This window comes from Scylla paramamosain, chromosome 2, assembly GCF_035594125.1.
Source record: "Scylla paramamosain isolate STU-SP2022 chromosome 2, ASM3559412v1, whole genome shotgun sequence".
NCBI classification, from domain to species: Eukaryota; Metazoa; Arthropoda; class Malacostraca; order Decapoda; family Portunidae; genus Scylla; species Scylla paramamosain.
Window position 1 is genome coordinate 30,864,317 of NC_087152.1, and position 105,000 is coordinate 30,969,316.

General features: G+C 40.0%; 6 protein-coding genes across 8 annotated transcripts; 2 read left to right on the plus strand and 4 right to left on the minus strand.

Annotated features, from left to right (window-relative positions):
* Positions 1 to 2,917: 2,917 nt before the first annotated feature.
* Positions 2,918 to 7,177, minus strand: LOC135107445 (pancreatic lipase-related protein 3-like). Its single transcript, XM_064017320.1, has 5 exons — positions 6,953 to 7,177; positions 6,546 to 6,642; positions 6,261 to 6,432; positions 6,037 to 6,089; positions 2,918 to 3,069 (listed from the first exon to the last, which is right to left on the minus strand). Exons 1-5 carry the CDS (start codon positions 7,043 to 7,045, stop codon positions 2,918 to 2,920), a joined length of 567 nt encoding a protein of 188 aa, XP_063873390.1. The 5' UTR covers positions 7,046 to 7,177.
* A 16,406-nt stretch (positions 7,178 to 23,583) lies between these two features.
* Positions 23,584 to 47,760, plus strand: LOC135113062 (pancreatic lipase-related protein 2-like). The gene is made up of 9 exons (XM_064028007.1): positions 23,584 to 23,743; positions 24,696 to 24,822; positions 25,987 to 26,141; positions 42,425 to 42,522; positions 43,281 to 43,434; positions 44,127 to 44,239; positions 46,045 to 46,165; positions 46,471 to 46,645; positions 47,540 to 47,760. The coding sequence occupies exons 1-9, from the start codon at positions 23,710 to 23,712 to the stop codon at positions 47,604 to 47,606; spliced, it is 1,044 nt and encodes a 347-aa protein (XP_063884077.1). The 5' UTR covers positions 23,584 to 23,709; the 3' UTR covers positions 47,607 to 47,760.
* Positions 37,125 to 40,681, minus strand: LOC135113055 (DNA-directed RNA polymerase II subunit RPB11-like). Its single transcript, XM_064027996.1, has 3 exons — positions 40,465 to 40,681; positions 38,275 to 38,424; positions 37,125 to 37,823 (listed from the first exon to the last, which is right to left on the minus strand). Exons 1-3 carry the CDS (start codon positions 40,540 to 40,542, stop codon positions 37,695 to 37,697), a joined length of 357 nt encoding a protein of 118 aa, XP_063884066.1. The 5' UTR covers positions 40,543 to 40,681; the 3' UTR covers positions 37,125 to 37,694.
* On the minus strand, positions 47,748 to 50,901 carry LOC135113070 (eukaryotic translation initiation factor 3 subunit K-like). Its single transcript, XM_064028022.1, has 5 exons — positions 50,799 to 50,901; positions 49,399 to 49,618; positions 48,823 to 48,924; positions 48,198 to 48,315; positions 47,748 to 47,956 (listed from the first exon to the last, which is right to left on the minus strand). Exons 1-5 carry the CDS (start codon positions 50,858 to 50,860, stop codon positions 47,799 to 47,801), a joined length of 660 nt encoding a protein of 219 aa, XP_063884092.1. The 5' UTR covers positions 50,861 to 50,901; the 3' UTR covers positions 47,748 to 47,798.
* A 327-nt stretch (positions 50,902 to 51,228) lies between these two features.
* Positions 51,229 to 78,736, plus strand: LOC135113071 (tetratricopeptide repeat protein 8-like). Of its 3 annotated transcripts, none has more exons than XM_064028059.1 (12): positions 51,229 to 51,423; positions 51,697 to 51,904; positions 52,715 to 52,899; positions 56,560 to 56,696; positions 58,167 to 58,324; positions 59,572 to 59,694; positions 60,240 to 60,391; positions 60,863 to 61,012; positions 61,671 to 61,842; positions 64,171 to 64,377; positions 68,622 to 68,749; positions 78,718 to 78,736. In XM_064028059.1, the coding sequence occupies exons 2-11, from the start codon at positions 51,803 to 51,805 to the stop codon at positions 68,736 to 68,738; spliced, it is 1,503 nt and encodes a 500-aa protein (XP_063884129.1). In that variant the 5' UTR covers positions 51,229 to 51,423; positions 51,697 to 51,802; the 3' UTR covers positions 68,739 to 68,749; positions 78,718 to 78,736. The 3 variants fall into 3 exon arrangements, with proteins under 3 accessions (XP_063884129.1, XP_063884118.1, XP_063884108.1); XM_064028048.1 differs by lacking the exon at positions 78,718 to 78,736 and adding an exon at positions 69,598 to 69,959; XM_064028038.1 differs by lacking the exon at positions 78,718 to 78,736 and having other exon boundaries at positions 68,622 to 68,829.
* On the minus strand, positions 76,354 to 101,969 carry LOC135113080 (proteasome subunit alpha type-6-like). The gene is made up of 8 exons (XM_064028071.1): positions 101,954 to 101,969; positions 86,734 to 86,859; positions 85,261 to 85,355; positions 83,987 to 84,068; positions 83,253 to 83,408; positions 81,709 to 81,844; positions 79,822 to 79,959; positions 76,354 to 76,661 (listed from the first exon to the last, which is right to left on the minus strand). Coding segments are annotated over exons 1-8 (792 nt in total). The 5' UTR covers positions 101,955 to 101,969; the 3' UTR covers positions 76,354 to 76,603.
* Positions 101,970 to 105,000: the final 3,031 nt, after the last annotated feature.

Below are 105,000 nucleotides of genomic sequence, written 5' to 3' on the forward strand. Positions count from 1 at the left end.
GCTTTAGTATCATCATTATCATCATCGCCATCATCATAATCATCATAATCATCATGATCATCATCATCGTCATCATTGTCCTCATTGTTATTATCATTATAAAGAAAAAAAAAGAAGGAAGAAGAAAAAGATAGGAAAAAATGTTCTTTCACAGCTGTGTTTCGGGCCTTCAGACAAGGTCACCCTGACACTTAGAACAAGAACACACACACACACACACACACACACTCACACACACACACACACACACACACACACACACACACACACACACACACACACACACACACACACACACATTTAAAACTTTCGCAATCATTTCATCACTGTTGCCAAAGTACATAATGATAATTGCATAACTGACGGCACTCGAGTAAAACCTGAAAATAACGAAATGAGAAAAACAAATCTACTCTCTCTCTCTCTCTCTCTCTCTCTCTCATCTCTCTCTCTCTCTCTCTCGCTTCTCTCTCTCTCTCTCTCTCTCTCTCTCTCTCTCCTCTCTCTCTCTCTCTCTCTCTCTCTCTCTCTCTCTGGCACACCGTCGTCGCCATTTGGAATCAAGTGGAGTTAACCTTTCCCATGTGCGTTTTTACGCCATATGTCTGATAAAGATTGTTTTTTTTTTTCTACTAGACCTCTTCAACTTTATTTGGAATACCGCCGATTTTTCACTTTTCTTGGGGTGTTGCTGTAATCATCCCCATCCCAAAACCTAGAAAAGATCAGCTGACGACCAGTTATCTCCCAATTTCTCAACCTCTTGCGTTTTCAAGTTGCTGAAAACTATGGTAAATGTCAGGTGGTACTTAGATAGAGGCAATCACTTGTCTGTTCAGTATGACTTCCTGAAAATGCGGTCAACGTATGATGGTCTTTTGTCTCTAGAATCTTCTATTTGTGAAACTTTCGCAGATAAGCAACGCCATGCTACAGCATTTTTTTTTATTTGGAGAAAACATACTTGTCGCCACGGTAACTTAACAAGTCTGTTTGAGTTTGGTCTCCGTGGCCGACTCCCTATTTTTATACAGCAGTTCTTATCTCGCCATCTCTTACGGCTTACGGATTGGGGGCGTTCTGGTCTGAAGCTCTTCTACTTGAAGATGGCGTGCCACAAGGAAGTATACTTAGTATCACTTTTTGCTGTGGTTATAAACACTGCCATCGGTTTGTTTTCCAGAAGGTATTCGTGGTAACTTATATGTTGACGATTTGCCAATCTCTACTTCTGTGGTGCGGATGTCTTGATTGAGAGGAAGTTGCAATCATCAATTAATAGGATTTCTCAGTGGGCTGCAACTTCGGGATTTCGTTTCTCGGTTTCGAAGACTGTGGCTATACACTTTTGCCGTCTCCGTGGTGTCCACCTTGACCTAGACTTCGTATCTATATTATAGAAGAATCTCTTGTGTGGAGGAAATTCGTTTTCTGGGACTTATATTTGACTTGCCGCCTGACTTAGGTACCTCACCTCTGTTATATTAAGGCAGCATGTATGAAGGCGCTGTCAGTCTTGGGCTCATACCTCTTAGGGAGCTGATAGACAGACCCTCCTCCTCTTGCACCAAACTCTTATTCTTTCTTAAGTTAGAGTAGGGGTGTGAGATTTATTCCTTTGCTACTGAGGCTCGGCTTTGCGTGTTGGCGGTGTTCGCCTGACAACTGGTGCATTCCGCTCATCCCCAATCCCAAGCTTACTGGTGAATGCTGGTATCCTTCCATTGGACTTCCGTTGCCAGTCCTTATTGTTGAGGTGTTGGTATCGAGTCCAACGTCATCCCGAGTCAGTTTTTTTGTGTCCGTCTACCGCGATTCACGTCCTCAACTACATGTGCTGAGTTTCCCTAAAGCTTTCGGTTTCAGGGTTGCATCTGCTATGGTGGCATTAAATGTACCTTCTTCCCCTTTTGTATGTCTCTATAGGTTTCCTAGAGCTGGGTTACTGGCAATCCCCCCACATTAATGTCTGCGGCCCTGCAATTCCTAATAAGACCTTGTTACAGGATTATGACTCCCATGCATTTTTCTTGGAATACTGTTCCATACATTCCGACTCCATCACTATATTTACAGATGATTCATAATCTGAAGTTGGAGGCGGCTTTGGTGTTATCTTCATTCCATCGAGGCACAGAAGTCTCTACCATTATCATAGCTTTAACAATTATTTTTACTCTTCCCGCCTCATCTTTTACAATTTTTAGCGACTCTCGTAGTGTTCTTTCTGCTGTGGAACATTTTAGTGCTCCTTCCCTTCATCCTTTCGTTTTATCAGTTCTTGAGTGGCTTTACCTTTTACAATGTAGAGGCTACCATGCTGGGTTTTGCTGAGTCCCAGCACATGTGGGAGTTTCGGGAAATGAGAAGGCCAATAGGCTGGCTAAGGATACGGCAACTTGGGTTGCTCCTTCCAGTCCCACTCCATTTCCTGACTTGTACTCCAGTATGAGGGTGGCAGTTCTTGCCAGTTATCAGAGCAGGTGGGAGGATTTAGTCGCCACCACTAACATTGGGGAGATAACCCCTTTTCTTTCCGTCCATGGAAGTATGTCCATGTGCAGAACCACCTTACTGCTTTGGCCCATCTCTGGACGAGTCACACTCGTCTCACTCATGGTAACCTCGTGTCCCGGGAAACACAACCATTTTGTGATGACCGCTTAGTCGTCCATAAAGTGTGAGACTTTCTGATGGAGCGTCCCAGTCTGGTGGAGCTGTGGGAGTGATTCCTTTTTCCATTGTTGCGATGGATGTGGTACTTTTCAAGTGTCGCTGATATTCGGAGAGTGCTGTCTCCCCAGGACATGAGCTCCTCATGTTTGTGGAGAAGGCTGGTCTTTTGAACAAATTATAGCTTCCCTTTTTAAGTTTTTTTTTTTTTTTTTTTACCTGCAATACAGTATTGGGCGGAACTTTATCCTGGCACCAGGAGAACCTGGAGGCAAGTGGGGAAGACACATAACGAACAGCGCTGGGTCCTGGGGCCTGAGTTAGTGGGGTCAGTGTCTTGGTATGAAATGAACAACGCCAGACGCAGTTCTGGGTCAGTGGGGTCAGTACCCTTCACTTTAAATTAATACATTAAAATACAGCCCCTCTCAGTTTTTAGCACTTACGTTTTGGTTGGTTCATCACATTTCCTTTTCTATATTCACATTTTTAGTGATTTTTTTTTTTTTTTTTTTACTGTTTTTTTACGATACCATAATTTTGTATTTAATATCAATATTTTAACCTGCAATCTTTGTTGTTTTGAAAGTTTTACAGCGGCGCCATATGACCGCGATATTGCGGCGCAATAAACCAAATCAATAACAACAATCCTGCTCTTTATATATTTAATTTTAGTTTCTTTCTTTCTTTATTTATTTCATTGGAGGAAAAACTCACCAGCTCTTTACACTCTTATGTTTGAATAATCCTCAAACACAAGCATGGAAGACAAGGGAAATGTGTACTGTACTCCTTGCTCTGAGGAAGATGGTGATAATGATAATGATGGCGTTTTATATTGTCTATTTTATATCATAAGCAAGGGGAATTACGTTGTCTTTCCGTCTTTGTTGTTTTCAATTTTCACGAGGACCTTTGAGTCAGGTTATCGCTTTGACTAGTTACCATAACTTCCCAAGCTTATTCAAACACTGTGGTGCGAGTTTACATCACAGTTCTCTTGAGACATCATTGACAGAAATTTGAGTGAAAAAGTTACTCATATCTTTCGGTTCCTGCGTCTCTCTCTCTCTCTCTCTCTCTCTCTCTCTCTCTCTCTCTCTCTCTCTCTCTCTCTCTCTCTCTCTCTCTCTCTCTCTCTCTCTCTCTCTCTCTCTCTCTCTCTCTTCTTATTTATCTATTTTATCTATTGATTTTTTTTTTTCAACATTATTATTTTCTTTCTCAGTAAATGCGTAACATCACTATTCGGACACAACACGTACCTCCTCCAGGGGTTGCATGAAGGCCTCACAAATACAATCAATAATCTGTATACACCCAGGTCAAAAATGCAGAGCTTCTTGAAATCTGTTAACTGGTAAATTGACCGTTTTTTTTTTTTTTTTTTTTTTTTTTTTTTTACATATACAACTACGAATAAAATTTTTAAAAATAATAAAAATAGTCGCCCATCTTTCCGTTACACTTCCTCTCATCGGTAACAAAATGTCTTTCACTTGCGAACAAGATGTGTACCGTGGTGACTTTTACATATGTGGGAACCGTCTGTTGCAGAAAAACAAACGAGAGTAACGAGTGCAATGATGAGAGTAATTATGTACATGATGCGATTCTAAAAAAATAGTAGTAGTAGTAGTAATAATTATAGTTGTAGTTGTTGTTGTAGTTGTTGTTGTTGTTGTTGTTGTTGTTGTTGTTGTTGTTGTTGTTGTTGTTGTAGTAGCAGTAGTAGTAGTAGTAGTAGTAGTAGTAGTTTAAATAGTAGTGAAGAAATAAGTGTCCAACATTTCTCGAGTGAAGAAAATAAGTTTACAAATTAAACAAGTTGAATGTTCTGAAATGAATAAACAGGTAAATGAAAATAAAAAAAGAATAAAAAAAAATAAGCAATAAGAGGAGAAAACAAACGTGCAGAAAAGATACACAGACATCTGTATTTTTCCTTCATTTAACCATTCAGGAAGAAATATTTTTGTTACGAAATACTAGAGGCTGTCCCCCTCAATAAACTAACATCTAACAACATAAGAGTGACGCACACGAACCTGAGTCACTTCTTACCACATTGCTGTGTTTCACTTATCTACATTAAGGTACGCGTTTCCTGCAGCTGGTTTGCCTCAAGTACAGTTCATTTCACCTTGCTTGCATGAAGTAGCTATTGCTCGTATGAAGTGAGCCTCAGGCCTGCTTTACACGAGCAGTCTCTCTCTCTCTCTCTCTCTCTCTCTCTCTCTCTCTCTCTCTCTCTCTCTCTCTCTCTCTCTCTCTCTCTCTCTCTCTCTCTCTCTCTCTCTCTCTCAGAGCAAAACCGTACAGTCCAGGTAGATTCTCGGGCGACAAAAAATTCGCCCGCTGCATGCTTTGCTAAACAGTCCAGTTGTGAGCATTCTAGAATATTGAACAAATCTACGAAGCACTTCAGACGGATGGTTTTCTTCGTGCAGCAGCAGTGGTTGATGTCAGTCAAGGAAAGTGTACTGTTTTCCCTGCTCTCATTTTTCTGTGCGTTCTGCGCATTGTTGCAAGCAGACCGCACGGAAAAAAAAAAAAAAAGTTGGTGTGAAGACCTGTACTCTTCACATCATCATGTGCGGTCATCCTGCCAGACCAAAAATAAATAAATAAATAAACAAATCGTCTGCTTATACCATAAGCTCAAATTCAATCACAATAGAAACTGATATGTCGGCGAACCTTTCTTATCTGCCTCGCTCACAGTCTCTGCTTAAGGGCAAAATCTGCTTAAATCATCCGCCTGTATCCGTTTTACGCACAAAAGTAACAAATATGCAAATACCAACACTTAAAATGTACTGGATGCGATGGCCGAAGGCAGTAGGTGTTTGAAGTTGTCGGCTAAAGTCTTGCGTTCGAGTACCGCCGAAACCTTAACTCACCTTTACTTGAATTATGAAACACCCGCAATCAAAACCAGAACATTCAAAATCCTGAAAGTACAATAACATATAAAGAGTTAACACTTGGCTGTATCAGTACCACTCTACCACACCGTTCGTTATTGTAAGTGACTTAGCGCATATATATATATATATATATATATATATATATATATATATATATATATATATATATATATATATATATATATATATATATATATATATATATATATCACTAGCATCCTTTCATATCGGCATATTGTAATGAATGCTTAGAAAGGAAATCTGGCGGAGTGGTTCTTGAAGGTTGATGTGGAAGGTGAGCGGCAGATTCCATAGTCACTCCAGTCTTATTCTATTACCAGAAGTAGCGCTCATCTCAGACTCCCACGCTTCATTATTATGACTTTTGTGTGTTGGAGGGAAGGGGTGAGGTGCGGTGCGGGTGCCTAACCCATGGCGTAGGGCGAGGCGCCACTTGTCCTCAGGTAATAAGTCCCCGTTAGGCTGAAAGAATATCAGAGGTTAGTAATAACATCTCCTGCATCGCCGTGCAGGCGATGCAGTATGAACTGAGCGCTGCACACTCACCCTTGTTGTGAACTGACTTAAAATTTTTCAAATATTGAGCAATGACCTTTACGTCTTTTGAAAAACTTATCTTTTAAGGTGACATACTTTTTCTCCACATGGAAGCCCATCTGGAGGCAGCCCTTCCCGCACGTGTCGCACAGACCTGCCTGGAAAGCATCCCAGTCCTGGCACGGGTGTGCCAGGAAGGGCGTCTCCCCGTTAATGCTTTCCAACCAGTAGTCCTGCGCTACGTCATGGTTGCAGCCCCGCGCCTCCCCTGCAGGCAACAGCCATACGTTAGTCATTGCTACGTGCACTTTTCAGAACAGCAACATAAGTTTATTCTAAGCACCAAAGATACTTTCGTGTGTGACTTGAAAACTGCTTTACCCGGCGCGGTGAGGCCAAAAGAGCAGGCTGGCTGATGTTTTCCACCGTTGGGGTAGAAATCCACGTGGCCCATTTGTTTCCCCATTCCCAGGCAAATCTGAATGAAGAAACAGGTCTGTAAGAGAACTTTGAAGACACTGTAATGCTGTACTTGTCTTCCTCATCAATAAGACTCGTGTATATGCTCGTGTATATCATTACTTACACGTGTGAAATTCACTGTAATTATAAATGTATGCTAGATTTAAATTAGAAATTTTGAAGGAAAGCATGGAAAGCAAATTAGGAAAGTAAAATTCTATATCACCATCATCATCAATATATGTTAGGTTTACTCCTAAGCGTTCACCCTTCCCTTCGTTCCGGCCTGCCTCGAGGATTTTACTCACAGTGAGGATGGAACAGGCGTCTGTGTGGATCACTTGAACAAACTCAGCATCGGAAGGGTCGAGGCGGTGCTCCTCGGTGACGTTATAGAAGAATGGACCGGCGGGATCCATCCCTTAGACCCACGACAAAGATGCAGGACAGGATAGGAGAAATTTATATGAACGATATATGATAATATAAGGTGACTTCAGTGAAACGTGACTTAGTTACATTCTACATTGTACATTCACCCATTACAGTGGAGCAATGTGTGACTTGTTTTTCCATAAATGGCTGTTTGGCTGACATCAGAATGAGGCGCAGACTGACCTGTGATGAAGGGGAGACGAAACTTTTCAAGATGCTGACCAATGGCGCCACATACGTGGGACCCGAGGGAGTGCCCCGTAGCCTGCACTTGGGTCACGTCCAGCCCCGCCGCCTCCTGCAGCCACTCCAGCAGGCGAGCCGTGCGCTCCCCCACCTAGCCACCCACCGGCAGTACGGCAACAATACATTAATAAATCTGTGCTAACCTGACACCAGCATGTTTATAGGCGTGCGGCAGAGCGCGTCACTGACCAGCTGTGTGTGCAGGACGGCCTGGGGGTACCACGGCGACTCAGCCAAGTGCTCCCAGTCCACAGAAATCACGTTGTACGACCCGCGACTCAGCAGCTCTGATGGACCGAGAGCCAAATGACTGCTAAGCATCCAAACACCGCAGGATATTAGTAAAGGGAATAATTTAACGCAATCAATAACCTAACACCGCTCTGCTAAAGACAAGAAAAAGCACTACCTCATAATGCAAATTAATCTTTTCCCTCCCTCTTGACAAATAAAAGAATGGACGGAATTACCACGCACCTGTCTTAGCACGAACCGGCCAGCTGGTGAATCCGTTTGAGGTGAAACCGTGAACCACCACCACCGTGGGGTCCGCGGGCCTGAGAGGGGAGGCGGCCAGGCTGGTGGCGTCTCCGAACACCAGGCGGTAGTACTCGTCATCGCTTGGATTACTCCTGGCGAGGATGACGCGCAACTTGAAATTAAACAACATAAATATACTTCCTACCATTTATCTATACGTTATTTATACACGTATTGTGACCTGCAGGAAGCGGCCAGATGGATCAACACCTGATATCTCATTACCTGGTCCACAAGAGGAAATGAACGTCATCCGCGGATGACCGGAAGGCGCTGGCCGCCGCCGCCGCCGCCACCACCACCACCACTACCACCACCACCACCTGTAACGCGGCTGTCACACCAAGAGTCAGCAGTCACGTACATAACTTTAAACACTTACCCAAATCGACTCAGATTGGCATAAAGACGTATTGCAGTTAATGTCACAGAAACTACTTAGATTCGCGAGGTGGTTACTTGCAGAATCAAGGACAAAAGTATACAGTAGCACCTTACCCAGCAGCCTGAAGAGGGACATGGCAGGCTTGGTGTTCTCCAAGACTGGCGTCCATCCTCCAGCAGCTGTTTATGAACCCTCGCCTGTGTGTCGGGAACTCAGTCATCTGCGCACAAAGCCGGGGGAGGAAGGAAAAAATAAAACTTTATTCGGTAACTGTCACTCTTGGCCACTCGTCCTTGACCTGCAGATAGGCCACGGCCTCCAGACCTCAACACACCCAGGCTGTTCCTTCCTTGTGGTGATGTCGAAACCACCCCATCGGTTCTCACGGCTTGATAAAAGTCACACACTTAAAACAAGTAAATAAACAAACAAGGAGCATACCTTACTTTTAAGTCCATTCAGCCAAAAAAGACAAAGCCAACATCATGAGGACCTGCCGGCTTACGGGCTACCCTAGAGTACCACCATTCACTTTCCGGAGTGTTAAAAGTAGAAGTTCCGAAACAATGTCAAAGTTATATATTGGCGTTGGTGAGACCTTCTGCTAGGGAGCACTGCAAGTCCTTTAAGTATTGTCACAGGTGCAAGGGGAACAGCAATCATTGCTTAAACGGCTCCAGTATATTGAAAGAACCGGTGGTACAGAGAGCGTGGCCCGGGAGCCTTTTTGAGACTAAGTAAAGCGAGCGGGAGACGCCAAAGAGTGACCCCACCAAGACAAAACAGTCGTGAAGTGTCTTAAGTGAAAATGAAAAATAATAGTAGTAATAATGATAATAATCATAATGATAATGATAATAGTAATAATAATAAGAACAAGAACAAGAACAAGAACAAGAAGAAAAGAAAATGAAATTACAATATATACATGAATACAGTGACAGCTCGGCCACACCTTAGCTGCGACCTCGCAGCGAACAAAACATACAGATATGGGTGGCACAAAGCATTACAAGAACAATAATAATAAGAATGAGAAATACGTATATAGAGGTACAATTGTATAAAATCACACAGCAGTAACACAAATAATATTATAGAACATGTGTGCAACACACAAAAATTATACAAAAAGTATCCCTCCTACAGGACTAATATATATATATATATATATATATATATATATATATATATATATATATATATATATATATATATATATATATATATATATATATATATATATATATATATATATATATATATATATATATATATATATATATATATATATATATATTATATATATATATATATATATATATATATATATATATATATATATATATATATATATATATATATATATATATATATATATGCATGCCAGTGTAACGTCGTGCACGTTCCAAGTTTGTGGAGGAAAAAGACGTGGACGGCGCCGAAGTCGTAATGATAGAACATTATTCTGTGATGGCTGTACACGACTAATACTTCCAGATGCATAAGTCGAATAAAAATAATGAACTAGTTCCTCTAGCCCTTCAGGAGCTGCAGTTTTCAGTTCCATTCCCTCCTCAACGTCAGCCAAGGGTAAAATTGCTGTACCATCGAGCTTGACAACAAAGTGTTTAATTTCTTCTTCATTTCTGTATCTTTGAACAAGACCAAGTTCTTGAATTTTCCTCCAAGTACTCTGCGTTAGATGATAAAAGCAGCCCTGCGTTCTGTCATGGTGACCGAGGACTATTTGAATAGCATTCATGGCAGATGTCTTGAAGTCCGTGACAGTAACAGTTGTATCAGGAGTGAATCTCAATTCCTCACATCTGTTTACTGTTGCTTTGATGAGTGCTTCATAACCGCTGTTGTTTGTTTGGTAACAAGCCATAAATAGCTGAAACTGCCGTATTACCCAATGACACACGAATAACATACAGCTGCATGAATATACTGGGGACTAAGGAAAAATTCCCATCCACCTACCACTTATCAGACGAAGCTAAGTGTTGCAGAACATTATCAACTGCAAAAACAAGTATTCTGTTTGAAGACTGCGGCCCACTGTCATGTACTCGTATTAAGAATGGTTGTGGGTGCTCACCGCCTGTTGTTGACCATTCATCAGGAACATGAAATTCTCTCAGCGATACCGGGGCCTTTGGAAGTGAACCCTGCCTCTGACGTCGGATATTTTTTTTTTCACTGATTCTTGATTTCCTAGATGTACTATCACAGGCTCAGGAGTTTCTTGAATGGCTGTGGCGAGTATACAAGCAGTGCTCTCGCTTGATGTTTTTTACTTTTTCACGAATACTGCATCGCAACTTCTCTGCTTCAACACTAGAATGATCACCGTCATGACTATGGACCACAGTTACTCTCACATCACCCAAAGTCAGGCTTGTTGTTATTGCACCGTTGCATCCTCTGTTTTTTCTCTGCGTACACTCCCATCGAATGAGTGTCTTTTTCGTATCTCTCTTAGTGTACATGTAGCCTTCGCAGCAAATCTTGTCCCCTCCTCTACTTGTTTTCACTACTTCCATGTCGTGCGAGGGCTGTGGCAGGAACTAACTTGAGATTCAGTGTCAGGATGACGATAACGATACGTGGAACACTGTTTGAACTGAAACAATACACTAAACTGTTTTGTTTTTCATATTGAATGGGATGCTACACAAATGGAAAAGTAACTCAATATAACAAATGCTGCAGTGTGTAAATCAAATAGGACGGAGGGAAATAGGGAGGGAGGGGATGTTTGGGGGAGAAAATGTCCAGGGGGGAATATGCCCAGGAGGGAATGTGTCCAGGAGGGAATGTGTCCAGAAGGGGAATGTGTCCAGGGGGGGAATACCTCAGAGGGGAAGATGTCATGGGGGAAATTGTCCAGGAGGGACTCTGGACGGCACCCGTGCGCGGCACTTCGTACAAAGCACTATGCAGGATGTGCTTTATTAAAATGAATTTTTCGATGTTTATTCATCAGTTTAGTTTGTCATCCATAATCAGTATTATCATTATTAGTAACATTTATAATTCCAGTGTGCACCTTTACCTAGTGAACATAAAGGAAGAAAAACACGTAAGTAGAAAGTATCCTACACAACACAAATAAGTAAATCAACATAAATATTAACTTGGCAAAAATCAAGTAGTATGATAGTAAATCAATTCTGCAAAACAAATAGATTCAGTACAGTAGAAAACAGAAGTAAATGCCAATAACACCGTGCAGTGCATCAAGAATAAACAACAAGGTGGTCTGCAGCGTTACAAATACGACAGGGAAATAAAAGGACACAGGCCAGCTGCACAACGATGATGGTAGTGATGATGATGATGACGGTAATAATAATAATAATAATAATAATAATAATAATAATAATAATAATAATAATAATAATAACAATAAACAATAATAGTAATAATAATAACAACAACAGCAATACACTTCACTACGTATCGCCTCGCGGGGAGCAAGGGTGGAAGGGGCACATGTCTTTCTTCTTTTTCATGCAGTATTCTTTTTTATACCTATGAAGCATAAACACACTCCCGGCTAAAGACCTAAGGAATGCCCGCCGCTGTCAAATTCTTTGATCTCATCTACTGCTATTTGCACTCCATGACATATTCCCAAAAGTCCACAAAAATTATCTAATTATCGCTGTGAGAATGAATGTTCGTTCACATTAGAATCAGCAGCAGTTTTTCTTATTGAACTTTTGGTGTTTCATGAACACAGGAAGATAAATCATGTGTTCACATGTATCTTCTCTACCGTAGCGCGAGTCTAGTGGATAGAATGACAGTCTTGGGAACCCAGGGTGTGGGGGGAGGCCCATACAAAATATAATAAACAAATAATGTAATAAAAAATAATTCACATAAGATTGGGAAATAGACCAACTTAAAAAAAAAAAAAAAGGCGTGAGGGGCCCGTAGATTTGAGCCCCCCTCTCGGAACTTACAAAGATCTTGAAAGAGCATCCCTCCATCACCATGTGTGCCTCAAACACACAGGTACGGTGATAGAGCTGCCCACGAGGAGGAGGGGAGGTGAGTGCGCAGCACCTCCCTACCCTCCCCAGGGGAGGAAGGCACCGCCTTACCACCTCCAGGAGAGCAAGGGAGGTAAGTGCACAGCGCTTCCCTTCTCTTCCCTATCTAGCCCTGGCAAGTCTACGGGCTACCAGGCGAAAAAGGAAAAAAATTTTTTTTTTAAATATGAAAAACAAAAAGATAAAAAATGAAAAATAAATAAATAAATAAAAAATAAAGGTGAGTGCATAGCACTTCCCTTCTCTCCTCACCTACCAGGCAAAAAAAATAAATAAAAGATAAAAAAAAAATATAAAAATAATAATAAATAAAAGATACGAGCTACCAACCTGACCCTGGAAAAAATAAATAAATAAAAAATTAATGATTAACTCTCCCAAGAAAAAAGTTTAAAACATTAAGAAAAAAAAATACTAACCTGATCCTGGCACCACCAACCTAACTGACTCTGAATCTGAATCTGACTCTGACCACCAACCTGACTGACTTGGCAATTCCAAAGACCGACCCTGAGAAGCATGGGAGGTGAGTGTGCAGCACCTCCCTACTGACCTGACCACCAACCCTGACCCTGGGAAGCACGGGAGGTGAGTGTGCAGCACCTCCCTACCCTCCCCAGTCTCCCAGTTTGACTCTAACAACCAACCTGACTCATCCTGGCAATTCCACCAACCTGACTGACCAAGAAGAACAAGAACAAGAAGCACCACCATCAGAGGAAGAAGAGGCAGGGAGCAGGGGAGGTGAGTGTGCAGCACCTTCCTAACTGATTCTGACCACCTACTGACTGGCAGCAGACCACCGAACTGACTGAAGTAAGGAAGCATGGGACGGTGAGTGTGCAGCACCTCCCTACCCTTCCCAGTCTCCCAGTTTGACTCTGACTACCAAACTGACTCATCCTGGCAACTCCGAAAACCACTAACCTCACTGCTTCGGGGGAGCAGAGGGAGTTGAGTGTGCAGCACCTCCCTACCCAATCTCCCAGTTTGACTCATCCTGGCAACTCCAAAGACTATCAGTCTGACTGACCACCTGACTGACCACTACCAACCTCACTGATTCGGAGGAGCAAGGGAGGTGAGTGTGCAGTACCTCCTACTCTGACTCTGACTCAGACCATCACCTGACTGACCCTGGGGAGAATGGGAGGTGAGTGTGCACCACCTCCCTACCCCCAAATCTGATTTTGACCACCAGAACAAGAAACACCACAATCAGAAGAAGAAGAAGAAGAAGAAGAAGCATTACAGCCATCAGAGGAAGAAGAAGAAGAAGAAGAAGAAGAAGAAGCACCATCGCCATCCTGGGAACTCCAAAGAGCAACTCCAACTGTACCGACCACCAACCTAACTGACTGGGGAGCAGGGGAAGTGATTGTGCAGCACCTCCCTAACCCCTAGTCTAGGATAAAGAAGAAAAAGAAGAACTATCACCAACGCTATCAGAGGAAGAAGCAGCGGCATCATCGCCAGTCAGAAGAAGAAGAAAAAGCAGCACCACCGCTATCAGAGGAAAAATAAAAAAGAAACACCACCACCATCATTGAGTTCTGTCCGATATATCAATAAACTCATTATATTCATTTCTCTTATATGTAAACTACGACTGGTCAAACCTCTTCATGGATGCCCACACCTGTGGCGCCAGGCAAAGTTCCACCTGTAATGTAGTGTAGTGCTTGTGAAGGAAAGCAAAGTGAGTCAGGCCTTATTTGGGAAAGTGCCAGGCAAGGCTGCTGCACCGGCCTTTAAACATCCACACTCCCACCTCAACTCAACAGCGAAGCACCTACACGTTCCCCAACAAACAAAGTCGGCTATCCTGCTATACTTCTCGTCTTCCTTCTGTATTTTTTTCTCTCTTATTTTCTCGCATAATTTTTTCAATGTCAGTTTTTTTTTTTTTCATTTCTAGTCCTTTTCCAGTTTATGTACACTTGAGCCTTGGACAACTAATTACAAAAGAATTACATAAATATTTGTCATTTTTCTCTAGTCTTAAGGCGCGAGTTGCGTGTGCGTGTACTGTAATATATCAATATAATACATGAATTTGTAATACTTTAATCACAATTTATATCTTTTCATACTCAGCACTCTTGTACACACTGGTCGTGTCATGCACCCTTCCATGTATCCCACAATTCTGGTGTGCACCATGCAACCAGGCTGACTATATTTCACTGCCCCATACCACTCAAAGGCCTCTGTCAGGTTCCCACTTAACCTACGCCTCTGTAAGGAATGTAAATTGAAAACCAGTCTTCTTTCGCAAGGAATGCTCCTTATACTCCTATATACTTTTAGTCATTTTCCAATGGCAGTCATTCTAATAGACTGCCCTTCCTGTAACATGGGGACCAAAAATGCACAGCATAATCTATGTAGATGTATATCTTTAATAATAGTTCTAGACTTCTTCTTTAGCAACAAAAATTAATCCTACTGCCCGGTTTGCTTCATTCGTGCTCTCCATGCATGCTCTCCTAATGGGGAGATAAGGGCTCCTTCCATAGAGTCTGGTGAACGATGACACCGGGCTGAACAACTCGCCATGAACGAGGGCACGCTGTGCACCATGCACCAGACACTGACAGTACGAGGGGTCCTTTAGGGGAGAAAAGGGCTCACTTCATGACGGTGGTTGGGGAGTGGTGTGTGGTGGGTCAGTGCTCGTGGCGACCCGTGTGAGGCGCTGCAAGGTTGCAGCGTCACTGCCCTCGCACCCACGGGACTGGGATGGACCCTTGGCGAGAAAGGGTTCGTCCTAGTACCAATGTAGCTAAGTACACTTTGTATCGTTTAGCTATCGCCATCGCTCGCATCGTTATCGTGGAAACTCGTATCGTTATCGTGGAATCGCATCTTTATCGTGGAATCGCATCGTTATTGTGGAATCGCATCGTTATCGTGGAAACTGGAATCGCATTGTTATCGTGGAAACTCTTATCGTTATCGTGGAAACTGGAATCGCATCGTTATCGTGGAAGATGGAATCGCACCGTTATCGTGGAAAATGGAATCGCATCGTTATCGTAGAAAATCAAACGCATCGTTATCGTGGAAAATGGAATCACATCGTTATCGTAGAAAATGAAATCGCATCGAAATCGTAGAAAATGAAATCGCATCGTTATCGTGGAAACTCGTATCGTTATCTTCGTCACGCGGATCATAATCATCGTTATTTATTTATTTACTTATTTATTTATTTATTTATTTATTTATTTATTTATTTATCGTAACATCGAATTCGTTATCTTTAAAATAGTTATCATTATTTCGGTTTATATAATGCATAAATCATATATGATAATAAATCCTGCAGTACAAGTCCTCTATGATATATATATATATATATATATATATATATATATATATATATATATATATATATATATATATATATATATATATATATATATATGGCTCGACACTTTTTCTTTTTTCTATCAAATATCGTATAATTTCGGGAGATGAAATACATTTTGAAAGACCCACTGAGAGCCTTTCCATTGGCGTTGTAATGCAATTGTAATAATATTCGTAATTCAAATATTGCTTCTGCCTCACTGCTTCTTTGTTTCATAACTGTTGATGCGCTTAGTAGTCAACTTGGTTTATGTTTGTTGGCCAGCTTGTCTCCAGCTCTTCTCTCCTGTGCACAGTTTACTTTTAACCTGAATGAAGCCCCAGTGAGAAGACTCCTCTGTCGTCTGGTTTACCGATTCTTTCTTTCCCTAAACATCTTTTCCCCACGTTTATTTTGGGTCGTCGTTTTTGAGTCTTAACCATACACCTCCTTCCATTTGTCTCTCCACCTGTCCACCCATCCGTCTCTCTCTCTCTCTCTCTCTCTCTCTCTCTCTCTCTCTCTCTCTCTCTCTCTCTCTCTCTCTCTCTCTCTCTCTCTCCATTGTGAATTTTGTTTAAATATAATAGGTTTCCTTTTGGATATACTGTTTCCCTTAAATTATGATGTTATATTCTTACTCTTTTAGTTACGACTTTTTTTTTTCCCACACCACCGTCGAGTAAAAATATAGGCGCGTTTTTTTTTTTTTTTTTTGGGGGGAGGGGTTTCCCCTGGAGGACTAATCCTCTCTCTGATCATTAATCAGACTGCTCTTCGTCTGAAGCTTCAGCAATGTCGATGATCAGAGAATCCACGAAGTGATCCACCGCTATGTCTTGTCACCTATCTTCCTCTTGAAGGAGTTCAGCATGGCCAACAGCTTGCATCCAGTTGTGTGACGTGATGTGACGCAGGGTTTCCTTCACGAGATGTTTCAAGTCAGCCATTTTAAAGTTATTTTGCTTGGCGATATACGATTTGACCTGAGCCCATATGAGCTCAGTGAGACAGTGGTCGGTGGTAACCTTACAAACCTTTGCCTTGCCATGTCTGCAATTCTGTCAATGTGATTTTTTTTTTTTTTTTTTTTTGCCGACTGCAAATTTCTTCGTAAGATCATACAGCTCTGACCTTTCCTTTCAAGCCACTCCTTCAGTTCCGCCTTCCTCCACGATGAGCTTGGTACTTTCTCTTGCAGCACAGAGTGGTAGAGAGCGTTATCCTTGACGATGACGGAGTGTGGTGCGATGTTGGGCAGCAGCTAATTCCTGAACCACTCCTCAAACACCATAGAATTCATCTGTTTGAGGTAATCCCCGTCGTTTTTCGCCTGCAAGATCAGTTCTACATTGTTGATCAAACCATCTCTTGTTTCTGCGTGGAGAATTATGAGACTGCCTCCCTTTCCTGTCGATGGTTGTACTCCTGTTGCTGCTTCAGATGTGGTGTCAGTCAAGCATTTTCCTACGGTGTAACTTTAGTTAACCTAGGTCTCATCCAGGTAAACGATGCTCGCCTGGGAAGACTGCTTCAGACGCCACATTTCTCTCAAAAACTGCGTACGAGCAGCAACAACATCGCTCCGCGCCATGAGGAATCTGCGACCATCAACTTTTCCGTATCTGAATCCAATCTCTTTAAAAATCTTTCGTAGAGATTCAGTGCATTCTTTGAAGGAAATATTTTCCTTCAATTCTTCCTTTACTTTGTGCAGTGTAAGGATCTCCTTCCTTGCGTAAAATCCTAAAACTGTCCTTCTCATCACAGGTTTGTCAAAGTCATCAACGTTGGTTATGGTTGCAGGGCGGTTCTTTGTTGATGAGGAGAACACAGGATGTGCTGATGGCCTCTGTGCCATGTGGTGCCTCACTCACGTTGGTGGTTTTCGCTGTTCGGGCAACAGCTCTTGAGGGGCCAAATAATGGCTCCCTATTAGCCTTTTTTCTTCCAAAAATACTTATTTACAAAGTAAATAAGCTCTTTTTCTCGGCTGTGGACGTGACAAGAGCAAGCAGGAGAAGCAGCTTCCATCCTTGCTGGCAGCGCGAGAGGAAGTGACCGATGAATTACCACGGTGACTCTGACCATGTGACCTCACTTGCTCACCCACGGAGACGTGGCAACGCCTGGAGGAAACGTTGACAACTGTTATAGTGTTTGTAAAAGACAATTCATGTATCATTAAAAAAAAAGTATATATTACACTAACTTGCCTTTTTAGAGCATCACAGTGTATACATACTACAACACCATTTGATTTTGAGATAAGAAGTACCTGACATGAGGTGCGTCGTGGTATACGTGTGGCAGAGCCGCCGACCGAGGAATCCCCGCAAACGCTTGATTCAAAATGGTCATACAACCTCATCCAGATTATGTTATGCAGTTCTGGTCTATTAGAATCAGTACAAAGAATAACTAAAATGATACAGGGGATGATGAGTATTCCTTACGAAAGAAGAGTGAACCTTTTAAATTTACATTCCTTAGAGAAGTGTAAGGTACGAAGTGACCTTGATAAAGTGGTATAGGGGATATTAACAAAGGTGACATAAGCAAAATTCTTAGGTTCAGTAATCAGGACAGGAAAAGAAATAATGTGTACAAGCTTGATAACGCTACATTTGAAAAAGAAATAAGAAAGGATTGGTACTCATATAGAGTCATAGACGAGTGAAATATATTCAGTAATTAGGTTGTTAGCGTTGAGTCATTAGGGAGCTTCAAAAGACAATTAGACAATTTATGGATGAGGATCATAGATGGAAATAGTTAGGTATGCTACATGCAGAGACTGCCACATGTAGGCCTGACAGCTTCTTACAGCCTCCCTTATGTTCTTGTGTTTTTATGACCTCACCCTCGTGTGTTGATGCTGAAGTATCTTGATATCACAAGAAACAGGGATGTCTTGAATGAAAATAACAGATTGCGCTGCTCACAGGGAATGTATTGTTCGGAGCAAGTACGACACTACCTTGAGAGAAATCGTCAGGCCCAAACTTCCTCTCAAAATGCATTTGTTTATTGTTAACTTCTAATAAAACCTTACTTTTATATCTCATTTTTTAATAGGTTTATCGGCCATTGCTAATTTTATCTCGAAATTTGGGAGACAAAGAGGTATGTAGGCTGATTGAGAACTCTGACTGATATAGATTAACAAAGATGAAGTCCAGAGTACAGGTTTGGGAAGCAATCTGACAAAATCATATCCAATTCAGTAATCACAAAATACCAGGCGTGCTGACATTCTTGTGGAGCAGTTTAGCAAAATTGTAAAAAAAAATGAATAATTAAGAAAGACGAGGTAAACGGGAAGCCTTGAGGGAAAATCTGACAAAATTACTTAAGACTCCAATCATGGTGAAATAGTTAGGCAGGTGGTGCTGGTCTGACGCTGGTCCTCAGGTGACATAAGGTGGCTTGGCGGGAGGCTCAGCCCAACCCCACCCCTCCCCATCCTACCCACTACCACCTGTAGGCTGTTCTCAGGGTGGAGGTGGGGGGAGACTGGTGGGGGTATGGGAAGTTCTGGTGACATAACGCAAATATCGCACAAGGTGTACACAAAAAGAGTTAGCCAATACGTTTAGGGTTACGAGCTTTCATGTTGTGTGAAGATAAGGAAACAAAACACTGGCCTGGGAGAACCTTGGAGGCTGCGGAGTGTTCGGTGGGCTGTGTGGGTTATATTACACACACAAAGAACATAGATTTTATCCCTTTCACTGTTTGACTTTCCTTTTCTTTTTTTTCATATTTATATACAGATTTTTAGACACTTATATTTTGCTTAAGTCTCTCAGTTAGCTGGACTGGCACCTCAGTGGGAATTTTTTGTTATTGCTCTTGCTGTTGCCCTAACCCGGTACCCGTCTTACAGAGAATAATATATATATATATATATATATATATATATATATATATATATATATATATATATATATATATATATATATATATATATATATATATATATAATGGAAAAGACTTCCTATTAACTTCATATTCTCTTTTTCCTCATGAAATAAAAACTAAATTCTATGGTGCTCTGGATGGCGGCAAAGCACGATCACATCTTTAGAACTCTTGTCGTTTAGCTGAGAATGACAATCGGCTGGCTTTTTTCCTCCCAATTTTCTAAGCTGTTTCGTTTTCTTTGGTCATCCAGTCTCATTTCTATGCAGAGAGAAGCATCAAGATCTCTTTAGAACTACGTAAGTGGCCAGTCAGACTTGAATTCTCTTCTACTCAATTTTTTGAGGAGTGGCAGTTCACCGGCTCTTCTTCACTGTTTTTTTTTTTTTTTTTGCTATTGGCCAGTCTCCTTTATGCGTAGGAAAAAAATAGATAGTAGATAGACAATTGAGGAGCAACAACAGCAGCCATCACAACCGCAACACAAAGACATTCCACGAATCTTCCCCACAAATAACAACTTTGTTTCATTTCTGTCGTGATCTAGCTGCTCTAACTTTTTTCTAACTTCTCAGTCACATCTCACCACTTCTTTTCCAGCCGCTTGCTACTTAACTTTCTGTGTGACCAGCTTGATGTTTCATTATTTGTGTCCCTTCCTTCCTCACCGCGGTTAATTTTTTTTTTTTTTTTTTTTTTTTTGTATTTTTCCAATGTCATCTTTCTTAATAATATTCAGTTCATTATTATTATTTTCAGTTGCATTTCGTTAGGAAAACGAATTCATTTCATTCATACTCTGCCGCACTGAACTGAACTGATAGAAAGGTGGTGAAGAATAAAGAGTTTGGACAGAAGAAGAAAGAAAAGTTAGGAAAATTAAAGAAAGTAGGAGAAAAAAGTTTGTGGGCAGACCACATTGCTATTTTTAAATTTTGTTTATTTAACACACGAGCACACGAGGTTCTTCGGTGTTATCGTAATGTAGTGTTAGGCATAAACACCCTGCCTACAAGGTTGCATTATATATATATATATATATATATATATATATATATATATATATATATATATATATATATATATATATATATATATATATATATATATATATATATATATATATATATATATATATATATATATATATATATATAACGACAAGACAGCTTGCTGTTTTTTCTTTTCTTTTTTCAGTAGCGTGTATATTTGTTTATACTCGTACTCTGCCACTCTTTGGCTTCCCTTCTTCACCTTGTTAATGGTTACCAGATCCTTTTTTTTTTTTTTCTAAATGCTGAGTTTGCTTAATTAAGTTATTGTTGATTCATTAAGGCGGCGTCACACAGGACAAATTTCTCCAACACGTTGACCATTTTTGTTGACTGTTGGGCAAAACGAACAGCGAGCAACAGGATTTAGGATGTTGGGAGGAAAAGAAAACGGTTGTGTTGCCAGACATGTTGGGAGTATTCAGAGTCAAATGACTGTCGCACTGCAAGCTATAAATGTAAATTAATATAAACTCTTGTACTTTATGAGACAAGCTGTCAGCTACATTAAAAAAAAAAAAAACGAAGTACATGTGCGACTGTGTGATTGTGATTTGATTGTCTGGTGTGTGAATGTGTTTATATCACTTATTTGACAACTGCAGCTGCCAAGATAAATAATGTGTCGTGATGGAGTCCCGCGCTAAATTTTTATTGGAATGTGCAAGCTCGGCACAAACTGACTGAGCTAGTGAAGGATCATCTTATGCCATGTGATCACCGCCACGAGTTATTCAAGGAAAATCTGGCAAAGAGCCAATGGAGAGAGACAGCATTCTTGTCAATAGCAAGGACGCATCCACTGCCTCTTCTGGGGCTTCTGAAGTCGCAATACATTTTTTTTTTTTTTTTATGTAGGAAGGACACCGGACAAGGGCACCAAAAATCAAATAAAAAAAAAAAAAAAAAGGCCCACTGAGATGCCGGTCCCCGAATAGGGACCAAAGCGGTAGTCAAAAATTGAAGGATAAGTGTCTTGAAACCTCCCTCTTTAAAGAATTCAAGTCATAGGAAGGTGGAAATAGGGAAGCTGCATTGAGTTCCAGAATTAACCAGAGAAACAGATGAATGATTGAGAATACTGGTTAACTCTTGCATTAGAGAGGTGGACAGAATAGGGGTCACAGAAAGAAGAGTCTTGTGCAGCGAGGCCACGGGAGGAGTTAGCAAGATCAGAAGAGCATTTAGCATGAAAATAACGGTAGAAGATAGCAAGAAATGCAACATTACGGCGATGAGAAAGAGGCTGAAGACAGTCAATTAGAGGAGAGGTGTTGATGAGACGAGAAACTTTTGATTCCACCCTGTCTAGAAGAGCGGTATGACTGAATCCCCTGTACCTGAGTACAGAGTTAGCGGCTGGAAGGGTGAGAAAAGCTGGCAGAAACGTCTCAGAACACCTAACTTCATAGAAGCTGTTTTAGCTAGAGATGAAATGTGAAGTTTCCAGTTTAGATTGCAAGACAGACAGACAGAGACAGACAGAGGATGTTCAGTGTATAAGAGGGGGACAGATGAGTGTCATTGAAGAAGAGGGGGATAGTTGTCTGGAAGGTTGTGTCAAGTTGACAGATGGAACAACTGAGTTTTTGAGGTACTGAACAATACTAAGTTTGCTCTGTCCCTCTCTGTTTAGAGAGATCAGAAGTCAGGCGTTCTGTGGCTTCCCTGCGTGAACTGTTTACTTCCTGAAGGGTTAGACGTATATGAAAAGACGTGGAAAAGTGCAGGGTGGTATCATCAGCGTAGGAGTGGATAGGACAAGAAGTTTGGTTTAGAAGATCATTGGTGAATATTAGGAGGAGAGTGGGTGACAGAACAGAACCCTAAGAAACACTTATGTTAATAGATTTAGGAGAAGAATAGTGACCGTTTACCACAGCAGCAATAGAACGGTCAGAAAGGAAACTTGAGATGAAGTTAAAGAGAGAAGGATAGAAGCCGTAGGAGGGTAGTTTGGAGATCAAAGCTTTGTGCCAGGCTCTATCACAAGCTTTTTCACATGCCTAAGGCAAAAGCAAAAGTTTCACCAAAGTCTCTAAAAGATTCATACCTCATTATGTGCAATGCAGCAACACAGTCTTTCAGTACCTCAATATTCTTATTCATGGTGAAGTGGCTGAAGAGATGCTGGCTCGGGGTTTATAGTTGTTGGAACGACGAGGCATCATCCCAACGCTCCAGTCCCTGTGTGACGCCAATCTTTTTGGGTTCGCGAGATCATCAATGAAAACAGTCAACATGTTGAAAGAAATTTGCCCGATGTGACGCCGCCCTTAGTACCTTTGCACCAAGAATGTATTACATTCGTATATATAATGATTTAGCGTGAGAGTACGCATTTACTCTTAACTGTAGAGCCTGTAAGCTAAACTGTTTTATATACTTTAATTTGTGTATGCATTATGATCTAATGCATGACTGCACTTGATTCTCTCTCTCTCTCTCTCTCTCTCTCTCTCTCTCTCTCTCTCTCTCTCTCTCTCTCTCTCTCTCTCTCTCTCTCTCTCTCTCTCTCTCTCTCTCTCTCTCTCTAGCGCCCGCTTTTTTTTATCTTATTTCTATTAATTTACTTTTTTTTTTAAGACTCGCTGGTGGTGGCGAAGAGAAAAGGTTTTGAGTGACGTTTGTAGCTGCTCTTTCTCCCTGGTGCTTCCCAGTGCCCTCGCGTCGGAGGCAGTGTTGATGGCAGCACGTGGGTGATCTTTGACTACCTCAAGAGGACTGAAAAGTGGCCAGCGTATGCATAAACTTGTGTCGAGGAAAGAGCCTACACGCGGATGAAATGGTGACAGAAACAGACTCATCCGTGTCACTTGAAAGTACGTAGTTGAATAATTCCTTCGACAGCATTACATAACATGTCATCATCCTACCAGGATGATGACATGTTATGTAATGCTTCAAGTCATCATCCTACCAGGATGATGACTTGAAGACTTTCGGCGGTAATGTGGCCAATCTGTGCAGCGCGTCAAGCAAGTGTGGCTCATCCCGCTCACTGGCGTGATGATAAGAAGCGGGCAGTGCGGGCAAATGCCAGTTAGTCAGCTGAAGCCTCAGTGGTGTCTGGGTCGTCATGATGTACCAAGGTCTTCTCACTTCGCTGCTTGGTGAGTCTTGCTGTTGGTTTATGTACAGCGCCTCGATGTGTGAAGAAAAACATCTTTGATATATATATATATATATATATATATATATATATATATATATATATATATATATATATATATATATATATATATATATATATATATATATATATATATATATATATATATATATATATATATATATATATATATATATATATATATATATATATATATATATATATATATATATATATATATATATATATATATATATATATATATATATATATGTATGTATATATATATATATATATATATATATATATATATATATATATATATATATATATATATATATATATATATATATATATATATATTATATATATATATATATATATATATATATATATATATATATATATATATATATATATATATATATATATATATATATATATATACATATATATATATATATATATATATATATATATATATATATATATATATATATATATATATATATATATATATATATATATATATATATATATATATATAAGTACCCACGTAAAAGTCATCTATAACACTTGGAGCGATGTTATTAGACTTATAGAACACTGTTTTATGAAAGATGTAGGGCAATGGATACATCGTATTAGTTATAAATGCCGATATCTATGACAGCCGGCTACTTAGTGACCAGCAGTAATAGTACGTAGTAGAAGTAGTAGTAGTAGTAGTAGTAGTAGTAGTAGTAGTAGTAGTAGTAGTAGTAGTAGCAGTAGCAGCAACAGCAGCAGCACTTGCACCAACACCAGCCCTAGCAGCAGTAGCAGTAGTAGTAGTAGTGGTAGTAGTAGTAGTAGTAGTAGTAGTAGTAGTAGTAGTAGTAGTAGTAGAGTAGTGTAGTAACTGAGTAGTTGTGTTGCTATTGATATCTTTTTTTTTTCCTTGCCCGTGACAGCGATGGCAGCGGGAGCATCGTTACTTCATTTCCACGACCTTGACCATGACGTGTCCAACCACCTCATCCCCATGATGCATGCTGCCTGGGCCGACGTCAACGACATCCGCTACCTCCTGTGGACTAGGTTAGGCCTTGAATGACCGCCTACCTTAGAGTCACTGAATAATATCCACATATAACATAATACATATAAGAATAACTGTTAAATGCCCAACTGAAGTCACTTATAAAGAAGCTCCACGAAAGCGTACTTCCATCTTCACCTTTGGTCGTGTTGTGAAATGCGATAGTCTGATTCTGAAATAAGTCATCCACCACGATGGCCTTAATGAAATCACCCACCACCACCACCGCCACCACCTCGATGTAGGTGCCCACCACCATCACCATCACCATCGCAGTCTCAGTGCCTCAATGTAGGCACCCACCAAGACTACCTTCAGGCAGGCAGAAACCGTCCACCACTTAACCGTAGGCACCCACCACCACCACCACCACCACTACTACTACTTCTTACATGCCTCAAATTAGACATCTATCACGACCACCATCACCATTACCTAAATACCTCAGTGTAGGTACCCACCGTCCACCACTTCAATATAGGCACGCACCGCCACCTCAGTGCAGACACCCTCTACGGCTGCTATGGGTGCCTAAAAAGGTCAACAACAAACAGGACATTCAGCATCAGTATAGTGAGGACGGCAGACTCACCTGCATTAAACACATGAAAATCAGTTTTCCGCATGCTATAATATTAGTGGCGGCATAAACAGATTAAGAATCACTGCATTTGGAGATGATAAACATTCATCTACGTAATTATGTTGTTTATGTTATCTACATATTAAATTTATGTGTTTCTCTATGTTGTAATACGTCTTCTTATTTTTTAAAGCAAAGGTAACCAAATATTTTTGTGAAAGAATCGGAACACACTAACGTTGCGTGAAAGTCAGTTAGATGTTAGACATTGCTCATTATTTTTTACCGCCATAAACTTGATTGATGTCTTTGGGGAGCTCTTAGTAATAAGCAGGTCATTAGTTTATAATACACTGATTTATTTTAGATTTGTAAGCATGGAATGGTCTGACGTTTTTTTTACGTCTTAGGGCAACTGTGCTTCATATATCCCGTAATGCTGTGAAAGTTTGTATAATAATTAAATGGTCTGACCTTTTCTATGTTTTAGGACAACTATACTTAATATATTGCTTAATTATTTGTAAATATGTATGATGATATGTAATTTCCTTTTTTTTTTCTTTTTTATGTCTCACAGAGGGAACTCCGGAGACAATGAGTACTACCAGCTGGTGTTCAGCGACCTGGCCAACCTGCAGGCGTCCCCGCTGAACCCCGACCTGACCACGCACGTCATCTACCATGGCTTCAACGACGAGGGACTCACCGGCTGGATCAGGAACGCCAAGACGGGTATGTACTGTACAGTACAGTAGCTCCCAAAGCTATCATTGAAGTGTGATGCGAACTGGGGCATAATGAACAATATGAAACCTGCTGCCTGATCATGTGCCGCGTCGGTAAGGTTGGTATGCATGTCTTGTACTGCTATTCCCGATCTATCTCCCAGGTCATAATATACGGCAACCACCCCTAGTGTGCAGGGCTACCAACTGTTGTCGCCGTCATCACCAAAAGTGTCAGATAATATCGTCCATTGTGTCAGAATGTAGACTTCTATTTTTTTAAAGATAGTTTTGGGAGCTGTACGCACGCACGCTACTCCTGCACTCCCTCACCTGGCGATTCTGAAATGGTTTATCTAACTCTCTCAGTTGTGTGTGCTTTGTTAGACACCTCTGGCCTGTTGAACTACATTTTTTCTCCTATTGTTTTTAAAAGACAACGTATTTTTAACATAAACGGGATCATTTTCATAATTTTCACTTAGCGACGATTTTTCTAAGATCTTGTTCTTCTTCAGCGAGGCTTATGATCGTCTCAGAATTGGAAATTGTTTTAGCTCTACCCACAAAATTCGACTTCGTTGCTGTGAAAAGCCCCAACTGAGTCTAAAAGCGATTTTCTTCTTCAGGCTCAAGAAAAAAAATTACAATCCAGTCATCACGTGGTCACTTATAAGTTTTTAGGAATTGGTTACAGATTGGTTGATTGGTTGATTAATTTAGAACGCCACGACAATGGGGTTATCTTATGACCATTGAGTTTAGAGATGAGCGCGCTGTCATAGAAGCTGCCTCGCATAAGTCATCTAACCTTTATGCATTCTCCTCGTTTTCTTATGTTCTCATGTTCCTTCCTGCCTCGAGCGATACTCCTCTCCTGGACGAGCGTTTGATAAGTTACAGTTGTAGGTGGAAATAGGTAGGTATATTACATACAGGCATTGCAACGTGTTTGTCTGGTGAATTCTTAAAGCTTCCTTTATTTTCTTATGTTTTATGTTCTTACGGAGATGAAAGGTGAATACCGAGGAGATAAGAGTCTAAAGAAGGGAAAATAAGGAAAAGAGAGAGGAAACTGGTAAAAATGAGATGGAGTGAGAGAGAGAGAGAGATAGAGATAGAGAGAGAGAGAGAGAGAGAGAGAGAGAGAGAGAGAGAGAGAGAGAGAGAGAGAGAGAGAGAGAGAGAGAGAGAGAGAGAGAGAGATGGAAGGAAGGGTAGATGTATGGTGAACATTGTCAAAAACTTCGACCCAGAATAAACGTGCGAAAGGATGTCTAAGGAAAGAAGGAGTCGGTAAAATAAAAATAGAAATTTCTTCATATTAGGGCCTTATTCAGGTTGAATGTAAGATGTGCACAGGAGAGTAGAGCTGGAGAAAGACTGGTTGGTAAAGCTGAGTAATAAACGTGTGAAGCATACTTAGAAGCAGAAGCAATACTTGAGTTATGAATATTATTACAATTACTTTACAACGCCACTGAAATGGCTCTTTGTGCGTTTTTCAAATGTCATATGAAAGTTTAAGAGATGCCAACACCATTTCACTTCGATGTGGAAAAGTATGTACTCCATCTCCAGAAATTTTATTATACGAGTATGTGTTAGAAAAAAGTATCGAGGCTTGTTGGACTTTTTACCATAGAGGACTTGTACTGCTGGATTTATTATTATATGAGTACCGAAATTATGATAACTAAGTAATGTAACGATAATAAATTTGATATTTCGATAAATAGATGAAAAGATAAATAAATAAATAAATAAATAATGATGATTATGAAGCGCCTGATGAAGATAATGATGCGAATTTCCACGATAACGATGCGATTCAACGATAACGATGCGATTCCGCGGTAATGATGCGATTCCATGATAACGATGCGGTTCCACGATAACGATGCGATTCCATGATAACGATGCGATTCCACGGTAACGATGCAAGTTTCCACGATAACGATGCGATTCTACGATAACGATACGATTTCACGGTGACGATAACGATGAGATTCCACGATAACGATGCGATGCGGGTTTCCACGATAACGAAGTGGTCGATGGCGATAGCAAAACGATACAAAGTCATTGGTACTGGGCCGAACCCTCTCCCATAAGGGTCCATCCCAGTCCCGTGGGTGCGAGGGCAGTGACGCTGCAATCTTGCAGCGCCTCACACGGGTCGCCACGAGCACTGACCCACCACACACCACTCCCCAACCACCGCCATGAAGTGAGCCCTTTTCTCCCCTAAAGGACCCCTCGTACTGTCAGTGTCTGGTGCATGGTGCACAGCGTGCCCTCGTTCATGGCGAGTTGTTCAGCCCGGTGTCATCATTCACCAGACTCTATGGAAGGAGCCCTTATCTCCCCATTAGGATCCCCCCCTCCGGGCAACATCTAGTGAATGGTAGACCCCTTGCCTAGTATGAGGCGCTGCAATCATCATTTAAATTTTGATCCGAATATAAAATCGTCGATGGCAAATGAAAAATGGCTTTGGGTTAAAGGTGAGCAAGAGTCAGCTGATCAATGAAACAAGGTGAGGCACCTTTGGTCCTGAGTATTTGAGTGTACCTTGCATGTTTGCTGCCCGTGTACGTGTATGACTGGATAGAAGCAGTAATCCAATGGTAGCTGCCTAATGGGGAACTTTAGAAGATTAGATAAATTTCTGGATAGCGAGGATGAGTGGACACAGGTTTGCATGTGTTATACAAGAACTGCCACCTGTAGACCTACTGTTTTTCATCTTATGTTCTTAAAAAAATAGCTTAATTTCTTGATGTTTCTAATCACAACGTCGTGTTTCAAATAAAAAGAAATAAAGAGATGAAGGAGCTAAGACAAAAGGTGTAAAGGGATGAAGGGTTAAGGAGCTGATCGGTGGGTGAGGGAATCTCTGTCAGAGAAAACAATGCATGGAGAGCACGAATGAAGCAAACCGGGCAGTAGGATTCATTTTTGTTGTTAAAGTTTATGCTTCATAGGTATAAAAAAGAAAACTGCATGAAAAGGAAGAAAGACCTGTGCCCCTCCCACCCCTCCTCCCCGCGAGAGGCGATACGTAGTGAAGTGGTACTGTTGTTGTTGTTGTTATTATTTGACAATGTTAACCATACATCTACCCTTCCTTCCATCTCTCTCTCTCTCTCTCTCTCTCTCTCTCTCTCTCTCTCTCTAGTCTAGAACTATTATTAAAGATATACATCTACATAGATTAAGCTGTGCATTTGTGGTCCCCATGTTACAGGAAGGGCAGTCTATTGGAATGATTGCCATTGGAAAATGACTAAAAGTATATAGGAGTATAAGGAGCATTCCTTGCGAAAGAAGACTGGTTTTTAATTTACATTCCTTACAGAGGCGTAGGTTAAGTGGGAACCTGACAGAGGCATTTGAGTGGTATGGGGCAGTGAAATATAGTCAGCCTGGTTGCATGGTGCACACCAGAATTGTGGGATACATGGAAGGGTGCATGACACGACCAGTGTGTACAAGAGTGCTGAGTATGAAAAGATATAAATTGTGATTAAAGTATTACAAATTCATGTATTATATTGATATATTACAGTACATGCACACGCAACTCGCGCCTTAAGACTAGAGAAAAATGACAAATATTTATGTAATTCTTTTGTAATTAGTTGTCCAAGGCTCAAGTGTACATAAACTGGAAAAGGACTAGAACTGAAAAAAAAAAACTAACATTATGAGAAAAAAAATGCAGGAGAAGGAAGACGAGAAGTATAGCAGGATAGCCGACCTTGTTTGTTGGGGAACGTGTAGGTGCTTCGCTGTTGAGTTGAGGTGGGAGTGTGGATGTTTAAAGGCCGGTGCAGCAGCCTTGCCTGGCACTTTCCTTCACAAGCACTACACTACATTACAGGTGGAACTTTGCCTGGCGCCACAGGTGTGGGCATCCATGAAGAGGTTTGACCAGTTTACATATAAGAGAAATGAATATAATGTTTATTGCCAGGATGGCGATGGTGCTGCTTCTTCGTCTCTGATGGGTGTGCTTCTTCTTCTGATGGTGGTGCTTCTTGTTCTTGTTCTTTGGAGACTGGTAAGGAGGTGCTGCACACTCACCTCCCCTTAGTCAGTCAGTTTGGTGGTCTGTTGCCAGAGTCAGCCGGTTGTCAGGATCAGTTGCTGGGGTAGGGAGGTGTTGCACACTCACCTCCTCTGCCCCAGACAGACAGGGTCAGTCAGGTGACTGACTGAGTAGGAGGTACTGGGTAACTGCACTGCTGCTCAGAGTCAAACTGGGAAAGGTAGGGAGGTGCTGCATGCACCTCAGTCAGTAGGTGCTACACACTCCCATTAGTCAGTAAGTTTGGTTGTCTGTTGCCATAGTCAGTTGCCAGGGTCAGATTTGGGGGTAGGGAGGTGCTGCACACTCACCTCCCATGCTCCCCTGGGTCAGTCAGGTGTTGGTCAGAGTCAGAGGTACTGCACACTCACCTCCCTTGCTCTTCCGAATCAGTGAGGTTGGTGGTGGTCAGTCAGGTTGGTAGTCTTTGGAGTTGCCAGGATGGGAGATTGGGTAGGGAGGTGCTGCACACTCACCTCCCTCTGCTCCCCGAAGCAGTGAGGTTAGTGGTTTTTGGATTTACCAGGATGAGTCAAACTGGGAGAGGCTGGGAGACTGGGAGATGCTGCACACTCACACCTCCCCTACTTCTTGTTCTTCTTGGTCAGTCAGGTTGCCAAGATGATGAGTCAGGTTGGTGGTCAGACTGGGAAGGGTAGGGAGGGGAGGTGCTGCACACTCACCTCCATGCTTCCCTAGTTCAGTCAGGACGGTGGTCTGCCAGAGTCAGTAGGTGGTCAGAATCAGATTGGGGTTAGGGAAGTGCTGCACACTCACCTCCCCTGCTCCCTGCCTTTGATGGTGGTGCTTCTTGTTCTTGTTGGTCAGTCAGGTTGGTTGGTGGCCAGAGTCAATAAGACAGGGAGGTGCTGCACACTCACCTACCCTGCTCCCCAGAGTCAGTTAGGAAAGGTCGGTACAGTTGCTCTTTGGATTTGCCAGGATGAGTCAGGTTGATATGGTCAGAGTCAATTAAACTAGGAGGAGAGACTGGGAAGGTAAGGAGGTGCACACTCACCTCCCATGCTTCCCAGGTTATCTTTTATTTATTATTATTTTTAATCTCTTTAATTTTTTTAATCCCTTTATTTATTTTCTATTTTTTTTATTTATTTATTTTTTTTTTTTTTTTTTTTGCCTGATAGGTGGGGAAAGGGGAGAAGGGAAGTGCTATGCACTCACCTTTATTTTTTATTGGTGGTCGGTGGGGAAGAAGGGAAGTGCTATGCACTCACCTTTATTTATTTTTTTTTTTTTCTGCCTGGTAGTCCGTAGACTTGCCAGGGTTAGTAGGTGGGGAGAGAAGGGAAGCGCTGTGCACTCACCTCCCTTGCTCTCCCGTGGGAGGTAAGGCGGTGCCTTCCTCCCCTGGGGAGGGGTAGGGAGGTGCTGCACACTCACCTCCCCTCCTCCCCGTGGGCAGCTCCACCACCGTGCCTGTGTGTTTGAGGCACACATGGTGATGGAGGGATGCTCCTTGAAGGTTTTTGTGAGTTCCGAGAGGGGGGTTCGAACCTACGCGCCCCTCACTTCCCTCACGCCAAACTCCAAGAGCATCACTCTACCCACTGGGCCACGGGGGCCCTTTTTCTTTTTTTTAAAGTTGGTCTATTTCCCCATCTTATGTTCACGCTATTTCCCCATCTTATGTTCACGCCAATATGTATTAAAGAATTATAATCCCCCCCACCCTGCTCCCCGCGTGAGGCGATACGTAGTGAAGTGGTACGGTTGTTGTTGTTGTTGTTGTTATTATTATTATTATTATTATTATTATTATTATTATTATTATTATTATTATTATTATTACCGTCATCATCATCATCATCACTATCACCACCATTGTTTTTGTAGCTGGTTTGTGTCCGTTTATTTCCCTGTCGTATCTTGTAAGTTGTAAGTTCATGCTTCATAGGTATAAAAAAGAAAACTGCATGAAAAGGAAGAAAGACCTGTGCCCCTCCCACCCTTCCTCCCCGCGTGAGGCGATACGTAGTGAAGTGGTACTGTTGTTGTTGTTGTTGTTATTATTATTATTATTATTATTATTATTATATTATTATTATTGTTGTTGTTATTATTTTTAGTATTATTACTAATTGTAATTTATTGTTGTTATTATTATTATTATTATTATTATTATTATTATTATTATTATTATTATTACCGTCATCATCATCACTACCCCTGCCTCCGCCAAGTGAGTCAGGATACACTTTTCACGTCATTTCCAGCTGGATCAAAGTAATCAGGGCACAGCATGCACCAAGGCAGTGATAATCAGCCTAGGTGCGTAGTGCATCCCAGGGTACATGATTTTTTTTTTTTTCCCAAGGGTACCTGGAAATAGTGTGGTTCATTGACGGGTGCATGACACGGCCAGTGTAGTAAGAGTGCCTAGTACGAAAAGATGTTATAGGAAGTGTCATGTAAGGAATTAATTCATATTGAAATTAAAGTATTATAAGTCTATGTATTATATCAGTATATTACACTCAGACGTAACTCACGCCTCATGTGTTTGAGGTGTGGCATTTTGTTTTGTTATACACTAAGCACCTGTGTGACAATTGTTTAGGACTGAATTGCTGGGTTTCTTTTTTTTTTATAGAGATTTAATTCTTGTATTTATATGTTTTCAATCTTAAAACTAGAAAAAAGTTTTCAAATATTCGCATAATTCTTTTCTAAATTATTCGAGTTGCGAGGGTACATGAACTTCTCTAAAGCTCTCGGAAGGATGCATGGACTTATAAGAAAAGGTTGAAGGACACTGCCTTAGTTCATCATTACTGGGGATGAAAGAGCAAAGATATTGGTTACCTCAAGCCAGAATAACAAGAGAGACAGAAGAGGCATGAGAGTAAAGTGAAGAAGCCGGGGGAAGGTATTAGGATGGTTAGCAAGAAAATTCAGAAAAGGTTACCTCTCGCAAGAACAAGATGGACAAAAGAGGAACGAGAGTATAGTGAACAAGGCCGAGGAAAGGTTTCAGGTTACTTAGCAAATTGAAGAAAAACAGTAGCCATGAACCTATAGCAGTAAGCGATGGCAAGATAAAGAAGGGTGTGGTAGATAAGACTGCGAGAGTGAAGATAATGGAAGTCACTCAAAAGAAGAAAAGAAAGTTGATACGAATAACCTTTTTTAACGCCTCTGTAATGAAAAAGAAGTGTTGTGTGTGAGGCATCTTGTCCTTGAGTGCGTGTTAGCGAATTATGACGCTGGAAAATGAAGATATATCAACAATAAGTGAAGATATGGAGATAAATAGATAGAGGAACTGAAATAGATACAGGTAAACAGAAAGAAAGAGAGAAAGATAAATAGATAGATAGATAGATAGATAGATAAATGTATAGTCTGGTTAAGAAATAATACATACATACATACATACATACACAATGTATATACATACACATAGTTACATACGTTCATTGAAACATACATACATACATAATTAGATGGATATACCGTAGATGTCTGTATGTGTGTGTGTGTGTGTGTGTGTGTGTGAGAGAGAGAGAGAGAGAGAGAGAGAGAGAGAGAGAGAGAGAGAGAGAGAGAGAGAGAATGTGTGTGTGTGTGTGTGGCCACAGACTACGCATCACAGCATACCATAACACCCTGACTGACCCGCATGATACCACACTCGAGTACTCTGCTAGACTGTTGCAAAGATTCCTCTTCGCCTATCACTGGGATGGAGTTTTTTTACACGTTTCCTTTACTATCTTGCTCGTCTTTACTTCCCGCTGCTGTTCCTTTTCGTTCATTATGGTATTTGCTCACTTTTTTTCACCATCTTCCTCCTTTCCGTTTTTACTTCGTATGACCAAAAAAACAGACTGACAGATCAAGTTTGTTGGCGTATACGTCGGAAACACGCTGGAGATTCATATGAGTGTGCTAAAGAAATTGTGTCAGCATAGAATTGAAAAATATTAAGTTCTTGACGTTGTTGTTGGTAGCTAGTGGTGATGATGTTACTGCTGCTGCTGTTGTTCCTGCTGCTATTACTACTCCTACTACTACTACTACTACTACTACTACTACTACTACTACTACTATCAATAATAATAATAATAATAATAATAATAATAACAATAATAATGTCGTTCTTGGTGTTGTTTTGAGTCTTTATCTAGTTGAGGCGGTATTTATAGAGCACTAAGGACACCACACTGGTAATTATTACAACTTTCTCTCTCTCTCTCTCTCTCTCTCTCTCTCTCTCTCTCTCTCTCTCTCTCTCTCTCTCTCTCTCTCTCTCCAAACATTCATTTGCAAAATTGAACCAGGACAACAACAGTTTTTGAAGGTTGTCCTCTTGGTACACCTCACCATAACTTCTACGCTCCACAAGAACGTGTTGTAGAAGTTGAGATCGTTGCTTGACAAAAATGTTATCTTTACGTAAACGGATTAAAAATAACTATTGAGAGAGAGAGAGAGAGAGAGAAGAGAGAGAGAGAGAGAGAACAGAACAGAACAGAAAGAAACTCTCCTTTGAAGTTTACTATGATCCATCTGTCATTCTGACCCAACGTTATCTGTAACATCGTATATTTATCATGGCGATTTGCACACACACACACACACACACACACACACACACACACACACACACACACACTGCTCGGATTCACAGTGGTATTGTTCCCGTTTGTTGCCAGAGTCACTTGTAAGTCACTGGTTGTCACTAACCTGGGGTTCGCTCCGCGCTCACCACGCTGACAAGTTTTCACTGATGAGCGACCAGTTACTGTCCTCCCGGCGAAAAAATGTTGAGATGTGTGTTGTGGGAAAGGTATATCCTTATCCTTAATCGGGTCATCTTAAGGGTATAGCTGGTGGTCACGAGTCTAGAATGTGATCCCCCACACCGTGGTGAATCACACACACACACACACACACACATACACTTCGCTACCTCGGTTGCAGCGGCCTTGTCTATCGCTTGGCAAGCTTAGTTTCGCGTGCTGTCCTGCGTTTTCAGGGATGAGCGTTTCGTGTCTGGCCTTGAGCAAGCGGATTGTGTGTTCGGTGTGTGAAAGCTTTTAGGCAGTCCAAGGAAGCTAAAGAATGTAGCTTCCTTGCAGTCAGTCAGTATAACACATTCGGATTATGAGCGCTGCCGGCCTCTCACCAAGAGTGTATGGCTGGCGACCATGAGTCATGCATGTGACCCTCAAGACTGTGAAAGTACAGTCGTTGTTAATCGTTATTGCCCCAGTTGTGGTAATAAGTGCTTGGGTTCCCTCACTACTCTGTGCTTGTTGGCAGAGTGCCTCAGCCTGGGGACCTGCACTGGCAATACATACATGCATGTACTGCACCTCTTCCTGGGACATGAGACTTTTTCTTTGTGAAGAGGAAGAACCTTCCCCTTTATGCTTTAACAATACACATGACCTGACTATGCTCGTAAACCAATAATTAATAAGTAATAGCATTTTCAGCCTTTTTTTTTTTTTTAATACGAGTATTTTTTTATCTTTTTTTTCGGTGATTTCCCTTGTGATGTCAAGTATTGGTCAGGAAAAATACATTAACCAGTCATCATTGCCACGACGTCTCCTCGCCCTCCATTCGTGGACACACAACACAGATGAATAAGGCAGTGCGATTAAGTTCAACCAATGCACTAAATTTACTAAAGACATCAGTCCAATGGCCAAAACAAAGAAATATGAAAAATGGGAAGATAAATGAATAAATAGACAGGTAAGATAATAATAATGATGATAATAATAATAGTCATCATAATAATAATAATAATAATTATTATTATTATTATTATTATTATTATTATTATTATTATTATTATAATTACTATTATTATTATTATTATTATTATCATTATTATTATTATTATTATTATCATTATAAATAAATTAATCATTAGAATTTTCATGCAAAGAACATAGTACAATACTACAATTGTAGCCTTTAAAAATTATAAAATTAACTTTCTTCCAGCAACACTTATTACTAGAGTGTTTAGCAGGATCAGTTTCTACACATCCTTGTGTCTTTTTCATTGTCTTCACCCTTGGAAAAAAATAAATAAAACTTACTGAACTGCACTGCATGGTTGTTATAGTGTGGCTGCATTAATCAGGTGCAACACTGCAGCAGATGCAAAGGACAACCTGCAGTAAAACAGAGAAGCAGAGTGCTGCAGTGTGTGAAGGAAAGGAGAGTGAAACAATTATAGCACACAAATAAAAGGACTCTTCTGTTGCATCTCCACATGGGTGGAAGGGAAGGCCTTGAAAACAGACATGAAATGTAGACACAGACAGACTTTTGCAAGAAAACCTATGGTGTACCTGCAATCACACCAGTATGCCATGAGGTGGTGCCAGCCCAAGCTTGTGTACCCCTTTGTCAAGTCATTTAATAGTAAAGTCCCTGATCATAATTTAATTTTTTCCTTAGTCTTTTCTCTTCTATTCTTTTAGAATTTGGTCTTGTCAGTGTTGAAGAAAATGTAGAAACATTAAATCTAAGTGATCATTTAGTAGAAACAAAAAAATTGTTGCTAATAATTGTGTGCAGTCCATAAGGAGAGATGTGCTTATGTGCAGGTCAGGACACCTCACAACCAACAAAATGTTAACTCTTAGTAAAAAGTCCTTGATGAAATAAGACATGTACATAAGCTATGTACATTTACTCAACCAAGAGTAAAATTAATGCAGTGCTCTTCATCCCTATAATTCAAACCCCCCCCCAAAAAAAAAAAGGTGCTTAGTTCAACTCAATGTGGCTTCCATTTTCCAACTTGGATTTTACTTTATAGAATTATTATGCATACTCATCACCCTGCCACCTGTCCACACAGCAACAAACAAATTACATTCAAGCTACAGAGAATATAAAAACTTCAAATGTTCTTGATCTTTTTTATTTAAAAGTAAATACTATACTACAGTTAATCATAATAGTAATGAGCACTTCAGAATAAATTTCAAAATATACATTTATGTGATGTAAAAATTGTAACCCAATAATTGTTACTTCTGATGATCAAAACTTGCACATGATAAGATTACATTTTTTCCCACAATTTTTCTTCGCCTAAGGATGAGTATCTTATGAATCATGAAAACCCTAAAGACTAAGGGAACTGTGGTGCTGAAGGTGGTGGTGGTGGTGATGGTGGTGGTGAGCAGTGAGCAACACGAGATTATGTAATGAAGGAAGATGACATGTGATGATAAGCAACCAACACAGTGAGCACAGTGACAGGGAGATACATAACACTATCCTGAGAGAGAGAGAGAGAGAGAGAGAGAGAGAGAGAGAGAGAGAGAGAGAGAGAGAGAGAGAGAGAGAGAGAGAGAGAGAGTGTGTGTGTGTGTGTTTGCCTCAAGATAATAACAGCCAGGTTTCCCATCTTTCACTACTCTCTCTGTGTGGGTACTTTTTGTGGTGGGTGAGTAGATAGGTAGTGTGTGCCTAGTCAAAGCCTTCCTTCTTTTCCCTGATGGCCTCCCTGAATCGCTCCTCCAGCAGGGACAGCTCTGAGATGAGGTCAGTGATGGCATTCATGAAGGCATCATGTGGGGTGTAGCTGGCATCAGATGTCTGCCAGAGAAAAGGAACTTATTAGTATGTGTGAAAAAACAAAATTACTTTACAGGTTAGTTTAAGTAAGAATAATCATGCATCATTATTGTTTTCCTTTTTAATCATGAAAGATGGATAAACTCATGAACAAAAGAACTTGACTTTAATCACAATCAATATAAACAAATAACAAGAATAAGAAATTTTAATCTTGGCATATTATTTCCTTCTTATACACAGGTCTTCATATGGAGAAAATCTCAAAAAATAGCTTATTAGGAAAACATACACATGGAGTACATCAATATAAATGCACTCCTCACAAAATAGAACAAAATAGAAATATAAAGAAAATATGGTCAAACATGGAAAAGATCGTTAGAGAATAAAAATAAACATTCATATATCATATTAATATACATTCAAACTTTGAAAATATAATGACACATGACATGAAGAATCCACTTACTTGGATTCTAAGGACCACTTTGTGTTCCAAGGGGTGAGGGTTCTTGTAGCCGGCAAACATCACATTGGGGTCCTTGAGGAGCTGCAGGCGGATCATGTTGCCCAGTGTGTGGTCCTCCTTATTGATGGTGTAGATGGCAGCATTGGGAACCTGGGGACACGACCATGATTACCTAAAGTCACATGCAACACACACACTCCACACAACCACACATTGACATAAACACAGGTTTTATATCCCAACAACAATGAAAATATAAGATCAGAAGCAATTCACCCTCAGCCATCCAACAACACAGGGCCCTAGGAGCATTTCCAGGTTAATTCTGTAAACCACATCCTTGGCAGCTCAGGCCCTGTGTCACCCATGTGTTAGAGGAGATTGCATATGGTATTAGGTTTAATATGGAAGTACTCTATTTTTTTGTCATAACAGAATGATTACATACTGTTTGGTGATTATTTGAAAGTTCACAAACTGCACATGGCAACAGAGAAAGGGTGTGGCTTGGTGAGGAAAGACACCTTCTCCATTGAGAAAATAAAAATACAAATAATACAATAATACAAATACAATAAAGCTAAACTCAAAACACACTGAAACCTACCATAGGTAATATAAATAAAAAAAATTTATATTATACAAATGCATCCGTCTCACAGCAAGAAAAAAAAAAGCATTGTTCTCGGTGAAGTACTTGGCTCACACATCACAGTTTATGGTCATTTTGCCCACATGTTAGTTCGCCCAAAAGTAGATTTTGTTTGCCCACACTCAAAAGTTAGTTTGCCTACACTAATATTGGTTCACCCACAAGTATTATTCAATGCACAAATCATGTAGTAAAAACTTTAAAAGCCAAGAGAAACATGCAATGAAATTAATGAATAAATTAATGAAAACTAACATCATAATTCTAAAAGTAAAAAAAAAAAAATTACACTGAGCATTCATATAGAATGCATGTAATTAAAACTGATATCAGCTTACTGGTCCACTTAAATGTGAGCAAGCCTTGAGAAGTTGTAATGAGGGTCTCTCACCCCTCATATATTCATCTCAAAGAATGAACAATTCATTTTGCAGTTCCCTGTATTGTCTTCGTTGGATCCTTCAGAGCATTCTTTCAGACACCAGCCTTATATATAATGATGTTAATTTAGCCTCTTTATGCAGGCTTACCAAAAGACAGAATTGGAGGCTACTTCTATTTACTGCACACTTATTTAATTGGTTGTGCCACCCTTCAATATCATTATTTGTGCGTACAGACTTGTTAAAGACGCTCCAAGTGGAAGGTGGCCACGCAGAGATCATGAAATGTAGTATACTACAGTGCGTACTTGGGTGGTGGTAGCTTGGTTTGAAAGACGCTCAAACGTAAGAGGTATTTCTCCCTCTGGCAGAAACAGACAGGCCATCAGCTTATGCATCTAATAACAATTGTGCACTTTCGACATGTAAGAGACAAGGAGTTATCTAATGTAGGTGAAATGACTCCACCAAATGGACGAACTGAAATTGGGTGAAACAATCTTTAGGTGTGAGTGAAATGACCGGATACCCATACAACACAGTGGTGTGTATCTTTACTGCCACAAATTGTTCATTCCAGAGATATTAATTTTTATCAAATTTATTGTTCAGGTACTTTGGATTAGGTTTAGTTTGGTTAGGTTTAATTAGGTTAGGTTTAGTTAAGTTAGGGTTGGTATTGTTAATGTTTTTTTATGATTTGTTTATTTACATGTGTGTAGGGGGGCTATATATGAGAAAAAAATTATTTGCAACAGAAATGGTTACTAGATTCATTCAAAGCACATAAAAATCTACCTAGACAGGTGCACTTATATAAATTTACCAAAAAAACACCTTCGAAACAAACAGGATGCATTTTACTGCAAATTTGCCTTTTGCTCCCACAGCCGATTACTTAACTGCTGATCTTACTAAAATATCAATGTGGATAATTTGCTATCTCAACTGCAACGGGATAAGTAAGCCTGGCCTGGGGTCTCGTTCACCGCCAGGCTTAGAAGCACTCCAAACAATGAAGCCATCGCCTGAGAATAGTTGCAATAACGATCATCGTATTGCCTGAAACTGCAATATCATGAAAATATGATGAACTACACGATATACACCAAAAAAACACAACACTGGGTATCCAGTGTCACCAAGCCGCCTCACCTTCGTGTCCACCTCCTTGATGATCTTCTTCTCCCCGTCGAACAGCAGGAACGACTCGAAGGTGGGCGGAGCATTCATGGTGCCTGTCTGGTGTGTGGGGCAGCACTAACAAGGCACAGAGAAACAGGTGGGGCACTGTCAAAGACTCTCCTGTTTGGTCTCCTCTCCGCCCGCCGCTGTCCGTGAAGTTGTGAACGTTGTGTTTACCTCGTGTGACGCGGGACACTTGACGCTTGCCTTGCGCATCACTGTTACTTACCTCTTCTTGTCATTATTATCGCTCTTATTCTTATTAATCTGACTAAGTAAAGAGGTGATAAATCTAGAAATGTTATTAGTAAGGATATTTTTTTTTTAAATCTCTCTCTCTCTCTCTCTCTCTCTCTCTCTCTCTCTCTCTCATAACGTAATTGAGTCTATATAAGGTCATTCAGCCAACAGAAGGCATCTCTTATTTCCCTAAAGCAGTGGTTCCCGAACTTTTTTTTCAGGTCGTTATCCACTTTTTATACATGATCCTTGTCCATGGCCCACCGGCAAGCATAACCCACAACTAGAGTGACTGTCAACAGTCCTACACTCATTAGGTTCATATAAAAACCACTTTAGCGAATCCTGTAATTTTATTGATTCCATTTGTTAGTTTTTCTTTTGTTAAGTATTAATAAAGAAATTTGTAGTTTGTCTTTGCTGAATCTCATATAATTATTGAAATGGTACTAAAGAAGTAACATAATGTACATTAAAAATGTCTATACTTAGAGTAATCAGTAAATGGCATTATTGCAGAAAGCTGTTTCAACAATAAATAAAAAAATAATAATAAATAAATGAACAAATTAGACTAAATTCCACTGTTTTAAAAGTGCATTAATCCCACGTCATATGATCTGATCTTTAAATCTGATGACTTTATAAATCTGAAGTGCAATGCGATCATAGGCAGTCATAATTAACTACCACGACCATGGCCTTCAGTGGCCACACACCCACTCCCAGACCATTTGCTTCTGAACATTCATGCCAGGTTCGTGTTTCCTTCACTTGAAACCCCATTCCACTCAGTGTGACGGGTGATGCTGCAGATTATCAACTAACTTCTTGATTCATGGTTTTGTTTCACTTAAAGCACACCGTGGGGTCATGCTTCACTTCGGCTGTTGCGATATTTCGTTTTAATGTGGAGTAGTTGAGAGAATGCTGCCTCACAGGAATAAATTGATGAAAATGGTAGCAGGTGTCGAAAAGGCATTTGTCTATGTAGTCTAGCCATTTGTATTGAACCTGTAATTTCCCTCCACTGGCTGGCTACCCGCTAAACATCTTTGGTTCAATATATACATGTCCCCAGATTATGGCTCCCTACATTCTGCAACATGGCCCCCAGTCTGGGAACCACTGCCATAAAGCCTTCTTCCATTAATTTTCTCTGTCAGGTTTCCATTAAGTTTCTGTTCACCAGCTATACCTGCCATGTGACCCATCTCTACTTAAATCAGCATTTATTGTAATAGGGGATACTTATGCGGGAAATTAACAAAGTAACCAGTAATCCCAGACATAATATTACCATGCTGCTGCTGCACAGATTTAAATGTTCAAAAATTTCATTCCTTGAAGTATTGTTTGCCGTGTTATGCAATGACAGTATCTTAGGTTTTTACTCATTTTCAAAAAATATTGACGCGTGTTGATTTGTTAATACACAATCTCAAGAGCATACCATGTATATCCTGTTGGACCATATCGTTATGACTACCTCTATTTTGTTCATGCAGAGACGTGAGTGAAGTATTAAGAGTTGCTGTTGTATAACACTTTGAATCTTCACTATAAAAATTTTTCCTTTTGCACATCTCTGTTCTCCTGAATTTATCCTAATTTCTCATTTCCAGGCAATACATTCCTCTTACTATTTAGATCACTTCCCTGTAACCACCACAACTGTTTTTCATAACAGAACTTCTGAAACAGTGTGATTGTAACGTTATTGTTGTGGACTGGAAGTTATTGGCAGTTGCTCCGTGGTACTTCACTGCTGTGCATAACCTCTACAAGGTCAGTGTTATGAGAGAGAGAGAGAGAGAGAGAGAGAGAGAGAGAGAGAGAGAGAGAGAGAGAGTACTGGGACAGCTCCAAATTGCCATGAATCCTTTTTGTTCTTACTTCTTCCTGGTATTCCTTGTAGCAAGTGACTGACTGCAGGTTGATATTGTAGCTGTTGAATAAATCCATGCACAACCTCAACCAATGTTTAAAACAGTTATACAATGCACTCCAGTAAATGGATACTTGTGAGCATGGGCTTTTACATTTTTTTTCTTTTTGCCATTAAATCTTTAGTAAGGATCATCAGTAGAAACAGTTTTATGAATGTGGTGCTTTGAAATATTTTTAAATAAGTTCCTTAGATTCTCAGATAGTTTCCATGTTGCAGAAACATAAAACAAAGAAAATTCTTGATTATCCACCTCAGGACTGTCTTTAAGCATTATTGTGTACAAAGGATGTGTCATCCTTGCTCAGAGCCTACATAAGGCAGCTCCTAGAGTTTATAGTCAATATGGAGCAGTAGAGTAGATGCTGCAGATTTAAGATGACTCCCTATGAAATGAAGGGATAGAGTATCAGAATATTTATAAAAAAAAAAAAAAAGAAAGAAAGAAAGAAGATATATAGAACTGGAATGTTTAACTAAGTATGGATACACATAAATGAAAATCCTGTAGTATCACCCAGAGGAAATTAACAGAAACATGGATCAGAATAAAAAGATAAAATTACATAAAATGAGATGTATTTATTACTCCTTCCAGACTGCCAACCACACGGCTTCACTGCTGGACTGGATAGCAGCTGAGGTGGGCCTGATGCCCAAGCAGCTACACATCACTGGACACTCCCTGGGTGCTCACGGCGCCGGCCTCACTGGCAAGTACATCAAGACAGGAACTGTCTCAAGAATTACCGGTAAGTATGTGTGTTTTGTTTGGTACTGTACTGTTTTATTAAAAAAATAAATTAATAAAAAAATTAAAAATATATATAAAAAATAAAAAAAAGATAAAGAAGTATCAATCATGAAGGATCCTTTCCTTAATGGTTAATAAACTGCTTATTTATGTATACATATTCTCTAAAATACCAGCAGGAATGTTAGTGGAACAAAACTCAACACTATCACATACATTGCAGAGATCAATAGCAAAAATATCATCTGAGTTGTCATTCATAAATTTGCTCTCTTGTGAAATATCAATGATGTACTGCACACATGCCTATGCTGCTTCATGTCAGGAAGCACAGGTAGCAATGACCACATTTTAAGTAATAAAAATTAAAGAAAAAAATCTTTATCTAAGTCAAAGTAATGACAAGAAGTTTATGTCATCATACTGTGACCTCATAGTTGTTATGGCAAAACATGACAGCTTTGTGTGGTGTGGTGCATTAATGTTCACTGCACCAGTCTCCCATCAAGGGTGCCATGACCATGACCTGGGGCCAAATGGGTAAAATCAGTTTTTCATATTGTTATAAACAAGCTCTATTTGGTTGGTCAAAAATATGTATATTATAATGCACCAATCCCTCTTAGAGCTTCAGAAACTATGTTATTAATGAGAAGAATTGTATATGTACCTTTGATTATCTCCCACCAGGCCTGGATCCTGCCGGGCCACTCTTCTACACAGTGTCCAAGGATCAGCGCCTGGACAAGACAGACGCACTCTTTGTGGACGTGCTGCACACCAATGGCGGCTCCATTGTTGAGGTCAGTTTTGGCTCCTGCAATTGTAACTTCTTTGTATTGTGAAACTGTCTTATGAGTCAGTACTGAATACCTGTCACATGTACAGGTAAACCTCACCCTACATCGGTTCCAGAAGTCACGACTTAGGTCAAAAAACTACTTAAGTCGAAATAGCCACGCTATAAACCACAAACAAACACACTCCATTGTTTATTAACAATGGTATTTATGGTATGTACGTACAGTATTCTGAACAAAATAATAAAAAAAATAATTACCGTATTTGCTGGCGCATTAGACGCACTTTTTCGAGAAAAAAGCACCAAATAATTACTGTGCGTCTAATGCGTCCGTAGTACAGATGTGGAGTTGAAGCTGCACAAATATTGTTACTAATAATAAAATTCTCTCTCTCTCTCTCTCTCTCTCTCTCTCTCTCTCTCTCTCAGATAAGGGGGAGGGGAGGTGACAGGGAGGGAGGTTTGAAACAAGACGAAAGAGGAAGGAAGGGGAGAGGAAAAAGGGAAGCAATGGACATAACCGGGGAAGGTGAATACGTGGGGTAAGGAAGTGAAGGAAGGGTGAAGGAGAAGGATGGGAGGATGAGAAGAAAGTAGAGAGAATAAATATAAGCAGCAAGGGTGAGGAGTTAGTGAAGAATTAGAGGGAGAGAGGAAGTATTGAGAAATAATTATTCTCATACCCTGTCCTTCACTCCTTTTTCATTTTCCTCCATCCACTTCCTTCGCATTTATGTTCCTTCCATCCATTTCCTTTCTCAGTCAGTCTCATTCTTGCAGCTTCCCTTATTTCTTATGTTCTTAAGGGAGGGGGAGGAGGTCAGGAAAGGGAGAGGAAGGGAATGGGGAGCGAGAGAGAGAGAGAGAGAGACTGGATCACACCAGATGTGAGGACAAAACACGCACACTTTTAGGGGTTTTGGCACCCACTCTCTTCCTGTTATTCATCAATGATCGTGTAAATCAAACTTCTTGTCTTATCCACTCCTGCGCTGGAGATAACACCCTGCACTTTTTCACATCTTTTTGTACAGGTCCAACCCTTCAGAGGTAAACAGCCCATGCAGGGAAGCCACAGAACGCCTATAGCGTTATTTTAGTGTTTTGACGTTTCTAATATATATATATATATATATATATATATATATATATATATATATATATATATATATATATATATATATATATATATATATATATATATATATATATATATATATATATATTTTTTTTTTTTTTTTTTTTTTTTTTTTTTTTTTTTCTACAGCTGACATAAACTCGAGTAAAACGACCTAAGGCGAGTTTTATTTTTCCATGTAATATTTAAGAAAAACCGACTCGTCTTCGAAAATGACAACTCGAAACGACTTCAGCCGAGGTGTAACTATTAATATTTGATAAGACAAGTACTCATGTCATGTCTAACCTTTGGGAATACTGAGAAACCAGATTGAAGGTAGTATAAATTGGCCATGAGGTCATTACCAGGGACTGAATTCTGCTAGGAAATTCAAGGTAAATGCAAGTCCAACATTAGCTGTTTGGCTGTAAGTTATCACAAGTTGCGTGAAGTTTGGTTGCCATGACTATCCTGTCCCTATCCTTACACTTTCATATTAGCATGCTAGCAGTGCATCACTAATTTTTGTCTGTACAATGAAATAAATAGTAATAAATAGTAAGATTCATTTGAGAAGCCTCCATTTTACACTTATGGCTCTGTTCAACATATTCTTATCAGTAACTATCACTTCCCTAGATGTGTTTTCACACATGTTATTAATATAGACATTGTGATCTTCCCAGGGATGCTGTGGCCTGTTGAAGCCACTGGGTCACGTGGACTTTTACCCCAATGGAGGAGAGCACCAGGCAGGCTGTGTGATAAAACAGAGGCTTGACCTGATAAACATTGGTGATGTGTTCAGTGAGTAACAGGGAGGCTTGGCTCACACAAAGATTAAGACAGGCCAGAAGTTGCAACATTTCATAAAATGGAATGATTTAAGAAAGCCAGTTTAGTTCCTAAAATAAACTACCTAATGCTAGCCCTTCAAATGAGTTAAAGGTCATATAAAACTGAGATGCTTGATCTTTTCCCCTTTCTTCTCAATCATTTGCTACAAAATCATTTTAATTCCCAAGATGACTGATAGTAGGAAATATTCTTTTCTGATCTAGTATGCATGACCTCTAAATGGACAACTCTTTCCCCACAACTCCTGCCTCCAGACGGTGCATGCAGTCACATGCGGGCCACCCAGATATGGGTTGAGAGCATAGCTGCCGTGCCCCCAGCACTGGCCTTCACTGCATGGCCTTGCTCAGACTGGGACACATACATCAGTGGCAAGTGTCCAACCTGTGGACAAGGTTGCCTGGAGATGGGTTACCACATGAAGACAAAGTAAGTTGTGCATTTTTTTGTGATGTAGTCCACCCCCTTGGAGCAACACTAGGAAATTTATCTGAAGGCAAAATACATTGGCCATGAGATTAACATCAGAGATTGAACTGTAGCAAGGTGAACACAACTCTGACATGCTTCACAGATGAGTCATCTTCAATATGGGATGGCACTGTAACAAAATTAATTTGGGAAGTCCTAGAAGTCACCTGAGGCCACTGTGGTTGCCATAAGTGGACACTCCTTTTTTGAGAAGAGTGGAACCAGGAATTAAACTAAGTGATCACCAAAGCTTGAGTGGATTTTGGTTGGCCTTGACTTACTCTATCACTCCTCATGAATGAGACTAAAAAGATCATTAAAGAATCCCTCAACTGAGAAGAAAAGATCACACAGGTGTACTGAGTTTTCACGAGAGTTACCACTTTCTCAACAAGACTGCTATGCATCAGAGGTGCAAAATGTGATGATCCGAGCCCCCCATGTTGTTTTATGTAAATTTCATGCCTTGAGGAAATGTGCTTGTATCCAATACAGGTGAGCTAATTTTGACCCACTGTACACATGATCTACGCATCTCTCTCTTCACCATAATCTGTAAGCTACATCTGCAACTCCTGTGCATGTCAGCTGTCACAGCCAAAGATGTAAAGTCTCACACTTCCAGTTGACCTGTGCCAAGTACAATGTACAAGTTCACCTATCTCCCAAAATTAGCTTAGGAGAAAATCTGCACAAAAATTAATATTAGTATTTCCAAGAAGTGACTAAAACTTAATGTTAAAAGCAATAATTTCTAGGCTTCTTATGTCAATGAGATATGAATATATCTAACATAAAATACACAATTTGCTGTCAACAAGCAACTGTTAAAATCCTTCTTTGACCTTCCAGCATGAAAGGAACCTATTTCTTACGCACTAACCCCGTAGCGCCCTTTGCTTTGGGAGACACCCAGTGAGCACCAGGGCCCAGCACACCACCCAGGACTGAACATCATCATACTGTTAGCTTTGTGTCCTAACCCTAATTAACAGTGTGTATGATGTTCACGAACAATGAGCCTATGTAACAAGTGCAATAAGACAATGAAAGACAAGTACTATACCAAACAGTTTATTTCTTTCCACTTTCTGCCTTAAGTCGACACAGATTATCTACAGGCAGCCATGATGCCGGCCACCGAGTCAAAGTCAATCTTTTCGGTGATGTTTTTAGTCTTGACTGTCTCCTCCTGGTTGGCCACAAATATGCACCCATCATCATTCATTTTCCAGCCATACTTGTTCATCCATGCCTGCTGGGTAGCATCTGAATGGAAAAGATGTTATGAGAACAAACTGTATTTAATACAATGTGTAAAAGAACGTATGAAATAAACACTATTACAAGGAACCCTCATATTTACATTAATTTGGAAAAAAAAGTTGCATAGATCTATAGAAGGAAAAATTTGCAAATTGTATTACTCTTTACTAAATCCCTTCTTTTGCCTGACCACACTTAACAAGACCTCTTCATAAACTGCTGCTGCTGCAGCTGTATCACTCACCATCAATGTTGCCCAGAAGCTGTCCCAGCACATGCCTCTCAATGTGCTGGTAGGTGATGCTGATGACGTGACAGATGTACTTGCGGATGCTGTCACTGAAGTCCTTTATGCCGGCTGTCTGCAGAATGCAACAAAATTATTTAAACTGGTTTCTTAAGTAATGCCAAAAACTTATTCTCTGACTGACTGAAAAAACCAAGCTAAGGGCATTTTCTTACAGTCAATTTCTCAGAGACGCAGTTCATAATCACATCTGCAAATCTAACCAAAGCAATAAAAAGATGTGGATAGAGCTCTGAAAATTTAATATATTTAATGCAGAATTAGCTAATCCATTTAAAACTTGAGGTATACTATTTGGAGGGTGTTAAGTGAATGACCATTCTTCTAGTTTTGTGTCCTTAACTAGCCTCCATAAAGATAAATGTTACAAATAAATATAATGAATAAATAAACAAATACAAATACATCTAGATGAAAGGAAAACAACAAAGGTAGGCTCAGAATTCTTAGTGTTTTCCTCCATTATAGTGGTGTCTGAATACCTTGAATACAGAATAAAATAACAGCAAGCAATAAGAAGCTCCTTAGGCCTAGCAAGGCAGAACTGTGTGGAGTGCCTCACCAGATCGGCATACTGGTGCTTCTCCGTCCAGAAGGTGCGGAACTGACACATCTCCAGCAGGTCGTGGAGGTACATGATGCGCTTGATGTTGTCATCCTCCATCTGAAGTTGAATACCAAGAAGTGGTACAATAACAAAAATTATAACATTCATCTAAATAAAAGGCTCATGGATCATGAGGTATATGAAGTACATTGAAGTTACCTGAGTATGCATGGATGTATTTCAGGATTGAGATGGAAGAAAATACATGCATAGTATAATAAGTTAAGTGGTGTCAAGAAATGCTATTGGCAAGGTGTTGTTAGATACAAATAATAATGAAGGTTTTAAATCAAAATAGTGATGATAATATACAAATACTATCAGTAGGGTAATTTTAATAAAAATAAAGATAGTGGTTAAATAATAATAGTGATAAAGCTGTGTTAAGTATATACAATGATGATGGTTACCTAGCAGAAAATAAAATTGATAGACCAGAGCTAAATACTATTTAGCTAAATTTTGTAGACTTAATCACAAGTCACAGTACTGGAGGTGTCAACAGTACAGCTGCATTCACTCAATCCTTACCTGGTCCTGGCCGAGAAGACACTTGCAGAGGACAAAGTCAGTGTGTGGGAGGTTGGTGAGTGCCTTGATGAGGATCTGGCATGCCACTGTGCTCTGGTAGGTGCCGGGGTTGAACTGGTACAGCTTGAGGAGTGCCAGGTTGGCTTCCAGATCATAGGTGTTCTCCCTGGCCTGCAGCTCCACGTACCTCTCCAGCGTGGCAATGTTCTCTGGGTTGTACCTGACAGCAAGGGGGGGATGACATGTGAAAAATGCCAAGACCTTCCCAAGTCTTCAAACTCTCTAAACTTAATCATATGTGTCATGTCAGAGAAAATGGTCATCAAGATATATCTTTCTATAATACCAAACCAGCAATTCCACACAAGGTGGCCCAGACAAAAGTTACCAAGATATATACTTATTAAATTTAGAAAGATATCTTAGATATTTCTCTATTAGTTGATTGAGTAGTCAAAAGTGTGTGCCCGTGATTCTTACCATTAAGAATCTGCACAGCAAACGACCACAATTCCTGCCTTGCTCCCATCATTCCAAATCCATGTATATTGGGTAAAGACGGCAGATATTTGGCCAGTCATGGTACAAGAGGTTCTAAGGCTGGTTTGCCAGCACTCAGGCTGATTACCTGATCATGATATCTTGTATCTATCATATGCACACAGAAATTTAAGTTACATGTTGCCTGACTGCTCCTACCTGAATTGAACCAATGTGACAAACCACACAAAACTTTCAATAAAATTAACTTCTTCATGTGGATATTCAATGCCTCCCTCAACCCTCAGGCAGGACTTTCAACCTAACCTAAACTAATCTACAAAAAGGAACCTTCAACCCTGTTTCTAAATAATGTGCAAGCAATGCATGCATAATAATAATAATAATAACAATAATAATAATAATAATAATAATAATAATAATAATAATAATAAAAATAATGTAAATGCACAAGGCATGTTAGCTGAAGTATAACCCTAATGATGCACAGTCTCACCACAAAGGCTTCTGGTGGTCCACACACCATACAATACTGGAAAGATTATGAAAACGCGACTCGGAACAACATCCTGTGCCACCCCTCACCCCATGGCTGGCCACGCCCCATGTGTTGGCCTGCTCTAGTCCAACTCCTCGACTCCACTGGGATACCTTTGACTGGCTCTTTTTACACATCTCCTTACATCAGGACGATATATGCTCATTGCCGTGGCTGAAGCAAGGCAACCAAGACAAACAACACATTCCCCGAGTAAAGCAAGCAGACGAAAGGAGAGCCATGGGACACTTGGCGCCGCTCTCCTCCACACCTAATGGCTGCCGGTAATTACTCTTACCTGCCCGTCTCTCCTCGTCACTACACGGAACATGAAATAATTTATTGCATGTATGGTGCTTACCTCTCAATGCCCCGCAGCATGGAGGCCACGGTGCCCCGCATAGCTTCCGCCTGCTCAGCCATGTTGCTTGTTGACAAGGGAGCGTTCGAGTTTGTGCACACTGACTTATTGTATTTTTAGATTGATATCATTTGTATTCCATTGCATTTTCTAACATTAACATGTATAGAATATATTTAAGCATCAATATCATAGCAGAATTACAAATAACTTTCTAAATGATGCTATCAAGTAAAATTGAAACTATTTGTCCTAAAACAGCTATTCTAGCATAAACTACTTTTTCTACGCATACATAAGCTTACCATAGATTAATGAAATATTGTAGTAGCAATATGGCATAAATATGTAGATATTATAATTATTTTGTTTTAAATCGAATTTTTATTGGTTGCCATGGCGACGGGTGACATCAACAAACATTCCGGAGCTTCAAAGTGAGGAGAGGCATGCAAAGTGGAGGAATTGTTTGTTGTGTTGTCCAGATTGTGATGGACAGAGAAGATTTTAACATTCCAACAATTACGTCAAGGAGAACAAGAAGAGAGCATAGCTAGAATGTTTTAGTTTCATAATACCAAGAATGAGAAGACAAATGAAGTATCATTTTGTCAGATACGATAAAGTAAGATAAAGATCAGACGTAAGAAATATTGACTGACTAAAGAGATAAGCGCCCAAATTACATCAAGAAATTTCGATACAAGTTATGACAAAATCAGGATCGCCTTTTGTTTGATCATAGTGCTAAAAATTCAGTTAAACAAAATCATTGAAACCAAAAATATTTACACTCGATAACTTAGTAGCTCCATCTTAACCTTCCCTTCTTTCATAATGTCATATAACGTACTGATGAGTCTTTGGAATGAGAAATGCTGATTTTAAGTACCCACAGAGTTGAACGAAGCGCCCTGTCTCGGTGTTGAGCAAGGTGGCCGAGGTGCTTCACGTTCATAGGAGATAAACACGTGCAAGGGGCGGCGAGGAGAATAGACGGCGCAATGGACCCCTTGTTCCTGGCCCTCAGCTGCTTCAGGAGGAGAAAATTTGATCGCTGTATAAAGATATGCACAGAGCTGTTAAGCAAGAATCCATATGACCAGGTGAGAACTACGAACTGCCTTGATTTTCATATTCTGGTGGTGCATTTGGTTGTCGATAATGCTGGTGGTGATTGTAATGGCGGCGATTGAGGGTGGCGACAGCTCTTACTTGGTGACAGTTATCTTGTAGAAATGAAGATCGTGTCTTTTACCACACCGTATGCCATCTTGGTATTATTAATTTTCTTCATTCTGCCCAAGAGTGAAATTGTACTCAGCCTTGTCCTATTTTACCACTTTAAGGAGTGGTAGGGGCTCACAGGTGCAGCGTTGGTTTGCTTCCTAGAGGTGGCTGGGTAATTAAAGACCAGTTGTCATTGGCACCAAACATTGCTCATCTGTGTTTGTCTTGTAGGCACCGCTCAGAACTGTGTGGGATTGGATGTCGGGATGGCCTTGTCTGGGTCTCTCTTGAATGTTGTCTTCAATATTCGCACTTGATGTAATCCTTTAGAAGCACCTCTGAGTGATGGAGAAGTCCTCGGCACCATACTTCACTTATGGTGGGTTAGGATGTGGGTAGTAGTGGTGCAAGGTAACAAGCTGAGATGAACATTGCTGGGTGGTTTGATTTAGAGACTGCTATTTTCCAAGCCAACAATCCATTAAATACTCTAGCAACTTATCTGGGGTTGCTGTTACCACAAATGCCCCAATATGTTTTTCATTTACTCTGCTAGAAATAGGCATCAGGTATATACTCAAAGACAATAAAACAATCAGTTTATCTGAAAATAATTCTCATCTAAGTTAGAAGAGGGAGATTATGATAACTAATTGTAATCCATTCTTCCATTTATGTCCCTTCAGGCTGTGTGGAGCCTCAAGACACGGGCACTGACAGAGCAGGTGTGGGTGGATGAATGTGATGGGGAGGAGGAAGGTCTGGCTGATGTACTGATGGATGACAACACTATAGCCTCAGTAGCTCGGCCAGGCACCTCCCTCCGCACTGCCCCACCGTCCTCAGCTGGGGGGCCCTCACAGACTTTCAGGTGAATACACACACACACACATACACACACACATATGATATAAATGAAAAGGAGGACTATAAGAAAAAATTAATTATAATGAGAGGGAAATCACGATGAACTTAGGAGACGTAGACACAGTATGAAAGATTTTGTGAAATTTATATGAGAGGATTTACTGAATACATTCTCTATTATAAAGAAAGGCAAAAGAAGAGAAAGCACTGGTTTGATAATAAATGCACTGAATCCAAGGCAACCTGAGACTTCCTATGGAAAACCCGGCAGTGACCAGGCTTATGAAAGATAAAAGATACAAGCAGGCAAGAAATTAATATTTTAGAATCAGAAAAGAAACTGAAAAAAGTTATGAAAAGACATTAGTGGAAAAAAAAAACATTGACCAAACAAAACTCCTCGACAGCTACATAAAAAGTAAAAGCAAAATCAAGGACAAGACACAGAGTATAGCTGACAAAGGCATGAGCTATATAAAAGAAGAAATATGTGAAGTATTAAACCTTTTCAATCCATATCAATGAGGGAACTGCCATTTCAGATAGATAAGAGGACACAAACTACATCATACAAGCTGAAAACATCCACCAGGATAAAAAAGATAAAAAGGAAGTATATAATAAAGGAATTGGGAAACCTAGATAAAAGGAAGGCTGATGAACTTTGACATATTTAATTAGGTGTTAAAAGAATGTGCAAAGGAATTAAGTGAATCTCTATTTAGAAAATCTAAGGGTTCTAAAAGCAAGGTAAAGTACCAACAATGTTGAAAAGACATATATTATCCCTTTGTATAAAAAGGGAAATAAGCAGTGTTCATTGAATTAAAAACTCACCTCACTCACCAGCATTGTAAGCAAAATAAAAAAAAAAATATTGGTAACAAAAAAGTGGGTAAACCACTCAGAAAAACATGAAATGATTACAGATGGACAATTCAGATTTAGAAAAGGAAGATCATGAGTAACAAATCTGTGAACCTCGTATGATAGAGTAGCAGGAACTGTACAGAGTTAGCAGCTAGGGGTGATGAGAAAAACTGGTGGAGATGACTCAGAACTAACTTCATAGAAGCTGTTGTAGCTAGAGATGAGATGTGAAGTTTTCAGTTTAGATTATAAGTAAAGGACAGACCGAGGAAGTTCAGTGTAGAAGAGGGGGACAGTTGAGTGTCATCGAAGAAGAGGGGGACAGTTGAGTGTCATCGAAGAAGAGGGGGACAGTTGAGTGTCATTGAAGAAGAGGGGGACAGTTGAGTGTCATTGAAGAAGAGGGGGACAGTTGAGTGTCATTGAAGAAGAGGAGATAGTTATCTGGAAGGTTGTGTTGAGTTGATAGATGGAGGAATTGAGCTTTTGAGGCATTGAACAATACCAAGTTTGCTCTGTCCCAATCAGAAGTTTTAGAAAGATCAGAAGTCAACCATTCTGTGGCTTCCCTGGGTGAGCTGTTTGCTTCCTGAAGGGTTGGATGTCTACAAAAATACATAGAAAACTGCAGGATGGTATCAGCATAGGAGCGGATAGGACAAGAAGTTTAGTTTAGAAGATCACTGATGAATATAAGAAGAGAATGGGTGACAGGACAGAGCCCTGAGGAGCACCACTGTTATGAGTTATGACTTATGAGAAGAATAGTGACCATCTACCACAGCAGCAATAGAATGGTCAGAAAGGAAACTTGAAATGAAGTTACAGAGAGAAGGGTAGAAGCCATAGGAGGGTAGTTTGGAAATCAGAGCTTTGTGCCAGACTCTCTTAAAAGCTTTTGATACGTCTAAGGCAACAGCAAAAGTTTCACCAAAATCCCTAAAAGAGGATGACCAAGACTCAGTAAGGATTGCCAGAAGGTTACCAGTATCCTTGAGGGAATCCATACTGGCAATCAGATAGATGGTTGTGAAGTGATAAATGTTTAAGAATCTTTCTGTTGAAGATAGATTCAAAAACTTTACCTATTCAGAAAATTAAAGCAATAGGATGGTAGTTTGAGGGATAAGAGCGATCAAGCTTTGTAAGAACAGGTTGAATGTAAGCAAACTTTCTGTAAGAAGGAAAGGTTGATAGACAGAGCTGGAAGAATCTGACTAGGCAAGACAAGCACGGAGGCAGTTTCAGAGAGCAATAGGAGAGAACCTATTAGGTCCATAAGCCTTCTGAGGGTTAAGGCCAGCAAGGGCAAACATCATTGTAAAGGATCTTAATGGGTAACATGAAGTAGTTGTAGGGTAGAGAAGAGGGAGGAACAAGTCTTAAATCATCCAGGGTAGAGTTTTTAGGAAAGGTTTGAGCAAAGACTTCAGCTCTAGAGATGGATGAAATGGCAGTGGTGCCATCAAGTTGAAATAAAGGAGGGTAGGTGCTACAAGTCATGAAGGGAGTTAGATCATGAAAGATTTTGACATTTTCTATTGAAGGAGTTTTTGGCTAGATGGAGAACAGACTTGGGATGTTTCTGGGGAGAAATATAAAGTGTGTGAGATTCAGGTGATGGAAGGCCAAAGTACCTTTTGTGGGCCACCTCTCTCATGTATAGCATGAGAACAGGCTGTGTTAAACCAAGGTTTGGGAGATTTAGGTCAAGAAGAAAGAGTGAGGAATGTATGTTTCCATGCAGACACGATCACCTTTGTTATGCACTCAGCACACAAAGACAGGTCTCTGACACGGAAACAATAGTCATTCTTAGAAAAATAATTCCTCAGGTCTCTGATTTGCAGTGGCAAAATGCCAGAGACACCTCTGTTGTGGGGGCTCATGATGTACAAATGTGTAGAAGGAAAAAGATCGATATTACAGATTTTGTGGTGCCACAACATTCAGCACCATGAGGACACAGTAAGATATTATACAAAAAAAAAAAAAAAAGTGAAGAAAGATGTGAGAAAATACAGTTTTTCTGACAGAGCATTCAGGCAATGGAATGCATTGATCTCAAAGTTGTGTGTGCAAGGAGCATTCGTAGATTTAAAGATAAATATGACAAATTAACTTTTAAAAGATGGGACATTACAAGCTTAACTCAACCCTGTAAAAATACAATTAGGTAAGAATACACACTCAAACACACACACACACACACACACACACACACACACACACACACACACACACACACACACACACACACACACACACACATGCCATTTAAACATGATTTTTTTTCTCTCATTTTCTATCTATCCATATTACCCATAAGATGGCTTCTTTTCTTTACTTGTATTTGTTAGAATTTATAAAATACTTAATGTTTTTCTTCTGTCTTGGTTCTCTCAAGTAAAGTGACAAAACTGTTAAAAATGCAGATCACAATGTTGTGTTTTTAATAGGTGATTGTGAGCAAACATGCCTTGAGATGCTGCAGAAAGTTTGAAGTAGATCCTGATGCAGCTATTTGCAAGCTGCCTTGAAGACATCAGCTTTCATAGTCAGATCCCAAATTAAGTTCCCATCATTGCACCTTTATCCTGATTTATTTGAGCTTTTAGATCAGCTGTTCATTAATTCAGAGTACTGAGTGTGTTGTGATTACATCTTAGTTTGAAGTGTAGTAACTCTCAGGAAATGTAAAGTCATCATCTCAATAAGTAAATTTATTGACTCAGCATTATATCTTTAAGAAGAGGACTTGTAGTATCAAGTCACAGTAAGCCATTTGTGTCAGGCCGTCCACACAGTCTGGGCGCCCCCTGAGTGGTGTGGTGCGGCCAGGATCCCAGGGGGGAAGGCCAGGCACCATGGACCAGGCCCTGCGCACCCCTCGCACTGCCCAGACTGCTCGCCCAGTCTCAGCCACTTCAGGTAAAGGCTCACCTCTTGCCTGTATCACTCCTGAGTTCAGTAACATTGTTCTTCATCCTCAGCAGTACCAGCAGCCTATGATTTCACTGCAGCACAAGAGGTCATCCACCAGCTTTCTTTTCTTACATTTCAAAATTTGTCCATCCATTAGCAGTCTGGCACATGACCTCTTCTCTACATGTGCATTTTACTCTCATCCAGCTGGTAAGAATCTCATTCTCTTGCATCATCTCACAAAAGTTAATCAGATATCTTTCTTACCACATGAAAAAATGCCGGAATGCTATAAAGAAATTGGAAGGACTATGTATGAAAAATAGGAGACTTTTGTGCATCTTGATTGATTTCAGTTTAGTTAAGTTCAGTTAACTTAGATAAAATATTCACAAATGTCTCCCTCCTTACGGTGTTACTTTCATGAAATAATGGCAACATTTCTATTGTTTTCTCTTTTTCCCATGGTATGTACATGCATTATAACAAATTAATGCACATAATTTTGTTGACAGTAGAAGTATACATCATGTTATGCCATGTGTACTATAAAGCATCTTGAGGGATAATGTTTGCCACAGAGTCACTGACATAACTTCACATTCCTTGGCAGTCTTTAACTCTGAAAGTGTCCTAAATTGTTACAGTTGTGGGTAAAAGTCAAGTAACCTGTATAGTTGGTTCCACTTTGTATCATGTTTTTGTACTATATTTTCCCTCTGTGTTAAGTCTGTGATCTCATATTCTTTTAACAAAACCAGAGAGTTAATAGATTCTTAGCTGGTCAGAGTACTGAAGATTGAGAAAAAATCAAAATGCAGCAAAAATTAATGTGGTATGTTACTTGACTATTGATCTTAGCTGTACTGTCCATTAATTGTATTATCATTGAATAAAAAAAATAAAAAAAAATATATATATATATATATATATATATATATATATATATATATATATATATATATATATATATATATATATATATATATATATATATATATATATATATATATATATATATATATATTACACCCTAGCCAAAGCAAGACAGTGAAGTAACTTGTGCACAAGCATCTTACTAAATACAGGACACATCTAGCAAAGTATTTGGCATGTTGGTGCTCCCAGCAAAATATCTCACAAAAAAAGCTGTGTAACCTTATTTTCTTTTACGTTCATCTAGAATCATGAACCAGCTTTATTTTAGGAAATTATTTTGTGTTTTTTGTAGTGAAAAGACAGACAGTGTTAACCAAAATCCTCTCAGTCTTTATTGGTCTAATTGGTAACATGTCAGGCTCACATTAACTTTGAATGTCCTGCCAAGATACAATCCCCAGTGACAACCTTTCATGGTCAGTGTATCACACCTTCAGGTCACTTTCTAAATGTTTTAGTGGAGCATCAAAGTGGGGGAATGACACTGTGTGTATAGAGAAGTGACATGAAATAAGTAATGGTGTATGCATCCATCAGGACGACACGTCAGGCTGGGCACGGCCTCTATGATACAGGTTGGGGAGGGGCCATTCATCAACCTGGCACGCCTCAATGTAGCCAAGTATGCAGCACAGCAGAATATTGCCAAGGCACTCTTTGAATACATCTACTTTCATGAGAACGACGTCAGACATGTAAGTGTGTGGGGAGCAGCTTGAGTCTTGTGTTGGTAGGGTGTGCTTTCTCTCTCTCTCTCTCTCTCTCTCTCTCTCTCTCTCTCTCTCTCTCCTCTCTCTCTCTCTCTCTCTCTCTCTCTCTCTCTCTCTCTCTCTCTCTCTCTCTCTCTCTCTCTCTCTCTCTCTCTCTCTCTCTCTCTCTCTCTCTCTCTCTCTCTCTCTCTCTCTCTCTCTCTCTCCCCAGCCCCACCTCCATTTCTGCACACCTACATTCTCTGCATCCTTGAAGTATGATGACACACCTGTATTTTTAAATTCATAAAAAAGTGAGATACATTTCCTGGTGAATGGTCTTGGACACATTGTAGTAAGTGTTGTCATCATTACTTCATCATTGTTTTCAAAAGAAGGTTCTGTCTGCACTATGCAAATCCATTTGGATAGGAGCCACTGAGAGGTCTAAACAGGATTACATGTTGGTTGCCCTACATATCCTCACCTGCCTATTTTCCTATAGATAATTTAACATGCAACCGTTATAGTAACTCTGGCAATTAGGGTTAATAGCATTTACACACAATAAAATGAAAAAAAAAATATGTATGTTGGTAATAATGCCATGTTGTAATTTTTCACAAAGACTTTGATGTGAGTAGAAACAAGCAAAGATATTCTGGGATCCCTAGAGATAGACTAATCACCAAGTGGTTGCTTAGATTATTTGCACCTAAAACTGATCCTGTCTTCAACCTTTACTTTCCCATTGCCATATCCACACAATTTGCAGATGCCATCTTTCTCAGATCTTTCTCTTTAGGACACCTCTGTAGGTGTTCACCTCACTGTCCTTTATTAGTATGCACTTCTTGATACCATTAGTCTTAACACCTCAAGTTGCATAAACAAGCCAACTTCTCACTCAGTGTTCATGGACAGAAAAGGAACTAATTTCTTGAACTTTATCCTTCTCCTGACTTGCTATAATATACAGCCAACTTTTCCTATTCTTTGTGTGCTATACATATGACCTTTTGCAACAGAAACTGTCATGTATAAAGGAACTCACAATCATTAGGTGCTTTCCATCCTTGATTTTAGGCATTGTTTTCCTCTTCCACACACAAGTAAGATGAGTCATGTTACTTAGAATTCATATTACACCTTTGGTCATTTTTGTATTGTCAGTCAAGACATGCTTTACATTGTATTGAATGTACTTCAGTTTGTACTGATGTAAAGTGTGCTGGAACACTTGGGTGTGACAGGCACTGGACTTGGCAGCTCAGGCAACACAGGTGCTGGAGTTCAAGGACTGGTGGTGGAAGGTGCAGCTGGGCCGCTGCTACTACAGGCTGGGCTTGTTCCGGGATGCTGAGAAGCAGTTCAAGGTCAGGTTTGCTCATATCTTCTTTTTACACTTGAACTGGTAAGCTTAAAGGTTCTGTTTATAAATGATAATTTAAGATAAAGAACACAAGTATGTCTAATGTAGGAAGAAGCTTTACAACTTGGCTTAAGAAATCAATCTATTATTTTATCCAGTTTTTGTTATATTCAAGAAGTGAGATCCTGATGTATAGGCTTGTGACAGGACATGTTTTTGTAGGATCTTAAGGGCATGGCAGTTTGGTGATATATGCCTCAGCTGATTCATGATAGTTTTATCAGTGGGAGTAGTGTTCTCCCGTAACCCTAGCTGTCACCCTATTACTTTGCTGTTGCCATGCCTTAACTCCATTTTCTTGCACAGACATTATAAAACAAAATAATTTCAGGAAGCTGTTTACATGTTCCAATTAGCAACAAGCCTGTAAATCACAATAGATCATTTTAGTGGTTACACATCATAGATAATATATTGATTGGTCTGCACATCTAGACACTGCATAACAAGGTGATTTAAGTAGTGGTGTTCATGGATGTTGTGTTGCAGTCAGCACTGAAGCTGCAGGACAACATCAATACTTACCTGCTGCTGGGCCGAGTGTACATCCGTCTAGACCAGCCAATGGCTGCCCTGGAGGTGTACCGGGAGGGGCTGGACAAGTTTCCTGGTGAGGTGACGCTGCTCACAGCCATGGCAAGGTGACTCACTGCTTGGAGAAACTACTTGTGTGGGAAGAGAAATAGTTGGTCCTGAACACTCACCCGTATTAATGTTCATTCATTTAGTGTAGCTAAAGTATTTTGAAGACTTTAGTTCACATATAGCACATATAGCATATAGGTTGCATATTATGTTACTGAGGTATATTTATATATACCTCAGGATTTTTTTTTTTATTTTTTTCATTTTATTTTATTTTATTTATTTATTTATTTTTTTTTTTTTGCCACAGCAATATGTATGCTAAATAGGCATCTTGTACAGAAATGCAATTCATGGCTGTATATTTTTATCACATAATCTTTACACCAAGCCTCCTTGGTAAAGCAAAGCTGGTCATAATATGCAAACATATTATACATCCAACTCCACATTGACTTATTGCAAGGCATTTTATGATTTTGAATTACGTTGCTGTTAAAGTATTACCTTGTCTTGTCTCTCCCCAGAATATACGAGGGCCTGCATGACCTGCCCAAGGCCGTCAAGTATTACCGGGATGTCCTGCACTATGATGCCACCCACGTGGAGGCCATTGCCTGCACCGCCACCACACACTTCTACAGTGACCAGCCCGAGGTGGCACTCCGCTTCTACAGGTGATTTATCCATGTTATGCCTCTTGTGTCTGTGCCGCCACCTCTGTTTGTTCTCTCACTCAGGTTGAAGGTGTTGCTCAAGGACATCTCCTCAGCACTGCATTGTTCTTGGTGTTCCCTTTGCCAGCACCCATTCTGTCCTGCTCCGAGATGACTTTGCTCTTTATACTTCCAGATCTCCACTTTAAGACTTTGTGTGTCATTCAGTCTGCTATTGTGGTAAATTCTTGGGCTACCATTCAAACTTTCCATCTTTTCGCAAGGAAACTGCATAAGTGATATACAGTGGTTCTCATATTTACTGTGTAAAGCTTAGAAAATCTCTCTCTCTCTCTCTCTCTCTCTCTCTCTCTCTCTCTCTCTCTCTCTCTCTCTCTCTCTCTCTCTCTCTCTCTCTCTCTCTCTCTCTCTCTCTCTCTCTCTCTCTCTCTCTCTCTCTCTCCACCATTCCTTTTCCTTCATTTACTTCCCTTTCATATGTTACAACTTCAGCAAATGTCTTGAGCAAGGATATAATGTGGTTTTGTTTCCTGTGCTTCATGCTACATGAAGTACTCAAAAGTGATCATGGGAAAGAAACAGAATGTTGCATGACCATTGTGTAATATCATCATGGATCTTTGGTATAGTAGTCTGACATCACCTTATCCTCACACAGACGATTGCTTCAGATGGGCATCTATAACTGTGAGATATTCAACAACCTTGGTTTATGCTGCTTTTATGCCCAGCAGTATGACATGACTCTCACTTGCTTTGAGCGAGCCCTCAGCCTCGCCACAGACCGGAGCATTGCTGACGTGTGGTACAATCTGGGCCATGTTGCCTTGGTGGGTATTTGTATGCTTGCTTATTAGTGGGTTGGGGGGAGGGGGGTAGTTGTGTGCTGTGTGTATGTAGGTGTTCAAGGGCTACAAATACAGGATAAAGTAATGGATTATGAGAAGGAAAAGGGTGAGAAGAAAGTGGGAGTTTGGAGTATGCAAGGAGGGAAGACTAAGACAATACTAGATCAATACTCTTCGCCACATTCAGCCACACATTCACCACACTCCCTTCCAGGAGTTATCAAGAACATGCACCTCATAGATATGTAGATGAAGTACAATGTATAATGTGTGGAGGATCTGCATTATTAATATGTGAATGCAATGTTATGCTGTGAATTAATCCTGTCTTACAGTGAGTCTTGGTGGGGAGGGTATGTGGTTAAAGCAGAGAATAATGCCCTTTTGTTTATGGATAAAGGGTTTAAGTGCTGATGTTGGGTCTCATGGCCACTTAAGATTCAGGAAAGTCATTTTATGGTGTGTAGATGTGTTTGGCATGAGTGAGTGATGTGGTATAAGCTGTGATTTAATTTTTTTCTGATTGATGTTTCTGTTATTTCATATTGAATTTTGGACACTTATTCTGCCCACTGATTGCAGGGTTGGCATTGAAAACTATCCCCTCAAAATTACACTTACAGCCTAAGTGGGCTTTTTTTTTTTTTTCTGTCACTCACTCTCTTTCTATTATTCATCAATCATCATCTTCTAAACCAAGCTTCTTGTCCTATCCATTCCTATGCTGATGATACCATCCTGCACTTTTCCATGTCTTTTCACAGATGTCCAACCCTTCAGGAAGTAAATATTTCATGCAGAGAAGCCACAGAACAACTGAGTTATGACATCTTCAAAATTTCTGTTTGGGACAGCAAACTTAGTATTGTTCAATGCCTCCTCAAAAACTCAATTCTTCCATCTATCAACTTGACACAACCTTCCAGACAACTATCCCCTCTTCTTCAATGACACTCAACTGACCCCCTCTTCTACACTGAACATCCTTGGTCTGTCCTTTACTTATAATCTAAACTGGAAACACTACATCTCATCACTAGCTAAAACAGCTTCTATAAAGTTAGACATTCTGAGTTGTCTCCACCAGTTTTTCTACCCCCCTCCCCCCTCCAGCTGCTAACTCTGTACAGGGGCCTTATCCATTCATGTATGGAGTATGCTTCACATGTATAGGGGTTCCACTCATATCCTTTTAGACAGGGTGAGTCAAAAGCTTTTCATCTTATCAACTCCCCTCCCCTAACTGACTGTCTTCAGCCTCTCTCTCTCACTGCCACAATGTTGCATTTCTTGCTATCTTCTACCACAATTTTCATGCCATCTGCTCTTCTGATCTTGCTAACTGCATACCTTCCATCTTCCCTTGGCCTCACTGCACAAGACTCTTCTTTCTCTCATCCCTATTCTGCCCACCTCTCTAGTGCAAGATTTAACCAATATTCTCAATCTTTCATTCCTTTCTCTGGTAAACTCTGGAACTCCCTGCCTGCTTTCATATTTCCACCTTCCCGTGACTTCAACTCTCTGAAGAGGGAGGTTTCAAGGCACTTATCCTGTAATTTCTGACTACTGCTTTTGACTCTGGGGACTGGCAGCTCAGTGGGCCTGCCCTTCCTCCTCCCCCCCCCCCCCCTCTCTCTCTCTCTCTCTCTCTCTCTCTCTCTCTCTCTCTCTCTCTCTCTCTCTCTCTCTCTCTCTCTCTCTCTCTCTCTCTCTCTCTCTCTCTCTCTCTCTCTCTCTCTCTCTCCTCTCTCTCTCTCTTGACCAGTCCTCCTCTTACATGTAAAGAAAAATCACTTCAGATCTTTTGTTTCACTCTAGATTACTTTTTAATTGTTTATTTAAACTGATTTACATATAAAAAAATAGATAAAAAAATAATAGCCCCCCCCCCCAGAAAAAAATAAACCCTCCAAAAGAAAGTGGGTTGGGTTTTAAAAAAGAAGCTGGGTATTTTCCAACCCTGACTGATTATGAAATATGAGATTAAGATAATGAGTATAATGTACAGTTAGATGCTTAGCCACCAGATGCTAAATATTCTTAATGTTGCCATGGTAGATTACTGTAATTTCCTGTTTTATCATTCATGTTAGTTCATCTGCATTAGTCATGAACTGTGACAATGAAGAATAGGTGATAGAAATTGACCTTTCTTATAAAAGTAAGAGTCATTCTGATAAAAACACAATAGTACAATGATACATGTAAAATTGTTGATAATATATAGAACTTTTAGCAATGAGTTATCAATGTGTCACTGCATGACATTAATAATTGTGCTTAACTCATACTATTGCCTTTCCTCAGGGTATTGGGGACATCAATCTCGCATACCAGTGCTTCCGGCTGGCACTGGTGTCAGACAACGACCACGGAGAATCCTACAACAACTTGGGCGTCCTGGAGTACCGACGCGGCAACCTGGAGACAGCGCGGGCCTTCTTCATGACTGCTGCCAACCTGTCCCCACACATGTTCCAGCCCCACTACAACCATGCCAAGCTGGCTCACAAAGTTGGTGTTACTCATCTCCAATATTATTGGCATCTTGAGAACAACATTCACCATCACTTCATTTCTTTCACTGCATATTTAGCATGTTAGTTCTTATCATCACCATCACCAACATTTTAGGTGTGTTTGGTGTGTCATCATCGTCAGGATGAAAGGATCATTTTGGTACAATTTCTACAGTCACAACCATGATCACTAAAAATTCCTTGTGCTCTATTGACCACTGGCACACCTCACTCTACAAAGAGTCCTTTTCTTCTGTTACTTTCTTTTTGCCTGAAAATTCATTTCTTTCATTTGTTATATATTATCATAAAGCACTGGTATGAAATATATATGCATACTTCTTCATTCCAATGATGTTCACTATATCAGCTAGGTGGAGGGTGAGTGTAATTACAAATCTCTTAAAGGATGGTGGGTGTGTGTGCATATGTGCATGCATACATGTATGTGTGTGTGTGTGTGAGTGTGTGTGTGTGTGTGTGTGTATGTGTGTGTGTGTACACATGCATGCATGCATGCTTGTGTGCATTCAAAGCTTTCTAGTGCACCATGTATCCTTAAGGCTTTTTCTTAAATCAACTTGTTTTAGTATGTCTTGTATGCATATGTCAGCCATACATTCTGGGTATCTTTTTTTTAAGCAGTAATCCCTCCAATATCTGGACATTCATTGATAACAGGCATAAGCATGCAGATGTAACTATATCCAGATATTAAACCAGACACACCTCCAGTTAATTATCTGGACACACACAGCAGCATGATACAGCTAATAGTGTTTTTGCAATGCAGAGGCATTGTTGCAGCTGCCACAATGGATGGTGTGACACCAGCCTTTCTCCCCAATGTCACAGGCAAGCCAGCATGACTACTGTTGTGGTAAACAAGTAGTTTATCCATATAAATAATTCTTATGAACTGTACAAGGGAATATGTATACAACACACAGCATATATATATATATATATATATATATATATATATATATATATATATATATATATATAATATATATATATATATATATATATATATATATATATATATATATATATATATATATATATATTTTTTTTTTTTTTTTTTTCTTTCTTTTTCTTTTTCTTTTTTTTTTAGGAGGGACACTGGCCAAGGGCAACAAAAATCTAGTAAAAAAAAAAAAGCCTACTAAGGTGCCAGTCCTCAAATAGGGTCCGAAGCGGTGGTCAAAAATTGAAGGATAAGTGTCTTGAAACCTCCCTCTTGAAGGAGTTCAAGTCATAGGAAGATGGAAATACAGAAGCAGGCAGGGAGTTCCAGAGCTTACCAGAGAAAGGGATGAATGATTGAGAATATTGGTTAACTCTTGCATTAGAGAGGTGGACAGAATAGGGGTGAGAGACAGAGGAAAGTCTTGTGCAGTGAGGCCATGGGAGGAAGGGAGGCATGCAGTTAGCAAGATCAGAAGAACAGTTAGCATGAAAATAGCGGTAGAAGACAGCTAGAGATGCAACATTGTGACGATCAGAAAGAGACTGAAGACAGTCAGTTACAGGAGAGGAGTTGATGAGATGAAAAGCTTTTGATTCCACCCTGTATGAGTGGAACCCCATAGACATGTGAAGCATACTCTATATCTATACATGGATGGATAAGGCCCTTGTACAGAGTCAGCAGCTGGTGGGGGTGAGAAAAACTGGCATAGACGACTCAGAACGCCTAACTTCATAGAAGCTGTTTTAGTTAAAGATGAGATGTGAAGTTTAGATTATAAGAAAAGGACAGACTGAGGATGTTCAGTGTAGAAGAGCAGGCCAGTTGAGTGTCATTGAAGAAGAGGGGATAATTGTGTCAAGTTGATAGATAGAGGAATTGAGTTTTTGAGGCATTGAACAATACCAAGTTTGTTCTGCCCCAATCAGAAATTTTAGAGAGATCAGAAGTCAGGCGTTCTGTGGTTTCCCTGCGTGAAGTTTACTTCCTGAAGGGTTGGACGTCTATGAGAAGTTGTGGAAAAGTGCAGGGCGGCATCATAAGTGTAGGAGTGGATAGGGCAAGAAGTTTGGTTTAGAAGATCATTGATGAATAATAGGAAGAGAGTGGGGCAGCTGGTCCATAAGGGCTGTTGGGCTGCAGACCTTCCTGTCTCAGCCTTGCCAGGCAGATGAGTGATTCATTCATATAATTAATTTTATAGAAATACATAATATTATACTTTTATATTCCTTTCAGTATTTTTTTCCTTGTTTTTTTCTATCATTTTCTAACACAAAATACTACCAGATTTGATAAATTAATTACAGAGTAAAACACTTCTTCCAGGATTGGCATGGTGCCAGCCGGACTCTAGCAGGGCTGGAGTCAGTTCAGCCCTGCATGGTACCCTGAGTTGGGAGTGTTATTCTCCCTCTGTGTTAGTTAAACGAATAGTGCATTATGTCCATGATTCATGAATACTAGCCAGTTTTAGCACCCTACGTGACAACCGGAGCTTAGTTTTAGTGTCCTGGTTACTTTAATACACATTCTACTTAATAAATGCTCCACATAGCTTTGGCAACACATAAATTTTAAATTGAACCAATGAGTACAAAACATGACGTTTATGATTCAAATAAAACTGCCTACGGCATGACCTCATTAGTATTGTAATCTGAAATTATTATGCACCCCCCCAATTTTTTTTACCATGAGCTGCCACTGGGAAGAGAGTGGGTGACAGAATAGAACCCTGAGAAACACCACTGTTAATAGATTTAGGAGAAGAACAGTGACTGTCTACCACAGCAGCAATGGAACAGTCAGAAAGGAAACTTGAGATGAAGTTACAGAGAGAAGGATAGAAACCATAGGAGGGTAGTTTGGGAATCAAAGCTTTGTGCCAGACTCTATCAAAAGCTTTTGATATGTCTAAGGCAACAGCAAAAGTTTCACCAAAATCTCTAAAAGAGGATAATCATGACTCAGTAAGGAAAGCCAGAAGATAACCAGTAGAGCGTCCTTGATGGAACCCATACTGGCGATCAGATAGAAGATTGTGAAGTGATAGATGTTTAAGAATCTTCCTGTTGAGGATAAATTAAAAAACTTTGATAGGCAGGAAATTAAAGCAGTAGGACGGTAGTATGAGGGATTAAAATGGTCACCCTTTTTAAGGAACAGGCTAAATGTAGGCAAACTTCCAGCAAGAAGTAAAGGTAGATGTTGACAGACAAAGTTGAAGGAGTTTTACTAGGCAAGGTGCAAATACAGTGGCACAGTTTTGGAGTACAGTAGGAGGGACCCCATCAGGTTCTTAAGCCTTTTGAGGGTTTAGGCCAACAAGGGCATGGAAAACATCATTGGGAAGAATTTTAGTAGGTAGCATGAAGTAGTCAGGGTGGAGGAGAGGGAGGAACAAGCCCTGAATCGTCCAAGGTAGAGTTTTTAGCAGAGGTTTGACCAAAGAGTTCAGCCTTAGAGATAGATGTGATAGCAGTAGTGCCATCTGATTGAAATAAAGCAGATATGCTGTATATATTTGCAATAATGTTTCACCAAGTGGTATTTCTTGCATTTGCTTTTGTTGTTCCATGCACTTGCACAGTCACAACCCTTCCCTGTTCCTGCTGACCCTTGGCCATGTTCACATCTCTGGCGTTCATCACCTGTTGCCTTTCTACATGGGGCACATGCTTGCTTTCACAGTCAAGAATGATGTTTTATAATTTATTAACATATGAAATGAAAAAGTTTGGCATTTGTCTCCATACTTTATGAAGCTTCACCCAACACACACTAATGATAAAAATCTACAATTCACCTTGGAGAAATTCCATTATGTTTATTGTGGTAGATATAGGACAAAGACAAAGGGTGAAAGGTAAAAAATATTCCACAAATAATCATTTTTGGCAGAAATGTTATAGAAATGCCTTAAAATTTATCATTCATGTGCATAATACTTTACAGTACCATTTTCTGTACTGATGTTTTGTAAATGATAAGGATTAATCAGAAATGCACAATATCAAGACACATGCAACATCTAGACATGCTGTGCATCAGGACAGGTGTTGGAGGGATTACTGTACTGATGTCTTTATTTATGCCAAACTGATTAATTCAATTGTTCAGCATTCATAAACAGCATCACAGTAGCACTGTGGTATTTGAGTCTTTAACTTGTGTTTTGTTGATTTATTTATAGAAAAATGGTGATTTTTTTTTTTTTTAATTGGAGCTACTTACTTTTAATTTTCATTGTCTCCTTATTTCAGGTTGGGGACTTGCAGACAAGTTTCATCATTGTGCAGAAAGCTTTGGCACTTTTCCCAGAGCATGTGGACTCAAAAGAACTTCTCAAAACTCTGGAGACTCACTTCCATACATTATAGAATATATTAAGGTGAGCTGTGTTCTGTGATCTCAAGTTACATGTAGTAAAGATGTATCTATGTATGGTGTTAGTAAAGTATTTAGATAACATTTGCTGTTTTTAATAGACCTTACTAACATGGTGGTTGTCTAGATACCTTGTAAAATATTTGGATAACAGTTGCTGTTTTTCAATAGCCCTTACTAACATGGTGGTTGTACAGATACTAACAGATTTGTTCAGTGGGCTGTATGAAGCTGAGATTTGCTTGATATTGATGGGAGGATACAGATTTTTTGTTTATTTATTTTTATTTTTTTTTGTGGTGGAAAGTAAAGGATATTAGTAGTACATTTTAGTGGTGAAATAGTCAGAACTATGGAAAATGTTCTGGAATATTGAGTGGAGTCCTTGGTTATATAAAAAAAGTAATTTACCTTGGATGGAGTAGACTTAATTGTCTTACAAGTCTGAGTACGTTATAGGTTAAGCTGAAGTTATCTATGTGTTAGAGTGAAGTGATAAAGAGATTGGCTGGTGTTGGTAGCCCAGAGAAGTTGTCTGCATGTTGGAATGGAGTGATAGAGTCTGGCTGGTGTTGGTAGCTCTGAGTTGAATACAGACCAGATGTGATCACAGGGTGTGTGTTTATATGTGGTGGTTCCAGTACTTTATGACCCTGGATTATAGCTTGTTAATTTGTTTTTAAATAGATTTAAATTTGAATTGTGATAATAAATTTTACATCACTGAATTGATATGTGATGTTTTGTGGGAAATATAATGAATATCTGACAAGGCTGATGGAAGTCATCCCCGGTCAAGTGAATTTTGGTAAACCTTAATTTTGCTGCTTCAATTGAGCTTCTTATGTTCAGAGAGGTGAGGGACATCAAGAAGGTTGTGTGCCACCTTGAAACTGTGAGGCCCTGCAGCATAATGATTTTCCTCCTTCACTATCTATGTCCCAGCATGTTGGATTACATCAAAGAAATCAGAATTACAGTTTTGAATCACATGCAAAAGATTTGATGTTCAGTGGCAAACAGCCAATGAAACTGTCTTGTAAATTTTAATTTTCTTTGTATAAATTTTAATTCCTATTGGTTTCACTCTAATTCACACATCTTGCTATACTTTACTTTTTTTTTTTTATGCTTTGTAGATTATGAAGTAAAAAATGTAATGTATACGAGTGAAACATGATAAATAAAAAGTGAGCACATGCATGACAATGTAATCACTATGTAATATTCTTTCTAAGCTTAAGTTGAATTTATTTGTGCTTCTGTCTTGCATGCCTTGGGCTGCAGTGAATGAGAACCAAGAGGTTTTAGGTCAGATGAACAGCAGCAGAAAGACATATGGTAAGGTTCATTTGAATTTTATTTCTGTTTGGCATGGCAGAATTGTAGTTACAATGAGCACATGTTTTAAGGTGGATCAGCTTGACTGATCGGTTGTAACTAAAGATTTACTCAGTTCTTTTAGTTATGGTTTAAATGGCGATACAGTAGTTGAAAAATGTAGATTATGATTATAATAATGATAATTATCTATCTATCTATCTATCTATCTATCTATCTATCTATCTATATATATATATATATATATATATATATATATATATATATATATATATATATATATATATATATATATATATATATATATATATATATATATATATTACACACCAAGCTGGCAGTCACACATGCGGTGGCCGAGACAAAACACCACACACTCACACACACATCATTCACACTCTTAGGAGTGAATGAAATGGGTGAAGAAAGGAATGACCATCATTTTCACACATTCACCACCATCACTCTCCAGTCAACTCTGTCATGTAGATTTACTCTTTCTTGTTGCACAGTCATTCCTCTGAGCTTCATTACTCTCTTCACACAGTTCATCCACTCCAGGCATGGCCTTCCTCTTAACCTTTCACCACACTCATGTAACATCCATTCAATCCACAGACCCAAACTATCTCAATACACACTGATCTGCCTGTCCAGTCAACTTTCTCAAAACACCAGTTCTTACCTCCTCATTTCTTATTCTATTCCTCCATGTTACTCCACACATACCCCGCAAACACTTAATTTCCACTACATTTGGCAGTTTCTTCTCTGCTAATGTCATGGTCCATGTTTCAGCACCATACAGCCCAATGGCCACCACTATTCCTCCATATTACCCTCTCTTTATACTCGTGTCCAGTGTCTAAAGATCTTTTCAGTCCACCAAGCACTTTTCCTGCATCTTTCATCCTGCACTTCATCTCTGTCTCAACTTTTCCATCCTCTGTAACTGTTGATCCCATATATTTGAAGTAGTCCACCTAATGCAGTGGTTCTGCATTTAATCTTACATCTGTCTTTCACCATCTTGCTCTCTAGTATTTCAATACTTTACTTTTACAAGCATTCACTTTCAGCTTCCTCCTTCTCCAAGTCCTCTCCTCTAGTCTTTTCAGCTTCCTCACTGGGTCAGTCACCAGAGCTGTATCATCAGCAAAGCTGATTTAGATCCCACATCCTTAAAAATAATAGTAATAGCAATACATAAATACATACATACATATGAGTACATATATATACATACACCAAGACAGTCTCCCCCAAAAAGGGGATAGCCAAGACAAGGCACTCAACTTTCACATTCACACACACACATATACCCAGTCTCTTTGCCCCTTGGCCTGCAATGGAGAAGAGAAAGTATTCCTGCCCTTAGTTTATAGGGATCAGTTGCACAACTTGGACAGTTTGGTCCAGAACAAGGCTCCTTCATAACAAGTATTTTCCCCTACTACACCTGATTGCTCCACACCTGTGTGTGAGACTTTCACTGTGTGACACCTCCCTCAGAGGTTGTAGGGCCACATCATTCCTCATACACTCATACCTGCTCTCTATTCATTCTGCCATGCACAATCATTCTACTCTGCTCCAGTGTCAGTCCTCTTCCCTTTAAGGTCTCCTTCACACTATCTATCCATCCCTTATGTAACCTGCCTGAAGTTCACACTTCTCTCACTTGCTTCTATTGTTTCTCACATTGCTGTTTTTTCACTATTACACTGCTTCCTCAGTCCCTTTTTTTTTCCCATTTCTGTATTAGAATTTTTTTTTTTTTCTTGACCACTTTATATCCATGTAGTCCTAGTTCTGTTTTGATCCATCTGTCCTCTTCTTCAAACCTCCTCTTCAGTGATGGCTATTACTGCTGTCATTACCTGGCTTCTCTGTTCTTTGTATGTCACACTCCATTATCAGGTATTCAGTGGTCTCCTTTACTTGCTCCCCTCCATAAGCTGCAGCTGTGTTACCCATCACACTCAATGTGTTTGTAGTAGCATCAGCATCTCCACACTCCTGTTGTCCTTTGCTACATTATCTTGATTGTTTTTGGAGTGTTGTGACTTACTCAAACAATGACTCGCATTTTGAAGCCTTGAACCACTTCGCTGTGGATGATTAAAAACGTGCATTGCTCATATACAGGGTAGGCCCATGAGCGGTAACTTATCTAATTTCTAATACTATAATTCTCTCTCTCTCTCTCTCTCTCTCTCTCTCTCTCTCTCTCTCTCTCTACACACATAAAAAAGAAGTAATAGACATACATCCACTACCTTCATTCATCAGTAATTGTCATGAGATAACCTTCTCACCTGCATCAGCATACACACACACAGAGAGAGAGAGAGAGATAGGAGGATGAGAGGTCAAGGAATGAACCAGTGAGGAGGGGGAAACTGTACTCTCCACACTGTCTCCCTTTCCTGGGTAGAGAAGGAGAGAGAGAGAGAGAGGAGTAAGAGGGCAAGGAATGAACAAGGGAAGGGGGGAACTATACCCCTTCCTAACAGTCTTCCCTCCTTGGTGGATGGGGTATAGGATGAAGAGAAGGATAGGGGGATATGGAAGATAAGGGAAGGACCATAGGGGGGGGAAATTAATGTAAAGCTCTTCCAATGAGACTTCCTCAGTCTTGATAGAGGATGGGGCATGGGGTAGCTCATTTACATGACTGGTGGGAACAGAGAGGGTGGGAGGAGCAATAAAATCTCAAGGACATAATACAGAGTCTGTTAAGACAAGTCAAGACATGATATGGGGTCGCTCAAGAACAACTAAAATAGAATCCAACCACAACGCCTACATAGGCATCATTGTATATTTCACTGGTGCTTTATGATGCCTACGTGAGCATCGTTGTACTGAACGGGTTAAAGGAAGGTGCTAAGGAGATGATTACAGTGGAGACAAAGGAAACTGTTGAGATGCATGAATGAGGCATCTGGGACAGTAATCTGTATATGTAACAATGTTTAAAATGACATTTATATGAATATTTCTTGGTCACTGGAATAGATTGGATGTGTTTCCATTAATTATTATAAAGAAAAGTTGTTTGATTTGCAAATTGGACTATTAGTCCTCACCAGGAACAGATTATACTTGTAATCCAAGGTACTACTGTATGATGAAAATGGTGGTGTTCTGTGCCAGAGCACAGGGGTTATTGATGTACAGTGGAGACATGATAAATGTATGTTATTACTTTTTGTTCAACTGTTTTGGTAAAAACTTCACAAGACAGTGGATGTTATGTTAATTGTTTGTGCTAAATGTGACTGTTCAACCACTGCATGCATGTTTTATAATCAGCTTGGGCATGGCTAATTTGTATTTATTATTATTTTTTTTTTTTATGTATGAGGGACACTGGCCAAGGACAACAAAAATCCAATTAAAAAAAAATGCCTACTGAAATGCCAGTCCCATAAAAGGGTCAAAGCAGTAGTCAAAAACTGATGGATAAGTGTCTTGAAACCTCCCTCTTGAAGGAATTCAAGTCATAGGAAGGTGGAAATACAGAAGCAGGCAGGGAGTTCCAGAGTTTACCAGAGAAAGGGATGAATGATTGAGAATACTGGTTAACTCTTGCATTAGAAAGGTGGACAGAATAGGGGTGAGAGAAAGAAGAAAGTCTTGTGCAGCGAGGCCGCAGGAGGAGGGGAGGCATGCAGTTAGCAAGATCAGAAGAGCAGTTAGCATGAAAATAGCGGTAGAAGACAGCTAGAGATGTAACATTGAGGCGGTGAGAGAGAGGCTGAAGACAGTCAGTTAGAGGAAAGTTGATGAGACGAAAAGCTTTTGATTCCATCCTGTCTAGAAGAGCAGTATGAGTGGAACCCCCCCAGATATGTGAAGCATACTCCATACATGGACGGATAAGGCCCTTGTATAGAGTTAGCAGCTGGGGGGGTGAGAAAAACTGGTGGAGACGTCTCAGAACGCCTAACTTCATAGAAGCTGTTTTAGCTAGAGATGAGATGTGAAGTTTCCAGTTCAGATTATAAGACCGAGAATGTTCAGTTTAGAAGAGGGGGACAGTTGAGTGTCATTGAAGAAGAGGGGATAGTTGTCTGGAAGGTTGTGTCGAGTTGATAGATGGAGGAATTGAGTTTTTGAGGCATTGAACAATATCAAGTTTGCTCTGCCCCAATCAGAAATTTTAGAAAGATCAGGAGTCAAGCGTTCTGTGGCTTCCTTGTGTGAAATGTTTACCTCCTGAAGGGTTGGATATCTACGAAAAAACATGGAAAAGTGCAGGGTGGTATCATCAGCGTAGGAGTGGATAGGACAAGAAGTTTGGTTTAGAAAATCATTAATGAATAATAAGAAGAGAGTGGGTGACAGGACAGAACCCTGAGGAACACCACTGTTAATAGATTTAGGAGAAGAACAGTGACCATCTACCACAGTAGCAATAGAATGGTCAGAAAGGAAACTTGAGATGAAGTTATAGAGAGAAGGAAAGAATCCATAGGAGAGTAGTTTGGAAATCAAAACTTTGTGCCAGACTCTATCAAAAGCTTTTGATATGTCCAAGGCAACAGCAAAAGTTTCACCAAAATCTCTAAAAGAGGATGACCAAGACTCAATAAGGAAAGCCAGAAGATCACCAGTAGAGCGGCCTTGACGGAACCCATACTGGCGATCAGATAGAAGGTTGTGAAGTGATAGATGTTTAAGAATCTTCCTGTTGAGGATAGATTAAAAAACTTTAGATAGACAGGAAATTAAAGCAGTAGGACAGTAGTTTGAGGGATTAGAATGGTCACCCTTTTTAGGAACAGGCTGAATGTAGGCAAACTTCCAGCAAGAAGGAAAGGTAGATGTTGACAGACAGAGCTGAAAGAGTTTGACTAGGCAAGGTGCAAGCACGGAGGCACAGTTTCGGAGAACAGTAGGAGGGACCCCATCGGGTCCATAAGCCTTCCAAGGGTTTAGGCCAGCAAGGGCATAGAAAACATCATTGCGAAGAATTTTAATAGGTAACATCAAGTAGTCAGAGGGTGGAGGAGAGGGAGGAACAAGCCCAGAATTGTCCAAGGTAGGGTTTTTAGCAAATGTTTGAGTGAAGAGTTCAGCTTTAGAAATAGATGTGATAGCAGTGGTGCCATCTGGTTGAAATAGAGGGAAAGAAGAAGCAAAGTTATTGGAGATATTTTTGGCTAGATGCCAGAAGTCACGAGGGCAGTTAGATCTTGAAAGGTTTTGACACTTTCTGTTAATGAACGAGTTTTTGGCTAGTTGGAGAACAGACTTGGCATGGTTCTGGGCAGAAATATAAAGTGCATGAGATTCTGGTGATGGAAGGCTTAAGTACCTTTTGTTGGCCACCATATCATGTATATAGCACGAGAACAAGCTGTGTTAAACCAGAGTTTGGAAGGTTTAGGTCAAGAAAAAGAGTGAGGAATGTACACCTCCATGCCAGACACTATCACCTCTGTTATGCGCTCAGCACACAAAGACGGGTCTCTGACATGGAAGCAGTAGTCATTCCAAGGAAAATCAGCAAAATACCTTCTCAGGTCCTCCCAACTAGCAGAGGCAAAACACCAGAAGCACCTTCGCTTAGGGGGATCCTGAGGAGGGATTGGAGTGATAGGACAAGATACAGATATGAGATTATGATCAGAGGAGCCCAACAGAGAAGAAAGGGTGACAGCATAAGCAGAAGGATTAGAGGTCAGGAAAAGGTCAAGAATGTTGGGCGTATCTCCAAGACAGTCAGGAATATGAATAGGGTGTTGCACCAATTGCTCTAGGTCGTGGAGGATAGCAAAGTTAAAGGCTAGTTCACCAGGATGGTCAGTGAAGGGAGAGGAAAGCCAAAGCTGGTGGTGAACATTGAAGTCTCTAAGAATGGAGATTTCTGCAAAAGGGAAGAGGGTCAGAATGTGCTCCACTTTGGAAGTTAAGTAGTCAAAGAATTTCTTATAGTCAGAGGAGTTAGGTGAGAGGTATACAGCACAGATAAATTTAGTTTGAGAGTGACTCTGTAGTCGTAGCCAGATGGTGGAAAACTCGGAAGATTCAAGAGCATGGGCACGAGAGCAGGTTAAGTCATTGCACACAAACGCAACATCCAGCTTTGGGTCAAAAATGAGGATGGAGAAAGTAGGAGGGAACAGAAAAGGGGATACTGTCAGTTGCCTCAGACACCTGAGTTTCAGTGAGGAAAAGAAGATGAGATTTAGAAGAGGGGAGGTGTATATAATGAGTATGTAATGAGGTTAGGAGTACATAGCAAAACTGATGAGAAAAGTTGCCAAAAACTTTTATTATTAGCTGAGACTCAAGTACATAATTATAGTGTGATGCTCCCCACGTGTGTACTCAGCATCCAGCATCCAGTGGTGTAAAAAATTAGGCATTGAATACTGGCTAATAAGATTGAAACACCTTCACAAAATCAGGTTCAATGCAGGTTGTAAAAAAACTAAGTGTGACATAACAAAAGCTTCTATCCTGACAAATGGTGGTGGTGTCAATGTGCCCACCAAGGGTACTCCTAGTCCCTCTCAGCAATGGCACTCAGGTGGTAATCAATCTCTTGTTCAGTCAGAGTTCTGAAAAAAAAAAAAAAAAAAAAAAAAAAAAAAAAATGCCCATGTTATGAACAATAATGTATTTCATATGCTAACAATAACTAGGCTAATAATGATGTGTTAATTGGAATCTTGATATGCTGGATTTCACTATCTATCTGTGTACAGTGTTTGTCATTAAAGTTAGGCAGGTAGCAGGGGCCAGCCAATAGTGCAAAGCCTATCCTCACCCTTGGCATGGTAAAGAATATCCCTGTGAAACTGCCCACATCAGGGCACCAATATGAGTATCACTGAAGGAGGGGGGCTTCTCCCTACCCAGTTGCTCCTTGGCCACTGGAATAAGCAGTCCTTTTTTGTCCCCACTGGCCACTGGCATATTCTATACAATGCCTAAGGTAGGGGACACTTCTGCAACTGTAATTCACCAACCCTCTCATCCAGCAAATTCTGTTCCACTTTGCCTACCAGGAGTGTCATTGTGTAGTGCATGTCTCTTGGTTCTCTCAGTTGGGGTCTTTCAGCAGCACCAGCAGCTTTGAAAACAGCCAGATATTACAAGGAACCATGAATGAAGAGTACAGATCTGGCAAATCTGTGTAATTCAATGCTTGGCTAAGAAACTCAGGATCAGGTGTGAATGACAGGTAGGGCCATTGTCATGACGCAGCTGCCAGTTGCCTTTCTCGCACACATCAAGCCCCATCCTTGACACCTGGCCAAACAAAGTCCCTCTCATTGGCAAAATTTTCTAATCTTCAGACATGGCTCCTAGTGATACTTACCTGTTCCCAAAACTTTACTTTCACTTTCAGACCCTATGAGGCATCTTTTTTTTTTTTTTTTTTTTTTTTTTTTTTGCAAATATCTTTTACACAAATAGTTGCATTGGTGACATTTTAGCACAGGTTGTTTGGCACTGTCCCCTAATCTATGACACCACAGTGCATTGGCAAGTGTATTTCTTTAAGGAGTTTGCTCTTACCTTTCAAGGGGGAAGCTGGCAAGAGACGAGTAGATATTCGGAGAGGCAAGGTTTTGTGCCACGTAGTTATGACATATGTCACTCAACTACCTCTCCCTCCACTCCTGTCTTCTCCCCCCTTCCCTTCCTCCTAGCCCCCACCACAGTAATTACTGTTCTGCACTAATGTAGATATCATAGCATGTAGGCCATGATCAACAGTAATGAAGCATTCCTTCCTCCACATCACATGGCTATACACATAATATACAATTCCTTTGACTAACTTCAGTCTTTGGGCGTGGCTCAGGGATTCCTCAGGCGACTGCACTGCCGCCACATCACTCTATAACTCTACTCAGAGAGGCCTGCCGCCCCACCTGTGTCAAGGTCCCTTGGGCAGCAATGTCACATAAGTCATATTGCCAAGTGAAATGGAAAGTTTACAGAGTCATTATCTTTCCCTCAAATCCTAAGCCACCATGCAGTCATAATATGAATATATAAACATATTCCATAAACAGATAACATACAGACTAACAGTGAGACAGATTGCCATGCACAGGTTATCAGTAGATGTGTAAACAATGTGGGCTTTCCCAGGCCATGCCGAAGGGCTCAAGTTAGAATAGATAGACTATAGGGACACATGCCCTTCAGTTATGGAGCTAATTTTTTCACCTACCATGTGCCATATAATGGCCAAACAAAGCAGAACTGTGATCATGATAATTTGCCTAAGCAATTCAACCATACTCGGTGTATATTTTTGGATTATCAGCCATTATACACAAGTAATTTTCTTAAGTGGATATATGGCCATTTCTTCTCGTTCTACAGCCATCTTCAAATATTATACTGGCTAGAAACTGGAAAGTCTATGCCTCTTCATCCCAGTCTTTCTTGCAGGTGTTTATATAGATTTCATACAATGAAAAATTTTTAGTGTTGTGAATTGTTGTGTATAACAAATGAAAGCGTTAATGAAACATGCTTGGCAATGCACTGTGGTATCATAAATTAGGGGACAGTGTCAAACAAGCTGTGCCAAAATGTCATATTGATTCAACTCTTTGTTTAGAAGATATTTGCAAAAAAAATGATGCCTCACAGGGTCTGAAAAGGATAGCTGGTGCCACTGAAAAGTCCCACTGAGAGCCCAGACATCATGCAGAATGTGACTATCTGGAATGTTTCCAACACTAGACAGATTGATGAAGTAACCATGTGGTATCACAAAGTGTGCATTTAGAAAAGTTCAGTTATGACCCAAACGGATAATTTGGTTCAGTGGTCTACACTCTAATAACTTTAGCATACTATACTCTTTTGAAAGGAAGCTGTTCATGTGACACATAACAGCATTTGGAGTGGCTTCTCTTTGGCTGCACCCTTCCCCTCACTCACCACAATTCCCCCCCATCACTCATTCTTGCCTCAACACTTTATTTTTCCATATTCTTCATTGTAAACTCTTCTCTTGTTAAAGATAAATAATTTTAATTGGTGCATCTCAAATATGGTTGTGTGAACTCACTAACAAAGAATATGTAACAAGATGAATTAACAAGACATGCCCAAAATATTTATGTAAATTCTTTTTTTCTTATCACTGCTTGTTTTAACTTACCAAGATTAGACAACCATATTTGAGTTGTGCATTTACTGCCAAGTCCAATAGTACCAACTAGAATGATCTGATTTGAACAAGACAAGTTATTACAAACAATATACATCACTGAGGCAAGCTTGAGTGACAGGGATGTAGTGAGTGAGGGAAGGGTGCAGCCAATCCTGGGAACTACTACAAATGCTGCCCAGGTGCCAGCTTTCTTGACTAAACCATCTTACTCATATGTAAATATTTATTCCATTCTTATGCAAGTTAATAAAAAAATAGAAGAGAACAGTAAGTTTCTCTTACCCTTGTGTACAAACTGATAAATACGACTTTTTAGGAAGGGTAGTCCACTGTCAACACCAAATGGATAAATTTATCAAACTAATCCAAAAACCAATGAGTGCCAAAAGGATAATTTCTGGCACCAAATTGGGCAAAATTCAGATTAATCAACTTTACATTGAGCTAAACCAATCTACACAAAGAAGGTTAATATAAAATATTTCCCTACATCAAATATATACCAAGACACTTATATCTAATAAAGCAACACCCACAGCAGCCTCAACCCCTCACCACCAGGCACCATCACCCACCTGAAGGCCGGCTCATCCTTGGACACGACAGCAACCTCCACCTCAGTGGGCTTGAAGTCTGCCGAGAGGACAGTCATGAGGCAGGTGATGGCCAGCTGGATGGTCTCATCGTGGTTGTAGTTAGTCTTCTTCCGGTACCTGCAAATACCAGCACCATTATAGAGGAGGGTACAGATACTGCAATGCCTTCTGATCATGTTAGGACTCTATAGGGTGGTAATATTTCAATCTCATGTACTAAAGATAGTGCTTTGAGAAACACTTTTTATAATAAATACAACTAGCTTCCTCCAAACAAGAGGGGAGTCATATGAAAATCAGAATACTTAAACTTTTAAAATTACTTAACTCCTACTAACCAGGAAGACATACCCATAAATCGGTGATACTAGGCCAGCAATCCCACACATGGTGGCCTAGACAAAGCACTACATACTCATGTCATTCATACTTAGCTCTATTGGCTCCAAGTGGAAAGGGATAGTTTCATCAACCATCATATGGAGTCCTACAAATACAGAGTAAAACACTACAAGGTACCTCAATGCATGTATTTACCCTCACAAATCATCTTAGCCACAAGTTACACCTCTGCTTAGATAGGATCCATCTCACCACCCATATAATGAAAGGGTTAGTTGCACAACAGACAGCAATCTGTGTTGGGGTCAAACATTACAGCTGGTTTATCCTTACAGCATCTTAATAAACCCTTTCCTTACATCTAACCTGATCAGCTCATTGGAACAGACATGGGCAAATATCCCATCAGCTTCACTGGCTACACCATTCACCCCTACCATACACAACTACTCTTCTACTCTTCCTTACTCCACAGTCATCTCTCTTGCTTCTAACTCACAATCTCACAACTCTGAAGAAAGATGATCTAACACTTTTTTACTGTTCATCCATTCCATCAATGATACTCCCTGTATTCTTACTCCTTCGAATCAGATCTTATCTAGCCATCTTCAAATCAATCTTTGTCCATCCTCTCTACATATCCAGACCACTGTAACACCCCTTACTCTGTTCATTCAGCTCTCTTTCAGCACCAATTTTCCTTTGTACTTTCTTTCCTCACACAATCCATACATGTGGACTAGACAAAGCACCATACAGACACTTCATCTTTATCACATTCAATCTCCAATCCTGCTTCCAAATTTCATGTTTCAGCTCTATACAATGAGGTTAGTTCCATCACATAATCACATAACTTTTACTTTTTGTTCTTTGTAAGTGATCAGCATCTAAATATTGTACTATATACATTCCTCCTCCAATAACTACTTAATTAATCACATAAGTTCTCAATTCCCAGCTCCCAGCTCCATTCCTACAACAAAAATCTTAGGCACAAAATCCTCTCCTATACTTAGCAATCCCTTAAAATACTTGTCATATCTCCTTCCAATAGCACTCTCTTCAGTCTACATCTTATCATCCTCTGCTCCCACACACATCTGCATTGATCATCTAAAAAAAAAAACTATTGAAAAGTAGTTTGAAATTAAGGATGAACATTATCCTGCAGTATACAGGAATGATAATGCTTTTTTATGGTACGAGAAAAAAAGTAGCAGTACAAGCACCATTCTTCAACAACTGAAATAGACTTATGGAGTATGCAGCGGTACTCTCACCACCTGCTCTCCCTTCTCTCCCCATCCTACCCCCCATTCACTAGCTATCCTTCCTCTCACTATACTTCCATCTTTTCTCTCCAATCCTAAACTGCTGTCTTCACTATCCATTCCTTCTTCCCCCACATCCTCATAAACATCACCCCAAACACTTAAATCACATCAGTACATGCTGGAGAGAGAGAGAGAGAGAGAGAGAGAGAGAGAGAGAGAGAGAGAACAAGCCTCCAAATCATACTTTTTCTCCAGAAAACTATTTGCCTCAGTCTGCTTGACGCCAGCTGAACAGGCTCGGTGACCACAGTAGTACCCGGCCGGGTCTGTCTTGTACACACATGGGCCAAGCTCATCGTCATACCCAATCAGGATCATACCTAGAAATGAAATCATCACATAAATCAGAATCAGGGTGGTCCAAGTTTTTTAATCCTGTGGGCCACTTTAGCATTAAACATGAATGTCAAGAGCCACTTTTAGCACCTCAAAAAAAGTTGCTTGCGTCATACTGCAATATTTAGTAGTAGTAGTAGTAGTAGTAGTAGTAGTAGTAGAAAGTAGCCCAATTTGGAAATAATGATCCAGTGTTCCTGGTTTCTGCACACCAAAACAAACACACATGGCCCACACTCCCAAACTGATCTCACACTTTCTCAGAAATACCTTAATTGTGATTCATAAAGTAACAGTGAAATAAGACACCTAAAGTCTGACCCTAACCTAATATAAAGTAACTGAGAATGGTGAGTTAAAGAGTAAATGAAAAAAATAGTAATGAGACATTATAAAAAACGTTCTTGACACAAAGAAGTGGCCATGTTCGTGACATGTACCACATATGGCCCTACTTTATAACCCTGGAAAAGAACTTTGGCTCTGCAGACATGATGTTATTCTAGTGGCACTATTTTAACAAGCTAATTGTTATTATTCTGTACACTTGAACATAATCAAATAAAATGGAAGTTTTTTTTCCACATCATAGAATTATTCAGTGAACACTTATGGGCCACACTAAATAACTGGTGGGCTGCTTGTGGGCCACAGGCCTGCAGATGAACCACATAGACATAAGTCATCAAAACAGGCAAAAAACATCTCTCACTTGTCTTAACTGAGAAACATGGCAGGTTTAGATTCACCATCAACTTTCCTCTTCACACATTTGGGTTCCTTCCAAACCAGTGGGTTAGCACACATGAACAGTAAAATGCATAAATACACTCCATCACCTCAAAATGACCAGATATTCTTTCAACATGAAACTCTGACCCACTGAAAACTTTATAAAATTCTGATTTAATTTAAATTTACATCTTTCTTTTTTTGACTGTGGAGCTAAATACCTCAAGTAACTTTGGCATTTCATTGCTTAGTATCCTTCTTGACTTGAAATTTACTGACAATGACTCACAACCACACAGGACTGATGATATAATTCCCTCAAACATTCCCATCCTTACCTCTGTGATCATTGCCAACATTTTTTATTAAGGAGGACACCTGAGGTCTACGAAAATTCACTAAAACCTTTCTTATATGTACTTATCGAAGAAGAGAGAAGTACAAATCTTAATCTATCTCTATACTAGGATGGCATTCCCACAAAGCTGGACAGCCAAAACAAAGTGCCCATACCCATCCACACCTCCACCGGCATTAATATACACTCAAGCATTCCTGAAGACTAAGTAACAAGCAAGAACCACCCTTGTACTTTTCAAACAAATACAACTAAAAGGTAAGTGATGCAGGGTGTGGCACAAGGGCTGGCAGGCGACTCACCACAGCCGAGGGGTCGCATCTCGGCATTCTGTGTGTACACCTGGTTGATGTCAGCCATGCGGCGACACAGGTCATTGATGGGCATGTCGTACCTGTAGCGGTACTTGAAGTTGTTGGCCTCATTCTGAGCCACCATCACCTGGTACCTGCTGTCACCTGCAGAATAGTCTTACTTAGTAATTCATGAAAGGATCTTATGCTGAAAAGTATTCAGACACTCATGGAAATTTCTGAAAGTGACCATAAGTTATGATTTTAATAAATATTCAGATTATCTTACTACAGTAGTTAAAAAATAGTAGAATTTCATAATGAAATGTCTTCAGTCTTACTACAGTGACTGACAAAAAAGTGATGACAGTTATGATTTTGTAAAGGAATATATTCAAACAAGCTTGGCACAGTAATTAAAAAGTTACAATAAGTTACGTTCTGACATAAAATAGTATTCAAATAATCTTATTTAAAATATAATGATTATCAAAAAGATTTACCATTCAAGTCAAGATCTTACAAAGCCAAGTGTTAAAGTAGTCATAATATAGTGATTCAGAAAGTTACCATAAAGTAAAAAAAATTGTGATGAAAACTATTCCTCAACACATCTATGTACATAAATCAACAAACATGAAACAAAGCTACAATACTCTTTAAATATGACAATCTTTCAAACTTATTTCAAGGTATAAAATAATGAAGAAGGCAAAGCACAGCAGCATGAGAGGAGCACCCACCCTGCATGCCGGTCATGACACAGCCAATGGTGGGCGTGATTTTGTACATGTGGGTTACTGTGATGGGGTCCAGAAGCTTGTCCTGAAAGGATGACACAGCATTCAGTCAACAACATATTTGCCATACTATTAAAATAACACATTTTAATTCAAATTTCAGTTGAAAGTAACTTTAGCATTATAGTTCAAATACTGCCTTAAAAATCTACTACAAGGTATCTGCAAACATTTATTCTGTGCATACTAATGACAGTATGAAACCTGCTATATCATTTGAGTAATGCTGCATGACTTAATGAAACAAAATCAAAATTATAAGAATAGAAGGTTTTAACTGCTTGATCACTCCTGCTGACAGTAGCATTTCTAAAATTTTAGGTAATTACATTAAATATGAGAATATGTCAAAGCACTAAAAGAATCAAGAAAACCACAGCAACACACAAGGTGGCATTAAGAAAAAGAAGATGCCAAATTCTGCACTTTTTTATTATCTTTAACAGCTATTTGGTAAAGAATATTACATCTATTTTTTTTTTTTATTTTACTTCTTTCAAAATCTTAGTAAATTTTATTAGTGACACTAGCTGATGTTTTCCATATCTTTGTGAGCCTGTGATAAGTCCTCCTATAAAGTACACCTTTGGAAAAAATCTCAGCTGTACAAATACTGCCAAAACCCAACAGAAGCAATACACACACATCCTTAAGTAATGAGGAATGAGAAAAATTGGCAAGGTGGGTAAAGTAAAGCTGTCACTTATTCAAAACATTCCATACCACTTATATAATGGTAGCATTTCATATTTACCTCCTAATTCAAGGAAATAATATGGTTCCATTTCCAGCCAAATTGTATCATTGCTATTATTATTCCCAAAATAATAAAGGAGCATTGAGAGAAATCACAGAGCTGATATAGAGCCAAACAGAGTCCCTCCAATGAGCAAACATAGATATGAAATGTTGATCTTGGAAAAGGTGTAAGATTGAAATAAAAATAAAGAAATAGATAAATGAATAATAACAAATAATAAGTAAATGAAATAATTAAATAATTAAGAAAATGCTTAACAAATTAAAAGGAAGGTGTTTACTTATACTTTAAATTTATTAATGGTAAATTAAAAAACAATCTTCTCATGAAGTAAGTTCTACACTTCAGCAGAAATATGGATACATGCAAGGCATCTCTTTAGTGGTGGCTACTCTGTGGTGTGTGGCCAGTGTTGTGTTGCAGCTTCAATCAATCACTCAGTCATCAAATTACTCACTGGAACTTTCTTCTGGGTGACACACACGGCAGTGTCCTCTCCTTTACAGGCAACGGACGTCAGTCCCTCCTGGTTGATGGCCTTAAAAGCATACTCTGAAACAAAGAACATTGACTGTCATTCACAATGGCTTCACTGCAGCAGACAAGCAATCAGATTTGAGGCAACACAAGGCAAGGGTGGGTCAACCAGTGGCAAGGCATGCATGAGCCAGCCAGCTATTGTACACCAACAACTTTGATATTTTCTCTACCTTTAAATTAGCAGGCACGATGGAAAATCTATGTAACAAGACAACACTTTATTAACAAGAAACTAATTGTGGAACACCACAAAGTATATAGGTTAAGGAAATGATTTGCAGGGAGCAATATTAAGGTCAAGCAATGAAATCTCTTTTAGTATGTTGTGTTAGATCAGTGAGGTTAGGTTAGTGACCAAGAGTGGCATCTGGATGAGTGCAGCTCTCCAGCTGAATTAGCTTTGGTTAGTGAACTGGGGGGGTTCTGAGGGCACCAAGGGAGAAGGAATGAAAGTACCTGGAGGTTGGAGCTTTAGTCTCACAATAATGTGACACTTGTAAAGAACTACTAACATTGTTTCAAGGGCATTTTCTTTTTTTTTCTTTTTTTATTTCTCTCCACATTCTGTGTCCTGAACTAATTAGACCACTTTTTCAAGACATTTATCTTTCAATTTTTGATGATTCTCTTGACATCTCTTTTGGGTCTGGCACCTCAGTGGGATTTTTTTTTCTCTCTCTTTTTTGTTTCTCTTGGCCAATGACCCTCTTACATAAAAAAAATAAAATAAATAAATAAATAAATAAAACAAAAACTCAAAATCACTCATGGAAGGGAGGCCCACTCCCTGTCTAAGTTTATGCCCAGAAAATTATGATTCTAAATCACAAATCTATCATAAAACTAACCATTTTTGAAAAATCAGGATGTATTTACCAAAAACTTATACAATTCCTGTTTTACTTCTGAGAAATTACACACTTCAAACTCCAAAAGAAATTAACTAAGTCATCCTTGGCAGGATGCAAGCAGCAGGATGGCCGTGCAGGCTCCAAACAGCAACACTTCCAGCCATGGCCTGCCCCCCACACAACAAAAATATCAGAGTACCAAACCTAACAATAAACGTCCAACAACAACCAAACAACCTGCTGAGGCCAATTAGCTGGCTTGTCCTGCCTGCCGCTAACACAATGGGAATTGTATTATTTCTCCTCCCAGGCAGCAGGCCGAGCACCGGTGTCCTGGTCAGGGCCACCGATGCCCACCAAGCCTCTCCAGGCCATTACTAAGGATACAGCAGGAAATTCACGCCGTCACTCCCTCACTGCAAGACGAGGTTGTCATGCAAATAGCCACTACCTTCCCGCTCCTTCTCCTGTGGTAATTAACATCGCATTTTACCTCCTGACACGTTCCTCCACACCACATATTCGTTCTCGCCACTTACCGACTTGATAAAGCCTTCCTTCCGGGGAAAATATAGTAATATGACGATCAAAACCGGCGCTTGTCCCCCGAGCCATCCTGTCTGTCTCGCTGCGATGGACCAACTCCCGCCCGGACTGTTCCTGCACTTTAGGAAATATATTACTTCTTTTGCAAAATTACGAAATATAGTGAATATGAACAGCTACATGTATAATTGATTAATATATTTGTGACTAATGATAGCATTTATTATCACTCAGTAGACATACAAACAAAACTGTTCTCAATTTGAGATTTGGACAAAACACCGACTGTTTACCTGCGAAATGTGAAGCATCGACTTTAAATGTATTTCATTGTTTTCTCTAATTGATTATGTTTAACAGTAGCATTTTATTGCACGTGATTCCCGTAAAAAGTAAACTGTTCTCAGTACACGATAAAGATAAAACACTAACTGTTTACCTGCGAAATGTGAAGCATCGACTTTAATTGTATTTCATTGTTTCTTATAATTGACTTGTTAATTCTATATTAACATAGTATACTAATACTAATAATGATTGCAATAATTACATTAATCTTACAAAACTTTAGTTCACCAATAAATACCTTCACAGTAAGTGGGTTTGAGGGTTTCATTTAATGGTATACTGTGCTATAATAAACTCATCAATCTGTTCCATGGTGCTGCCTCACGGAAGTCACTGAGCTAAAGGCTGTCTGTTCGCTCCTAATCATGCATCACATCTCTCCGCACCCCAGCCTTTCACCTTTCCTTCTTTCCTTTTTATCTGCTGTTCTTCATTTATGTTGCAGTATTTATAATAACATACACTGTCTGAAAATATCATATTTCCAAAGAGAGAGAGAGAGAGAGAGAGAGAGAGAGAGAGAGAGAGAGAGAGAGAGAGAGAGAGAGAGAGAGAGAGAGAGATTTCGGATATTTCATCATCTGCTTTCATTTAAGAGGAGCTCTGGCCTACGACAACAAAAATGGAATAAAAGAAAGAAAGAAAGAAAGAAAGAAAAACACTGAGGTGCCAGTTCCCAAATGGAACATCCAAATGGATTATTCCACGTTGGAGGATAAGTATCTTGAAACCTCCCTCTTGAAAGAGTTCAAGTCATAGGAAGGAAGAAATACAGAAACAGACAGGGAGTTCCAGAGTTTGCCAGAAAGAGGGATGAGAGATAAACATAATAGGGGTGAGAGAAAGTAGAGTCTTGTGTAGCGAGACCGTGGGAAGAAGGGAGGCATGTAGTTAGCGAGATCAGAAGAGCAGCTAGCATGAAAATAACAGCGGAGGATAGTAAGAGATACAACACTGCGGCGATGAGAGAGAGATTGAAGACAGTCAGTTAGAGGAGTTGATAAGACAAAATGATTTAGATTCCACTCTATTTAGCAGAGCAGTGTGAGTGGAACCCCTACATATATGTTATTAAGCATACACTATACATGGGCGAACGGATACGACCTTTTTACAGGGTTAACAGCTGAGAAAGGGGTGAGAAAAACTGGCGACGACGACTCAGAACACCTAATTTCACAGAAACTGTTTTAGCAAGAGATGAGATGTGAAGTTTTCAGTTTAGATTATTAGTATGTTCAATGTAGAAAATTGGCACATTTGAGTGTCACTGAAGAAGAGGGGATAATTATTTGAAAGGTTGTGTCGAATTAACAGATGGAAAAATTGTGTTTTAAGGCAACGAACAACGCTGCGTTTGTTGTTCTAATCAGAAATTTTAAAAAGATTACAAGTCAGACGTTCTGTGCCTTCCTGTCCTGAGTTGTTTAATTCTTGGAGGGTTGGGCGTCTACGAAAAGACGGAAAGATGCGCGGAGTGGTATCACCAACTTAGGACTGGATAAGATAACACGCCTGGCTCAGAATATCATTGATGGAAGAGAGTGGGTGACAGGACATCATCATTATCATCATCATCATCTGATGTTTCAGAATTAATGAGCTACAGCAGATTGATTGTGTCCGCGTTATTCGCGTTATATATATATATATATATATATATATATATATATATATATATATATATATATATATATATATATATATATATATATATATATATATATATATATATATATATATATATATATATATATATATATATATATATATATATATATATGAAACTGCATATCGTACATTAATATAAAATCCTACCTGTTTGGTATATAGCCTTGCATAGCTAACGATATCTGAATATTTTGCTTAAATGCTCCTGAGGACTTTTTCTTTTTAGGAGAAAGGAATCGAGTCAACTCTGGTTCAAGATTCACAAAAAAAAAAAAAAAACTTGAACGGAGAAGTTTGTATTTAGTGCGAGTTGGACCTGCTGGAACTTAGCTAGTCTTCTATTTGGAATGCTTTTTACTGCATTTTTTTTTTTTTTTCCTGAGGGAGCGTCTTTTCTTCTCTTCCTTTTCTTTTCTTTTTTTTTTTGTCATTAACTCTTAGCCAATCTCGTATACTTTTTTTTCTTTCCTTTATTTTTAAGGGTCTTTATTTTTAAGGAAGCATATTGTTTTCTTACCCCTTGACCAGTCCCCTGCATTACGTATCATAGGAAAAAGAAAGACATGTATGGCGTCTGATTCCTGGAAACTTGCAAAGTCACATGACCAGACTAACACTACATACGAGTCATACGTAAAAAGCTACATTTTGAACTTCTGCACCCAGGCTTTGGTACGTTCGTACAAGCCCACATTTGGATCGTACTCTCAGATGCTTCCACGTCCTACCCCGTCTTGTTATAACAGCTCCAGTGGAAGTCATTGGGAGTTTCAAGGATATATTATTATTCTAGAGATAATTTAACAAAGACTGCATCATCACAGGGAAAAGCCCCATCAGAAACCGACTAATGATTGTGGCCTCTGCAAATAATCCTTAAGAACCAAGCGTTCACAACACAGACCTCTTTAAATATATGTTGTCTCCAGGAATTTCTGCTCCACACTTCACTTCATTGCAAGCTTCCAGGAATTTCTGTGTTACCATCCGACTCCACACCCAGCCACGCTCCTTGGAATTACTGCTCCACACTTTACTCCACTTAGCAGAATGTCCCTTTAAACCTTTTGTCCCGCGCCGCTCTGTGCTTCCACCAAGGAGGTTTCATAAAGATAAAACTCCTTGGATTCCACCCACTGGCGCCGTCAGATACACTTGAGAGGTAATGGCTATGAATATTTTAAGTCTAGTTTCGGATACTTTCGTCCTTGAATATGAAGTGTTGAAAGCAAAATAATGTGTGTGGTGTGGTGTGGTGTGGTGTGTGTGTGTGTGTGTGTGTGTGTGTGTGTGTTCACCTATGATAAAGACACCATTGCCAACTTATCGGTATCATTCTCCTCTTCACAAAAAGATGATCCCACTTAAACTCAACCCTTAGTCTAAATTTAGTCAATAGTTACAAGCGCCCCTGCTTCCAGCCTTCCACTTCAGTGCTCTTTGCCCTCTTGCTCCCTCTCCTTTCCTCTCGTGGACTTCCTATACACGTTACCCTGCCAACCACTGCATGGACAGCTGCTCCACAAAACCGCTTACTCGGCCCTCGTCTCCGGATGCAATATGAGATTCTGCCACAATGTTAGAAGCGTGTAATGCATTGAAGATTTTTTTTCTATATGTCTTCTGGTGGAATTCCTGATTGGTATATTTTGTTACTTTGTTAGTTTTTTTGTTATTTCTTGTTCTTTTATTGCTGTTAATCTTCGTTTTTGAGAAGTGCGAAGTGCATTTCCTTTTTTTTTTTTTGTGTGTGTGTGGAATTTTTAGTTGTTACCCACATTACTAGTGACGATGAGTAAAGGTAACTATAACCAGGAGTGCGCTTGGAAAGACAGCATGGAGCAAGACATGAACATAAGGAGAGGAGGCCTGACAAATTTTAGCTATTCGTACTTACATCACTACTTGCAGGAAATCTCTGAAGAGGTTATAATAAAGCCGACAGAGACAAGACAGAGAACTGCTTACACACACACACACACACACACACACAATCATATACATCATACACGGAAAATATTACTGACACTGATATACCAACGTTGAATTATTGATACCAGGACGACAACAGCGCCCATAACCTTCAGGAGGACAGGGGGGGCAGGACAGGAGGAAGAGGAGGAGGAGGAATCCCTCTGGACCTTCCCTGGACCCTCGTTGGCAGTCACGCGCCGTGCAAGGGACAACATGGATCCTACCGCCCTGCATGACAATTTTTCCCTTTTCCTCTTCCTTTCCCCACAGCCTGCAACGAACGTCTTGACTCACAGGTCGCGCATCTTCTGGTACAGTCACGGCTGAGTAACCCGCCGTACTCACCGTCACTGTGTTAGTTTACTTTCGATCTTAATACCTCTGATCTGCTGAGAATGTAGCTTCTGTCAGGTGTTGTAAGACTGTACAGCATACCAAATGACTCAAAACTGAAGAAGGATTCTAAATAGAGAAATTAAGGCCGGTATTCAGAAACGCTTCGCTCTCTCACCACGACTATCTTCAAAGACCACAGGGATGATCACCAGGGTTCTCAATAGTATTCCTCCTGTTAATAATGAAAACTCTTGTTAATCTGTCACTAGAACCATAAAAATATCATCAAAAACCCGTGTATCTTCATCTACAGCCTTGTGAAAGCAGTGGAGGTGCGGCCAGAAGCGTTTCAGAATATGGTCCTAAGTGTGAGAGGTCTCTATGATCACGGCTGCACTGAACCCCTTCACTACGGTACCCATCAATTCACAGCATTAAGAGGAATGTATGGAACCTTCACAAGCACCTGCAAGAAAGAAGGGGATAAAGAGAAATAGATTATGCAATTTCTCGCCTGTGTAGTGTTTTGATGCGGCAGCAGAATGAGAAGAAATATCCCTGAGTAGTTAGTGATTAAGGAAGGATGTATCAAATGGAAGTGGATGGGTGACTCAGGAGCTCTCTGTTTGATTCTGTATAAATATCCACCTTGACTCGGTTTGATTCTGTATAAATATCCACCTTGACTCTGATTCTGTATAAATATCCACCTTGACTGTTTGATTCTGTATAAATATCCACCTTGACTGTTCGATTCTGTATAAATATCCACCTTGACTCTGTTTGATTCTGTTTAAATATCCACCTTGACTCTGATTCTGTATAAATATCCACCTTGACTGTTTGATTCTGTATAAATATCCACCTTGACTCTGTTCGATTCTGTATAAATATCCACCTTGACTCTGTTCGATTCTGTATAGATATCCACCTTGACTTCAACTATATTATCATTATTCTAACCACAACTGTACTAAACTCAGGAGCTCTCTGTCTGATTCTACATAGTTTTCCACCTTCTTGACTTCAACTATGTCATCATTACGTTTCTGACCACAGCTGTACTAAACTTAAGAGCTCTGTCTGATTCTACCTCTCCACCTTGACTTCAGCTGTCTTGCGAGTACTAAGACACCTCCTGAATTAACTTGTTCATCTTGTCTGGCGCTCTTTTCCTATTATTTATTTTATTTTACTGATATCTTTTTATTTTTATCTTTTCTTTCTTTTTGGTGGGGAGTGGTCCAGCAGCAGTTAAGCATTCTTCCTTTCGTTAGTTTAGTTGCCTCCTTTGCACAAGAATGAATGAATGAGTAAAAAAAAAAAAAAGAAAGAGAAAGAAAAACAAGGAAAATGAATAAATACAAAAATAAGTAAAACAAAATAAAGAAACTAACAAACAAGCAAAGGAACAAACAATAAAAAAGAAAAAAAAAACGCATGTTCCAGCAGAGATATCTCACAAAAGTCAACACATCCGCTCACACACAAACTCACCGTCATTCCAATCTACACAAAGACAACATTTTCTCCTCTATGCACAGTTTTTTTTTTTTTCTTCTCTCCACACTTTTTTTTTTCTTTTTTAATCCGACCTAACACTTGCCCGCAGCGCTGAGCCAGGTGAGGAGGATTCAAGCTGAGAGGATCCGAACACAGGCCTCTCTAATCACCCTCCGCCTCATTAAAAGTCCGGGAGTGTGTCAGGGAGTGCATGGGACGCTGTAATTATAAGGCCTGCAGTCGCCGTCAACGTTACATTACACGCGGTGAATAGAAAAAGATACCACCACCACCACCACCACCACCACCACCACCATACCGCCGCGGGGGAGAGAAGGGTGACGCGGAGGTTGAGAGATTTCACTCGTTTTCTCTCCTTCCATACTCGGTAAAATAGAAAACCCACGAGAAGGATGCTCTGCTATATCTCCGACCTCGTAATTACTGCCGCTTCACGCTGCAGGAATAGAGAGAGAGAGGAGTATACAGTATTGCGGCGTGTGGCAGGACCAGCGGTGTGTCGCGAAGTGCTCTTGCCACGGGAACTTGCTGCACTGTATTGGATCAGTCTGTTAGTTTTCGCAGAAGTGTGCAGAACATGTGCATTCGGATATTAAGGTTAGTCCAGAGAACATCAGAACATATCGTGGGACTACAGGAGTGGCTAATTGATTGGCTAGTTTGCTGACTTGTAGGATGTCTTGTCTAGCTGGTTAGTTTGCAAGTGTGTTGGATGACTGACTGGCTTGCTGCTGACTGTGTGACTGGAACTTGTAGGCTTTTTGGGTGGCTAGCTGGCTGATTAATTGTAGCTGTGTTGGCTTGATGGATAACTGGTTGGCAGATTATTCGGATGGTTGGCTGAGTGGTTATTTGACTGGCTGGCTGGATGGATAGACAGTTAGATGAATCGCAGGTGTTTTGGCTGATTGGCTCGCAGGTGTGTTGGTTCACCATGTAGCTGGCTGACAGGTGTGCTAGCTACCCGACTCAAGTGTTTTGGCTGACTGGCTGACGGGCTGGCAGATTTTTTTTTTCTTTTTTTTTTTTTAGCTGGCGTGATTTCTTTGGTGCGGATATTGTCTGACTGGTATGTTTGCTGGATGACCAGATGGATGAATGAATAAATGGCTGGCTGGCTGGCAGGTGTGCTGACTGGATGGCAGGTGCTGGCTGGGTGGTAAACTTGCAGGTGTGTTGACTATGGGAGTGAGTTTACCTGCAGTGGGTGAGACGTGCCGCGCCTGGCAAGGTGTGGGAAGGCAGCGAGGGGACAATCTCTCCCTGTCCACGTCCACAACACACCGATGGTTCCGGTCAAGGCGCCGCGCTGCCTGCCGGTCCTCCGCGGCGGCGACTCAAAACAGTATCCAAAAGGGTCAAAAGGACGGAAAACAAACGAAAACTCAGACGTCGCCACCTACAGTAATACTTATTCTTATTAGAATTTATTATTTTATCATTTCATATTATTTCCTTTACCTGGATATTTTCTTTATTTTCTTCTGGTAGGTAATGTGTTATTTTTTGTCTTAAGACGTAAGAAAAGAAGAAAGAATGAATGGCAATTATTTGTGTATCAGTAATCTTAATTCGATTAAAAAATGGAATTAACTACCTGGAAATATAAAAAGAATCCAACAACAGAATTACGTTAAAAATTAATGCCAAAAGATACATTTTAGGTCAGTATTAGCCAAGATTCATCAGTAATTCCAGACATCTAATGATCTTCGTTCTATGTTCGTTTAAATGAGTTGCTTTTCTATATAAGCGAGGGTATTTCACAAATATGTTCATGTATGTATTCATGTGTATGTGTATATATGTATGTTAACAGGTGTGTATAAAAGTGTAAATGTGGATATATACCTTATGTATTACTATTTCAAAAGTATGTTCATTGCAAAGGTTTGCAAGAAAATAAATTATATGTCTGGGTTTTTCGTAGATGTGTTTAACTGGATGTACATACATGTGGATGTACATGTGTATACTTACATGCACTGTGTTGTGTGTATGTATGTGAATGTTGTGTATGTATGTGTGTGTGTTTAATGTGCATTTGCAGGTACCCGTATATGTATTTGTATGTATGTATCTATGTGTGTATGTACAAGTATGTATGTGTATATGAATGTACGAGTGTGTGTGTGTGTGTGTGTGTGTGTGTGTGTGTGTGTGTGTGTGTGTATAGATGTATTCATGTGTGTATATGTATGTATAAGTGTGTGTATATGCGTCTGTGTGAGTGTGTATGTATGTTCGTAACTTATGTGTATTCATGTCCACAGTCATATAAAATTCGATTTACATTTTATTTTAAAAGGGCCCGTCATTTTTTTTTTTTTTTTAATTGAACGGGACCAGTCATGGATTCAATCATTCATCTCATCCAACTATATTTTTCTTGAAATATAAATGTTACTGATTTCGAGTAACCACTCAGTATAATTCCAATATGGCTAATAGATATTTTGAATTTGAAGAACAACAGACAGACAGACAGACAGGCAGACAGAGGAGAAGATAAATACATATTCCTATCTATTCGTGCACCGACAGACAGACAGACAGACAGACAGACAGAGACAGGTAGATAGACAGAGATAGACAGGTATATAGACAGACAGACAGACAGAGACAGGTAGATAGACAGAAATAGACAGGTATACAGACAGACAGACAGACAGGTAGACAGACAGACAGACAGATAGGTAGATAGACAGACAGACAGACAAGTTGATAGATAGACAGAGAGGCAGACGGACAGAGAGATAGACATGTAGATAAATAAACACAGATACTCGTAGACAGACAGACAGGGCAGCCTCCTGGCCCGGGCTGCCTCTCCCTCGCCCTTCTTCCCTCCCCATGGCCGCCTCCTGACCCGGGCTGCCTTTCCCTGCCCCCTTCTCCAGGGCATCCTCCTGGCCCGGGCATACAACTGTACAGGGATTTATAGTATTGCGGCAAGTTAAAAGTAAAGAATACAATGACAAACAAAAGAAAGAGAGTGCATATTTCTCTTGTTGAAAAAATAATAAAAATACCCAGAGGCTACAACAAATGATGTAAGAAGGAAAATAAATTCACTCAGAACAAAGTTCAGAAAGGAATTGGCGAAAATTAAAAGTTCACAGAAATCTGGGATTAGTTCAGATAGGGTTTATTATCTAACGTTATGGTAAATTGTCAAATGCTGCAATATTCATTCGCATATAATTTCTATAATCCTCTGGCTCACTGACCCTTATATCTCCTTCAACAAATTCTCATTGTTGTTACTCATGTCTTTTCTTATACCACTCCATCCATCTGCGTCTTTTTTTTTATTTGTGCAGCAGGATATTGCAATTCCGATTAAAGCAACATCAGTGTCCGTCATGATGTCTTTCTGAAATCCTTCGCTCGACTGAAGATATTGTGCAATAATATGGAGCCATGTAGGGGAAGACAAATATTGCACAATAAAACTGAGTTAATATACTGCGTCAATAATATTGATTGTGTAGGACTGGCTTAAGAGCCAATGGAAAACAAAGCAGAAAAGGTACGAGCCAAGAGAAGAGAAATATCTATGCTATGTTTACGTCGAGGCTAACAATAACACTGATGGTACAAAATAGAGAAAGTTGGGACAAAGTAGATTTGTAGCAAAAGTTTACTTCGACTCTTGACACCAACAGTCAGATAAAGAAAACTAATATAGCACTGACATGAGGGCAGCGAGGAGCAGCACACGCCACGGCAGCGACACAAGACTATCACACACCATTCATCACACACCAAGCCTGCCTTCATCGTGACTGCCGGGAAGGCGGTGAGGAAGGGTGCCATCCCCACAACAGAGCTCAAACATGGCAATACTACACATCTATCACCTATTCCAACCAACTTCACTACAACACAAGGGAAGGATGCCAGAGTTTATTCCGACCAACTACTCCAACCACCAACCTCACTACATCATAAGGGAGAGGTGCCATCGTCCACAAGCGGAGTCAAACATGGCGACATTACACATCTTTTCCAACTAACCTCACTACAACATAAGAAAAGGATGCCATCCTCCACAACAGGCCTCGAACGTGATGGTACATACACCACAATCTCACTACAACAGAAGTACACGCCAAAAAAAAAAACACAAGATGAAAACATAATAATAAAAAAAAAAGGTTGAAAAGAACTATCAGCTCAGTCTTTCTTTGTAGAGAGTGCCACAGCCAACAACTGGCCTTGAATATGGCGACAGTCAACTGCTATATCCTACAACTTTGCTAAAACTCTGAGGAAGAATGCCATCGCCTTCAACACGCCTCAGTGATGGCGATACACGACTATTATCCCCCTCAATCTCCGCACAACACTGCCACAGATTTACCGCTCCGAATAACTCTGGAAAAGGTCCGACACAACTGTTACTCCCACAATCTCTGTACAACACCGCCACCATATTTACAACTCCAACTCTACAAAAGTCCTGAACACGGCGATACACAACTGTCGCAGCTCACAGTCCTGCCACAGCACCGCCACGTCACAGTAATGACTCCACCACTGAGCTTATCCACGTTCGGACTCTGGCGCATCTCATTCCCCGCTCATTCCCGCTATTCCCCGACACATTTCAGGCTGTGAATGATGTCGCAGTGAACCCTCGGCTCTCCGTCACCAGGTGAGGCACGGCAGGTGAGACTGAGAGGTGTGAACAAGGTACCAGCTTAGCATCACTCTCAAAGATGGATTAAAAGTGATGACTCCCAACCTCTTTCTGTTCGTTACTCACTGTGACATGGCACACTGATTTTGTTGCTTCCATTCACGAAACACTGTCGGTTTTATTTTTCTTTCTTTCTTTTTTGCAACCCTCCGCTAACCATATACTTGTATATAACCACTGGAAAGTAATTTATCCCTAGATTGTGAACACAGACAGACAAACGTAAGAATGCGTTCCTTGAAGGTTCACATCCGTGGGAAGAGAGAACCTTGATTCCCTCACCTGATCAAGTCTTGCTCTCAGGTGATGCTGCCGCGGGGCGACTGGCCAGGTGATGCAGGTGTTCCTTCCAGCCACCGTGACCCTTCTCACTGGCCAGGAAGCCCCTCATTCATTATAATTGAGTTGTGTGGGTCAGGCGGGTCACGCTATACGCTCTACATATGTACTAGAAATATTCTTGCATTACGTAGAATTACATTAGAGGAAAGGATATCACGGAAGCAAACTCTATGAAGAGAGTTTTGCTGAACTACCATTGGGAAAACAGGACAGAATAGAGCCAGCCACCTTGAGGAGAAACAAAAAAAATTATTCAACCAGTACATTTGTTATCCTGATTCAAGCTTGCCGAGCTTTTGAACTGCTGTCGTGCTGCATTAATTCTTACGCAGCACTGACAGACCACCGCGGTGCCTTTTAAGGACGCACGGCACTGCGAGTGGAATCTTTGCGTCCTGAGAGAACGAGGGCAACCCCTTCCCACCATTGAACCCAGTTGTATTTTTGCAGTGTTTAACAATCACACATTTGACAAACTGGCCTGATTACGAGGAGATGTTTGTTCCCTGACGATTGCAAGACATTCTTAAGTAATTCTCTCACATTACTAGCACACTTATACTAAAAATGACTGAGGTGGTGCACACATAACGCTTGCTGTGAGAGATTATTGTGTTATCCCACGGCGGGCTTCACGTAGGTGCTCGGAGCATGAAGGTCTGCATTTTTAAACGTCTAGGCGTCTTATCTCAACAATTTAAACCAGGCTCTGCTGGAAGTCACTGAGGCTTTTAGATGTGTTAATAATTCTAGTCATAGTTGAACTGGGATTCTGCATCATCGATAGGGGAAACCATCGTAAAAAAATAGTCAAATGAAAGTTCAAGATGTTTTAGGAGAGTTTCACGGAGAACTTATGAAATGCTGAGAAGTGAAAGAATGCGATATACAGTAGGTCCATGTTCCTGCACGTTTCGGCGCCTCATCCAACCACTGGTAACAGGCTTTGATAAAAGTTAGTGGGAGTTTCAAGGGTCTCCATGATTCTAGTGACAGTCTAGCAAGGATTCCAAATCATTAATACAAGTAAATAACGAGAGAATCCTATTAATCGTATCTGCAGCCTTTCACAGTAGTCACAACGAGAGCTGTAGGTGCACACAGTCGTTGTAAGGATGCAACAATGCACTTCTAAACACGACAGTTAGAATCTTTTCCATTAACTTCAGGTTTCCATTACGAGTTCATTGCTTGCTTACTTGTTTACTTGCTTGACTCATTGTTATTTTATTGTCTATTTACATATTTATTATTTTTCTTAATCAATATATTCCTCTATCTATCTATTTCTCTATTTACCCATCATCTATCTATCTGTCTATCTATTATTTCACTTATTCACCTACATATTTACTACTTTTCGTATCCATTTATTTATCTGTTTATATTTTCTTGGAACCACCACAGCAAGGTCCATTACCAAAGATGCTCATGGTGGTGGCGGTGGTGATGCTGAAACACTCAGCGGTGTTAATTTCTGTCGCGGCATAATTCTGAGACTTTCTGGGAGAGTTCCTGGTGAGTATTGATCCGATGACTAGCCCTGCACGGGAACTGAAAGGACTCATGTTTAGGGAAGCGCATCACACCATCGTTCCTGTTAGCTGCGGGGCGAGGCAGCGATACACACTCGCCTCCACGCCTTTTTCTCAGCAATTGCACGAACTGGAGTGAGACACATGCCAGGCAGCGTGGGCGTCGCCACCTTCAGGGGCTTACTAGACCAGTGACTCTTAATCTTCCCTCAAACATTTTATCCTCTTGACTTGATGCATTTCGCTGTTTACTCCTTATTCAGTTGGCAAAAAAACGTTTAGCAGGTAAAAAAGTATAGAGAAATAGAGATAGAAGAAAATATCCTTTTTATTAAAGTTTCACACGAAATTAACTTTGATAGATATACAGTCTGCTTATATATCAGGCAAGATTAAGTCATCTGTTTCTTCACTCATTCATCCTCTCCATTGATAGACTCTGGAACTCTGTGCCTATTTACATCTTTCCTCCTTCCTCTGATGAACTACTCGTATTTCAGGAAAAGAGTATCCAAAGCATCTCCAGAATTAATTAGCTTCTATAGAGGCAGCAACTTAGCAAGCCTTCCCCCCTTCCTCATTTTTGTGCCCTTGGTCGACATCCTTCACACAATGAAAAAATACCAGAAGCATTCATTGACTTCCCTAGATTGGACGGGGTTTTTGAGTCTCCCCTATTACTCTAATATACCACACAAAATATTCCCACACAACAGGGTAGCCAGGTGCAGCATGTCACATAATAGCCAAAGTTTAATTTCCAGGCATGATATATTTAACGTATGCCTTTTATTCATGTCTTCTATTTTTTTATCCAAAGAAGGTAAAACACTTAACGAGATTAAATAATCTCATTTCAAGCTGTACTCCGAATTCCTATGAAACAGATATAGCATGTCACAGAATCACTGATATATATACTGTGATTTTCATTATATATATATATATATATATATATATATATATATATATATATATATATATATATATATATATATATATATATATATATATATATATATATATATATATATATATATATATATATACTCATTTTATCGATCTATTTATTGGTTTATTTATGACTGGGGACCGGCACTTCAGGGGCATTTTTTTTTCTCTTACCCGGTGCCCCTCATACATAAAAAAAAAAAAAAAAAACTCCACAGGAAGCTTATCACTCTATCGGGCCAAGCAGACGATCTCAGTCTAGCTACAGTGACAGGAAGCCTTCCTACTGAACAAGTGTGTGGATAAGACGTGAAATCAATGAGACTTTGGCTGGTGGACATTGTCTTACTCCTGCACTGTTGTGAGACGTGGACCACCACCACCACTAACACCATCACCGTCATCATCATCAACAACAACTTCTATGAATTCAAAGTAAGACAAAGGCACACATGGAAACGGGTTAATGATTAATGGTGTGTGTGTGTGTGTGTGTGTGTGTCACACACACACACACACACACACACACACACATTTAGGCAGCATAAACCATTACTGTGGAATCATTATCATCGGCAGGAAAAAAAAAATACCTGAGCATATTACCGTGTTTGACTAATGACTGTTACTCCTTCATAAAAACATTATTAAAAGACACTCGCGTGATTTAATTAACATTTACAAAAAAAAAGGGAGGATATTGGTGAGTTGCAATATCTGTAATGGATGTTATTAGAGGAAGAGGAGGAGGAGAAGGGAGGGAATAGGAAGAAGAGGAAATGGAGGAGGAGGAGGAGGAGGTAGCAACAGATAAAGGAGGGACAGTGTTCGACCACTCCAGCACGAGTTGTTGCCCTCTGAACCTGGTTTATTTCGACATTAAAACTAGCTTATTTATTTTGAGCCTGGTTATTCCTTTTTATCTTGAACATGGTTTATTTAGATCTTGAATCTGGCCTTATTCCGATTCTGAAAATGTACTTTTTCTACCTTGACCATGGCTGTGTTTCGATCTTGAACCTGGAATATTTTGAGTTAACACGGCTTATTTATTTATTTTTTTTTATCTTGAACGTAGCTTTTTTTTTCTTTATCATGAACCTGATTTACCGTTTTTTTTTCTTTATCTTGAGCCTGGCTTAACTTTAACCTTAAACTGAACTTCTTTCAACCTCGAGCCTAGATTTTGTTTTCACCTTGAACGTGGCTTATTTCGGACGTATATCGGCTTATTTTTATATGGCATCAGTCTCGAACTAGGCTCATTTTCATTTCGTACCTGGTTTACCTTAACCTTGAACTTGGCTTATCATCTGGGTCAGTCATTCGGTCACTCGTCCAACACACACGACAGAGCTGAATACAAAGAGACTGGAGTTTCATTTTCTCTTCACGAAGCCTTGAACTGCAATGAGCGGTGTTCCCCACGTGGTTTTGAACAATGCCTGGTCTCTTAAGCCTCTTATTCAATAAAGCCCCGGACCACTCAGTGCCGCTGCACAACTCTTCTGGGAACTGTATCGACGTGTACCATTCTTACACTTTTGTCTGCTGGCATTTACTAGGGATACCTCTCAGCTTATCAAGTCGATAGGTGGATAAATAAATAGATAGGTGGGTAGACACAGACAGACAAACAGACAGACAGACAGACAGACACAGAGATAGAGATGGATGGATGAATAGATAGATAGGTAGATAGATAGATAGATATAGATAGATTGACAGATATAGATAGATAGATAGATAGGTAGATAGATGGATGAATTTTTCGAAGGAACTTTAATCAAATGGAGCCAGTAATGCTACGAACTCTGCACCACTCACTTGACTCAATGCTCGGGATGACTCACAGATGGCGCTCACCACTCCCGACAGGCCTACGCGATTATGATCTTTAGGGACGGAAAGCCCCACATCTACCTCCCGCTGTATGGTGCAGAGACCGGTATACTTAGATATGCACAGGTACAGGACTGGTATAAACACAAGTAAAGGCATTAGATTGTCTTACAGACTACAATGTAACTGATTGCAAAACTAAATATTGGGACAAAAAATCAAAGGTAAATAAATGAATAGATAAACAAATAAATAATCAAATAAATGCATAAGACAATTCTTTTACGTAAAATTCACATTAAAAATACAATAGCTCGTAGTTAAGTTGACGCTAAACAACTACACATGCTCAAAAATAAATCAATACACATGACAGCCAACTAGAGGAAAATGCTTGCTGGAACAACAAAACCTACCGTCGATGTTATTGCGTGATGTTCAATCCTATTGTCTCAGTCTTGCCTCTTGTAGTGACTTCTTCATCCACACGTCCCCGACACACCGTTGATGCATCCTCTCTTGGACTATTCAGGGAAGTACCTACTGTAAAACTGAAACACTGGCACACGGGATACCAGGTCATACTCGCAAGTCTAAAGTACCAACCCTTATTCTGTTCATTCCGCTGCTTCAGTCCGTCCCGTTCACCCACCTGCAGCGTAGTGGTATAATGGCCAGTAAACAGCAACATAGAGGATTGATTGGAACATTTTCCCTCATTGTCAAACCCTCTGATGTGATGTTAATCTCTTTACAAACACTCGACAACCACAGTGGAAGGTGACTGTCCGTGTTAGTTGTGATGGTAATGATGCGTACTATAATGGTAATAGTACACTCGCGGTCAGAACTTTTAATTCCTCTTACCTTATTTTAGTACTGTGGTGGTAGTGGTACGTACTGTGGTGGTAGTGTACGTACTGTGGTGGTAGTGGTGCATATTGTAGTGGTAAGTACGTACTGTGGTGGTAGTGGTACGTACTGTGGTGGTAGTGGTGCATATTGTAGTGGTAAGTACGTACTGTGGTGGTAGTGGTACGTACTGTGGTGGTAGTGGTGCATATTGTAGTGGTAAGTACGTACTGTGGTGGTAGTGGTGCATATTGTATTGGTACGTACTGTGGTGGTAGTGGTACGTACTGTGGTGATAGTGGTGCATATTGTAGTGGTAAGTACGTACTGCGGTGGTAGTGGTGCATATTGTAGTGGTAAGTACGTACTGTGGTGGTAGTGATACGTGCTGTGGTGGTGGTGGTGCATATTGTAATGGTAAGTACGTACTGTGGTGGTAGTGACACGTGCTGTGGTGGTGGTGGGAGGCATGTAAACCAGCAATACCCTTGTTACTGACCACGTCGTTTCCGGATACCTGTTCCTCCTATGTAATCCTTTGTAATCCGCTCACCGCTGAGACGCCGTAATTGTGAAGCCCCAAGCATAAAGTTGCCATCCTCTAACTGAGCAGTCCCCGCCCCGCTCCTCCGCTCCTCACGCATTCCTCCCTTCCCCGCTAACAACCCGCATCCCTTCCCCAGTAACTACCCCCTTACCCATCCATTTCCCTTAGCACCCCGCCCCCCTTCTTCACCTAACAGGACAGTAGGTAGTTAAGAGTTAATTAACAGCTATTTTCAGTCACACGCTCCAATTTCAAGTAATAAATAGTAGCATAAAAAAAGAGGTCATCTTTTTATATCAATCACTATATGTAGAATAAACACATCGTTAAAGGAAAGATTCATAAAACCGTGAGGCAAAGCAACGATGGTCCTGTGATGGAATAGATGTCTGAAAAAATAATAAGGTACCAGTTGTTTAACATTTTATGCTCCCAGAACGGCATTCTCGAACATTTCAGCGCCTCATCTATGTATTAACAAACTCTAATGGAAAGTTTTCAAGGGTGTCTTCATAACTCTGGTGATGCCTTAACAAGCTTTCTGCAGCATCCATGTAAAAACAAACTAAAAAATCTGACTGACAATGTACGTGTCCCTTGTAAACAGCCCTTATAAGAGAACAAAGCGATTCATAATACGAGACCTTATCTTGTTGAGTCATAAGCTAAACATATCGTAAATGGTTAATTAAGTTCGACGATTCCCTTTTACAACATATCATTACCTTTTTATTTTCTCTATTTTTCTACCATTTTTTTTTTCTTTTTTCCTTTTCCTTTTTACTATTACCAATCACTACCATGTCCTGAATCTTACTGCGTTGCCATGCAGTGCTGCCAACAACATAACACCGAGGCAGTGCAGGGAGCAGTGAAGCGCCTCGCGAAACGCCAAACGAAGCACTTCAATTGTCAAGCCGCGCCACAGGTACTACACCGGCCGCGTAAATGTAACAAAGGGGAGACACAGTAGCGGTGACGTGGCGCATAAATTATATTACGCATAATAAGGATGATACAATGGCGCTATACATTACAAGGCTTCGCTCACAATGGCCGGCGCTTCAGTCTGTTCATTACCTGTCTCGCTCATTTTGCTTCGAGTCACGCAGAATTCAGACCACTACCCCCGCCTCTCTCTCTCTCTCTCTGTCTCTCTCTCTCTCTCTCTCATGATGATAGGTAAAACAAAAATAAAATAAATATATACACAACAGGATATATTAAGAAACGATGAATGAGGGGAAAATATAATCACCACTCTCTATTTGGCTACTTGAGGTTATTTCCAATCATTTTTGTTTCGACACTCTTTTCTTATTATTATTATTATTATTATCATTATTATTATTATTATTATTATTATTATTGTTATTATTACTATCATTATTATTACAGAAGCATTTTCATACAAGACGGGAATAGACCAAGTAAATGCATCGATAAGGAGTATTTTTTCCATGTCTCTGATGTGTGTCGTCTTTCTTCTGCCCTCCTACACACACACACACACACACACAGTCACAACAACGTCACGCGTCCCGTCACCTAGCAAACTTATTGTCGCCCCCACCCCCTACCCACACACACACACACACACACACACACACACACACACACACACACAAAACCG

Excerpts from the sequence above, each read along its gene's own strand:
- LOC135113055 (XM_064027996.1), bottom strand. The coding sequence starts at position 40,542 with ATGAATGCTCCGCCCACCTTCGAGTCGTTCCTGCTGTTCGACGGGGAG. Across the intron at positions 38,425-40,464 it reads TCAAGGAGGTGGACACGAAG|GTTCCCAATGCTGCCATCTA; the intron begins GTGAGGCGGCTT and ends TCGTGTCCCCAG. Across the intron at positions 37,824-38,274 it reads AAGTGGTCCTTAGAATCCAA|ACATCTGATGCCAGCTACAC; the intron begins GTAAGTGGATTC and ends TTTCTCTGGCAG.
- LOC135113070 (XM_064028022.1), bottom strand. The coding sequence starts at position 50,860 with ATGGCTGAGCAGGCGGAAGCTATGCGGGGCACCGTGGCCTCCATGCTG. Across the intron at positions 49,619-50,798 it reads ATGCTGCGGGGCATTGAGAG|GTACAACCCAGAGAACATTG; the intron begins GTAAGCACCATA and ends CCTTGCTGTCAG. Across the intron at positions 48,316-48,822 it reads AGCACCAGTATGCCGATCTG|ACAGCCGGCATAAAGGACTT; the intron begins GTGAGGCACTCC and ends TGCATTCTGCAG.
- LOC135107445 (XM_064017320.1), bottom strand. The coding sequence starts at position 7,045 with ATGGATCCCGCCGGTCCATTCTTCTATAACGTCACCGAGGAGCACCGC. Across the intron at positions 6,090-6,260 it reads GGCTTCCATGTGGAGAAAAA|CCTAACGGGGACTTATTACC; the intron begins GTATGTCACCTT and ends ATATTCTTTCAG. Across the intron at positions 3,070-6,036 it reads CGCCTCGCCCTACGCCATGG|TGAAGGGTACTGACCCCACT; the intron begins GTTAGGCACCCG and ends ATTAATTTAAAG.
- LOC135113071 (XM_064028059.1), top strand. The coding sequence starts at position 51,803 with ATGGACCCCTTGTTCCTGGCCCTCAGCTGCTTCAGGAGGAGAAAATTT. Across the intron at positions 52,900-56,559 it reads GGGCCCTCACAGACTTTCAG|GCCGTCCACACAGTCTGGGC; the intron begins GTGAATACACAC and ends CATTTGTGTCAG. Across the intron at positions 61,013-61,670 it reads GTGGCACTCCGCTTCTACAG|ACGATTGCTTCAGATGGGCA; the intron begins GTGATTTATCCA and ends ATCCTCACACAG.
- LOC135113062 (XM_064028007.1), top strand. The coding sequence starts at position 23,710 with ATGATGTACCAAGGTCTTCTCACTTCGCTGCTTG. Across the intron at positions 24,823-25,986 it reads CGCTACCTCCTGTGGACTAG|AGGGAACTCCGGAGACAATG; the intron begins GTTAGGCCTTGA and ends TATGTCTCACAG. Across the intron at positions 26,142-42,424 it reads GATCAGGAACGCCAAGACGG|AACTTCTGAAACAGTGTGAT; the intron begins GTATGTACTGTA and ends TTTTCATAACAG.
- LOC135113080 (XM_064028071.1), bottom strand. Across the intron at positions 84,069-85,260 it reads TCACCCAGAAGAAAGTTCCA|GACAAGCTTCTGGACCCCAT; the intron begins GTGAGTAATTTG and ends TCATCCTTTCAG. Across the intron at positions 76,662-79,821 it reads AAGGATGAGCCGGCCTTCAG|AACTCTGACTGAACAAGAGA; the intron begins GTGGGTGATGGT and ends TTTTTTTTTCAG.